At 42.1% G+C, this 135967-nt stretch overlaps 8 protein-coding genes across 14 annotated transcripts; 2 read left to right on the top strand and 6 right to left on the bottom strand.

Moving 5' to 3' along the window:
• Window positions 1-19864: 19864 nt before the first annotated feature.
• On the bottom strand, window positions 19865-55609 carry LOC311005632 (signal-induced proliferation-associated 1-like protein 1). Of its 5 annotated transcripts, none has more exons than XM_083998117.1 (22): window positions 55487-55609; window positions 36955-38666; window positions 36680-36810; window positions 35366-35554; window positions 35060-35234; window positions 34578-34681; window positions 34131-34288; window positions 30566-31145; window positions 28765-29039; window positions 28390-28647; window positions 28146-28289; window positions 27407-27564; window positions 27231-27313; window positions 26570-26991; window positions 25438-25662; window positions 24661-24823; window positions 23411-23612; window positions 22954-23103; window positions 22636-22753; window positions 22293-22371; window positions 21805-21917; window positions 19865-21606 (listed from the first exon to the last, which is right to left on the bottom strand). In XM_083998117.1, the coding sequence occupies exons 2-22, from the start codon at window positions 38441-38443 to the stop codon at window positions 21552-21554; spliced, it is 5271 nt and encodes a 1756-aa protein (XP_083854243.1). In that variant the 5' UTR covers window positions 38444-38666; window positions 55487-55609; the 3' UTR covers window positions 19865-21551. The 5 variants fall into 5 exon arrangements, with proteins under 5 accessions (XP_083854243.1, XP_083854244.1, XP_083854245.1 ...); XM_083998118.1 differs by lacking the exon at window positions 55487-55609 and adding an exon at window positions 55338-55420; XM_083998119.1 differs by lacking the exon at window positions 55487-55609 and adding an exon at window positions 40342-40371.
• Window positions 55610-57500: 1891 nt separating this feature from the next.
• gpx2 (glutathione peroxidase 2) lies at window positions 57501-58515 on the bottom strand (the record flags this gene model as incomplete). Its single annotated transcript, XM_083998999.1, has 2 exons — window positions 57501-57854; window positions 58294-58515. 2 exons carry the CDS (start codon window positions 58513-58515, stop codon window positions 57501-57503), a joined length of 576 nt encoding a protein of 191 aa, XP_083855125.1.
• A 1385-nt stretch (window positions 58516-59900) lies between these two features.
• On the bottom strand, window positions 59901-66814 carry LOC311006237 (ras-related protein Rab-15-like; the record flags this gene model as incomplete). Its single annotated transcript, XM_083998988.1, has 7 exons — window positions 59901-60056; window positions 60178-60243; window positions 61364-61453; window positions 61650-61727; window positions 61808-61868; window positions 61958-62018; window positions 66691-66814. The coding sequence occupies 7 exons, from the start codon at window positions 66812-66814 to the stop codon at window positions 59901-59903; spliced, it is 636 nt and encodes a 211-aa protein (XP_083855114.1).
• Window positions 66815-67843: 1029 nt separating this feature from the next.
• On the bottom strand, window positions 67844-73200 carry LOC311005666 (protein max-like). Of its 2 annotated transcripts, none has more exons than XM_083998173.1 (4): window positions 73027-73200; window positions 70728-70835; window positions 69264-69402; window positions 67844-69165 (listed from the first exon to the last, which is right to left on the bottom strand). In XM_083998173.1, exons 1-4 carry the CDS (start codon window positions 73060-73062, stop codon window positions 68981-68983), a joined length of 468 nt encoding a protein of 155 aa, XP_083854299.1. In that variant the 5' UTR covers window positions 73063-73200; the 3' UTR covers window positions 67844-68980. The 2 variants fall into 2 exon arrangements, with proteins under 2 accessions (XP_083854299.1, XP_083854300.1); XM_083998174.1 differs by having other exon boundaries at window positions 69264-69387.
• A 2744-nt stretch (window positions 73201-75944) lies between these two features.
• On the top strand, window positions 75945-78430 carry LOC311005239 (hepatic sodium/bile acid cotransporter-like; the record flags this gene model as incomplete). The annotated part of the gene is made up of 5 exons (XM_083997595.1): window positions 75945-76342; window positions 76559-76763; window positions 77106-77284; window positions 78048-78247; window positions 78375-78430. 5 exons carry the CDS (start codon window positions 75945-75947, stop codon window positions 78428-78430), a joined length of 1038 nt encoding a protein of 345 aa, XP_083853721.1.
• Window positions 78431-78886: 456 nt separating this feature from the next.
• LOC311005370 (sushi domain-containing protein 4-like) lies at window positions 78887-85796 on the bottom strand. Of its 2 annotated transcripts, XM_083997754.1 has the most exons (11): window positions 85580-85796; window positions 84837-84978; window positions 83717-83908; window positions 83339-83530; window positions 82541-82732; window positions 82156-82350; window positions 81661-81852; window positions 81073-81267; window positions 80859-80991; window positions 80317-80714; window positions 78887-80235 (listed from the first exon to the last, which is right to left on the bottom strand). In XM_083997754.1, exons 2-11 carry the CDS (start codon window positions 84952-84954, stop codon window positions 80210-80212), a joined length of 1833 nt encoding a protein of 610 aa, XP_083853880.1. In that variant the 5' UTR covers window positions 84955-84978; window positions 85580-85796; the 3' UTR covers window positions 78887-80209. The 2 variants fall into 2 exon arrangements, with proteins under 2 accessions (XP_083853880.1, XP_083853881.1); XM_083997755.1 differs by lacking the exon at window positions 82156-82350.
• A 217-nt stretch (window positions 85797-86013) lies between these two features.
• On the top strand, window positions 86014-115363 carry fsip1 (fibrous sheath interacting protein 1; the record flags this gene model as incomplete). Its single annotated transcript, XM_083997594.1, has 7 exons — window positions 86014-86029; window positions 88031-88120; window positions 88792-88916; window positions 89148-89267; window positions 91822-91983; window positions 105456-105608; window positions 114728-115363. The coding sequence occupies 7 exons, from the start codon at window positions 86014-86016 to the stop codon at window positions 114842-114844; spliced, it is 783 nt and encodes a 260-aa protein (XP_083853720.1). The 3' UTR covers window positions 114845-115363.
• A 2345-nt stretch (window positions 115364-117708) lies between these two features.
• Window positions 117709-125667, bottom strand: thbs1a (thrombospondin 1a). Its single transcript, XM_083998164.1, has 21 exons — window positions 125490-125667; window positions 125308-125391; window positions 124424-124983; window positions 124191-124269; window positions 123963-124052; window positions 123744-123853; window positions 123316-123435; window positions 122779-122875; window positions 122508-122681; window positions 122237-122413; window positions 121978-122151; window positions 121604-121884; window positions 121300-121518; window positions 121087-121194; window positions 120505-120664; window positions 120280-120398; window positions 119666-119900; window positions 119327-119554; window positions 118964-119235; window positions 118755-118852; window positions 117709-118654 (listed from the first exon to the last, which is right to left on the bottom strand). The coding sequence occupies exons 2-21, from the start codon at window positions 125369-125371 to the stop codon at window positions 118489-118491; spliced, it is 3531 nt and encodes a 1176-aa protein (XP_083854290.1). The 5' UTR covers window positions 125372-125391; window positions 125490-125667; the 3' UTR covers window positions 117709-118488.
• Between the last annotated feature and the right edge of the window lie 10300 nt (window positions 125668-135967).

Genomic DNA, 135967 nt, shown 5'->3' with positions numbered 1-135967 from the left:
TACCACTGAGGTTGAATGTCGTAGAAGATGGTGGTTTAGCTAACAGTATTATATGCAGAAGGATTGAGCAAACTGTATGACCAATCTGGAGCCTTTCTATAAAATGGACACAACTGCACTGTATGCTCACTCGGCAATGAGTATTGTGAGGACCAACAATCTGAAGTTCAGAAATTGAAACAGAGATACTCCAGTGACACATTGTTACACAGACATTTTGAGAGGTTGACTTATTTGTTATGTAAAAGTTGACATCAGTTTCAAGCGAGCTCACACTAGTTCCAGACATTTTGGGTGGCAGGCTGAGGAGCTCTCCACCAAGTGAGAAGAAGCTTTCCTCCCACTGTCTCCCTGATTTCTCTCCAGAATGTCTTGTCTTGTCTTTTGCAATTTTTTGGGCAGACTTTCTTCAAAGGTCTTCACAGTGAGTTAGTCTCAATTATCAAATTATAGTTTTCTGCATCTGATGGGTCATGCATCATGTAAATTTACTTGTGTTTTCAAGAAACACTGTTCGTTCAACCACTTGTAGCTAGCTGATAAATAGTACAAAACCGTAGCCTGGCTGCTTTTTGATGTACAATGACTTTGATGTTTTGTTGCAAGGGCTTGTGCACCTTTGACTGAACTATTGGTGAGGAGTTAATCATTAATTTAGGCCTACTTTTTTTTGATGAATAATAAGTCCAACCGCAGGCTTCTTTGTCAGTCATTCCTAAATCATCGCCCCACTGGAAAACTGATTAAATGTCAGCCATGTGGCCTGTTGGACCGAGGTTGGCCCCCAGAACCCAAACCAACAGCCAATGACCAGCACTTCATCAACCTCTACTGTGGAAAAAAAAGAAATCACACACTCATGAATGTACATGAGCTCCTTGCTGCCAGCTGCGCCACGTTAAGGAATAGGCAATAACCACGTTAGCTTCTTCTCATGTTACCACCCTCCTGCTGCGTCGTCACTGCCTTCCTCCCTCTCTGGCCCTAGTCAGTTCTAATGATTATTGCAAGCTTAAAAGCTTCCCCACTCCCTTACTACTTTCTATTTGGTTGTTGAAGACCAATTTCCATTTAAAGCAAATGCAGTGGTGTCAAATTCATCGCTGGGTGTATTGGAGTGTCTAAATGAATTAAGCTCATGTTGCCTGACACGTGTAAGTAGCTGAGGAGGAAGGTCCGATCAATTGAGGCTTCTTGCTGTGATAGAAGATGGTAACAGGAGTCTCTTATGTATGTTACGTGCATCTGGAATCTGAATGTAAAAAAATTGTAAAAGCAAATGCAGCCAAGCTCAGAAAGACTATAGTCCAGGTTCTGCATTCTCTACTGCCGGGGTTTCTTCACTCACTCAGTCTGATGAAAGTAATCGCGGCTTTGTTATGGATTTGGCCTCTAACATATGAGTTATTGACAGAACAATTGGAGTGGAAACAGGAGTCGGCGCGCAGCAAGGTCTCCCACAAGGACATTTCTATTATTTTCAAGCCGAAGAGGAAGAGAGAAGAAAATCTGCCACTGATTATCTTGCTTACTCACATAACGTCAGACAGTGCAGGCTCCCAAACATCACCGATTCACGTCTGAAACCTCCCTGCATGCCAGAGGAATAGATCTGTCATTTTTGACAAATGAGTTGTTTAGACCTTTTATGACTCTGGCTGTGACTGAACCGGACAAACACACAAGGGCATTTCAGTCATTTGTCCAATTAATTTTCTAAATGTGGGGTTGAGTTGTAGTGACGGGGTGCAGCTTAACTAAAAAAATCCCGAGGGGCGATGTTACAGAGTGAGGGTGGTCTGCTGTGAGCCAAGGTTGGGAGGGGATGTGGTTTGGGGGGGGGGGCGCAGGTCCCATGATCAGGAGGACTGAGGCAAAATGCCCTCCTGCTCCTCCAAGCGCTGTACAGTCAGACGAGCTGGAGCTGGACAGGGTGATTAACATTTGGGGCCAGGGTGACTCATCCCTGCCTCAGCGTCAACCGAGAGACAATTACACAGAGTCACACCACTCCGGCAACAGACACTCCATCGTTACCTGTGGTCCGACAGTGCACAGATGACACTCTCTGTCTGTCTCCCGCTCATCTGAGTCAGACCGTCTATTTTAGGGGGAGCTCATTTCAATCTATCAACCTATCAGATGTGTCTGTAAACAATACGAATGGGAGAGTTGGCAGATGGTGCTGCAATTAGAGTACATTAGTAAGGTTTCGCAAAGTGTTGTTGATCAGCATATGTCATTGGCAATCTTCATGGCGTGACAAGCCGTATACTTTACTGTATTATGCTCTTTGTCTTTGTCAGAAGTAATCGGCTGCCATTTGAATACTGCATGAGAGGGAGACTAGATTCCTCTGTTATTTTTCATTCTTTGAGAACTTCTTCTAAGCCCGTCTAATGAAGCATTCAGAGATTAAAACATGAAATATCTTGTAATCGGGCAGTCGTTTTCTCATGAGCAAACCATACTTCATCAGCTCTATTCAGCATATTGAGAACATTCTCATCATCGGCTGGTCTTCCAACTCGGGGACAAAATGTACCACCAAGAGGGAAAAAAAGACTGTCAGCAGTGACAAAAACTCCCTTTTCTTTCCTTCTTTGATTAGTATTGTAGTCAGAGTGAAAATGGGACAGGGGGAGGCGTGGAGCATTTCTAGACAAGATCCCCTGAGGTTTGAACAAGTCTGAGTTAAAGTTGCAGCTGAAATTGAATCTTGAAAAAGATAAAGTTGAGATAAAGGGAGGAGCGGAGCAGCAGTGGCACGGTCAGAAAATTAAATATATCACTGCCTTAAGACGCGCATGTATCTGAGAATTTATTCTAAGAGTTTACAGACTCTAGTGAATTTCACCATGTGGCAACTCTACACTTTGGGTCATCATCTATGATTATAAGAGCATTGGCTTTTATTGTTTCTCTAAAGTTGTTATTTATCAGGACAAATAAACCCTCTTCTCCTTCATCCTTAATACTCAATCAGCTATTAAATTTCAGCTGAATTGAGTAAAAGCAGACTTACGGCTCATTCTGCACACACGCTGCATGCACAAATGATTCGGTTAGCCACTTTAATGACCTACGCTCATCAGCGTTGGATGCTACTGCACCCTTGAAAACTAGATCAGTTCACAAAGTTAATCCATCTCTGTGGCTTAATGATGCAACACCATTGTAAAAAAAAAAAAAAAAAGAAAAGAAAAGAAAGGGGAGAGAAGCTTAACACAATTAGAAAGTTAAAAGAGAAGAGAATGTGTATACTAAAGGCAGGGACATGTATACCTTGTATCATGTCATGATTAGTGTCAGAAATCTTCTCAAGAAAGTTAAAGGCCGCCAAATGCAAATCAAATATTGCAAGTACAAGACACATCATGGGCACAATAAGCAATCAACACCATGACTGAGGATTTCCACCTTGGAAATATTGTGAATTAATGACAGTGTTGTAAAAAAAAAAAAAAAAAAAAAAAAAAGGATCCATCATGTACTCACTCACTCACTCACTCACTCACTCACTCACTCACTCACTCACTCACTCACTCACTCACTCACTCACTCATCATGCCTCATTTATTCCTCACAGTGTTTCCATGACTTTTCCTGTCACCTCACTTTAGAATGATTGTCTTTGTGTTGATGTTAAACGCTGCTATCTCTTTAAATCCCTTGACTTCTGGCAGGTGCTTTACACTTACAATAGGTGCAATGCACAGATGTAATTATCATCACTGTTGCTGCGAATGCATTGTTATGAAAAATGTGACACAACCACGTGGGACTGTAATGGCTCGTTCTCTTCTTACATCCCCTTTTTTTTTTTTTTTTTTTTTGTTAATTCAGTGTGTCAGCGCTACCACAGGGCTACAGTTTGCCCAGCGTGTCACTGCTGTCAAACATGTCAGAGTGTCACCCGAAGGCACCGAGCACCAGCAGCTTTTAACATACTAATGTCAGAGCCGGTTCCAATAAAACCATTAGTATTTACAGAACGCGATGGATGACACAAGAGTTTATTCTTTATCAGCGTCATCAACAGCAGTTTAACTGGCCAACAGTTAATTCTCAGATGCTATTACCCCAAAGAGAGTTAATGAAGATTTGTATCCTCTCCAAGTCAATTGCTGTAATTGTATATATATTCCCAGTTATTCCAATATCATCGACTCTGTGCCTCAGTGTCCTGCAGAGAGACTGAGGTTATTCAGAGTACAGTGGGAGTTTTAAGGCGTACTCCAGCACTAGTGCAATTCCGAGCAATCTTTTCAGGCTGCGATAAGTGGGAGGCTCAAGCTCCCTATTAACATCACCCTGTGCAGGCATAGTCCCAATAAGACGCACGGAGACACTACTGTAGCTGCTTTATTAAACAGGCTCCTTTAAGGGCATATTGTCAGTATTTGTGCAAAGACAGAGGGAGACCAGAGAGGCACTGGCACATGGAAGGACTTTCCTCACTGGAGAAAAGCCTTTTATTTCAGTCACAGTGATTCTCTGTGGATGAGGTGAATAATCCTGTCAACACAGTGCTCAGGCTGCCACAACACTGTGAATTATTATCCAATTATGATTTATGTTTCATTGAACTTCCAGGATTTTCACGTATTGGTCCTGCTGCTTTGCTGGAAAGAAGAGACAGGCCGGCACATTAAACAGACAGGAGCTGGTTATATAAGAGATAACGCTTTGCGCTGTTACTGTTGTTTTATCTTATTGACCCAACTAGGAAAGCAACCCACACTGGCACTTAGCATACAGGCACACAGGCTTCAGCGTGACCCTGATAGTTCAGCCCATACCAGCGCCTCAGATAAAGGCTCCCATGGTGCAAGTGGGGATGGTGTTAAAACGGTCATACATGATAAAGCACTGGGAGAATTCGTCCCCACAGCCGTAGAGGTGATATGCAGAGCGTTCGGCCAGACCGCGCTATCTTAAGTGCACAGAGGAAACAGCCAATCGTGGCCCCACAGACACCTCGGATGGAGGTTAGTCGTAAAAAGAGGAGAGATATTCCCTCCACGGGCCCCAGGGACACTTGAGAGAGAGAAGAGAGTGTGACTCATGAGCGGCAGCGAGAAGACAGGCGGGCGAGCTTCCTCCTGACCAGCACAACTGCAGCGCCTCAGTCCTCTTCAAACCCAGCCAGCTGTCAGGCCCCACCGTGGTAGGCGAATGGATGCGATGTGGGAGTTTGCCATTTGCAGTAATTTCATCTTCTCTTGCCACTCAAGGGAGAGTCAGCGTCTAACCGGCAGCGTGATTGCTGTAATTTTATACATATTTCCAGCATTTCCATATCATCGGCTCTGTAGGAGTTGGAGTGAACTCCCTCTGTGTCCTGTCTGAAAAATCAACCTAAACCTAACTCACAGACAGCTGAGCGGCTGACGTGGATGCCGTGAGAGGTTAACATTGACATTGACAGTAATTTCCTCTCCTCCTGCCACTCTGGGTCTGTTAGATTCAACGTCTATCCAGTCTGCAGGAGTGACACAGGTGTGAGAACTTGTCTTAGTCATCACATCTACAGGAGCAACCCTCCGCTATCATGTAACGCAAAACTGTAACGCTCGTGCAAATGCAAATTCAAAGACCTGTCCAACTGGCAGAGTGGGAGTATTATGTTTTATTAAGGCATTAAACCATCTTTCCATTGCATCCTTTGTTCTTTCCCCTCTATCCTCCCCTCTTCACATTTAGAAGCGCATACATGGATAAAAATACCAAGTGATGATAAAAAATGTGCTGGATATGAATAAATGAATGGGGGGGGGGGGGGATATGACGTCCCAGAGGACCAGATATTTTTCCAAAGATGGAATGCTTGAAATGAGCTTCAATTATTAATCAGTAAGAAGCAGAAGAAAGGCTGAAAGAATGAATAAATGGGGGAGAAAAAAGGAGAGGAGTAAAAAAAAACATCACTGATAACAACAAGGGAACGACTGAAAGAAATACACTACAATCAGTCAGAGCGCAGGAGTAAAGGAAATCCATCGCTACTGCCAAAGTGTATTGGGGATTGTCTAACTGGGGAAATTTGATAAAAATAAAAAAAAGTAACACTCATGACAAGGAGACAGTGAAGCTGAAGCATCTCCTGCAGATTTAGCTTCTTTATTCCTCTCAGACACATTCCAGCGCTGGAAATCCGCCAGCAAAACGTCAACCCAAAGGGCAGACGTCACGTCGACCGCTAAGTCAGAGGGATTCATCGTGTAATTATCATAAATATCTGTACAAAGACTTTGTGGCAGGGGTTGAGATATTTTGGTCTTGGTGTTGGAGTGATGTTGCTGTCCCTCGAGCTACACCACTAGGTACAGGTACAGGTGGATCTTTTGGAGCGCCACATGTTTACATCCACCCAAGAGCAGAGAAAATGTTGGTACTGTATGTATCGAAGTACAAAATAACACAGCAGCAAGTGACCACCAAACTACTCTAACTACGCTAATGGCTCCTAAATCCTGTCTGGATGCCATTAACCAATCATAGAGTGCAGCACAAACCCTTAACTGTCCCTGGGTAGAAGGATAGGAGTGCTTTGGTCCTTCAGCGACAATTACAGTAACAGTGTGTGTGTGTCAAAAGCCAGGCAAGCCTCACAGCTTGGCCCTCAAGTCACAGAAGGGGAAAAAGGGGAAGACACACACACACATGCACTCACGTATGAGAGATGTTAGCTATTAATAGTTTGTGAGCTTTACCTGATCAGAGCAAGAGGGCTCTCTCCTCCTCTTAATTGCATTTCCCTGCACACTAGCACTTCATGGTTTGCTTTTCCTTTTTGTGTCTCTTGATGCCAGTCCCACTTATCTACCCACCACACTCTGTCTTCCACGCATGCCAAGCTCATCAAGGTAACACAACAACAGCAACAACAAAAACAGGTAAGATGCATTATTAAGCCAACAGGAAGTTTATGAGTCCCTATATGTCTGTGTTAGAGTATGTGTGCAACCTACGTCTGTGTTTTCTCTAAAAGTTCTCGAGGCAACAAGACATCCTGCAGTTATTGGATTGTTTTGCTTGACTTCCTCTTTTTGTGGGAGGAGAGAGAAAGAGAGAGCAAGATACAATAGTACTGTACTGCAGCACCTACAATGCATTGGACAAAGACATCCTCCTCCCGTCGGCAGCACTCAGCCTCTCTAATGGATAAATACATCACATTCACCTTTGTCTAACTGCCTACACATTAACTTGATAGATCTGCAACAGATACGGCAATATAAATGAAGGTATTTTAACCCTAAACTTCAATATGTTTTAAAAATCATGCTGCCCACACTTTGAAATATTTTTATAGGGCACTTGTAAGATGCTGATGTCTTCCAGCTGACAGGGGCTCAGGCCTTTGGGATGGAGCTGCCAGTGTTTTCCCAGGCGGCTGAGCATATTGGTGGCCATCTGCCTCTCTGCGAGCAGCGCCTTCACGCTGCGCCAAGCTGCCCACCCACTGAGTCCAGAGGCCATGGGCACTCTGCCCTCAAAGACCCAGCACTTCTTTATCATTTGGCCTCTTTGACATCTTTAGATAATGACTGACACAGAGGTGAAATACAGGAACATACAACATCTGTCTAATTAAAAGTAAAAGTCAGGGACTACATTCAGATTGAAGCCTGCCAAAACACAAATATTGCATCTCAAATTATTATCCCTGTGTGGAAATACACGTTTGCTTATCTAGTTGCGTTGCATCCTCGGTTTTCTTCCTCAAAAGCCTCAAATCAAAAATCACATTTTCAAAGCAGGAAGGGCAGAAACGTCCTGTCACTCTCCGAATCATCTGTCTGTTGTCACTGCGTATGACTAAACCCTGAAATGATGAATATTCCCTCAGGCAGCATCCTGACAAGGAAAAACTAGCCTCTTAAATGCGTTGCCTCCAGGCATGTGTAGTGTTACATAATGAAGCTACGCTGTGAAATCCATGAAGATACCCAGTATTACATGCAACTACAGTGAGTTCTCTCTGCAGCCTGACAGCATCTTAAAATATGGAGGATAATGACAACACTGCATTGCAATAATGAATGCATTACCATCCAGAATGGGCAAACAAAACAGCCCCAGTAGATGTGTCATACAAATATATTTTGACAGGCACGTGACATCAAGAAGAGAAAACCGATTGTCTCATGTTCTGATTTCTATATTTCTATATTGATTACTGTATCATTCCTGGATTCCTCCTGGCAGAGACTTTAAGAGCCTGGATTTGCCCACCGCTACCCCAACGGGTTGAGTATTTATGGTACACGAGTGAATTGTTGCTGGCACTGCACTTCTACATCTCTTTGTGCTGCCAAGTGCTGACGTGTGACAGTCAGTTCATAGCACACAATCCCAGTAAGCATAATTGTCAGGGATTTATCAAGTGTCTGAGCACAAAGGAGGTTCTGACAGTTTCTTCAGGTGAGCTGCGCGCTCACCTGGAGGTGTTCAATAAACAGAAGACGGTTTATGAGAAACTCACCAAAGCACAATGACACTTAGTTAACAAGATGCCTAAAAAAGGAAATTTTAACGGCAGACTGTCAGCAATTATTTCGCATCCTGTCTCAGCCATTTCCCCACTAATATGTTTATCTAGCCATATGAACGGACGATCATTAGAAGCAGGATGAAACAAAAGATTTAGGATAGTGGGATGGGATCTGTCCACAGCCTGCTTATAGCTCACTTTTTACCCTAATAAAGACAGCAGGCTTTAACAGTGGATCCTGTGGCTTAAATGTGATCAAAAGAAGCTTTCCTTTTTTCTTTTTTTCTTTTGAGTGGGCTGTCACACTGTTGGCAGAGAAATAACAAGCTATTCGTCGGTTGAGGAGTAATAACCACCCCCTCATTGGCTGCTCCCAATCCTAACCCTGGAGAATCAGCTACTTCCTCCCAGCCGAACATCCACATAATTAGCCACCGATACTGTTCACCCTCTCCAATCAAACATCAGCTATTGAAAGTGAGGCACCATGGGGACAAGGTAATTACCCCTTGACAGTGAAAGGGCCCTGTCACTGCCCAAACCCTCGCTGATGGGATTGGGCTTATTAAAACACTGGACGGATAAAGTTTGACAGACAAGTGAAGGGTACAAGTGGTAGGAAGAGGGTATACTGAAGGGAGGGAAAGAGTTGGAGTTGAATGTGTTTTTAAGACGGTTGAAAGAGAGGCTCACTGACACCCGGGTTTGACAGTGAAACCTTGTGTGCGGGGGATTCACTGGTCTGCATCAGGCAGACTAACGGCCTGTCAGGAGCCTGTCTGTGGGTCATTGCTCCACGGCAAATGTTTCTCCCGTCGTATAGCTCAGATACTATAGCACACACAAAGTAAGCCTTGCCTTTCTGTAGACGATCATATTGGGGGAGTCCTCTTCGGCATCGGTGGTGCCCACACCTCCCTGGTCTCTGGTCCCCTCCGCCATTTTCACTCAGACCTGTCAAAGACACAGATGCACCACATGAACACAGGAGCCAACATCCAGTGGACAGGGGGGAAAAAACACAAAATGACAATTTGATAAACATCAGTTGGCGTCATCCATTTCCCCCCTCGAGCCAAAAATTCCTCCAGCCTTTATCGTCATGACATTCAGCTGCCAAAATGTATGCTGCTGTCTGGGAAAAGGAGGCATCTGTCACAGTAGGGACAGATAAAAGAGCCCAGGTAGGCTGATGTCAGATGAATATTAACTAAGCTACAAAGTCAAAGCATAAACATACACACAGCAGTGACTCTCAACCGGTGCTTGTACCTCATGGGGGACCTCTGCAGTTGCTATGGATCTGCATGGAAGATTATGGAGTCACTCAACAAACGCCAAGGACTAGAGACTGTGGGTATTTTCACACCTGAAAGTCTGAACCAAGGTTTGTGTTTTTGCCAGTTGGTAAAGGGTCAAATTGACGTCCTGCCCTCATTACCCATGATGCATCTCCCTACACTTGATTGGTTTGTAAACTGTTCTTTGTGTTTAATCATTTAACCTCGGGCTAAAACATTATTGTTCTGTATTCAATTGTTAAAGGAGAATTCCGGCGAACCGGAGTTACACCATGGCTAGACTAGCGACAACGCTAACCTTATGGGGGCATTTTCAACAAACACTAAAAAACAATCAAATATCTATGGTACATGACTCGAATCCTCGACACACCACTGAACTCATATAGTGTACAGTAGTATAGCCTAAACTTTGTGCATGTAGTCACTCACCTCAGACAGCCTATAACTCTGAAACATCCTGGAAAGACATTACTAACCGATCGCAGAGCGCCTGCTCTCCCCGCCACAGAAACAAACACTTTTTCCTTGTTGTGATGATTTCTTTACAAAAATAAACGGTCGGAGATATTTTGGACATTACTGCACTGCTCGACCGTTTATTTATTTATTTATTTATTTATTTATTTATTTATTTTAGCATTAACAAGAAAGAAAAGGTTTTGTAAACAGACGGACATGCGTAGGCCTACTGTCTGTCACCAAAAAAAAAAAAAAGTCGTGTCACCAAAGCTCTCCTCAAATTAGCTAGCTTAGTTAGCAAAGTTGCACTCTAGTTCACCGTAGTTTAGTTTGGTTTAGTCCACCTCGGGTTTCGGGTTGTTGGTCCAGACCACCTGTTTCACACCAGAGAAGTCTGACAGTCTTTACTCTGGACCAAAGGAGGTAGGTGTGAATTTAAAATCATCAATCTTTGTCTTTCATATAAACTTTACCACAAGACATCGCGCAGTTGAGTGTAAAAAAAAGATTTGTCACAACAGCTCAAGAAGGCCTAAACCATAGTGACAGGCTAGCCAAAAGCAACCAGACTATAACTTACTGTAAATGGCTCTAAGCTAAAAGTGATGGATTTAACAGTTAAACAACTAGATAAAAAGCTAACTTCAATTAGTAATTTTTTTTAATTAACTATTTTAATAAAGTAAGAGATAGATAGATTAGGGAAAAGTAATTTGAATAGCAAAAAGTAATGGGAAGGCTATACAGTAGGCTACTACAAGCAACTTGCTTTCAATTTACTAAAGTAGCCTAAAATATAGGCTAACTTGTAAAAATCTTTAATAAATGTTACCACTTGCATTGAGTGTGTTTGTGGATGAAACGGCTAAATTAATAGATAAACAGATGAAATAGATAGCTAAAGTTTGGATATCCATCCAATTATACTTGACCACAATGACAGACAAGTTGTTTAAACCATAATTCATAGTGTCAAGTAATATGAATATTACTTGAACACATGTGCATGTTAAGGGATTATTTTCCATCTGACACAGCTTTAGGGAATGGGATACATCTGAATAAAATAAAAAATCCTATGTTTCCGCAGTAGGCTACAGTATGTCAGCTCAGGGGAGCCAGGATGGCAGTAATTATGTATAAAGAACAGATGTGTTGAAAATACGTAGCCTAGTGTACGTGGCTGTGATGAGTCATCTTTTAAGAAGAAGAAGATGATGTTCATAATGAATGAACTCTCGCAGAGGTAACACTCATGGTTTAAATGTGGTCAGTGCTGGCCACCACGTTTTTATTTTTTTATGTTAAGCGTAAGTAAGTGTTGACTCCATTAACTGATGGTTACCTCTCTGATCTGCCTGCACTCCCCACATTAACCCCCCACCCCTAGGCTTCATACTTTAAGAGCTTCTGTTAAGGGATTTATTTACAACCTCCACACAGTCCCCATCACTTTTCTCTAGGCTGTCTCCCCCTCCCTCCCTCTCACTCTCTCAGGAGAATTAATTCTGTTTAACTAAGGATTTCTGTAACCTATGCTGACGACTGTGCCTCAACGAGCCCCCTTAGCCCCGTCTACCCTTTCCCACTGAGGGCTCCTGTGTGTTATAAATGGGTTAAATCATTTGTTAGTCCTTTAATCGCGTGGAGGAAAGAGGGCGCGTGGAGGAAAGAGGGCGCAAGGGGGGATTACACAGTTCGACACATTCATAATTTTTGGTACTTAAAAAAAAAAATACAAAGTGCGAGAGGATAAAGCTGCCAGGGAAAAAAGAAAAAATCACACTGGCCTCACTATTCACTCTAACAGCTATTTGTGTTTGAGAAAGAACTGTGATAAGCTACTGAGGGGAGAAAGCACAGAGGACACGTGACAGCATTTCATGACAGCCACACATGATCAGGCACAATATGAAACAATATGAAACCTTCATACATTAACTGAATTAGTAACACCGCATCTTGCCGAGGGCCGGCCGCTGGCGAGGGATTTGGAGTAGTTGAATTATGTAATTGTAGCCGTGCAATGTTACAAGTTCGCAGATAATGGCTGTGGTGGGGAGAGAGGAGGGGTGGTGGGGAGAGAGGAGGGTGCTGCTGGGGGGTAAATTGCTAAAATTCAGCATGGCACCAGCTTGCACAACAGCAGACGTGCAAGGTGGGTTTGTCACTATAGTTGAAACACTTAAATTTATTACACCACAGAGCATGGCGATGCGCATGAGTGAATAAGTAATCATCCACTCTCGCCTCACTGTTTGTTATTGCCACCAGAAGTGCGGAGTGCAGCACTCCCCATTGGCTAACACGCCTGTGCTCTTTTTAGAGTCTGAGCACATTAGACAGCTAATCTTTGTGTTCGCCTCAAGGGCCGTATAGGAAGGCAGGCGGTATGGATTGCATAGCACCTGCTTAAAGAAAACAATAGTGTGCCAATAATACGTCCCTCCGGTGGACGGGAAGCTGTAATTCTAGAGAACAACTTCCTCCCAATTGAGCTGCTCAAGCATGTAAATCAAAGTCCACAGAGAGTCCACCTAAGATGTTAATTGAAAGTGTGTGTCAAAGTGAAACAGGACAGAATACAGACACTGACATCTGCTTAAAGACAAGCCACGGAGCACCAGCACGTACACTGCATGCATGTTTGTCTCAGCACATGCACACTTCTCACACCCGGGCACACTGCAAATATCAATTTACGGGGAGTCAAACACAAAAGGGAAGATTGCACACACACATATTGGCAGGGCAGAACCCCCCTGCAATGGCCCAAATAAACAAACCCACAGACGCCCAGTCAACTGAAACAAACTGAATAAACTAGCGAAGAGTTCGCACACACACACACACACACACACACTCACACACATGCACACGTACAAAACAAGCTGTGCTCCAGATACACCCACAACCATATTGTGGTTGTGAATCCCAAAGCCCCATTCACTCTCTCAGCAGGCGAGCAAGCCCAGTGCAATGCAACATCTGTGACACCTGACAGTTGCCATTACTGAAGCATTCATTACCTTAGAAACAAAATAATGCCTGGTCCACTCTGCTCCCCCGGTTGGCTCCCCCTTAGCAACAAGCAGCAGGCAGGTTCATGGTATAATTGGCAGAGGGGGAGAGAAGGGGATGAAGAAGACAGGGGGATGAAAGCAGTGAAGCAGCGAGAGAAAGAGAGAGAGAGAGTGAGAGAGAGAGAGAAGCTGGCCGGTCACTGCAGTATTCCTCTAGTCCTCCTCCTCCACCTCCTCCTCCTCCTCTTCTTCTTCTTCTTCTCTCTTCACCAGCCCTGCCTTGCCCCAGCAGTTCAGGAGATCCTCACATGTGTGCACCTCGTTCATCCCCCCTCTCTCTCTGTCTGCATGTGCTCGAGTCTGAGTGAGAGCGAAAGAGTCGAGTGTGTGTGAGAGAGAGCGAGAGAGCGGGAGGGAGGGAGGGAGGGAGGGAGATGCTGTGCAATAGAGAGGGGCAGATCAAGTTGGGAAAGGGGGAGGGATGAAGGAATTAGGGAGAATATAAAGAGGAAAATAGAGGGAGGAGAAAGACGGGCAGAGAGAGGGAGAGAGAGGGTGTATGTGTGTTTGTGTGTGCGAGAGAGATAGAAATAGAGAGAGCAGGGGATGCACAGTGAAGAGGAAAGGAGGACAGAGAGAGATGCACACTGCAGCAGCGCCCACTGATGCTGAAAATAAGAAACATTTCATTAGAAGGATATGGAGATGCTAATTTAAAAACACGTTACTGCTACTGAACACACACAAACGTAGACTACAGATGTGTATCCCAGACATCGCCCCCCTTTCAGCGAGCAAGCTTTAGAGATGATGCTTTGCAGTTTCCATTCAAAGCTTATAAGCGGTTGCTCGCAGGCTGTGATCCAAAGTTAGACATTTCTCCCCCCCCCCCCATCAACTTCTGTTTGTATTTCTGCAGCTTATATCTTTTAACATTTACCACCAAATTCCATAAGTTGCACTGGAGGTTGGCAAACGTGCCCTCGTGTCTCCGTCTGGAGATATTCCACTCTCGCATGTCTACGTTCTCCTCCTTCTTCTCTCTTCACGGAAACTCTGGAATCATTCAAGCTTAAATGGCAACCCGAACGAATGAACCTTTTTTCCTGCAATAAATGAGATCCCAAAAGCCCCCGAGGAAGATACTCCAGAAATACATGGCATGGCCAATTTGTGAATGCATGCATGCAGAGGGAACACACACACACACACACACACACATACATACACACACACATACTCATACACATACATATGTTGTTGTGCTGACAGAACCAGTTCACCAGTTCTCAAAGAAGTATCTTGCTTGCTTCTCCTTGCTGTGTGTTTCTTCTCTCCTCCAGCAGGGTATCTATAAGTGGAGGATTTGGACTCTGTGAGATCCCCATTTTTCATTGCTTTTGAGGTAATACAAATATTATCCTTGGACAAGAAAGAATAAAACCTTAAATATACATATACAGTATACATATACTGTATATATGAATTCAAATTTCACTCATTATCTACTCACCCTCATGTCGACTAAGGGCTGGGAGTCCTCCGTGCCTTCTCGGAGTTACGGGGGGTCCGTGCAGCAGTATTTGTCCATATAATGGTTGTGAATGGTGCTCACTTTTCTTCGTCCAAAAAGACACACTAAAAAACATCCAAATACCTCCATACTTCTTGTCTGTAATGTCCCTCTTGTATTGAAGCCCCGACATGATAAATTGTTCTGCCAGTCAGATTTGCACTGACACAGGAAGAGCAGTGAACCGAGACACTGGGAGCTTGCGGTACAAACAAGCTTAAAATATAGACTTATTTAATTTTTTCGGAACAATTTCTCATGTCGGGGCTTCAATACAAGAGGGACTGTAACGCCGTATTATGTAATAATGACGCATTATGTAATAATGTAATAAATCTTCACGTCATTATGTAATAACGCCGCATTTTGTAATAATCTGCCGCATTTTGTAATAAAAATCTTGAACGCAATATGTAATAAACTTTGCCGCATTTTGTAATAAGTTGTTACATTTTGCATCACTTATTACATATTGCGGGTGTTACACTTTTTTATGAAAAAAATGTAATAATTTGGTGCATTATGTAATAAACCACCAAAATGGATGTCTTAATTAGAAAAAAAAATTAACAATAATACACGCTGCTCCTCCTCCCCGCTGAGCAGAGCGGTCGGGGTCCGCCCGCTATTCAGACATCCCGCTATTCCGACATGTCACTATTTAGACATCCCGCTATTACGACATCCCTCTATCTAGACATGCCGGTAGTCCGACACTTTTTGATACCGCTATTCCGACACGTCTTTTTTTTTTTTTTTTTTTTTTTACATCTGCGATACCCAGGCGCGTCTCTCTCTCTCTTTTCTTTTCAGCATGTCTATCACCGGTTTGATGAGGGAGTGATGTTCTTAATCTCAACAACTAAACTATCAAGTCGCAAACAAAACTGACACATATGATAAACAAACAGAACTATGCTGCAGTTTGTTTGTCAAGTTAACCTTTCACCTTCAGCACCACGGACAGCGCCGCGGATGAGCCGCGGAGCTGCAGCTGTGAGCGTCTGGGCTCTGGGCTTATGGCCTGGGGCCTCATTTATCAAAACTGTAAGTTAGCAGTGTAAAACTGCTGCTACTAAATGTTTTGCTTAGGCCTACGGCGAAAAGACACCCAACATATTTACACCTTTTTCAGATCTATCAAACTGTGCGTGCACAACTCTGCACCTCAACTTTGATAACTGGATCCAAGAATGGTGCGCAGTTGCGCACGTGAACACACCTCCGTCCCCGGAATGCCTACACAACCATATATGGTCAGCACGTGCATATTAATTAGCCATGTGCGCTCTGTGGAGCGACAACAAAGTGACAACGAAGACAACGGGCGGAGGGAGGGGGAAAGAAAGCGAGATACATGGCATCGGGCAATAAATCAGGCAAAAACCTCCCAAATCTCAACAAAAGGGAGCAGAAAAAAGAATACTCTTATGTAATCTGCCCCTTTATTCCAGACAATCTTTTTTTTCTTCTTTTACCTATGTTAAAACAATGTAAAGCAGCAGGATAAACTCAGGTGACTGAATAATAACAGTCTCAGTAGCTGCAGATCAGGTTTAAGTTTAAGTTTATTTAGGATAGCCCCTTGAGATGCAGCATCTCGTTTTCGAGGGGGTCCCTGATCAGTGTGCGCTGCCGCCGGTGTGTTTTTAAACTTGGAGGGTTTGTTTTTTCTTCTCTAATAGGCCAATGTATTTGTGTATGAGAAACAGTGTCTCAGATGAAAAAATAAAAATAAATCAGAAGGACACGTCTGACTATAACGTAATCAATCAATGTCGGAAAAGCGGAATGTTAAAGTGCCGCTACTCCGACAATGAAAAAAAAAATGTCGGAATAGTGGGACGCTTAAAAAATAATGTTAATGCCGCTATTCCGACAATTAGAAGTCAATGTCGAAATAGCGGCATGTCTGAATAGCAGCATGTAACCAGAGCGGTCTCCTCCGACAGCGGGTCCCACGCGGATGGTAACCGCTCCGCGTCTCTCCCTCCCCCCTTGTCCACCGACAATAATACGCCCGGGTCATGTTCGTCTGTGGAGGGATGACATGGACCACGGTCCGACTGGAGCTCCAGGCCGGGTCCAGCTCTGCTCCAGCAGCGGCAGGGGCGGCTGGGATCGCCGCCCCCGGAGCCGCAGCTGGGGCGAGCTGGGGGGGGTCGAGCTGTGGGATTTCATCGGGCTGATGATGCTGGAAGTGATTTTGCCTCTGATTTTCACCAGATTTAACATTTTATCAAAATTTGCCCAGCTGATCCAGGCTGTGCCAGGCTCGTGCTCTGCAGCGATTTGTTTATTCATCTTAACAGAGCGCGAGCGAGATTTAACACACACATTCACACAGGCGACACACACATACGGGCTACACATGATACACATACCCACACACACACACACACATCTGAGGGGCCGAGGCGCCTGCCGAGCGGCACGGAGAAAAGCGCATCTGGTGGCGTGCCCCTCAGGGAGCACCCAGAGCGGAGCGGTGGGATAGATAGATAGATAGTTAGATTTGACCGTCCTACTGGTTTTAGAAATTAATTCATATTTATGATTCATGCATGCTGGTATGCTTAAAGTCAGTGTTATTCTGATGGTCCTAATGTCTTTTTTTTCTAATTAAGACATCCATTTTGGTGGTTTATTACATAATGCACCAAATTATTACATTTTTTTCATAAAAAAGTGTAACACCCGCAATATGTAATAAGTGATGCAAAATGTAACAACTTATTACAAAATGCGGCGAAGTTTATTACATATTGCGTTCAAGATTTTTATTACAAAATGCGGCAGATTATTACAAAATGCGGCGTTATTACATAATGACGTGAAGATTTATTACATTATTACATAATGCGTCATTATTACATAATACGGCGTTACAGGGACATTACAGATGAGCAGTATGGAGGTATTTGGATGTTTTTTGGTGTGTCTTTTTGGACGAAGAAAAGTGAGCACCATTCACAACCATTATATGGACAAATACTGCTGCGTGGACCCCCCCGTAACTCAGAGAAGGCACGGAGGAAACTCTGACTCTGAACTCTGAAACTTCTCCCAGCCCTTAGTCGACATGAGGGTGAGTAGGATAATGAGTGAAATTTGAATTTTGTGTGAACTATCCCTTTAATAAGAGTACAATCTGGCAAAAGGCAGATTAAAATTTGAAAAACTCACCTGCTATTTTTTAAAGATGTGTGGTTCTACACAAATTATATTCAGAGGCAAACATTGGTGTTATTTGAACCTCAATAAAAAAAGGAAAAATGTGAACAACTCAAAAATGCTGCTCTCAGTAAATATGGTTACCAAGGGAAACCGAGGTCACACAACCGGGTGAGTGGCATGCCTATTACAGTGTGACACCTTTCTTTGGCCTATGGTGCTTACCCCACACATTTCTCCAATTTCTGCAGGAAAGGGACCGTATGTTATATCCCATTCCTTCCTACCACCAATAATTAGAATGCTGCTATTAACCATACAGCTACCTCTCTATACATATACCATATAGTTATATGACATAACCACCCCTCCCCCCCCCCGATTACAACATACCACACACATGACCCACACTGACTGTCGTGACCTGCAATCAGCATATTTCCCCGTCCCATGAGCTGCTCTGGCATTAAGGAGCGCCATCATTAACAAGGTGACAGGCAGGCAGACAGGGACTTCTCTAATCTGCTTTAAGGGGGGGCGGCCCTGCTATAATCTGCATTAATGCTAAATTATTGAACAGCCTGTTCACAGCCACGCCACGGCCAGAGAGCAACACTACACGACCACACACACACACAGACACACACACGGCACCACTGAGATCCAGCGTGCATGTAAAGCGGGTGAAGAGGCGTTGTTGTTGTGTATTCATCAGCAAGAGCGATCACATGCAGTGAGGCTGATGTTGCATCTGAACATGTGGACGTGCAGCAGAGAGACAGAACAGGTGTGAAATTATTTAAAGTTCACAGTTGCGCTCACTGGCTGTGAAGACCTGATGCAATTCCAGGATTGGAGACGAGGGACAAAAATCCACGGTGTGAAGTCAAAGCTGATGAGGGTCCCACAGTCAGTTGAATTAAACTGGTGTTTTATTCAACAGCCTTTGTAGTCATGCTAACAGTGTGGCGATATTAGACTGACATGAAATAAGCCACAGGTATCAATTCTAATGTGTTTGGCCATCCTGTCAGTATTTAGGTTTGTCCAATAGCCTGCTCTAGTTTCTGTCCACAAGGCCTCATAGGCACCCTCGCCTGCTACCTGCCCTCTGCTGCAGCTCATCAAGCAAAGATTGTGAAAACAGGAGGGAATTTTGCTCTAAAAAGAATCCAATCGAGACACCCACTCGATTTATCTAACTCAGACTACTGAAGCCTCAGTAGCTTCACCCTAAGAAATGCATTTCTGCACAGATCTAGGACGGTAGATTTGTCTCCCGGCTCTTCCATTGGAATCACATTACAGTATAAAGAGACAAAAGGAAAAAAAATCCAGCAACCAACACCATAATGTGCATGCTTTTTTTTTTTTTTTTTAAAGAAAAGGGGTTTTATCCAATAAATAACCACAATACTTTTGCAATAGGATGCAGTAATCAAAACTCTGCAAGAAATCACACTGGAGTCATTTTATGGAACCATAATTGTCCATGTCTTCACCCTGGCGTCTCCTGGGCTATCCTCATCCATCAATCTGTCCCATCCAAGCTCATCTCTGTCGGGGAGAATGCCTTGTGTAATCACGTCTAAGTGGAAAAACAGCACCACTCTGTTAATCACAATACAACAGCAGGCAGCCACCTCCTGCCAGGCCACTGACAGGTATCCATTTACTCTTGCAGCCACCTCAGATGGCCTAAGTATTACTTTACTGTTTCTGTCTCATTTTGTCTTTCTGTAAAGTCAATATTAACAGTGTGCTGAAGGCTCATCGTATCTGCCGCAAAAATGCCACACCAAAAGGCCAGTCAGTCAGCAAAGGCAAGGTGTAATTCAACAAAATATCTTTAATAGATATAAACATTTGTACACATCACAGCTCAATGGAAACAGAATCACATGCTGTCACACATGTTAAGAATGAGGGTGCAGGGACGATCTGCTGTGCTAGGGGCCTGGGACTCTTTTCGTGTGAGTCCGGCTCATGGTGTCTGTCCTTGTCTTATTCCCTGTTTATCTTTCATATTGCTCCTGTCACTTTCCGCCGTATCCAAGCCAGTAAAGCAGAAATACATCAAAAATAATCTTAAAAAATAAGAATGAAGGTGCAAATTCTGATGAATATCAAATTCTCCGTATATACAGTTGCACAGTATCTTAGTACAAAAGGAAACAGGTACAGTATGAGGCTTAAACTTTGTCTGGTCACGTACAGACCAAATTCAGGTTGGGCTTACAAGCAGATTTACAACACTACAGAAACCTGTAGCTGGAATTTCGGGATTTACACAATATCTTACTATGTAATCAAATATTGAACAGTACCGATTTAATCAATTGAGAGAGTTAAGGATCAGATTGAGGCCATTTAACATGCTAAAGATGGAGGAGGGGGTCAATTCCATGTAGCATTTTACATGTTGTCAACACTAGGTGGCACTGCCTGTCAAATCACTGCAGCAGCAAAGGCTGTAGCCTACATTTAGTGTGAGGACTTAAAAAATTAAATTAATAACATAATAATATTAAGATTAGTTAGTATTTTGGATCATCGTCTGCCTTTGTCTCTGGGAACATTTGTTTTTTGTTCCTAAATAAAAAGGGACTGGTCATTATAAGTACATGCAGATCTCTCTAACTGCTGTTTTTGTTAAACTGGCCATCATCTTTGTCATAAATACTCTTTACATACAGCATCATACCAAGGGAAGTAGTGAGAAAATACCTGTTAACATTGTATATTTACAATAATCTGAATAAGTGACATTGAACTGTAAATTTTCATATTTATGGCACCAATATTATTTAGTTTTTACAATATATAATCTTTTCTTTTTTTCTCATGACCAGTAGTCCTGTACAAGCTATACTTGCTTTTAACCCTCTAGCTTTCATACATTTGATACACTTGTACAATCTTGTTACATAGGCGATACAGACAGGCACTTGACCTTACAGTGTTTACAGTGTGTGATATGCCAAGGGTCTCTATGTCTGTGTCTACCTACCCACGCTGCTAACATAAAAGCATAGTGTCTCATCTCATGTAGCTTCTTTTCTTTTGGTTAGTAATGAAAACAAATAATCAGCGCTGTTACCACTGAACGGTGAAAACTGGAGAATATGTAAGCAGCAGTTCATTTACAACACATTGTCACTTAATTCTTGGAGTGAAGTGTCAAGCTTTCTCAAGGGGATACAGGGCTATTTTCACCATCTCTTGCATGGACTGAACACATTTTAAATTGCATTGGAGCTTTTTTAATTGGAAATCTGTTCACTTGTAATTAGGTTAGCTGGGCAGCTAAATGGGGACAGTAACTTGAAATCCCTTTAGGTTAGTTTGAACATCTCGCTCTCTCTGACATGCAGGGATACCAACAATTCATTTGATTGGACACAAAGCATCATACCATGTTAGGAAGGGAGTGCATGCTGATCAGAACTGCTACACCACTGCTCTTTCTCTGTATTCCTCTGTCCTTTCTTGAAACAATTCTTTGTCTTTCACTCTAATCATACCACAGATCCACAAGGCTGAAGGAGGATGGCATGTGAGTCCATGGTGGCACTGGTTTGGAAAAAGCCCAAGAGAAAACAATTCATGTTGTGAGTCTTCATTAACATTTTTTTTGGATGATCCTTGAAGGACCACAGTGTGTGTGTGTGTGTGGCACTGAACAACCAAGTTTCATAGTGGTCAAACTCCTAATACAGAGCAGTCAACAGCTGTGTGCATCAGTTCATGTCGATGGTGTTGAAGACCCACTCTGTGAACTTCTTGAGCTTGGCTGAGGCGCTGTAGGACTCCTCCAGGAGACGCTGGTTGTCCTCTCGCAAGTTCTGGATCTGGGCTTGCAGTGACGCCTTGGCATCCTTCTCCTGATGACACACACACACACACAGTCTTAGCGATCTTTAACTTTATTTTGAAATGAGCATCTCATGATTACTGATGTAACCAGGAGGTACCGAACAGAGTGAGTGATCTGATCTGAAATTTTATGTTTCTCATTTTTGTTTCTCTCCACACCACAAACTGATTACACTTAATACAATCTGGAACACTGCAACAATAAATAACATGTATGACAGTTTCTTACTCTAAATATGAATGTTTGTTAATCATGTTACGCCTGTTTTATTTGTGATATTCTTTGATTTTAATTTGACTGATTTTTTGGCAAGGAAATTACATTAGTGATATTCTTTAATGGTGTGAAAGGATTAAATCTGTAAATCTGAAGCATAACACACCTTCTTCAGGTCTTCCTGCAGCGCCTTTACCATTGACTCCAGCTGACTGACCTTCCCCATCAGACAGGCTGGAGTCTCTCTGTGAAATGGGACAAAGACAACAGAGTAAAACACTGGGACAGTGGAGGGAAACTCTTGATATCTAAACATGTTATCAATCCGTCCAATGACTACTAATGTTCATTTATACAGATTTTTAGATGTGGTCAAAAAGAGCAGAGGGCTACTGAGCTGCAGTAGAGTCTGATTGGAGGGATAACTGCAGGGTCTACCATGGCAGAGAACTGGACACCGGTGGATTAAAACAAACACTTGGCTTAGGAGATGACCCGAGGCCTCTTACCCTGGCGAGGGTTGTCTGAGTGGGGCTGCCTGAGGCTCAGCCTGCTGGGGGCTGCTGGCTGTTGCATTTTCAGCCATGGAGCTCTCCTCCTGGGCTGCCAGGAAGACCAACCTCTGTTCTGAATAGGAAACAGTTTAAGGACATATTATTAGACCTGGAGAGAAGAAATGCAGAGAAACACTGCCCTCTAATGGCGAACCGTCGATTGCAAACAGGTTGGTTTCTCTGCCATCCCATTCAGAGAGAAGCAACATCAGTAATTTATCTTCACTTCCGATTAATGTTCTAGAGAGGAAATGAAAAACAATGTGTGCTTACCCTCAAATGCCTTGGCAGCATCTACCAGGTGGGCCCAGTCCAGGGGACCATCTGTCCCAGCGTCAGGCAGGGGCATGAGGACAGGGTCCTGCAGCTGCTGCCTCTTCCTCTCCAGCTCCAACTCCGAGCTCTCTGGGGCTGACAAGTCTCCTGGGAAAGAGAATTGGGAAAGTAAAACACTCTGCACAGCATTTGTATCTGTTCCCCCATGACAGAAAAACAGAGAAACTTTAGAACGAAAGGGAATGCTACATTAAAAATAGAGATTGTACATATTTCAGCTTCAAAACATCTCTTTTTCAAGACTGATATTACAAACCTCTAACTACACACTGAAACACATTATTCTACTTAATTCTACATAATGTTTGTTATGAACACCAACAAAATATGTATCACTCCTCTGTGATAAACTCTAAACATTTTAAAAATGAGAATTATAAGAGTCAAATATTACCCAGGGATTTGTGCGATGCTCGCCGGCTTGGTCCGTGGCGTGTGGTGGGTGAGCGTGGCATGGTGGAGCAGCTGAACAGAAGGTCAGTGGGCGTGTCACGTTGGCCACTGGAGGATGGCTCCCTCTGCCCGCTGTAGATACTCTCATCTGACAGAGTTCTCTGGAGGGACCGACGACTGGGCGGCGGGCCAGGAAACAACGGCTGAAAACACAAGACAACAAGTGACTTGTAAGAAATTATGCAAATGATATGGAAGATTCGCTTTTAAATAACAACTTGTTGTTTATTAGGATCTGAATTGCTCCGCTTTGTAATCATATTTGGGCTATTTACTTTACATATTCATTGTTTTTTTTTGTGTGTGTGTTTTTTTTCTGTTCATTGCTGCTCATTTCTGCTACTGTACATTTGAAATATGATATATAAGAGATGGTATTTTAATACATGTGAGTCTCTCTGTGAGATTTTCTGTGAGATTCTTTGCTAGATGTTCTGAGAGACAAATGTGTTATGTTTTCTCTGTGAGATTTTTTGAGATGTTTTTTGAGATGAGTATGAGATGTCATTCGGGGATGTCTACTGAGTGGCTGCTTGGTTTGCTATGTTCTCCTCGGACCAGTTATCTTTTTGATGTGTTTTATTGACATGTGTCGAGTCATGACCTCAGCATATTGGTGTTTTTTGTTCCATTGCTGATGATCATGTTATGTGTATCAATACTATACCCTCCACTTGAAGATGTAGCATTATTTCCTTTTTACATTTCTATATTTAAAGACAAGCGCCTCTAATTTGTTGTTCCATGTGCTATGACGGCCTACACAGCCTGAACTCCTACATAAACGCATATTAGATGTATATATTTTTGTATTAATGATATTTTGTATATACCACTCTGTGTACTATGTTTAATATGTGTACAAGCTGCACAATCAGTGTTAATGGATGATTGTTTACTGATTGGAGCTGATGCATAGCAGGTGAGTGACAATGACGTGACTTTTAAAAATGGCGTCTGTCTCTATGATACTCTTAACATCTGAAGAAGAACTTGCAGCTCGAAACGTCATGATTCAATAAATCTTTTGCACTGGAGCTATATGGTGTTGCGGACCCTTTCTTTTTGTTTCCATGGTTTTTTTTTCCACAGCTCCTGGAAACTGTCCCTGGTCAGGACTCACTGTTCTATATTACTGAGCTACAAGCATCAGCACAGACAATGAGGCTGCAGCTCTCCTCTCCTCAGTACCTTCTCTTCAGTTGTAGTGGGTGGAGGGCTGTCAAGTGTGATGAGCTTCTTCAAGTCTTCCTCCAGGCTGGACTTGGCAGTGTGCCGCTGGGGTGACTGGGACCCCCGCAGATTGGCCCTGAGCTGTGGCTGACCACCGAGAAGACCGTCACTCTGGTGCCGTCTGGAGATAAATAGCAAAATCACAATCAAGAGAGATGCCTCTTCTGTTTGAGAGACACACAGTATTTACAAAAATCTAGAGGCAAAGAAAAGACATAGTAGCCCGTTGGGAAAATTTGTGAATGATGAGTAATGGTAGCTGCTCCTGTGTCATGCCCTTGACATGACATGTAATCACTTAATTGCTTCACCAGGATAACTGTGGTTAATTGTGCAGCTGTGGGGCGTGAAAACCGCGGTAGTCATCAACCACAAACAATGTGTTCACCCTTTGACCCAAACAGAAAGACATATGTTGCCTTAAATGGATGAAAAGGAACAAAAGATGTTTTATCGCCTCCTGGCAGCCACACAGAAAGCCTCAAAACCCAGTCACACCACATGGTGGCAGTGTTGACCACATTTAAAACAGAGCTGACGCGAGCTGGCCACTGAGTCACTGGGACAAAACGTCACAGGATATTCCCTTTTTCCCTGTTCTACTCCACATCAACAACACAAATGGCAAGATGCATTTCTATACTGAATGGCTGTGTTTTCACAACATTCACCACTGCATGAGACAAGAGTTTTTAATCCACAGATGTTGAGTTTTAAAACAAACAAACATCTTACTTCCGAGTGCTGCCAAAGTCTACAGAGTTAACGGTTCCCCCAGGTTTTCTCCAGCCAATCAGGTACTTTGAGGTGGCTCCTTGACGGGGGTAGAAGCTCTTGGAGCCTGGGGACTGGGCGTTGTGGGACGTGGGGGAAGTGGCTGCAGCACCTGCTTCGTCCTGTGGCGACATGGAGCTGCTGCCCTGACCCATCGGACTCCCTGAGTGGCCAGAACTTAGTGTGCTGGAGACACAACATTGAAAGGTGTCACAGACAGAACTTCTCATTCGCCAGCTTAATAACTTAATTTTGTTTTGGTGTAGTTCTTATGTTTGATGAAGTATCAAACACTTTAATTTGTCTCAAAATAAATTTCTCCTTGTTCAAATTTTCAAAATAGTTTAGCTGGTATTTCCCAAAGCACAACTTTCATATTCTCCGAAACACATTGGTAAACTTGTCCCATCACTACAGTACATCCTCTACACCTGCAGATATGATCAAGTGATGAATTCATAAATAAATAATAGGGCACAATGTCCTTGTGGTTCATTTCATTTCCAGAAGCTTCAAATAGCATTTCTCCATAGTTTGAAATAAAAGTTAAAACTTTCAAATGCCAAGTTTTGTGTCTGAGTGCATGTGCGTGTGTCTGAGTGCATGTGCCTGTGTTTGTGTGCGTGCACATGCTATAAAACGAAGCTTCTAGTGTACAGGTGGAGCAGAGTTATTTCTGTCTGAGTGAAGAAGAAAGGGAGGAAAGCTTCAGCTGATTCAAAAGGAAGTGAGGTTTAGAAGAGAGGGAACGGTGCTGAGCTCACAGTCTGCATTTCTAGGAACTTCAAGCACAGACTTTCTATCATGGATACCGGGAGATGGAGGCACATACAAATGCAAAAGAAAAAAAAACCCCAGACACACACACACACACACACACACACACTCACATGGGACACTCACACAGACACACACAGTTGTTCCATTCTTCCTTTGTTAATGCCAAACCGCAGAGCTTTGGAGTTTTCCATCCAGTACGGTACAGGATATATCTAGACTACAATGAATCACTGTCTCTTTAATGAAACATTGATGCAAAGGCAGAAATTCCTCCGCTCCCAACACAGCTGACGCTAACAGAACAGCAGCGCACCTGGAGTGGGAGGCGGCATCGCTGAGGCTGTAGGAGCCGCTGTCAGGTACCAGTGGAAAGGCTGACGGGCTCTTCGCCGGGACTTCGCCGCCACCGGTGGCAACGAGGGAGTCCGGTGTTGGAGGCGAGGCATCGTCGCTGGCCCTCTGGCTGCCCGCTGGGTCGTCCTGCCACGGGATCTTGTCTTTGCCCCTGAAGGCACCGATGGAGGAAGCAGTGCTGCTTTGGGTGGCGGTGAAGGAGGTGGCGTCGATGCCGCTGTCAGTGGAGGCGCCCTGAAGGTAGCCATTCAGCTCCAGATCACTCCGCACTCCCGAGCGCGAGCCAACTTCGTACCATTTCTCGTCGCTGTGGGCGGAGCTGGAGGCGTTGCTCGAGAGCGTGTTGCTACTCGACTGGCTTGAAGAATATGGAGCATCCACCTGTTGACAGATATCAAAGGATTATTCTCAAACTTAAAACTCTTCCTGTAAATATTCAGGGTTCCTCTTCTGTATTGCTTGATTGACGCGAAGAGCTCATGATTGCACATGTCACCGTGGTGCTAAAGCAGGTGTTAGAAACATTTTAATGGCCGCCCTCGGCACTGGGGGGGGTGTACACAAACTGTAGCTCTCACAAAGGAAGTCATTTCATGTGGTGCTTGTTGATTCCAGCTCACCTTAGAGCTTTTGTTCGGAGACATGTGGCCGCTCTGCTCTGCCGGCTGCAGTCGAGGAATCACCACCTTGGAAACCACAGTGTCTGTAGGAGGCAAAAACAGATGGGTAATAAGGCCTGTGGAGAAGAGACAGCATGCAGTAACAAAAGACACATTTTAGATGGTGTTCTTCTTACCTGCACTGGTTTTATCCCCCAGTCTGCTGGCTGCTTCACCCTCCCCGGTCCGGGACCATCCAACACCAGTGTTAGAGCACGCTTTGACCCCGTTGACCCCGTCACCTGGTACCTGCCGCGCAGACGGAACAGGGGACTGGCAGTTGTTGTTATTAAATCTAGAAGGGGAGATGAGGAAGGTCACCGATGTTGACAGGCAGGGCAGTGAGCCAATCCAGTGTACAGTATGTAACCCTCTGTAATAGGGGTGGGAATCTTTTACTTTCTCACGATTCGATTCTATTCTGATTTTTGGGGCTACGATTCGATTCAAAATTGATTTTTGATTCAAAACGATTTGATTCATAATGATTTCTGCTTCAGTCTAAGGATCCTCATGATCTACTCCAGTCTGCTTTGCAAGACAGAATGACTCAAGTGACATTTATTGAGTTTTAAACATTTATCCATGCTTAGATGGAATCGTTGAAACTGTTGCATAAAAGCAATATCACATATTGCTTAAGTAACAAAATTAAAAGTACCTCTTTATTAAAAAAAATTGTGCAGTTAAACATGCTGCCTTTTAAATTCTAAGGAAACGGAGGCAGATTTGTTTCTTTTCTTTCTTTTTTTTACAATCGATTTTAGGACATTTTATATCGATTGTGAATCGTATTAAATGAGAATTGTGATTCTTATGTGAATCGATTTTTTGGCACACCCCTACTCTGTAATATCAGGGAACAGAAAAACGTACCCATCGGGCATAGACTTCTGCCTCCAGTGGCTGGAGCTGGTTGTGTCTGTGTAGGGGAGGCTGGAGGGGGAGTTTGTGTTGTGCAGAGTGCGACCCATCACGATGGAGCAGGCCAGAGCGTAGTTGTCGTTTCCTGGGGAATATCTGTGAGGGCACACATGGATGTGATTAGACAAAATACCGGCGCTAGACAGTTTTGAGTTCCGCCAGTTTCATGATGACAGCACCATATTTATTTTGTGACCTTTTGGGGTTGAGGGGCCGGCCGTCGCTGGACACGCTCCGAGGCATCGCGGCAGAGCTGCGGTCGCTGAAGTCCGAGGGTGGAGCCTTGATCAGGGTTCCCCCAGTGCCAGCAGTGCGTGTTTGAGGGCTGGATGAGGTGCGTGGCCACTTGGTGTTGTTGTTGGTGGGGCGGAAAGGGAACTTTAACTCGTAGGGCATACCCTCTTTGTGGTTTTTATAGTCCACCAGTGGCATGTGGTAGATTTCTGAGCAGCCTCTGTTGGCACATGAAGCATTCACAGTCAGAATATTACACTGAAAGTTACAAACTGCTGCTTCAACTGCGCTCTCTCTTGCTTTCTATAGATCTTCTACTGTATGTTCACTACTCTACCTGCGTGGCGTAGAGTCTTCATGTGGAGGAATGATGACCACCTTCACAGTGACAGAGGTCCGGAGCAGGTCGATCATCTGCTCGTGAGACAGAGAGGCCACCGACACCTTGCAAATCTCCACCAGGCGGCTGCCCTGTCTGAGCCCAGCCTGCCAGGCGTAACCGTAGGGCTCCACCTCCGCTACAATGCCCTCAAAATTAACGTGAAAGCCCAGCTGGCCCAGAGCGTTACGACGCAGGGTCATCTCCGTGGTCTGACTGCCCTTGGTCAACAGCTAAAGAATAGACAGAGTGAGGGGCGGAGGAAAAGAAGAAATGCATGATGAAAAAATTACAAAATACTAAAACTCTCAGAATCTGTTCCAGGTGAACTAAAACACCGGCCTCCACAAGACACAACTCATGTAACAGCAGCTCTAACACTACACAGGTTGAGGCACATGTTTCAATCACATACCATGAATACAAGTACTTTCTTCTAAAATAGTCAGAACATCTTTAGACACTCTGTCTCGTCTTTCCCCTTGGCTGTGGGAAGTTAACTGAGAAGTAAATAGTGGTTAGTGAAGCCCAGAAATGAATCACAACAGGAGGCTGAGCTCCAGTTACCTTCTGTTCTGATGAGAGTCACGACGCCCACAACAAAGGCCCTGGAAAACACTTCACTCACATTCCTGCTTTCCAAAGAAAAGCATGTGCCAGCACTAGTAGCACTTTTTTCTTATTTTGTTTACCTCTGACGAGAAACGCTCCGTCTCTCAGAGGAGCGATTTAAGTGCCGCACCAAAAAAACACTGCGTTACCTACACCGCGTCAAAAACCTCAGTAATGATATCATATCACCAAATGACTATGTATTATGCTTAGCATGACTTGTAATCATAGAGTCAACAAACAGCTGTGGCTTTTTGGTGACTGTGTAATTTGAGGCTACGCCCTTATGTTGCTATAATAACATCAGTAATATATTTTTTTTCATACTACTATTGTCAGGGTAGTGGACAGAGGCCAAAGTGCGCCCTCCCCACCATGGGACTACGGATGTCACGATCACTTGTTTGCACAATTAATGGCGGTATTAAATGTCACAATTAATTAATCGTAAACATTCTTCAATACAGTCACTTTCCAAAAAAGACTATTATGTCGGAACGTATCGGCAGATCAGCGCAACTCGCACAGAATGAAAAAAAAAATCAACATTGAATTGGTAGGAATTTAAATGTTAGCATGTCATTTGTAATTAAAAAAAAAAAAAGTATAGATGGTATAGATGACAAATCCCTGAAATAATTCAAACATAATTGGTCCTATTTGAATAGATACTTAAAATATTTTGTGTATGTAACTAGTAATGTAATTTTATTTTGACTATATTTGGTTTTTACACATTCATAGTGTTGTAAAATTAATTAATGCATAATAATTGTGACAATCGTAATACCGTGATTATTTCTCTGACAATAATCATACCAAGAAAAACTATAATCGTCCTTACATCCCTACATGGGACTCCACACAACACTTTCTGTCCTGTTCAGTGGCAACCAGGACACACCTGTTTTAGTCATTGTAATCTGATTTTGATAAGCTTTCCAGTGACTGGATAAAATGTAGGTATGATGATAAAAGTAAAAACACATTAAAGGGGTTCCAAAGTAAAAGGACTCATGTGCGTATGTTCATTAAAGCTGTTTGTCGGACACGGGGTGCCTGGCTCAGTGTGACCTCTCTGAGCTTCAGCAGATGGTGTGTGCTAATGAGATGTGTGTTTTCATAGACGGTAGCGGACCCAACTGACCTCCAATCTTTTGACGACCTCTCCAAAGTCTTCTGTGTTGTTATTGATGGAGCGCAGAGACACGCTCTCGCCACGCTCGTAGTAGATCTTCATGGAGGCGGGGCTCCCCGTTGACCAACCAATCACATCACGTGTTGCACAGTTAAACACAACTGCTTTGGCCTCCTGATCCAACAGGATGATGAAGTCATTGGAAATGGCCAATAGGCACTCGCGTTCAGCACCGGCTACCTGATCTTCAGCATGCACCTGCCAGGTCACCGCTCCCAGACTCCGTAGCTCCGCCCCGCTGTATGGACGCACCTTCTCCCTCCGTTTGTGTGCTAGAGAGATGAACGGGAACTTCCCCGTGGGTTCCACTGGAGTGCTGGTCACATGACGCTCCGCCAAGTCCCGCAAGTACTCCTGCCGTGTGCGTGTTGCCATGGCACCAAACTTATCTGACTTGTGGGCAGCGTTCTCGGCGTTGATGACTTTGGCCAACAGGAAGTCCCGGAAGACGGTGGACTTGGGGAAGGTCACACCCTTGGGGATAGGGGGGCCGAAGGAGGGAACGTCCTGGGAACGAGTAACAGCCACACTGCAGGGGGAGAAGAAGATGAGAGGAGTTTGATGTCATTACTTCTGGAATTTATTTCACTAGTTTTAATGTGTCTTTGAATTAAAGTGCTGTTTTATTTTCTAATAAAATGATACAAAATAAACATAACATAGAAGTAATATTGTTACAAATCACATATCAACAGCAGAAATTCAACTCTATATAATATGAAATAACTAAATCATACTCTGATATATAAAACAGATGTGCATGGTCCTACTACCATGAACAAGGAAAAAGTCTGGTGTTGAAGGGACAGCACATGGGCTCGTAAAAAACGAATAGTGGAGACATCTTTATATGGTTTCCCCGAGGTATTGTTGCCTTTGACCTGTTTCACTTGTGAGTATAAAGGAGGGCGTTAAAATTCCGAAGGGCAAGGCTCTCCTCTTGTTACCCTCTGCTGCTCCTATTGCATTTGCACACAATGACTGTACAGGAGTTGCATTACTCTGCATTAGTTAACAGGTGCAGGTAAGGCTGCCTCACACCTGCTGATCCAGAGAAAATGTCCTCGATTGGAGAAGAAACAGAGTAAATTGTGTTTTTTAACACAGGCTATTGGTATTACTTCACCATTTGTGAAAAGATGTCTGCTTATAGTGGTTTGAGGGTGATATAGACGGTATATACATATACTGTAGTAAGGACCATATATAAGAAAAGCCCACAAGCATGTGAAAACAGAAAACTGGCCTTGGATAAGCTGATGTGACAGTCCTGACAAGTCTCCATCCAGTCCATTACACAGATAACACTGCAATCGCCTGTAGCTGAAATGTTGCAAACCATGCCTGACTACACTCGGCATATAAATACTATACATCCAATCATGGCTGACAAGCTAGTTCCCAGCACTGACATCCTGCCACTCTCTGCTACATCATGGTATGGAGAGGCAGTGCTGCGTCTCGAGCTAGCAAGCACAAACAGCCTACTTTTCCCAAACAAAGATCTAGTTATGCAATCTGCCTGGTTGGCCCTGTGTGACTTTGAGGCAGCGGTTGAAAGCAGCAGATTAGCACCCCGCTGGCCCCGGGCCACTTACTCCTCTAATGCTCCGGCCTGGCTCAATATGACCTGAGCATTATCCAAATCTCAGCAGCAGGCAACAACGGGCTATTAATAACTGGATGACTCATCAAATCATAACATACACTTTATTAATAGAGATTAGAGAAGTAAAGACAGTGCATTACTGAAATAGTCTTACGCAAGATATTAAGAGAGTCATATGAAAAATCAAAGCACCTCTTTCAAGCAAGGGTGGGTGTGTGGGTGTGTGTGTGTGTTTGTTTTCAAATGGGTGACTTGTGATCATCATCAGCTACTCTGCATTGTGTTACCAAAGCCAACACACCATAACGCACAGACACAAATGTAAACATCTATATAACATACCTCCTGGTTTCACCCGAAAAAAATCATGATCTTCGGAGTACTGCTGCAAAATATCCCAAATGTTTGTGGGAATCAATACAAAGCGGCAAAAGGATTTGCTAGGTCAATGCAAACTTAATTCTCCTTCTGTAGCTACAATCCAACACTAGGTATGGAGTGGAAAATCCTTATAGCTGCTCCAGTTCTCTTGTCCCAGAATTGTTTCCAAACCACCAGGGAAAAGCATCCAGGGAAAGACTTGTGACAGTCAAGAGTGAAGTCTTGACATATGGTACCTCGATCCACGGAATATGAGAAGAAGCCAAAGGCAGGGAATGTGTGAGCGGCTCTGGGTGGGGTAGCTGGGATTGTCCTCAAGGATTCTGTGTCTCGCGCCTCTCCGGTTCATCCACAAGGCAAACCAGGAGAACCAGCATTTCTCCCCTTCTTCATTCTCCTTTTCCCAGACGATAAACCAGAAGATGTACCCTTCAGGCCAAAAGCAAGCTGGAAGACGGCGTCCACTCTTCAATGGGATGGAGTGGCTGGTCAAAAAAAAAAAAAGGAGCTTGCCTAGAGTAAAGACGGGCTCAAAATAAATTAGCCCAAATTTGACGCGGGTGTGAGCTGAGAGACAGAAGGCTGGCCTCACCCGTCCTCTCCCAAGGTGGACTCTATGAGCTCTGAGGGACTCTGCTCTCAACAATTCTCCCCGCTCACATGCATGTCCGGGTGAAGAGAGCACTTTGTGTGCATGGCGCTAACTCCTTCAGACCACTCCGGCTCATGCTGCCCAAAGGCAAAGTGGCAGGCTGGGAGAGGATGAGGAGGCGGACAAGAAGCGGAGGGAGGGGGGGGGAAGGAGGGATGGGGTTGGCTTGGTATTGTGTGAGTGTGTGATGAGTGAGCCTTTGAGTGAATTAGTGTGCCAGGAGAAAAAAAGTGTATGCATGTGTATGTAACTTTGTGCAAGTGAGCGTGAGAAAGAGGTAAAAGGAGAAACAGGAGCACGAGAGTGAGAGGGAGCAACTATGTGTGCGTAATGTCTGTGTATGTATGCACTACGCACAGCAAAGACAGTGTGTGTGCGTGGTAGGGGTAGTGATGCACAAGTGTGAACCCGGATCATCACGAGGCCAAGAATCAGCCAGTGGAGGAGAAGAGGAGGAGATCTCCCATCAATTGGACAGCTACTGCAGGGCCAATTGCCTCTGTTTGATCATAATCAGACAAATTTACTGTATACTTCTACAGAGACGCGGTTGACACAAACACGCAAGCTCAGGAAACACTGGATGGTGGTCATGTAGCAGGCTTTTATGTTTGACCTATGCCTCGCAGTCAATGCTTTTGTCTTAATGCTAGCTTCCTACATGAAAACAACTCTGAGCAGTGTGGAGCTTTTAAGGGAGCACTGAGACAGGAAGTTAAAACCTTTGCAAGTGTGTTTGGTCAAAAAAACAAACCACACAGCTAATGTGTGTGGAAGAAGAAAAAAAAACATGGTTGTCCTTATAGATTTACTGTATGCCTCCAAGCTCTATAGGTTACTCATTACATCCCACTCAGCGCAGCACAACCCACCTGTAGCACGTGTTGTCAGAGCAGGGGTTGTGCACCCGGACGATGATAAAGACATGCTGAAAGTGAGAGCGAATAGTCTTGGGGGTGAAAGGATGAGCACCGGGCTCCTGGAACACGATGGTCACGATGTCGTTCCCGATGTGCCGTTTCCTCAGCAACTAGCAAAACAACATTTTAATTAGAGCAGTGCAGAGACATGATTCTGAAAGCAAAACCATGGCAGTCATGTGGTGCATTACAAAACCTAACCCTAACATTTGAAGACAGTGAAAAGATTGTTTAAAATTAAAGTTGGATGGTGATCAAAACTGATCAAATCTGATACCTGAGCGACAAGTCATGGCATGCATTCCTATATTCTATACCTTCATGGTTTCATTTGGCAAGTTTTCCATTTCCTAATACAAGGTTAATTGTATAGCACAAAAGCCTGTTCTCTGTCTTTACCTGTTGTTTGTTGTTGGGTGTGTAAGGCAGCAGAGTCGACACATGGAACATGATCTCATAGTCCTTGAATGAAGTGTACAGGGAGTGAGTGCCTGTGGAATCCGCTGCGGGAAAAATAACGATACAGTGTTGAGGCCTGTGGTACAATGACTGCCATCCATCTCTCTCACATGTGTAATCTGCGCTCAGTGCTTTCTCCACAAGACAGGATGCACTTTCACCCAAACATCTAGGGAATAATGGGTCATTGTGAGTGTGGGTAAGATGACAAAACCAATGCTCAATGAACCGTTTAACTCTGTCAAGCGTCACGTGTGAAACAGGCTAAATAAAGAAGAAATAAAAACTGTGAAAAGTGAAACCGATTCACAGCAGAACTACCATTAAAGCGGAAGAGGCCTTACATCTAGATTTTCATATGTGATAAGGTATTGAATGAATTGCAACAGAAAGTGAACATAAAGATGCATTTTTTTTTTTACTTTTAGTGTCCAGCTGGGCTCTGTACTTGGTGAAGCCCTTCAGTCGAACCTTCTCCCCCAGCAGTTGGAGAAACTCTTCCAGGGCGGGACCAGCCATCTCGTTGTTGTACATCTCCTCCTCTGTGCTCTGGCCGGCTCGGCAGTACATCACCCCCACCTTCACCTGAAAGCTCAGCTGGGGGAGCAGCAAACACACAGACACAACAACAGACATTATATTTCTTAAACCGATACTTCTTCTCAACTGAAACTCATTATCTGTACAGATAATGGGTTGCACATAGTTGTGTGATCTTTTCCTCCTACCCCTTGTTCATCCAGTTTCATCAGCTGCTCGGTGACTTTGGGTGTGTTGAGGGCCAATCTGAGGCAGGACAGATCCAGCTCGGGGAGAAGGTACTCCAACACATCTTTGATGGGCAGCCCTCGCGTGGTGCCATGCTTAGAGGTGGAAGGCACCGCATCCTCCAGGACTGAACCTCTCAGGGTTGTCAGCTGAGTGAACAGAGACAGGAAGAGGAAGAAGAGATTACAGTCAAGAGAGGTAAAGGACAAAGAATGCAACAAGGAATCCTTGGTGTGCTTTGAACTTTTTCTTGGAGATGGAGCACAGTGATAACAAAAGCTGCAGCCCAGATGCCAGGAGAGAATAAATGCAAACCACTGTGTTTTTTTCAGTTTTTCTATGTTTTTAAAGTAATAGCAACCTCTTATTTTACCCTTAAAGACATAAAACAACAAGACAATTGTGACTCAAGGCCCAGGGTAAACAGAAACGTGGAACTGAGGAAGAAGAGGTGGGAGGGCTTGTCCAGGCTTTCTGTGTGTACAGAGTCTGCATTGTGCTGGGCTCTGGGAGTGAACTCAATCACTCGGCTATCACAAGCAGCTGGAACGGACGGAGACTTTCTCCCCTGCAAGCTTGAAGCTGTGCTGGGCCTGTGTTTACAATGGACCTGTGTTCCCTGTGACGGAAGGTAGGATGGGGGGGTGGAGGCGGCGTCCTGAGGTACTTCAGTCTAAAATGTGGGGGTTTAATCACATGCACCTGTCCTGCTTCAGTCCACAACAAACAGCCTCAAGCAGGTGCCTGTTCCCGCTGTCTGGGAATGCTTGTCCTTAGTCCCCCTGAACTAACATTCAAAACCCAAACACAGAAGACTTGGAGCCAGCATTGCAACTAAATACAGGAGTCTATTTTCTACTGAGACAGGAAGGAGAAGCAAAGCTCTCCACACAGCGGTTTGAGGTTGTTGGGCTCTGACAGGCCTCGGAGGCTGGAAGATGAGTGCACTTCCTGAAATTTCTTCACACATTGCTGATATTGGGAGACAGCTGAATAGCCTGAGGGCTGCTCGCGTGATAAGAAACAAAGACTGAGAGTGGTTTTACCTCGAGCGGGCAAAGTGGAAACTGAGCTACACGTAACCTTCTATCTGGATACAGAAGAAGATACAGGTCCAACAAGACAAAAAAACAAAAAACAACTGAATAACTAAACATTTTCTCATTTTCAACCAAAATCATCTCCCAAATTTGTGAGTGCAAAAAAAAAGTGGGCGAGAAGTAGTGAAGTGAGGTGGTGCTGTGGCTGAGGCGGGACAGGACACTACGGCTGACCTCGCTGGTTCTGAAGATGAGGCGGTAGTTGTACTGCTGCCCGTGATCCTTGTCGTCCTCCAGCTTCTCCCTGCGCAAGCTCACCGCAACTGGACCGAGAGCCTCATCCATCCCAAAGTAGTTCCAGTGCTCTGAGTTGGAGGGGGAAGTGGCATAGAAACAGGTGCAGTTAAAAAAAAACCATCTGTTTAGACTTTTTCAACATCATTATTTTAAACAACACACTTGTATAAGCTAACAAATACATTTAATGAAAGTAGTTACATGTGGCTTACCTCTAAGGTAGAAGAACTTCCTGTAGTAGTAGGCTCCCAGGTCCACATGCTCCACAATGTATTGTTTTCCCTTTTCGCTGAGCGTGCTGGGGCCCTCCTTTGGCCCCTCGAGTACTGCTACTCCGGCATTTGTGCAGTGTGTGCTCACAGATGTTTCATACAAGTTTCCTTCCCCACTCAAGGTCCCTGAGCCACTGTTACTTGTTCCACCGGCAACAAGCCCATGATACCCCGACCCGCCTGCTCCCAACCTGCGCCTTCCATTGCCGTCAGAACCGATCTCGTTGCGGAAGCAGGGGCAACTCAGCAGCATTTCGTTGCTCTGTTCATCTCCTGCTTCCAAACCGGGACTGTCCCTAGAGCTGAGCTCTTCCTGGCTGCCGCTCGGGGAGCTGTAAGGTAGGCTGTGGGTGGACGAGAGAGTGGAGGTAGCCGAGGCTACGGCAGCAGCGGAAGCTCCAGTGGTGGTGTTTTTCCTCTTGCCTGCGGTGTGCCGCAACTGAATAACTTCGTTGAGGTCAAGCAACATGCTCTGAACATCATAATGAGCAAATCCTTTCTGACACACCCAGGGCTTAAGAGGGGGGCCCATGTCCTCTGTCCGGCTGTCCTCTACATCAGACCCCGCCCTGGGAGAGTCCATCTCACCCCGCACGTTCCGAAGTTTGCGGAATATAGACTCACCCCCTGTCTCTGATTTAGTGCGTCTTTTGGGAGGCTTATCTCTGTCCTTAGCCTTAGGAGGTTGGCTGTCTGCATCCTCCTGAAGATCGATGAGGGTCTGCTTGGGCCCAACATTCAGCATGTCCTCCAGTTTCTCTGGAGCAGGGCTGCGCTGGTCTACTTTGTCCCCTTGATAACCCTTCAGCATTTCAAAGAAGCTTTCTCCAGACGCTCCGTGTTGATCTATTGAAGAGGTGCTGCCGTATTCACGGTGAAGCGGGGACCATTTGGCTCCTGATGATGGACCCCAGTCCTCCCCACTGTCCCCACTGCCCTCCATCTCACTGATAGTCATATCACTGTTGCTGCGCTGACGGATGCGTCTCTGCCGTGGGTTTCTATGTGCGGGCCCCCTGTAGTCTCCGGGGGCCAGGTAACGGGTGTCAGGGCTGTAATTGTTAGCATGGGCTTGGGTGCGATTCTTTAAAGTGTTGTGAATGTTACGCAGCATTGAAGAGTCCTGAGGGCTCATGATGGAGCCTAACTTAATGTGAGCTTTTCCAGCAGAGGGCACACCAGAGTTCTCGGACTCTGGAGTCGAGTGCCACAGAGGCCCTGCGATGTCTTTCCTGGGGGGCCAGTCAGCCACCCGAGCCCGTACACCCATTTTAGGCACTCCTGTGCTCACAGTGGTATGGACATTGTCTGTGCGGGTTGGCACAGCCCCTCCATTGACCACACGGAGGTGGCGGGTGTAAAACTCATCAGTGGCTGGGATGGAACCCCCAACGGTGCGCTCCATGGGTGGACGCTTCAGGCTGGTCATGACACCAGTGCCAAAGGCTAAAGGCACTTAGCAGGTAGACATGGCTGCCCCTGGGATGAGATCCTGATCCCTGACTTCATGAGCAGATTGATTGTCTGGATCGACAAGTAGAACACACACACAGGGACGTGACGGGTCAAACCAAACGTCTTCAGCGCTCAAGCTTTCATACTGCATCCCCAACTGCAGCGACACTGCTTCATGGCATTTTCCTCACACAACCCTGGGGAGAAAAGAGAAGTCAATCAGTGCATATATTATCCATATCCTGACATTTTCTTTACATAAATAAAACTGGAATTTATGGAAAGCTGAGGTGCAGATCTTCAATAATGAAGCTGCTGAGATATAAGATCCATATTAGTGGAAAACCAGACAACTTCACGCCTGATTGGCTTTGATCAGTGCCCTGTCAAACGATGGGGAAAGCACAATGGTAAATCTAATTACAATCTCACGTCTGAAGCTAAGAGAGAAAATACCTCCACCTTTTTACTACTTGTAAGAGAACTTATAAAATGTCAAAATGCAGATTTTTTTTTTTCTCTCTGACGGCTTTTTACGAGCCGGTGAAAAGTCACTGACATGTTCAATTTCAGATAAGGGGACCTACTTTTCAAACCAATTTCAGCACAAAGCATTCAGGAGAAACATGAAAGCTCAGCCACATTCAAAAACGGGTTCACAACGTCTGACATTTTTTTCCATAAAAATGGCACATGAGTGATTCCTTTGCCCTAATCAGTTAATTTGCCCAAAGGGGACAGAAAAGATCACTTTGTTGGCCATCTAATAAACCGGTTCAGGACTTAGGTCAAAACCAAAACTACATAGAAAAACCACGTGGATCTATCAATGAACTTAAAGTCCCCTCAGTGGTCACAGCTCCCACTGTCACGACTCTTGGCTTCTGACTTGTCCGATGTGTCTCACGTGCCTCTTTAGTAGCCAACATTAGTGAATTGTGATGCAGAGTTGCAATTTTTGGGATCAAATATCCCAAGCTGCACATCAAAAAGCAAAGGGGCCCTTTGAAAGTCATCTGAGAAGTGGATGATGATCCTCTGCCTGACAAATCGAGCCAATTTGGCAGCGAGACACTGGGGGAGATTAAGGCTCCACTCTGAGTCAGCCCTGCCTGGCTGTGGCTGTGATCACATTAGCCACAAGCAATCAGTGCACTGTGACGGGCCTACAGCACGGCCACCTTCACACTGCATCACAACATCAGGGCAGATTTTAGACAAACAAAGACTATACGCTCCTTAGCAGTAAGAGGAAATTCACCTTTGTTCGAAACAATAAATGTAATCAAAGACAGAGGAAGGGAGAGCAGCAGCAACAGCAGCACAGTGGCAGACTCAGCCGAGAGATGGGTCAAATGTTCACGCAACAATTCAATGTGTTTGATAATATCAACATCAATTCATCGGTCACACGAGGTGTGCCGGTGTAAAATCTCAAGGCTTTGCAGATGATTCAGTTCTTTAAAATGCCTAAGGCAAACCTCAGTCAACCTCTGTTCAAAACACAGAAGAGTGTTTTCCGACAACAAACCTCTAAATCTTATGAAGCAGAGGCCGCCTCTCTTTCCTGTTCTTACCTAACAGTGTGTCAACATTGTCATTCGATTTGCAATTAAAATATTGCGCCAGTCATGGTCAGGATCTTCAGACAGGACATTTATTGGGTGAAATGTTACATGTGGAGCATGAGATCCATGCAGTCTAATATTAAGCCAATCAGAGCGTAATTCTACACAAAAGCGCCTCTAATGAAATGCAAACCCAGGATGTCAAAGCTTCATGGTGACATGATAAGCGCTTTAAACCACAAGGCCACCAACATACACCCACATCACTTCATGCATCTTTGGAAAATATGATGAAAGAAAATACCCCGACTGTGATCTTCCATTTGTCACACGAGGAATTTTCCCGCTGCACACTCCTCAAATGAATGGGCATCGAATGTTGGCAGTAAATTGGCTGTCTGGAGCAAATGAATAATAAAAATATTAATTAATTAAAAAAGAAAAAAAAAACATTCATGTCCTACTAACCACCCTCTTTCTCTGAAATGAATAAGAGTGAAAATAGACAGAAAATGTAACTAGTGTCGGTCCAGTCCCAGAGCGATGGGCCTCATTCCCTCACGCTGCCATGTGTCCACTGGGACGGACAGATGAATAGAGGCAACACACACACAGACTTACGCGCGCACATACACACGTCCCAGAAAACAGGCCTCTAATCTCCTCGCTGACGGACATGCAGACAGACGACTGGCTTGATGGTCTTGTCAGATTAAAAGGAGGAGTGTGGCATTGAGAGTGAGAGAGCGTGTCTTCTGTACATTTGTGTGGCAGGCTGAGAATGCCAACGAGGAGAAAACCCAGAACAAATTAAAATAAAACCAACACAACTCGTTCCAACCATCCTGACACAGTCTTTCCATCCTCAGCAGAATTAATCTGATTTTTTTTTTTTTTTTTTTTCACAGGTTGGTGGGACATGCCCAAACAGCTTGAGCCTGTTGACTAAATGAGGTTAACTTCCTGTAATTGGGGCTCTGACCCCCCCCAGCTGCTCTGTAAAAGCTGTTGAGAGATGAGCAAATCGGTGGTACAGAGTCAGACGAAGGGCTGGTGACATCATGGCACACCCCGAAGAGCTGCAATTTGTTTCTCCTGGTTATAAGGACGAGTCTAGACACAGAGGACTGGATAACATGTCCCCATGAAGATTCAACCTCTGTGTGTGTGTGTGTGTATGTGTGAGATAAAGGTGAATCAGACAGCTGCTGCTCCAGGATGTTGCAGGAGTGTGTGACCAAACACACACACACACACACATATTACATGTTATTTAAGGTAGTACAACAGACAACAGTCACTCAGCAGGACAGATGAATCCTGTGGTGAATCACATGTGTGAACCGAGGGTCTGACTCTGACTCATAAAAATCATAAGAAACCTGAGCAAAGCAAAAGACGAAGACCTGAGTCATCATTTTAAGACACAGCTCGGGGTGCTAGACATTCCTAGAGCTGGGGTCTCCTGGCAAGGAACCCCAGTTGCTGAGCTGGTCTGGCTAACTGGTTTGTACTACGTAGAGGAAAAAAAGGCCACCGTGCTGGAGTTGAAAGACTCTTCGTCCTGTGTCCCCATACATGGAGGGAATGAGGTTTCTTAGTAGACTGGGCAAGTGTTTCCAGAGCTGAGACAAAGGAGCCAAAGGATTGCCCTACAAGCTTGTAATTACTGCGTGCTTGAAAGGGACTATGGGGCTGTTTGGCTGACACCATTGGCTTTCAAACAGGCACCCTACCATTTACCCCAATGGCTCTCACTGTCTCCTAATCTTTCCCTGCTCTAAGGGTTGACTGGGCTGTTGGGCAACAGGCACAAAGGTCCCTCTGTGCTGGCTTGGGCAAGACAGGGGCCCCACTCCAGCACGGTGAAGTCTTTGAAAATTGCCTGGCAAGCGGACCTCACTATGCTGTGTATACGAGCCCTGCCAGGAAAAACCAGATGAATTAAATGCATGTAGCGCTGGAGGAGCAGAGATGAAGCAAAACAGTGAGCGTAGAAACAAGAAGACCTCAGAACTGGGAAGGGGGGTGCGCACAGGAAAAGCAGAAGAACGACTTACAACATAAAGTAGAAAAGTATCTGGTGTTGAATGTCCGTGTGACAATCGTATCAGGATCCTTTTTCCTGTTCTGTAATCCCCTTGACTCACTGCTGCAACACACATTAACTGTCAGATGACTGAGATTTGGAGAAGTAACATGGGAAAAACATTTCTTACTGGGAGAAGTTTGTGCAAGTGACTAAGACTGCAGATAAACCTCAAACCCTTCCACAATGAGAGAGCTCGTTCAGAGGGTTGTGAACAGGTCAGCCAGAGAATTACAGCTGTGGAGGAGAGAAATCTGCAATAGTAGTAAAATCAACTGACTCCTACACAACATCACTTTCTGTCAAGCCAAGAGTGCTGAGAAGTGGGGGTAAACTGAGGTCTCGACATATCCACTGAGGTGTATACCGATTCTGAACACGGCTGCCCGAACAGATGCGCTGGAAGTAACAAAGCATCTCCCCTCCCATCTCTTCTCTCCTTTTTTAAAAACCTTTCTCCGTCTACTCGCTTCGCCTGGATACGTTCATCTGGCCGAGGACCAGGCACAAACCTGCCCATCTGATTGAGCAAACCTGAGAACCTGACACCCTCAGAGGAAAACAGACAGGCCTGCTGGCAGACAAACGACACTAGCATCATCCAACCGCGAGGCTGAGGTCCTGGAATTCCACCAATTTCACTGGAGGAAGTGATGAAGGTCTGTGTGAGTGAGGCGGGCGAAGAGGAGCGGGGCATGTTGAGGCAGCTTCCTACAGAGAAGTGCAACACTGACTGTTCAAGTGATAATCTGCTATAAAACCCCTTTTTTATGGTGCCTATGCCTGCCATGACTTTACAGCTACAAGCTTGTCTTTTTATCTTCGCAATCAACTTATACTGGGAGCTTTGATCCATGATGTCAGCTCTGGATGAGGCGGGCTACCGCAATAAAATGCGAAGCGGGCTGACAAATTCTTTGGCTGACCACACGTAACACGCAATGCAAACACCACGTGCAGTCGTAGCGCTTGAAATATAAAAAAAAAAGCGGTGGCGGTGTATCGACATTCATCATCGCCATTGTTCTGTGATGTGCTGCTTGCTCTGCCCCAATCTGGGCCTCTCGCTATCACTGCAGCACAGTTCAGTGAGTAATGGGCATAGCTAACCACTGGCAAAGTGAATTTCCCTCACAGCCTTACACAAGGAGACAGCTCTGGAGAAGCACCAGAATATATTCATTGCCATTATCTACAGCAGGGTGTCCTCGATCCTTCCTCTGTTCTTATCCAGAAAGTGCTCGGTGAGGGCTTCGTCTTTTTACACGAGAGACACGGCGGCAGGATAAATAGACACTTGAAAACACTTGACACAGTTTATAGTTAGAAATGGTAAACCCATTCCTACTACCTACTGTCATTATCTGGGTGGGCCAGGAGTTTGACAATGAAAGCCTTTGTCCAACTCCTTGAGGGCCATTTACTTCTTTAAAAAAAACCTAATTGCATTGCTTACAGCTTAGGTGGTCTGCTTGTCCAGAGTAAAGAAGTCTTACTGCGTCTTATACTTCCACTTAACAGCTGCCCAGTCAAAACAAGAAGATGAAAAAAAAAAAAAAAAGTCAACAGTGTTTAACAGGCATGTACTCGATTGATTTAAAGTTTGTAAAGCCAGCACTAACATTCTGCTCGGTAGCTTCACGAATTTATGATTCATGCATACATTAAATCTACAGAGGCCAAGCCCGAGTTGGTTGAGAGCCTCATATTTGACGGTGGGATTATTGATGACCTGTCTTTATCGAGGGGATTCAGATTTAAGGTCGTCAGCTTTTAAAAGTTGTGCGTTATGAAGAGCAATGAAGAGGAAGCAGTGTGCTGCTGCCTGAAGAGGAATGTGAAAAATTCTAATGAGGTGGCTGCCTGGCTGCCGAACTGCAGCAGTCGGGAGCTGAGGTTTAAAAGTGGAAGTCTGCTCTAGGCTGCACTTTCCCTCTCCCTGCCCTTTCTGCTGCCTCTAACCCTAGGACTCCATTAAACAGACAGGGAGGTCCTGATGCACACGGACAGGTACACACAGAGGGGAAGGCTCCGACGCACACATACGTGACAAAGCAAAAAACACAAAATTCAACTGAGACAAAAAAAGAAAACGGCACATTTGTTGATCTGAATCGGAAGAATAAACTCTGAACTCACAGGACCGTGCAGTAGCTATTTTTGAATAGGACAAACCAAACGGCTTCATGCTTTCGCAAACATCAGAGGCAGCTTAGAGAGATGTTATTTCTGCAATGCCTCTTTCAAACTCAGAACACTTTTTTTTGGAAATCTCATTTGAAATGCAAGATATGGCCTCTGTGTTAAGTCCAGTCTGGGCGGCCTATTACAAAAATGCTGGATAGTCTCTCCACTGTCTACGATAAAATAAAACAAACAGTGCTTACAAATAATTACTGAGGGTATGTTCGAAATACATTTTCAAAAGCAAACTTTTAATCACCGCCACTACAAAGCCATAGGTTTAACTCCTGCAGTGGTGCCTCCAGTTTAATCAGTAACTCATCAGTGGCAGATTGTACAGGCAGTATTCAGGTGGGAAGCATTAGTTGAGATTTGGAGCCATCTCACCACAAACTTTGCTCTTTTCAATCTTTTTTAAGTCTTTATTTATGTAGAAAGAAGCTTCTGTCCTTCTGCATCTTGACTCTTTTGTAAAGTACATTTTAAGATCTAAGAACTGAGCAACTACTGTATTTCAATCAGTTCTGGTTTAGTTATAAAGTAGTATAGCAGCAGTGGTGTGGACTGTAATCACTAGTGATCACTGGTGACACCTGTTACAGCAATCTGTTTTATATAGGTCAAACAAGGATAACTCACAGGTCAGAGAGCACCGAGCTGTGGATCCAGACCCAGACCTGTATTGTTATTTTATGAGTCTTAACTGGTGGAGTATTTCAAACTTTTATAGCGCCAGTCATGTGATGCTACTCAGCCAATCAGCGCAACTCGACGCTGTGAGATGAGGTGAGGGACAGTCAGAGAGATTAGCGACTAAAGTGGGGTATGAAAAGGGAGAGAAAGAGCAATAAAATGATTATTCTAATGAGTTGTTAACATGTGTTGAGAATTGGTTATTATAAAAATGGCTGAGAGTGTGAGGATGTGAGGTGGAGTTAACAAAAAACTAGAAAAAAGTTAAGTTGGGTTACACTCACAGGCCTCTTTAACTGTCGTATTTTTAAATTACAAACTTGACTTTAAGATGCAATGTCTTCAAAAGCTCCTTGTTATGTGCTTATTTATGGAGCCCCATAAAGATAACAACAGGAAGCTTTGGCACAAGCAGTGGCATGTTGCCAAAACCTGAAGATAAAGCCCAAAGCTCATTCTGTCAACTGCCACTTCAACAAACTGTCCCACTTGCAGGTGCTTTAGAAGCTCATTTGACATGTGGGATACTGCTACTGTGTATAACCATCCACAACATGTGAGGCTACACCTCAGATCGCATTTCAAGTAATTAATTCCTACATTTTTAATTCATCATTGATATGGTACTTCATTAATAAGAATCTGAGCCTTGACAACTGCAGCCCAGAAACACATGCTGTGTGGGACACCTTTTATTTAGGTCCATTTCTGGCTATAAATGAATATAGCCAAATATGGGTTTGTTGAAAGCTTTGATATTTTGTTATTGAAAAATGAATAACCCTGTCCTCCCATGCTGAGTTCCGACATGCCAGGAAAAATCAGCCTCCTGAGGTTCAACGAAAAGGCAAAAATACTTTGATATTACGCACTGTAATTAAAACAGAGGCTTGAGGAACTCACTATGACAGTCTCACATCGATCCTGCTCCACACAGGAAACATCGTGACAACTATTTCCACACAGGCACACTCCAAGACAGAGTACCTTCTCCCCTGCAACCTACTGCACCATGTGAAAAAGATCTGTGATATCTATGGGAATGTCTCACTGTGACATACTGACAGAGAAAGTTTGTGATTTCAAAGCTAAACCCTCGCTCTTTGAAAGTCTCTCCTGCCTACCGTTTCCACTGGCAGCTCCTATAAAAGCCTGTAAGGTGACTCCCACCTTGTCACATATTTGAATTTCATTACAGTGGGTTCATAGCCTTTATATTTAAATGTTTTCATTTGATGTAAAAAAAAAAAAAATAATAAATAAATACAGGCATCACTTGTACTAGAGACATAGTGATATGCAAAACCACTGATTTTCATTTCCGATCTAATAGTAATAACCAGGCTGGTATTTGCTGATACCAACAAGATACCAAGAGTAAAAAAAACAAAAAACATAGAGAAATAATGAATAGTCTATAATCACCTCAAAAAAGAAATAAGACTGCTCTTTATCCTTTAATAATGTAGAAAAATACATTCAGTTGGATTCAAAAGCAGCCCTGATCTTTATATTGCTATCTGAAGTGTCTTTTTGATTCATAATTATATACTTACTGGCATATTTATTCAAAGCAATTTAAATCAAAGGGCATTCTGTGGCTTTAGAATGAGGGAAACTCCCATTATTTGAACATCAAGACACAAACCGAAGCCCACATGGACATGAATCACTTTCCCACAGTAGTTCCACTCTCTTTGCCTGTACCTGGATAACGCCTGCCACTGCCAAAAGGACTCGGTCATTGAAGTCTGTCTGACCTTAGCAGCACCTCTCTTCTTCAGACCACTGCTGCACAATCTTGTCATATCGTGTCCTGTGATTACATCTCGGGTGTGTGACAAGGCTTGTGGTGTTGCCACAGAACCTCACAGTCTTCCCACAAACATCACAAACGGCGGAGGCGGCGTCATTCTCAGAACTGAAAAAGTTCCACGCATGACTTTGTTTGCACTCAGCCGTAGCATCAACCAAATATTATTTAGACTAGATCCTGGTGATAGCATTGTGTCGATGATAAAAGGCACATTTACTCAAATTATTAGGTCAAGTTATCGATCTATTAATGTGAGAATCAATCCTAGACCAGAAATGTTTGGCTTCCGATGTAGCCTATTGATATTTCAGTATCAATCTGCACACCACCACTGAGAAACCAGGACTCTAGTGCAATGAGAGCATTTCCCAGCAGTGTGCCTTAGAAAACAGGACAGTGTGGGCTGGGGGAGAGAGGTGGTTATAGGGGCACTCGATTTCCTCTGTTGCCCCTGCAAAATGTAAACAGCATCCCCTCACTCCCCCCTCTTAATATCTGAAAAGCAGTGAACCTATTTGTTATAAAACAAATACTCCCTGCTCAGCATGGGGCTGGCACACGCCTCTGTATGTGCTTCGAGTGTGTGTGTGTGTGTGCTGGAAAGAAGCAGTTTCCATCAGTTGAGGATTTAAATAGAAGGGATGTGAGAGTAGCAGCAGTATAATTAACAGTGCTCATGCAAGGAGGAGGGCTGAGTGAATAGTTTGTGTGTTTGCCGTGTATAATTCGACCTCGCCACGTGCCAGAAGACAGGGATGGGGCTGAGCTGGAGGTGGGGTGGGGGGGGTGCCAAACACTTCCCAAGCCTGCTATTACTTCATTCTCACATCACAGGCACTCACGAGCAAAACAAATCAAGAGTACGCCTGAAGTGCTACTCAGTCATCTAACGTAGTATCTTGGTGTGCACAGATTCATTCTGACTGCTCCACGAGATAGATGTCATATCACCGCGGGTAGCAGCGAAGCCAGGAGGCTACGGGACAGTTTGTACGGGGGTAAACAGAGAAGGTTCACTGCATTGTCAATCAAAACGTCAATTGGATCACGGTATTTCTCATAATGCGGATACGGGTGCCCTAGATGAGATGTTTCGCAGTGCACCATGCACCACTGGCTGCTCCAGGCTTGAGGCATTCCCCCGCTGTGTGCATGTGTGCGCCCATCAGTGAGTGCTGGTCACTTGCCCAGTGTCGGTCATAGCTGGGCTCAAGCCAATACAGCCATTTACTCCTGTGGTTCATGGCTACTAGCAGTGGAAATTAAATGTAGGCTGTCTGTCAATAATATTCTTGAAAATCATCAAGCTTGAAGACAACACATTCGAATTTTTATTGGACTGCCAGTCACGTGGCCCAATATTTCCTACTGGAAACAATCCGATCGGTGTTCAAATGTTGGTCACTCAATTGGATCATTGAACTACTTTGGTCATGCACCATGTTCTAATGGGGTTAAATCCTTTTTTCTTATGGGCTTTCCAAATGTCTTGGGTTGGTGAACCTGTCTGGATCCGAGCTACATCTGGAAGCTTGGACCGTGATACACTTGCATGCAAGTCTAGTTTTCTACCTGTGTTACTGTGTTTCAAATAGCAAAAAAAGTGAATGAGTGTGTGTGTGTGTTGTGTGTAAGTGTTAATTAACTCTTCATGTGCAACTGAATGAGCAGCAAGGTCAGTAGACAGTTAGCCTGACAGATTCTCACAGCAGAGGTGTCAATGTGACAGATGCCTGTGATGTTTGGAAGTCATCCACTACTCTGTCCTCTCACATCCTCTGCCTGATTATACAGGTAGCAAACACGCCAAGTCATAGAGGACACAGAGGGGGCAGGAATCCTGATTAGACCAGCCAGCACAATTAAGAATACATTTATTTATTATAAAGTAGTGTGAAGAAGTGTTTGGGGAGACATTTGTAGCCTATGTATCCGTGTGACAGCCAGACTATGAGCTGAATACTCGGATCAGATAACAGTCTGACAGGAAAAAAACAATGAAAACATTTGGCTCGAGCTCTCAAGGAACTTGAACCCCACAACGGGGACTCCGTGCGTTGTCGAAGGAGCATTTTAAGAATGAAATACTTGAAGAATGATATGTCGGTTCGCTCTGCGCTTCAACTGGGCTGTCTGAACAAGTTGTGGCAAGGCGATGTTCTGGAAGAGGAACAGAACAGATGTAATGGTTTGATGAGGCAGTTTTAGGAAGGGTCAGGACCCTGTTGCGCAAACATGAGAAACACGAGCTCCACTGCAGCAGCACCACTGACCACAGGCTATCTAAAAAGCCCCCCGGAGAATGTAATCAAATCTATCAGGGGAACGCTCCACACATTCTCTGGCATTTAAATCGATCAACAGATGCTTGGGAAACAAATACACCTCAGGACGGAGGACATAAACTAATTTGATTACACGGATGAATAGGGGCAGCCGTGGTGGGATGAATTTCAAACGTGCAAGCAAGGATTCCCCACAGACTAATATCAGTGACAGGGGAGCAGGAGAGTGCTGCTAGGAAACAAGAGGATCCTTAGCTGTGAGAGCAGCAGTCAAAAAGGAAAACACGGGCAGGGTGTCCTGGAAGGCCAGAGTCAAGGTGAAAGCGTGATTAATATCCCCTCGCATTGGCCAAATCGCTGCTGTGCTGCCACCGGACATTAATTGTGTGCCCCGCGCACAAGATGTACTCCACGATTTTGCAATTAACCCTTTTCAGTTTGCAAGGATGGAGGCGTGAAAAATAAGGGCAGGTTCTTGCCAGGTAAGCATTTTGACAAGGGAGTACAATTGGCTGCAGTGGTGGGGACAAAGGGAAGGTTTCAGTATGACATTAGGGGCCATAGAAGTGAAGCGTGGGGGTGGGGGTGGGGGGGGGAGGCAGCAATGAACCGGGGCTTATCATACTCCCAGGAAACCTCAGGGGGATTCTCTGCCCTGTCTCTGGAGAGGCCTGGCTGTCCCCTGCTTCTTGGAGGGCAGCCAAGTTCCCCAAATGAGGACTCAGGTGTGTTTTCCTGTTCAGCATTATTTTGTAAGATATGGAAAGCAGTTTCCCAAAGCTTGATGAAGGCCCAAGAAACCACAACAACAACAACAACAACAACAACAACAGTGTAGCAAACTTACACACGTAAACCATTTCCAGTCATTGATTTTGGCACGTGTCCAGTCTATAGCCCACTGCACTTTCAGCCCAATTATAAACAGTTGGGCCAGCAGAGTTAATCAATTCATACAGAGTCATTTGGACTGTGATAAGTCAGCTAGTGTTGCATAACAGTGGCGCCCTGCTAAATCACAGTGAGTGCCAGAAGAATCACAGCGCAAAACCTGCATAGTGAGCTGCTACTGCTGCTGGCGGGCACCGCTCTGCACGTACACTTGCAGCAGACTGTGGTTTTATCGTGATCCCCATGCCAGTTCCATACAAAACCACATCTCATATTAGGCAGCGGGGCCGCAGGGTTGCAGTGTTTTCAATACTTTTGTTTCCATGAAACACCAGAAAGAAAAACAGCCCAGTAGTGTTAAAATAAACAACTGTGAAATGCAAACAAATTAACATGTGCTTTATTAATCAGACAGCTGGCCCAGTAATGCCTCTCTTGTAGCCACACACACACATACACACTCTCTCAGTCTCACACACACACACATACACTTTTCCCTCCCGGCTGGCTATAATCAGGAGTTTGCATTCCCACAAGTCACAGAGGAGGAAAACATGCAAGTTTTGACTGGAGCCCTTCATTTGCATCACAGAGAATGTGTTTCTAACATGTGTGGGGTATTTTTAACTCCTCACTTTGGTTTGTGTGGTTCAATTTTATGTTGAAAATGAGGCAAAGGGTAAAAAAATTCAGGAAAATTACAGAAAACGATGTAAAGAAGCAACGAGCCACTGGTGACTATGTCCTAATCAGTATTCCAGGCAAGTATGAGTACCATGTAAACTTCCATCCTCCCTAGCACTAATGGTAGAGATAACCACGTTGAACTATAAGCTTTAAGGATACGGCTGAAACACTAAAACACACACCCTCGCTTGCGTCAGTTCAACCCAGAAAGTAAGGCAGTACGAATATGGTCCGAAAAGTTGTGTCTCATGTATTATACAAGCAAATGCCTAACCGCATATTTATAACTCGGCTTTCAGTTTCGTCTGTGTTCCTTGTGTAGCAAAGCTGTAGGCAGGGTATCCAGGAATACATCAATGAATTACACAGGAAACAGGCAGTGAGAGAGGAAAGGCTGGGAAAGCAGCCATGTTTGTTATTAGCCAGCCCTATCTGCCCTTTGCACCTGGGGCAACATGGAAAAAGGCTATGGCCCAATTGTCCGACAGTGTGCCGTTTTACACTGTATACACTAAACATTAAGGGTAATATTGGGTTGTATGTATCTATGCTGCATTCATAAGGCTGAGGAAATAATGCTGTAATACTGAACCACATGGAAATGCCACATGGACATTTTTCCTGCTCATTTCAATCAGTCCACCTGAAACTTCTATTTGTTTAAAAAGTCATCTGAATCCAGCAAAGCCTTTAGCTCACAGTGCTCTCATTCTTCCCTCTCAGCTTTGCTCTGAGCAAGGCAGGAACTCACAGGGTGGAAATGGATTCCCCTCTTCTGAAGCAGAGGATGTGGAATTTTGGAGCAATATGAGGTGGGATTTTTTTTTGTAAGTTCCAGCACAGGAAACAAAGCACAACACAACCTCCAGCAACAATGCTTTCACTATTAAAACACAGTTTCTTGCTCAGGTAGCATTCCTAAAAGTTGTGTTTTTAAAATTGGGAAACCTCACGCAGTGGTACTGTCATGCAAGCATTCCAGTTTTACTACACATCACATGGTAAAAGTCATTCCTGAAAGTAACAACAACAGTTATAAGCATGAACAGGAATGAGGACAAGCTGAACAGACCTGTCTACGCACTGAGATCTGTTTCGAGCTCAGCCATGACCAAGCCCTCACGCATTCCTGCTTCTCGGATTTCTGTCCACAGGAGGGACAACAGCAAAAAAAAAAAAACCTCTGTTGGGTTTTTTTGTATGTGGAATGATTTTCCACCGCTGCCCACATAGGCTCTGCATGGGGCACGGGCCTGCAACTCTGCTTGATGTTTTGATTCTTCTCTGTGCAGAGTTCTGTAATCTGTTCCAGAGAGAGCATGCAGGCTGTGCAGAGACAGTGTAGCAACCGGGCAGACATGTCCAGACAACACTGAGCATGTCATCGCTGTGTGGCGGAGGAGATAGCCTGAAGCGACACATCATCATCATCAGAATTCCAGATTTCATAATGGAAAGTTTCTTTTTTTTCATTCTCACATTCAGTATTTTTTTTTTATGTGCTTGTTTGTCAAACACTTTGTTTGTTTGTTTTTTTCTTCTCCATCTTCCAATCTCTGTCCACTGTCGTACTATTTTCAGCGCGTATGAGGTTTGATGGGAGCAGAAAAGGGGAATTACACAGTGTCTGATCTCTGCATGACTGTGGGTTTTGGTTTAGAGTTGAGAATTGGAAGCAGGATGACAGAACCCATTCACAGAGAGGTTGCTGTAGTTCATGGACATACAAGTAACAGACCACCAAATTGAGACCCATCTGTCAATCAGGTGCAGATCCAAGCCAAGTGCAACACTATGCACCTGCCCTAGATGATGAACTCCCTGCGCCAGTGGGGCCTACAGAACCACAGATAATTACAGTGTCCAAGTTGGCGTGCATTTTTTCAAGGTCAAAAATTCCCCAAACTTTATGGTGGGACTGGTGGCGGGGGGGGTTGAAAAGAGGGGAATTTTCCTTTGTCTGCTCGCATTTGCTCTGTGACAGGGTGCTGAAAAGGGATTACATCATCACTATTGTAGCTTCCGAGCCCTCTGCTTTCCCCCCATTTGTTGATATACGATGGACTGTCCGATCCAGACAAAGGCGGAGCATTCCGACGATTTAGCGAGCAGGAAACGCAGAACCACAGTCGCACCTCATTACAGTCAAACTCATCAACCCCCTCAGTCACCGGCAAAAAGACGCTCTCACTGAGAAAAACGCTGGAGGCCATATTATCATCAAGTCATTCCACTTCCGACTATGGGCTGACTAATACGAGTCTGATTGTTTAAACTGCCCGACCCTCTTCTTGAGGTTAAAAAAAGTGATATTTTTCAAGCTCTTATTAAAGGTCATGTCAAAACTCAAGCATATATGAGTTTGGCCTTCGTCACGGAATAAATACGCCTAAAGAAATCAGCCTTGTGGCTGACATTGGCTATGTTGGTACACCGAAGATGTGGGCCGTATCTCAAGGTCTGTTTAGTTTGTCGTCTGGTCTGTCGTCAGTAACAGGTTCTGAGAGGTGACAGGGGCGCACAGACCTCAGAGCAGTCAGTCAGGTGGTGCTACACATTCCCAAAAGTTTATGTTTGAGAAATGACATAACATCTGAAAAATCTGACAGGAATAATCACCAGAGAACTGAAAAAAGAAATAGAATAAAGGATTTTTTTGGTTAATCAGCAAAGCACTTTAGACTTGAGAATTAATCATAATAATCTCAATAAATTCATCATATTACATAAACAGTTAATTTCAGCATCTCGATGATGGCCACTTAGCATAATTGCAGCCCACACATTCCAGAGTGGCAAATTATAAAGCACTACAATGCTCCTCTTGTTGTTGCCTTTTATCTTTGCTCAAGCTATTCCCTTTGAGCCACTGCACAAGAGACAATGGAAACATAAGTTCAACTTAGCAACAGGAAGAGTCCCTGTGTGAATGTGTGGGTAGTTAGAAGACATTACTACAAATGAAGCACACACAACAATTGTTATTGTTATGTGGGAAATGTGATGCAAAAAGTGAAAATAGAAACACTGTCCTTCAGTAACACAACAAGGGGAGGGGTATTTATGCCGATAAGAAATGTGAGAAGCAGCAGACTTTTTCCTCAAACAAACAGACATGTTTGGACTTTGCTTGTTGATGCACTTTGATAAGAAAGGCCAAGAAAAATGAAAGAAAGAAAAAAAAATCTTTGGACAGATCTTGTCAACCTGATGCTTCTCATATAGGTGTCATGCTGCTGTGGCTCCAGGTTGTAGTTTCCCTAAATGAGCTGTTTTCAGGCCCATGCAGGTTTGTCTTATCTCAACCTTGAATGGTATTTCTGTAAACAAAATAAAACACTGCCTCGTTGCTCTGTTGTGACAGATTCAACTGGAATGGGAATACTTTCCCCCAATAGTGATACAGACCTTCTTCATTTGCGTTACATTAATTCTCCATATCAAAGCCCACCAGATAAAGCAAGAAGCAGACTAGTGTGAATATTGGCTACGTTTTAGACCAAGCGAATGGGACAAAGCTGAGATTAGACTCGCTATTAAACATGGAAGTGGACCTGTATGATCAGTCATGCCCACCACAGGTCAGCTAAGCCTATCAAGAATGCTAAAAATCCTTGATCCTTGCCCAAAGCTAAACTCCAAAGCTTCCTTTTTTCACCTGACTCATGCCAAGCAGTATTACTGAAGCGTGCACTGTGATTCAGTTAGTGGGGAGCCCAGTATTTTTTAATTTCCTACCTGCATACTTGTGACTGTTTTGTTACAGCTGGTATTTACAAGATACAGTACATGTCTTTGAACTTTGCATGGCTGGCACTGTGGACTGTTTGTAACTATTCAAACAACCCTCTGTTTGCTTTGTAGCCCTGCATTGCCAGATATTTCCTATTCTCTCCTGCTGCCACCACTGTAATGATCTCTCTTTCCCCACAACGCATTGGACAATAAGGGAGGTATTTGTGTATAGTCTGACTCTGCACATTAAGCAGAAATAAAGCACCAAACGGGAGGATCTGAATAGGTATTATCTGTTCACAATGCCAGCTCATTGAACATGCTACTGGGGACCACTGGCCACTGGCACCCTGATGGTGTACAGAATGACATATATCATATCACCATGCGACCAGCTTGGTGTAATCTGTTCAAACAGATGTTGATCCAGACAGACTGTAAATAAACCAGAGCTCAAGTCAAGCAGATGTGGCACAAGGAAATCACTTGGTGTCTCAAATTCCTCCTCGTGTGGTAACAACACGGGGTATACCAGGCTGAAAAACACTGATCTGTGGGTTATACAAGGAAGACATCTATAGATGCCATACATGTAGTGATGTAGCATGCACGGTGCCACCTGTAAGTCGTCTGTGGGAGCAATGCCCTTGACATATATAGCCTACAACGACGCAGCGGATACATTTATTTTGACAGCCCTGGTGATAGTCGGGTACAGACGTTTCTTACCCACCAGCTCTATTAGTTTAGAAAAAAAAAAAAAAAAAAACACTGGCACTGACTGCGCACTGGCTCCACACTGCACCTTCACACAACACAAAGATGTGCTTTGTCCTCACACAGTCGACAGATGTTGTGTGTAGGCACCTTGTACCACGAACAACACCCCGCACATGACTAGCACTACGCTGGCGACTCACCTTTCCTCCTGGCTCCTGCCTGCCTCGAGCTTTAGGATGTCACACAATACGGAGCGGGGTTTTCCTCCTTTGCCTTTTTTTTTTTTCGTTTCAACTCGTTAAAAGGTCCTACAAGTCCGTGACACAAACTGCATGCCCGTCTTCCTTACCTTCGCGGAAGACGTGCTCGCCTCGCTCCAAACCGAAAATGCTCCGGTGTGTCTGTCTCCTCCTGAGAGGCAACTTGGAAGTTTGATACAAAGTTGCGGGTTCGCCTTGCTGCGCTATGCAGCTGCTGGAGGGATGAGATCATTCAGGCAGCCTCCCCTCTCTCACTGCCCCGGAGTCTCGCGAGAAGGCGTCATGGGGGGAAAAGCAAACGTTACCGTGGCAACAGTGCTCACCTGTAGTGGGTAGACGAGAGACGAGGGGGGAAACGAAGAGCTCTCACTCGGTTTGGGAAAAACATTGATTGAACGCTAGCTAGCAAATGATGAGTTGCTCTCTACTGCGAACTTTTACCAACAAACATTTTGTAGGCTATGCCTGTCCTGTTTCATGCCCTTTTATATGTATCCATGCTTATGTTTGGTTACGTTTAAACAGTTTAGTGGGCATGTCTGCTTTATGATGCCTGAAATTGCTCTCTTGCCTCACAACATATCCACACACAAAGCACTTACTTAGTGAAAAACTAACAACCCAAGGCCCACTGCTGCAAGCTGGGGGAAAACAAACAAAGAAAAGAACAGAAAGCATCCACAGCCAAAGTTGAGTAGCCTATGTGTAGTTGTTTGTTGTATAATATGTCAACTATTTCCCAGTCTTGAATAGAGTGGCTCATCTCAAACATAAACAATCTTTGGGGGTGTTTTTCAGCAAGCTGTATGCATGTGTATGGGGGAGCAGTGCAGAGAGGGTGGAGGAGAGCCCCCTGAAATTCATCCTCCAATATTTGCTCCTGATAGGCAGTATCAGGAGCCTGGCAGTCAAGCCCCGGCCAGCTGGCCTGTGGGAAGCATATTAATCAAATGTCCTCATGTCTCATGACACCACAAACATTTAAATTTGATATGCAAAGATAACGAGCCGGGCTACAACCACCACAGCCACTGTCAGTGGAATGAAAACCCATCCTGTATCAGGTGACTGAGTTTCACTGCTGTCACAAATGTACTGGAAGCTATCTGCCAAATACATTAGGGCAGTGTCTGGCCTCTGTAGCCTGTGGCTCTGACATCATCGGCTGATGTGAGCGGATGTGCAGAAAATCCACAGCTAATCTGCAGATCTTGCAAACAATGCATAGTGTGCACAGAGAACTGAAGCTGGATATGAGCTCATTTCACAGCAACAAGGTCGATACTCTCCTAAATGCATGATTTAGGACTCATCTTCAGGTGTCACTGTGGTACTAAAGCATTCTCATGTACAAGGTGCTGGTGTCAGCAGATCCTACTAAGAATTGTAGATGAATTAGTGTAGAAAGGAGATCTCAGCAAATAAAGAATGAATCAGCAGGCTGGGTGATGCATAATGCAGGGGAATGGCCTGTGAGTTATCTTAAAGACAGTAAGTGTGTAGTGCCAACATGCATAATTACTGCAGATCCTCCCTGGTGTATTTCAAGGCTCATTACTATGCTTTCAGACATGATAACCTATTTTGTCAACCTGCTTCAGAGGTACACATCTTTATGTCAGGTGCCCTTAAGTTTGCATAGCGTCAAAAAAGAAAGAAAAAAAAACACCCACTACACCAGTGAGAGAGAAATGTCTTTTTAATGTTTTATTCCGGTGCAAACATTTTGTGAGTGTATGTGTGGTGAATGTTAATTCATGGAAGTACAAGAAAAGTTGTCTGTTTACATGATCAAATCGGTAGCACCATCTGCTGGCCAAACCAGCACAAGACAAAAAAATTTTCTATAAGTACACCCACATTTGTTAAACATGTTACTACACACTAATACCACTACGTTTCAATAACAATACGTTTCTACAAAGTTTGAAAAATATATTGAATTTAATCATCCACTACTGTTAAGCACTTATGAGACCTCAGGTAATATTCCCTTAACTTTTCAGAGTACTACCCTCATTTATTAAGGCTTAAAAGTATGGAGGACAGAATATCAGCTATGACTTTAATGGATGAGAAGTCATTAAGGGATGGAGGCTATTCTTAGGTCTTAGTTAATCTCAAGAGTCTTTGAATGTCAGGCTCGATGTCAATGGTGGGGAACTTTTTGCTGTATCTTTTAAAGGGCTCTCCCTCTGGCCCAATGAGGAATTTCTCAAAGTTCCAGGACACATCCGTCCTGCAGATGGGACTCCAAACCAGAAACTTGGGGTCCTGCATGAGGGAGCTGGGGTCATCATCAGGATAGGGGAGTTTGTCTTTCAGATAGGAGAAGACTGGATGTGTGTTTGTTCCGTTGACAATACACTTCTCAAAGATGGTGAAGTTTGGCTGAAAGCCACCGCCTGGACGCACATGCTGCAGTGAATTCAGGATCTCACCATTGGAGCAGTTCTCCTGCAAAACATAGATATTCACTTTCAGGATGACAAGAATGGCATTTAGTATAGATGTTAAATGTACTGCACAGCAACAGCCTATTTTTGGACACAAAGTTTGTTTCTGGCTAGAAGTGGAGAGTTAAGTCTCAAGAACCTACCTCCAAAATTGAATACGTTTTCAAATTCAGGTGGATCAATTATGCTGAAACATGCATAAAGGCAACAGAAAAAGCAAGCACCACATAAAGATTACCCAAACTAAGCTCTAGATTTAGAGAGCTGCACTTTATGTCCAAAGAAAGCTCTGCCTTTGGGAGGTGGTAAACCAATACAGCACAGTTTAACATGAATAATAAAACATAATCGGCACATTGAGCAGTTTTTCTTTTATTTCTGTACCAAGACCAGTTAATCAGCCACTAATCAGTCTAGTGCAGTGATGCCGTTCAACTGACCTGATATCCAAACTGGTTACAGGGAAAACCCAGGACCACCAGCCGATGGGGGTACTTGCTTTGAAGCAGGTTGAGCTCGCTGTAGTCCCGGGTTGTGGTGCCTCAGAGCGAGGCCACATTCTCTATGAGGACCACCCGTCCCCTGTAGACATTAAAGTCCACCGAGTCTCCCTCCAGCGTGGTGGCCTTCAAGTCGTAGAACGTCTTGGCGATGAACGTCATCTTGATTCCTGTGCTTCCACTCTGGAGGCAGACGAGATCTCAACGTGTGACAGCACCCAACTGCTTGGTCACCTGACTCACTCAGGGCAGAAGGCTACCTTTCATGGGTGTCAAATAGCTCTGCAGGAAATTGATCTACACCTGACACACAACACTCTTTACAAGTTTCTGATAGACTAACTGATTGTTCAACCACACAAGTGCATGAAGCAGTTTTTTTTTTAATGAGTTAAACAAAGACGTGTTGTCCTTTTGATCAGTATTCATGTCATTGAATCCAAACATCATGAGCTTTTATAACTGTATTTTACAACTTTTCTAATTTCCCAAGCATGTATTTGACTATATGTACTGAAATCTAAGCGTTGAACAGGAAAATTATGTGTTACAGCATATTTGTATGGTGTCTTTACAATATGGCGTGTATCAGTTTTCTCACTCATCAAAAATTTAACATGTGATCACCTGTCTTTCACAGCATGCGATGAAAAATGAATGAATCTACTGTTTGAACTCTCTGTGGACGTAACTCCACTCTCAGTCCAAATTTAGTGACTCAGCAAGTCTCAGACACCCAACAAATTAGATTTAAATACAAAATTTTAATTTATTTACCCACAAAACATTGCACATACTTCATTTTCTTTCCCATCACTCTTGAGTATCAAACATTAAAATTACAATTATAGTGGCTGTGGCACCTCAGAAGAACCTGAAAACATTAAATGAACCAGCAGTGACAATGCTTCAATGTACAACTTCCAGTGAGTAATGTCAGTTATATTCATAAAACAAACTAGTATATATTCATTATTCAGGGCTGTAAATGAACATTGCAAACATGCAACATGCATTCAGACAGATCGCTGAACATGGCACAAGGACGTCCCCCTTGAGGAAATAAGTCCATCATGTAAATGAATCCATGTTGGCTTGGTTTGAGTTTCATTGTGTGAATAATTCAAACCCGTCCTCTGTCTACCTCTAGTAACATAAATACTCACAATTAAAACAATTTTTTCACATGAGATCACATATTAATTTGTCAATATGCTAAATGGATATCCAAAGAAAAATAAAGACCAAAGCAAGCAATAGATGGAATAAAAGGGAACTGGAGGAGCAGATCTTTAGTGCAAAACTGCTTTACAGCAATAAAAAAAAAGGGGTGAGCATTCTTGAGCTGTAGACTCTTCACTGGCTACAGGGTTCAGTGATCATGCTGCAAAAATTGTCCCTCTGCTGGTAGCTGCTGCTAACTACATTCACCACCATGTAAACCTCACTGACCAGCAAAGCATGCTCCTGTCCAGCAGTTTAAAGTGCCTATGAAGACGGCAGACGTGAGCTGAGTCAAGTCACCATGGGGAACAGATGTCTCTCTGCTAACAGGCACAACCCCGCTGAGCGTTGTCGGTATCTTGACTCTGCTTCTCCTCCTCCAGATCAGCCTTTTCTAGATAATCATCCAGGGATCCCAACAAGCTGTCCACGTCCCTCTTGTGAGCCTGCAGCACCAGTTCTGCCACATGAGTGAATGACTTGAGGAAGGAGGAAGAAAAACAAGACATGTTAAAGGAGCGGAGGAGTTCCCTTCACAACTTCTGAACAAAGTCTTGAAGTAACAGAGAAAATTCCTAGGAGATGCACCATGTGACCTACCTCAGCAATGTTATTGCTGTTGGAAGCGCTGGTTTCAAAGAACTCCATCTCATAGGTTTCTGCTAACTGCAAGATTCAGTGGGATACGGTTTAGAAACACTGACAAGGACAATTTTATAATTTAGCTTTCTCCAATGAGTAATGAACCACAGGGTTTGAGAATCATCATTTGAGAATCTGACCAGCATTATGAGCAACTACCACCATTGCATTTAGTAGGTTATTTGTTATTAGGTTAGCAGCACACCTTGGTACCTCCTCATTTTGTATTACCAAATGTACCAGTGATGTTTAAATTAAATAAAAAACCGGATCAACAAAGCACATACAACCTTTATAAAACTTATGCAAATCTGGAAATCAAGCCAATACAAAATTAAAACAAAACTCGGGATCTACCGAAGCTGTGTATTGTTGACACTACTGTACAATGCTGAATGCTGGAAGACCACAGAAAGTGACATCCATAAACTATCCACATTTCCCACATCATGCATGCGCAAAATCCTACATATTCTGGCCCAGGACCATCTCAAACAATAAACTTCTCAACATTACCCAATAAGATAACATATACAGCATAATCATTAGGCGAAGATGGTCCTGGATTGGCCATGTCCTCAGCATGGAAGGCAAAATAACATGGCGTAGGACCATAAAGAAGGAACTCAAACAGCACCACCAGAGCTGAGGAACCATTGAGAAGATTGCCAAAGACAGACAGAAGTGGAGGGACTTCGTTGCTAGTGATGTTTGGGGACTGAGCCAGGATCATTAGCCGTGTTTATGACACGGTTCACAATTACTAGAGGAAACTGTGTTTGCCTCTTGAGGAGCATGGATGGTGTTTTTGTTTGTTTTGTTATTAGATGGGTGTAGATAGTTTTCTTATGATTGCTTTTCTGTTTTAGATTAGAAATTAACTCCCTTATGAGTCTTTTGGTTTTATTCTGGTTTTGATTTGAACAGCACTGATCTCATTTTTCCTTGATCTCTTCCCATTGTTTCCTTTTCTGTTGAGTCATTTATCCTTCTCATTATAATAAAAGAGATGAATAATACCAATTACATCTGGATTTTATGTGACTTCCATTTCCCCTAAAACTCTAGCTGGCACGTTATATAATTCAATTTTTGACTAGACTTTGAAAACAATCAAAAAGCACAAAATAAGGCTCCATCAAACCTTGCTTCCTTGCTCCCTTGTCACCTGCCTCCTGAGCTCCTCGTCAGACTTGTTTCCTACCAAGATCCTCTGCACCTTGTCTGGGGCGTACTGCAAAACAACAACAACAACAAAAAAGACAAGGCAGGCAGGATGGGGATGAGGGACTTCATCATCTTGTCACTCACGGTAAGCCACTGGATGTGCAACGAGCACTGACACATCAGGAGGCCGCAATACAAACACTGGGTCAGTGTGAAAGGGCAACAGGTGCAGGAGAGTGAAGTGAGAGAGATTATTGCCTTACTTCATCCACATCGCTGGCCCACTTGGCTATGTGCTGAAAGGACGGCTCGTTTGTGATGTCGTATACAAAGACGATACCCTGGAAGAGCAAAGGATTAAAGGTCCAATACCACTGTGGCACATAAAGGCAACTTGACTCCTATTGATTGTTTATATCACCTGTGCCCGCCTGTAGTACTGTTTGGTAATGGTTTGATAGCGCTCTTGACCGGCCGTGTCCCTGCACAGAAGGCAAACACGCATAAACAAAAGCAGGATCACACAATATGCTAGTCAGGAAAATACAAATGCAAAAGATATTGCACCCACCATATCTGTACTCGAACCTTGACTCCATCTATTTCTAGTGTTTTCATTTTGAAATCGACTCCTGCAAACAGAGAACACAAGGTCAGGCTGATTTCACTTCAGCAACTGAGGCAAAATCGTGAAAGAAAATCCTGCTTTGTAGAGATTTATACAGGCTGTATTGTGTATTTGAGCTATTAATGAGTGTTGGCTCAGCGACACTATTTTACTCTAATGAATAGTATCGCAGTCAGTGAATAGTGTCAACTTTTAAATCACTGTCTCTCAACAAGGGGGGGCACAACTTGTGTCAAGTACAGCGTTGTGCTGTTTGCTGGGTGACAGGACAACAGAGCTGAAGAATGTCAGTCACTGTTAGAATGTTTAGTATTCTGGATTTTTAACATTATGCATCCTCACTATGCTCCACTACACTGTATGTGTATGCAGGATATTATTTTAAAGATTAGTTCAATTTATTATTTTCAGATTTTTTAAATGAATCATGTGGTCTGAAAGAAATGTATTATGAAAAGTATTATGAAGTATTGTGAAAAAAAACACTTCTGTAGACACAAGGCCCTCAAGTACCCAAATGTAGGTTAAACCGATTAAAAGATTACTTCATACCTAATAAAGCTTTTAAAAATGTCACAGGATTGTTCAATATCATCAACGTTCCTTGTTGTTTGGTGCTGAACTTGTGCAATATGTGGAATATGTGCATGTTTAGTAGTATTTCCGTAGGTTTTTAGTCCTGTCTTGACTTTTTGCCTTTTCTTTGTATCATGGAAACGGTGTACAGCAGCCGAGGCCTATTTTCCTTTGGTGACAATAAAGTATATTTCGATTTTTTTTTAAATCTTCATATTGCTTGATTTATCTGATCAACAGTTCACAACCCATAGATTTTCATTTTATCATCATTCTGAACCAAAGAAAAAGCAGGGAGACCTCGGGATGAAAAATCTGTAACATGTAACATAATCATAAAGTATGCAGATAGATGACACAACCATCCTTGGCCTCATCAGAGCGGGGAATGAGTCATCATACAGGGACGTGGTTCATAGAATCACTGTCTGTGGGGAGGATAATGATCTTGTGCTCAGCTTTGACAAAACCAAAGAACTTGTACTGGATTTCAGGAGACAAGCTCCCCCTCTGGAGCCACTCACCATCCAGGGGGCTGTGGTGGAGAGGACTGACGGACATTAGTTCCTAGGCCTGTACATCTCAGAGAGTCTCAGCTGGGCTAAAAACACTGCAACAACAGTGAAAAGAGCTCAGCAGAGGCTGCACTGCTTCAAGGTGTTGAAGAAGGCCAGACTTGGATAACAGCCCCTCATCCAAGCTTATAAAAAGACAAGTTGAGAGCATCCTCACCAGAGCCATTACAGCATGGTACGAGAGGAAATCACTGCAACGGTGATTGGTTCTGGTCTCCCCTCCATGGACACTATCTACACCCTGCGACAGGGCTTTCTCAGAGACAGATACCCCCCAGCTCATGCTCTGTTCCAGTGGGTGGACTCTCAGGCTACGACACCGCAGGCCGGTGAACATCAGTGCTCAGAGGGCTTGCCTCCATAAAAGCTTTTTTCCATCAGCTGTCAGATTAGTGGCCCAGGACATTAAAGATGGACTGAATTACATCAGGCCATAACCTCACACCTACACACACCACACACAACTGAAGTTAGTGTGCAATACTTTTTAGTACTTTTTTTCCCTTTGCTCTTATATCTATTTATGTTTGATTGGGCTGGTCCCTTGTGCCTTTTCTTTTATCTTTTTTTTTTTTATGTAATTGAATTTTTAACTGTGTGCACATAGGTCTTGGTCATGACCGTATGGTAGCTGTTGTAGTGTATTATGGGATTTGTAATGTGAGTAATGTGAATGCTATATTGGTGGGCCATTATTAACATAATATTTTTCTTGAAGGCCATATAAAAGTGTATCGCAGGACAGATCTGGCCCCCAGATTGACATGTGTGCTAGATTAATGTCCAACAATGTAAAAAGGTAGACTATAAGTTATATTAAGTATTCATATAGAAGTGTTTTTGTGACATTAAAGAAAACCTCTGTCATGCACAGGAATAGCTTACTGTATCTCTAATGTATTCTATTGAGTATAGTAGATCACCGTCTAAACCTAACTGCAAAAGTCATCGTGAAGACAATAGGCCTACACCATGTTATCCTAGTTTGATTCCTAGCATTTAGGAAAATAAAATGGTCAGATGGTCATCAGATTCAGTCGCACATAGGAGTTGGCTAACTAAACATATTATTTACTGTTAGCCAACTAATAACCATTTTGGTAAGACTTTGACGGCTATCTCTATAATGCATTATAACCATACTTATAATGAGTTTAATATGGTTATAGCATTGTATAACTACAATTATAAACATTCATAAATGATCATAATATTTTATAACAATAATCAATACTTCATAACAATAATCATAACATACTATAAAACATTTTATTGTGACTTATAAGGTCAGGTATTATAATACATTATAATTGTTAGTAACTCGCTGACAATGCCCACGTCAATAATACATTATAAATATAGTTATAATGTGTTATAATTGGCTTATAAAAGTGTATAACCATCATTATAAATACTCATAAATTATCATAAGACTTTATAACATTTAGCATAACACATTATAGGGCATTTTATAAAGCATTATAATAGAGTTATAATGCTCTATGATGTGTTATGCTTATTGTTATAAAGCCTTATGATCATTTATGAGTGTTTATTATGACAGTTATACACGACTATAAGCCAATTGTAACACATTATAACTATATTTATAATGCATAAATGTGGGCATTGTCAGCGAGTTACTAACAATTATAACGTATTATAATACCTGACCTTATTAGTCATGATAAAATGTTTTATAGTGTGTTATGCTTATTGTTATAAAGCATTATGATCATTTATGAGTGTTTATAACTATAGTTATACAGTGCTATAACAGCATTATAACTCATAAGTATGATAATAATGCATTATAGAGATAGGCATCAAATAAAGTGTTACCACAATTTTTAAGTTTCTTATGCATGTTATCAATAACAATAACTAGTAATAAAAACACAGACATGCAAAAAAGAACGTAATGGAAACACTGTGGCAGCTGAAAACAGCTAGCCACAGCGGTCCATGATAGCAAATTTGCTAAAAAGTTGCAGTGGCAAGGCCATAGAATTCATGATTGAATTTGCATTAATAGTTGCAATTGTGACATCATAAAATCCTGGAGGGTCTGTATAATGTCCTATAGAAAAAAGACTTTATATTTTATACACTGCACTGTTAAAATTTCCACTCTCAAGACTCTACACTGTGATGGTCAGGTGGGCTGCTGGTCCACTGACAATAAAATATTGAATGACTCCAGAAGCAGAATTTCTATTTGAGATGTTTCATTGATTTGAATGTAAATGGTAAATGTGTGGATTCTGGTAAATCTAAAAAAAAAAAAAAAAAGCATGTATTGTGCAATCAATATTTCATTGGGTTCCGTTAATCAGTGTGTTTAAAGTTACATGGGTTTATCAGCAGGTAATGTCAACACTGCAGTCACATTTCACAACACTCCAATTGAGTTTACACTGATACAGAAATTATTATTTTGGTGTTTCCCTATTACAACTAAAGCAGTGTCTTACTTGCTACTCCTATCCCTTCTAAAGTACAGTACAGCTAACTCATTATGATTCTTATGACACACAAAGCTTTTTAAGAACATCTCATTAACCATTAAAACACCATACAGTACTCAGTAATATGAACCGTACAGTTAACAGATCTGACTGCTCAGCCTCAATATTACCTGCACTTTGTTGGTTTAACAGCCTCCAGGAAGACACTGTACCTGTGAGACATGGTGGGGTGCAGGTGCTTGTGAAGGGGATGACTAAAGCTGACTGAAGTTTGCCAATAATCCCAATGTGGGGGCTCTAAAACCAGGGGGATTTCATGTACCATGCACATTCTCAAATATCTGGGTTTAATCCCATGCAAAGCCTTGCCACCCTGCAAGATGAAAAAAAAACTTTCACCCTGAAGTAGGCTTCTCTGCATTACAGCAGTCCAGTCTACATCCTACAGAAGCATGTGGTGCCATTTTTTCTTTGTTAATGTGGATATACTTTATTATTTTGTGTGAAACAGCCCCAGCATTTTATCAACAAATCCATTAGTCTATCACACCCGGGGAAACAAGGCAGCTGTGATACGAAGTACTAATCAGAGTTAGGCCTACTTTCTGTGGAAATAAATACAAGATTAGGAAAAGTAATCCATGAGGGCAGAAATAGCCTGTTTGTTTTTCCTAGGGAGCTTCCTTTCCATTGTGTTCGTGTCACACTTCACAAAGCATCATTCTATGTTTTCAATTAGCATGAAATCTCTTTAAAAAAATACTTTTAGGGCAACATGAGTGATCTACAGTAGTTTGAGTGCTGACGTGTTTTTCAGTCACTTTCTTGGCTGTTATGACCTCAGGCATTAAATACTAATCCTACCAGCTGAGCAGGCCTTCTTAAAGCAAAAGGAAAACTTGCAGCAAATATGTCTTAATATTTTTTCTGTTAAAAACAGTCGCAGCCTTTACACTCATCATCATAAAATGTGTTCACTCATGTTTATCCGGTTCAACCTGTGGCTGAAGCAGATCATATGGTGATGAGAAAGAAGGAAACTTGTTAGATGGCTTACCGATGGTGGAAATATGTGAAGGATCAAATTCACCTTCCGTGAACCTTCGCAGCATGCAGGTCTTCCCGACCCCCGAGTCTCCGAGCATGAGCAGCCTGAACAAAACGTCGTACTGTTTGGCCATGACTGAAAACTACAACACAACAGAAAGCATGACTCTTCCATCAAACTCTTTGGCTCCGTGCTCCCATTCAGTGTGTCGCCGCGTGTTGCCTTCACGAGCCCCTTGGAAACGCCTACATCTAAACTTGCAGGTCGCGCAGTCAGGATAACTTACAACGTCAAAAAGAAAAAAAAATATTTTTTCCTTGATTTTTAGTGAGTTGTTTTATGGTTCAGAGGCAGAATTTAATGATATAACACAGGCATCTTAGAAGAACGTAAAAACAGCGATTGGTCTAGCCTACTTATTTTACTCTGTCTAATGTCACAAACGAATCACATTTATCGTCAGTTTTATCGTGGCTGCCTACTTACACTGCTCGTTTTATTTCAGCTTGGTTATTTCACGTTTCAGCTCGTAAAGATTGCTGAGATGATACAATTTCCCACGGCTCCGGAAGGCAGCACACAGCCTGCATCCTTGAGGAGGCAACCAGCTGTAGAGGGAGTGTCAGCCAGGACACATCACACTTGCTGAGCTAATATTTAAACAGACAACAACAGGTAGGACAGTGGCCAGGTATTTATACCATTAATACCCAAATACAATGTGATCTTGTACGTATAATGGCTTTTATATAATTAATAAATTATTGGATTGGAGATTAATTTATACAAGTACAATCACAGGAAATTATTTAAAATAAATACATAATAAAAAAAAAACAATCTAGATAGAATTACCACCTGCACCAAATCTAATCAGTCAAGTTGCAGTTACCCTGCCTTCCTTAGCACTGACTTGTGTTTTTGCAGAACATTACGATGTCACAGCGAAGTTGACCTTTAAGAGTCTGGCCATAAAATGTCATCACCTCATTTGGGTTAAACTGTGTTATAATTTGTGTGTTAATTCTTCAGTCACAGTGAGCTTAACCTTTGACCACCACAATATTATTCTTGATGTAAAGTGAGCGTTCCTGTGACGGTGTGTTAAAAAAAAGACTATTAGTGGCATGGAAGCGTAAAAACACACTGGATCACAAATACATCCCAAAAGGATAAAATAGTTTTATTTATAGTCTCATAATAAAGGTATGCCTTAACTTGCAAGACATCCATTGGCAGTATGTACAACATACCTGTAATTTCCATGGAATGGAACAAACAAATATCGATTACGTACACACTAATTTACCTCTGCAAGAAAGAGAAAAAGAAAGATTAACGTTCCCAGCACAGGCAAATATTTCGAGGGAAGGCTTTTCTTTTGCAGAGCTGACACCATTTAAGAGTATACAGTGTTATATACTACACACTGACATGGACTTCCATGAACAAAAATAAAGATCACTGCCCTTTAACTGCATTGTGTAACATTCAGTATCCATTAAGGGACATTTTATACCCACATTTTATTTAATAATAATAAAAATAGAGGGAAATAAATAGTTGAGCCTGTGAAAAATCCTTTAAAACAACAGGTCAACTTGTTCATCCTCCGGTGTTCTCTGGAAAATCTCAAGCCAAACATAAGGGAGATCAGACATAAGAATATATAAGGGTAAGAAATCAATTTTGGTGCATCACTATAAATAGAAGGATTCATTTGATTACACAAACATTTTCAAAGACAAAAACTTCAGCCACCTACACTGAAGGAGGGTTGCATCTTGCATAACATACACTTTTTTTTCAAAAGCAACTTCACATTCTTTTTCTGGAAAAGTATGAATATTAAAAAGGTAAACTACCCTAATTACCATTTTCTCAAAGGTTGTAAAGTTTGACAACTCCCCCACTGGACTGCAGAGGTTGTTCAAAACAACCAAAAGAAAAAAAGGTCTTTTTTCTGTAGCTTTACTAAAGCTTCATACCTTGTCTTCTCCACATTTGATTATGAATGGTTATAATGAGGTTCAAAAAAGATTAGTCCTTCAAAACTGCAGAGCTGCCTCACTTTGTGGGTCTTAAAAGTTGTTTTGGGGGCCGAAGAGGAGTGACAGGATACTTGCCAGGTGGAAAAAGAAAGGTAGAAGCGTTTTATACATAATAGCACCTCTCTCACACAGTCTCCACCTCATCCCCTGGACTGGCGTAAGAAGGCAGGACTGAGCGCGGACAGGTAAGAGGAGTCGGGGCTGGTGGGTAAAGAGAGTCTGTTTGGAGAGTTGGGGGTGACGCGAGCCTAGCTGGGCTCCGCACGCAGCTTCTTTCTGTTGGGCGGCTCGTCTGGCTCTGATTCAGAGCTGGAGTCGGAGCCGCCATCGAAGGCGGACACCGCGCTCCCTTTACGGTTTGTGTACAAGCTGCTGTCAGAAGAGTAGTTCGTCTGGAGCTGAGTGTTCCCCTTGGCTTTCTCCAGTGCTCGAACTGCAAGAAGTCAAGAGGAAAAAACAACAGAAAGACAACTCGTCACACGTTGCATGTTCCAGCAGGAAGCAGAAAGACAGAAACATTTCTCTACTCACCCTGCTGCTCCAGCAGTGCATTTTGCTTCTTTAGGTCATCAATGTCCTGCTGGTGGGTGTGGTTTTTCCGCCTCATGAACTGGATGTACTCGGTGGCTTTGTCTAGAATCTGTGCTCGGGATGCCTGTTTAACAGAGTTCTGTCAGCAGAAATTTCAGAGAGCTATGGGCCAACGTTGCAGTGTTTATTTGTACAGACTCAAAATGTTATACTTATACTTTAACACATTAGTCTTTATTCTCATTGAGTGGTATAAAGTAACATCTACTCAAAACTTTAGCTTAAGCATTTTAAGACATATTCTAGTTGTACCTTTACAAATAGACAGATTGAACACAAAATATCATTAAAGGTAAAATACATTTGGCTTTTGGCCCCATAATAAGCTGTGTGTCTACTTGGGGCCCATAATGACAAGTTTAAGAAAATTGGTTCCACTAGACCAGAGTCTCGTCTTAAACTTTCTCACAACTCTGTTTGGAGAGGCCCATCTCTAAGTTGGGAACCTCTGGACTAAACTAGACAACAGACTGTATGTAAAGTAGTCAATACATCTACCTTGAACCAATACAACACAAATTGCTCCATTCAAAGTAGTCACATTACCTTTGTACTTTTCTTTGGTATGATTCTGAACACTTGTAAAATAAGTGAACCAAAAAACCAGACCTATTCCAGGGGTTAGCAACACATGCTCACACTGAAATATTGCAGAACAGTCCATGGCACAAAGGAGGAGGAAAAACAACTACTGTAAATTGTTGAGCCATCATCTCACCAACATAATGATTTGTGCTACTACTGGTTGCATTTTTCACATTTAATATGAATGGTTTACTGACTTATGACAGTATGGGCTACATGAACAAAGAGCGTAAGGTGTCTGAGCTGCTGTAAATACAGATTCCCTGGTGACATGGGACAAATTAACAGTGGGTACTCTGAAATTATCTCTGTCAAAGTGAGTGAATATTTGGACTTGGAAATTCAGATGCTTACATAAAAAAATAGTTTTTTTTTTTACACAAAATTGATAAAATGTGGGTACTGGACAAACAGAGCTGTTACCTGCACCTTCCCTTGCTTTTGCTGACTGTCTTTAGGTCAGCATACAGTTCTCATGAATTGAACAGGTGCTTTGCATGTGCACAACTAAAACCAACCCCCTTGACAAAAGGAAATAAGGGCTGACGGTTCATGCTGACTGTAGCACCTGTTTGTTTTCCTGAAGACACACAGGTTAACTTGGGAGTGTCTCATTCAGGCTTTCTGCCCATGTGAACAGCTAACTGACAAGAGGATGGATGACAGGACGGGATGATTGAATTTAACTTGGTTACTCTGTGTTAAATTCTTTTGGGCATATGTGGCATACACTGATGTGGCACATTGATGGGAAATAATGTTGTTAGTAAGACTTGTGGAATGTAGAAAAAGTAGAAACCATATTTATTTTCCTCTTACCTTCTCCCCCTGTAATGCAGGCACAGAATCTCGTAAACTGTGGAAGCTGTCTTTAATGTGGTCCCTGCGTTTGCGCTCCAGCGCATTGTGATGTGCTCGCTTGTCTGCCTGCGAAGGAAGAGACAGAAACACAGAGTCAATTCATGACTCAGGCCACTTATGCAGAAACCCAGAAAATCAAAACCATGAAGTTACAAGAAATGTTGTTATTTAATGAGAAGAAAACATTGGGTAATCTGAAGATGCAGTAGGAAAATGTTGCAGCTTTAAATTGCAAATAAGTAATGGCCTTGTCCTTCTCAGGGTGCTTGTGTCCACATATGGAAATCTCATTTACTGGACAACATAAAGCAGGAACCTGGGGTGTGTGTATAAGGTTTACGATGATCTAATATCTGTTTACAGGAACTCAACTGAATATCTGTTGTTTGTTTCGTTTGGTTCAAGGGTTGAACCAGCATAATCCTGACAGCCTCCACACCCTGGACAGTTGTTGTCCTTCAAGAAAGCCCATCCTCTCTCCACGCTGTTTTAAAAAGACCGCACAGAAGCCAGTGATGCCAGAGAATTTAATCTCATGTTTAATAACTACCCACAAAAATGTGTGCCTCCCTCATGGCAGAGTTTGACTTACTACAAGGCAACAATGTGGCAACACAAGGAAATAGTCACCATGATCAAAAACATAATATCCCTCAACGTTTCTGGAAATTACACAATTAATGAACAGACATTGCGCTGGGTTGTTAAACTCTCTTATGAAGCTGCAGACATACTTTAAATGATCAGTTGCAGACAGACACAGATTTGTGTAGTGTGGGTTGAAAATTTCACACTGGCTGACTTGGGAACTTTCCAGACCTGAGGCCTTACATGGCTGAATGGAGCAAATAATCATCTTGCAGTTATCACACACTCATTAGAGCAATTTGTCAGGTCAAATATTAAATGTACGGTAATTGTAAATGTTTTAACTGCTATTGGTATGGTTGAATTAAGATATGGGTGCACTGATGTTAATAAAAATGTGGCAATTATTATGAAATCAAGATAAATAACAATAAGCCTGTTCTGCTGAGAGAGGAACCACCTAAATGAATTATCCTGCAGCATTAATGTATGCATCCATGTAGGATCAAAAAGGCACAACAATAGATGCATAATGGTTGCATCCAAAGCTAGAGCTGCAGCTTTATAAATCCACTGCTCTGTGAAATATGTAATCGGGTCAAGGATGTGACATAATTTCAAATGCATGCTCAGTTAAACACACTACAGCATATGCATGAGCTATTCCACGTATTTAAAAAGGAGAGATCCAGGGATCTGCAGGGGGATAACAGACGAAGCTGACAGGTCCATAATCGACAGAACAAAAACAACATGAGCACAGCCTCTCTGGTCTCTGGTGTCCTGTTGGCGTTACAGGCAACTGCACAACAGTGCAGAGCTAATGTGAAGGCAGTGTTTGGCAACACTACGTTTGAAGGAGGACACCGAGTACTAAACGTACACTGAGTTCCGTTTTGCTATTTAAGCTGTGTGCGTGAAAGCGATTAGTGTCCTGGTTGTTATTTAATCCATAAAACGGCATATTAAATAAAATATGGAGGGAATATGACATTTTAACCTGCTAGCTGTCCAACAAGTCTGCTAAATATAGCCAGGCTGACGTGAAGGGATTACCCCCCTTCATCCGTAAAAAGAGATAAGAGCTGCATTGTAGTAAAGTGTCCTTAACACAGAGAAGAAAACCTTATTAAACCGAAATAGCGACTTTAATTTACCAGGGGTAGCAGTGTATAAACAGCCACCTCGCTGTTCACCTCTCAGTTGAGCTGACCTTGCCTGCAGCAACAGTTTAATGGCTGTTTATTACTGTCGCAACATGGTTTTAATGTGTCCACAGCTTCAGCGTCGACCTGCGTTTTATTAACAAGTGTGCATGACTCCCACCGACTGCAGCAACATGGACGACCTGAAGGAGTCCTGTCAATGTATTAAACAAGTTGGTGTTGTCTTATGCTGAGCTGCTTCATGTGAACACTTACTGTCGAGGAGCTTTAATGCCACACAACGACGCGACCTGCTCACCGGCTCCACTTTTCACGTACACTATCCCACTAAACTCTGCATGGAAATACTCTTTCCTGAGCCTGTTTGCTCGAAATGTAGTTAGGCGAGGAGGACCCCCAGCTAGCTCGTTAGCTAGCTCAGTCAGATAGCGTAGGTTGACAGGAATGTTAAAGTTGGCTAACTAAATGGCTAGCTACTTCTTATAGGAAACTAAACCACATACATCGCTGTCGACTTCGATGTCATCGTTTTCGCTCATTCTTCGGTACAAAAAAAATGATGGAGTATGACAAAAAGAAAAACAAGCAGCTGTCAAAACAAAGTGCAGCGACAACTGGAGGCAAATAATAACATATAGCACGGAGCTCTGCTACAGCAGAGACATGACGAGCTACGGTCTCCCTACACGTGATTCGCCTACACATGGACGGGAAAACATACACGGCGCAAGCGCGACGAAACAAGGCATTCTGGGTAATGTAGTCGTTTCTTAGAACACGCCGCCCCGTCAGCCGTGTTACAGTCTCTGGAACTTGAACTACATTTCCCACATGTCCACAACTTTGGACACGCCCACCACTATATACCGTTATCTCCTCCAAGTTGCAAACACAGCAGCCTCAGTGTTTGCAGCCGTGTTTATGTGCAGTGGATCACAATGTTCTCTTTAAAATAAGGTATATTAATATATTGATTGTTAACAGAAACATTTAATTACACCAGCACACAGAAACCAGTGGTGCTTTATAATCATATTTGATGTGACATAAACATGTCTTTCATGCAAATATGATTCTGTGGTGTTAAGGTTCAAAGTGCATGGTGTTGAAGTCTGTTGTTTCACTGCATTGTCAGCAGGGTAGTGTGGTACAATAACTAGGCTGTTCTTCCTGCATATGATTATGAGACCAGATGGTGGCCTAGCTCACTTCGGCTGCCCTCCCCCACTCACCATCCATGGCTGCACACTTGCCTCCATAGGACCTTTAAATAGCTGCTGCAGCAAGCTATCACTGCCTATAAACCCACTGCAGCACTATTAGGATGTGATTCAGGACTATGTCTTGTTGAATGCACATACAAATGTGTGCATGAAATAACTAAAAACTTCTTTCTTATGATTCCCATTTTTTTCTGCTTCTCTTATTGCATAATGTGAGCTCAGACTTAAGTGGAATGCCTAATTGTTGTCCTCTGTGCCTTTCAGAGCATCTGCTTTTTGTTTACACCCCTACATATCACACTTGAGAAGCATGTTTTATTTTCGTCTTTCATCTGGCTTTTAATTCTGAAAGGGATTTATTTGTAGAACAAATATCTGCACAATAGTCTCGTGTTCACCATTATGGACTAAAGTGTCTGTTGTTTTTAATCCACCCACCTTCCTCTCAATACCCCTTACTCTTTTTTTTTTTTTTAATGTTTGTGACAGAAATTTTACTGTTGTTTGTAAAAGGCTCCTCAGCCCTTTCCCTCCCACACAGCTGTTTTGTCTTTTGTTGTGTAAGTTTCAGTCTGAGTATAACTGAGACTTTGCTGTACATAGTAGAAAATAGTCCACATAGCTCAGGTTCAAATGGACATGCATGTGCAAGATTGTGCACATTGTGCAGATTTTAAGATAGGGCCCCTTTAATTTTGGCCTAATCTCTGCCATACTTCAAGAGATTAGGGCAACAACATTTGAGCCTTGCTCCTCTAGTTTACTGAGTTGTAAATAAAGGGTGCTGGTGTACAAAGCACCTCAGTGGGGCCCCCCTCAATTTGAAAAGACGGGTAACTCTGCCAGGCAAACTCAGTCCTCTGCCTGGTTGCATAATATTATTTGTCGGTATGTTCACAAATACCAGTGTACCTAAACGGGGTAGATACACAACCAATTACATTCTTTCCACATCATCTAGCCCTCTGATTCCAGGCTTTCCCACGGTGCCCCATATAAAAGGAAAAGAAGAATTCCAGTAACTGGTCTCTAAACTCTGGATTCACTGGAAGTCTGAGTAAAACCTCAAAACAGTTGGGAAGAGAGTTTAATGGGGTGTGTTTTTGAGTGTATATCTGATGACAACTACCAGATTGTCAATAGCCCATGTGACCTGGAGGGGAGGGCACCAACTCCAAACACAGAGAAAAGGAGTTAGAGGCAAAAGTTGTGCGGGGAGACGAATGCACGTGCGTGAGGGAGCAGAGTTTGAAGTTGCTGAAGCTTGCCTGAAATGACGGTAAGAACATTACAAGTCAACCCTATAATTTTTTACAGGGGAAGACTAGCACCACACTATCTATACATCATCATCTGCAGTTATTACAAAGAACATTAACAGTATGCCTCTTTTATGTGTGTGTTTGTTAGTTTAGGAATGAAGACGTGGTCTCCTTTTTATTCATTATCATCATTATCACCATGTTTTGTTTGGCTGTAGTTTTACTAGTGGGTTGTTCTTTAATCTACAAGGAAGCTGTAGACGCTAAAATTAAATTTTATCTTTTGTATAAAGCACTTGGGTCTGATCTGTTTTGTTTTTTCCACAAAGAAAAAGTTCAATTACTTTGTTTAAAATAATACCCATTCTTCAACTGCCCTTGAGAAATTATTCATGTGGAAACACAGACGTCATACTTATTAAGTCACATATTAGATAAGTGATGAGTCTTTAGTAGTTTAGTTTTTAATGCCCTGTTCTTACCCTCAGCAAAAATTCAATACTGGAACAAACAATTCACATTAACAATAGAACTGTGTGATTTGAAACTTTCACAATGTAAATGTTGATGCCATTACATATCTTATTAACCACGGGGAGAACTGAACTGTAACATTACTTGTGTCTTTATTGTTTTGTTAAAAGTAAAACGATTAAAAAGCACACAAAGGGCAACTAAAACATGTGTTGTTGCCTGCAGGTTGTGCAAATGTTAAAATTGCAGCAGCTGTTCACACACACTTTGCCTGTAGGAGGCAACTTCTACATGTGCAGGTCAAATCCAACCTCTGTGCAGTTTAAAAAGGCTATACACGAGAATTTAAAACAATGAATTTCAAACTTTGATTTGATTGTCAATTATGTATTTCATTTGTTCTGGCCGACAGGTGAAAGCCCGGGCAAAAACTGATCACACGCTATTCATACAAGTGCCACAATGAATGTGACGGAGACCTACAATGAATTTGCAACATTGCAATACAACCTCAGTGGAGGCAACGCTTCTGGCAACGAGAGCGTGGCGCACCTGTACAACCCCTCCACCTTAAACAGCATCATCAACGTCTTCACCGTCATCACCCTCTTCATCACCATGATATCCCTCGGCTGTACGATGGAGATTTCCAAAATTAAGGCCCATTTCCTCAAGCCAATGGGAGTCGCCATTGCACTATTGGCCCAGTTTGGCGTTATGCCCCTCACTGCTTTCTGTCTAGCCAAAATCCTGCAGATGGACTCCATCAAGGCTGTAACTGTACTCATATGTGGCTGCTGTCCAGGGGGGGCATTATCAAACATTTTTTCCATGGCCATCAAGGGTGACATGAACCTCAGGTAAACTCTCATTGATTTGTTGATTCCTGTACGGCCATGTTGGAAGATCACACATGGCTGCAATAAGCTGCATCAGCACCATCATTGATGTTTCTAGCAATAAACACAAGTGTACAAGACAAAAACAAGAGCCTTGTTTTGCATGTAGCATTTGGGATATGCATACTTCAGACTTGTTAGTCTAAATGTTGTTCTTCTCTCTGATACCTTCCCCAGCATCGTAATGACCACATGCTCCAGCTTCGCAGCCCTGGGTCTGATGCCTTTGCTGCTCTACCTTTATTGCCAAGGTTTCCCTGGTCTGGAAAAAGCTGTTCCATATGCTGGCATCATGACCACTCTTGCACTCACCCTGGTGCCTTGTGCCTTTGGCATTGCCATCAATCATTACAAGCCAGGCTACACGCCAGTGGTCAAGAAAGTAAGACTCCTGAAGTCACATAAACTTCACATCAACACAGCCAATAGATATATATATTTTTTTTTATCTACTGCTGTACTTTTCCTACTGTGACGTCTTTCGAGAAAGATCTGTGGGCACAATGTTGTGTTCACCGGATCCATTCATCACATGGCGTGGGTGTAATTTGGATCCAAATAAATAGGAAGTTATGCGCAACAGGAAGCTGTAGTCTTATTATTCTAACAAGGAACAGGTGTCCTGATTCCAGATGATGTTTGAAAGCCTTGTGTTTCTGTCTAAGATCCACATATGGAGCCAGTGTACGTAACGTGTTTTGACGTAGACTGTCTTTCCCCACAGGTTGGTCTCATCATCCTGATAATGTCCAGCATCATACTGTGTGTTCTGTCCAGCATTGCCACCAAAGACATTATATGGATGGCCTTCAAAGCAGACATTCTGGTGACGGCTGCGCTGATGCCTCTAATTGGCTTTATGCTGGGATATGGCATGTCTGTCATATGCAGACTTAACACGCAGTAAGTAGTAAGCACACACTAGATACACCCTTCCTCTGAGCCGTACACAGTACATACTGTAGCTCATATGTGTGGCTGTGTCCCACTACATATTCAGTGTATACAGCAAGGCAAAACACCACATGCTCTACTATTTCTTGCAGCAATATCAATGTACTTTTGGAAAAGTTGCCACACATTCTCAGACAAACAGCCGCCAACAAGAGAAAGCAACATGTTTTTCTCAAGACACATTTGTTTGTTTCTGTTTTAAATAGTCTCACCACCATCCACAATAATCTGATTTTTTTGCAGCTGTGATTAAGTGTCATTGTTTTTTTTAATTGTGCTGTAAACATCACCGATTCCCAGCCAAAATGACACTAGTGATCTCTCTTTACCGGGTGTAGTATTGTGTGGGTATGATTTTGTCAACAGTTCAGCTAAAGAACAATATACAGTACATTTGATTTGTTCAGTAGAGTAACAGTTTTGTAATGTGACATTTTCAGTAAAGAGCATTTTTCATATTACACTAGTGACTTTTAACTCAGTATAGGTTTTGAATACGTCCTCCACAATTGTGTGACAGTGTTTTAATACCGATTTATGAGTTGTTTTAATAAGTAAACAAATGTGAGGGAACAGACCTGAAGGAACTCTGTTACTGTTACTTCAAATGATTTCATCCATTGCAATACAATTGATCATTTATCAGTATCAAATCTAGATAATGCAGTATAAGAATTAATGAACGAATAATGGATGACTCACCTGTTTTTAGATGCAGCAGGACCATCTCCATGGAGACAGGGTGTCAAAACATCCAGCTGTGCTTTGCCATCCTAAAAGTGACCTTTCGCCCAGAGGTCATTGGAGCCATGTTTCTCTTCCCACTGGTTTACATCACATTCCAGTGCGCTGAGGCCCTTCTCCTGGTCCTGTGCTTCAGATGTTACCAAATGTTGAAAAGAGCAGCTGAGGGTAAATGCTGCAACTGCCTATTTTTGTATTGCTAGAGAGAAGTGAGAGGGTCATGCACTTGCTGTTGTTTTGAATTCATGTCACACAAAGCAAAAATTAAACAATCATTCTTGTCTTTCTTGCATAGATATGAAGAAACACCAGAGCGGTGATGTTTCAGCAGAGGAGGTGAAACACCCATAACACCGTCATAGATGACGACGAGACATACTTGAGATGTGGCTCATCAGTGTCCTTGCTATCTCAGCATCAGCTGCTTATTTTTCTCTCTGATCTGTGATACTGATTAAAATACTTTGTTAGAGCATATGTAACTAATGTTTTTAATTATTGTACACAATGGACTGTGCATGCTGAGGTAACGTTGATTACACATAACATTTTGTATGTATATTTTTGTATTCAAAATATCTTTTATAAAGTAGGAAATTAGCAATTTTTATGACGGAAGACATTTGTAGCACATGTTGATTTGATTTTGAGAATAAGTTGTTGATATATTTGCTAGTATCAAGTACTTTCATTAAAATGTGTCAAACCAATAAGAATGATCCATTTCAGATGTGAAAAACTGTCTAAGGAAAAGAGAAGACACAGTCAATGTGAACATCTCAAATATTTAATTAAAATGATCGGGATATATACAGAGCAAACTTAACTTAAGACTTTTTACATATATTAAAAGAATATCTTCACAAAACAAAAATCCATCCCTCAGTCCAAAAGTAAACTCAATGGACAGTCAAAGTGAACACTGACATTACACAACGCTATACACATCATTTTAGTGTTGTTCCCAGCCACTTTTACAGTGCCACATATAATGTGCCTGCAGTAGAAATTAAACTGAAGCGGCAAAGTGGGAAGAAAAAAAAAACGTATTCTTTATACTGTAGTTCCCAAGAGCTGTGGAAACATCAAAAGAAGCCATGGCTGATCAACAGCATTCTGGACACTAATAAATAAAATACACAGTTTCCGGGTGTGAAACAGGAGTTTCCAAGCAGCCTGAATAAATTAAGAAGATCATATTTTCCGGTGTTCACCTTATGTGTATGACAAAGCCACATATAATATCACTAAGCAGTGGAGGCATTTTACTGACATTCATTTTTAAAATTCCTTAATGTACATATTATAGATACCTGTGCATAGAAGTGGAAAGCTAAGGCCATTGGGGGAAAGGGTATGAATAAGAGAATACATTTGGAGATGTGACTCTTTGTAGTGATGAAATGTGTGTGCTGAATGCAGGCCCGAAAAAATAAGCCACTGGAAACATTTGCCCTCAGTCCAAAGAAAAACACAGCAGAGTGCTCTCTTGGGTGGACAAGCAGCCTTATACTGTACAGTGACGTGTGGAATGGTGTGAGTCATGATTAATGACATCTTAAATAATGACACATGATCACAAAAAGACGATGGTGTGAGTGCACATGACTTGGACAACAACCTTGATTACCTGGCCTTCATGCATCTTTTCCAACGTGTGTCTTCAATGGTGTGGTATGATATGTGGTTAAAGGAAAGTAGTAAACAAGACACTGATGACATTATTAGCTTCAAAAATGAGCTTGCAGCTTTGCCCATTCATCTGAAATATATCAGTCATTTTTTTCCAACAGCCTTTAAAAGACATATTTCTTCAGGTGAGCCTGTTCCTTTCTCTTTTTGTCCTACATTTTCAAACTGAGCTTCAGACATTAGACATACGAACATGATGTAGGAACTCTGATAAAAAATGTAAGCATGTATGTACATGTGAATCCCCTCTCAGTTCTTCTTTGGGATGGTTGGAGGAAATGTTCTGAGCAACCGACACAGCTTCACTCAGAGCCTCTTCAGCTGGGCTGGTCTGTTTTGACAGCTGTATTGACAAACGCTCAAGAGGCATTCCACTCATCAGTACAGGCCAGTAGCAACTCTGGTTGTTTTGAGTAAGTCCAAAGGCTGCAGCATGTTTCAGGCCTCCTTCAGCAATGGCATATCTGTAGAAACAGATTAAAAGTAGCATCAGCACCAAGTGGAGGTTTTAAATAAGTAAAAAGTGTGTATGGAGAAGGTTTTACCATCAGCATAATCCATCTCAGAGTCCAGACACAGCCTGTGGTGGTCGCTGCCTGCAGACGGCCTACTTTGAGAGGATGAAGGAGCTGTAGCACCTGCGGGTTCCAGAGCCCAGGAGGAGGATGAGGGTGAGGGTGATGAAGAGGATGAAGATAGTGGTACAGGGTGGACCACAGCCATCTCTGAATGCTGCTGTTTAAGGGAAGAGGGCCTAGAGGGGCCAGCCTCTGGCGCTGTGGCGTTCTGACCCTCGGATAGCACTATCTGCACTCGCGACTCGGAGCTAAGTGCTGACGCTGAAGCTCCACCACTGTTCACAGCCTCTTCGTATGAGGGCAGGGTCACCTGGACTCCTTCCACCATGATGGACACAGGCTGGCCAGAAACACCCTGATCACGTCTAGGTTTGGAGAACCAGAGGAAAGTTTGCATCTGTTACTTCCCAGGTTAGATTGCTCAATGGAAATGCTTGCCATACAGTAGTCTCTGGTTTAAATTATAAGATGCTGGTAATAAACTGATGTGACTTTGAGCAACAACTCACCGATGAAGAGATTTGAGTTTTGGCTGTAGAAGTACAAACAGCACCACGAGGAGCAGGATGAGGGCCACTGAGCTGGCTGTGGATGCTACAATGGACAAAGCGGGCATCCCAAGGGGTAAAGTCGGATCACGGTCTGCGAGACACAAACAATTGACTTGGTTATCTGTACAGAACTTAGTAATCACTTATCTGATAAATGTAATCTCATCCTTACCTTGCTCCATGAGGCAGCTGAGCTTCATTTGGCTGTCCCATACCCCATACTGACAGGTAAGGTATTTATAGTCCCCCTTCAGAATATAACCTTCCTCACAGAAATATTCAATCACAGTGCCATGTGAAAGTCTTTGGCATGGTGAGGGGTGGCAGGTGTAGCCCCCATTCTCCGGCTCAAATGGAGGCTTGCATACTGTTCACGGAAAGGAAGAAATTAAATGAATACATCAGTGTTGTTTTTTCACTAAGATGGCAGTGCTAAACTGATCTGAATGCTAAATTGAAGGACAGTAACACTTGTTAATTACACACGTGACGTGACTGTGCAAAATGACATGTGGAATCTTACTAGGCTCCATTCATGGGGATCTTGAATTCAACCCAAAATTAGTAGCAATTAAAACACAGCTTAATATGACAATTTCACAAGGAAAGTATGGTCCCATTTCATACCAGCAGGCTAAATAACAATATAAAGTCAGTGTTCAGCTTCAGTCTTTAAAGACCCATCCTGAGCCAGAAAACGTATGTAATCAGAGACTGTAATTTTAGTGCAGACATTTAAAAAATCAGACTTTGTCTTTACCATCGCTGCGTATACAGCGGGGAGATTCAGACGACCAGTGCCCTTGTGCACTGCAAGTGAGGATGCTGGATCCATCTAGCAGGTAACCAGAGTCACAGCTGTACTGTAGTGATGTGCCCACAGGGAACAAGCTCCTGTTGGTTTCTGTCAGATTAGTTGAGCCATGCTGCACCATCGAGGGTCTTATACAACCTTAAAAAGGGGACAACATTCAAAAATACCATTGGTACTTTATGAATCCCCAAAAGGAACTCCATTTGTATTTAATCTATTGAGAGTTATAGGCTTTTTAATACACATATGGCTTTGTTGAAATTTGTTTTATAAAACAAAATGGTACAAAAGAGTTTAACATATGAGGGAATTGGGGGGGAAAATGGTTAAAATAGAAATAAGAACAGAGCCAAACATGAAGTCAGTGAGACAAATAAACACACTTTTATCCGTGTAATTCTTTATCTAATATTCCAAATATCTTGGTAAATCTAGCTTTACCTTGCTCCATGCGGCAGCTGATTGGCATTACGTTGTCCCATTTCCCAAACTGACATGTATGGAATTTATAGTCTCCCTCCAGAGCATAACCTTCATCACAGAAATACTGAATTATGGTGCCATGAGAAAACCTTCCACATGGGGAGGGGTGGCATGTGTAGCCCCCGTTCTCCGGCTGATACGGAGGTTGGCATACTGTCCACAGAAAGAAAGAAATACAATAAATATCTGTGGAGTTGATTTGTTCCCCCGTGTCTAAGTAGGCCTACTTCATTAATGGGGGGGGGGAAAACAACCTGTATAAAAAAAATACGAGTAATTAAATCAAAAAGAAAAGGATGATGAAAATGCAATGTAGAAGTACAATGAGAAGATATGTCTTTACCGTCACTGCGTATACAGTGAGGAGGTTCAGAGGACCAGTCTCCCAGAGTGGTGCAGGTGAGGATGCTGGGTCCGGCTGGCAGGTAACCAGGGTCACAACTGTACTGTAGTACTGTGCCCACAGGGAACAAGCTCCTGTTGGTGTCTGTCAGATTAGTTGAGCCATGCTGCACCATCGAGGGTCTTATACAACCTTAAAAAGGGACATTCAAAAATACCATTATTCCAGGCATTATTTCTGTGAATGTTTGAGAGTAGTACATTTAGTTACAAATAGAGTTTTATAAGGCATTTCATTTTGGCACTGAAGATAAAAATGACTACGACGCGTTTCGGCATCAAGCCTTCATCAGGGAGTCAAAAAAACGTTGTTTTCGTCATAGTCATTTTTGTAAAAGCATCTACAAATGGTTTCACTGAGAGATAAAAACATGTTCTCCCTGTGCCTGAGGATACTGTCTCCTCCACAATCCAAAGACATGCATGTTAGAATCATTTGGCCACTCTAAATTGCCAATTGGTGTGTTTGGCTCTGTGTATCATTATGGATAATGAATTCAATTAAAGTTAACGTCTAACAGACATGGCCAGAGGTCTGTTAAAACTTACACAAACATGACCTCATTCAAGTCTTGTTGGCCTGTGGTTAATATCCTGTCTCTCACCCTATGATGTCTTTTTGTTCGGCTAGAGCTTGAGCCCAGTGCTTCTGCTGCTGCATAAAGTCCCAAATTATATTTTCATTTGCAAAGTATAACGTGACTGTGCAAGAGCATAGACATTTTGGAGACTGACCAACCTTGGCTTGTACAAGTGATCTGCATGGGGCCATCCCACTGCCCATCCTGACAGGTCAGGTAGTTATAGTCTCCATTGAGAACGAAGCCCTCATCACAGAAAAACTCAATCACAGTGCCATGTGAGAACATTTGACAGGGGGACGGGTGGCAGGTGTAGCCCCCATTCTCAGGTTTGGTGAGGGGTAGACATGCTGATGAGGGAAAAAAAATACAACATAGAAGAATCACCCCAAGTATAAAAACTGTTATTTGTTGTGGTTGTTTTTAACTTAATAGGTAAAACTGGCTATACAATGGTAAGCAAATATTTCTACTTGTCATAGATCCTTATTTTACTTAACAGGTTAGAAAAGACAGAGATGGACAGCATATCTTACCACCACTGCGTATACAGTGAGGAGGTTCAGAGGTCCAGCGCCCCAGAGTGGTGCAAGTGAGGATGCTGGGTCCGTCTGGCAGGTAACCAGGGTCACAGCTGTACTGCAGGACTGTGCCCACAGGGAACGAGCCCCTGTTGGTTTCTGTGAGGTTTACCCAGCTGTTCTGGACCATGTATGGCCTCACACATCCTATGAAGAAAAGAAATTCTGTGAAACCACCAGACACTGAACAAACAACTGCAAAGATCGTACTAGAAGGGCTACCCCCAACTACAAAATAAGGGTACTGAACCTTAACCACAAAATTCATACAGATTTACTGCTTGATTAGCATCTTATTACAACAGTACAGTACAGAGTTTTTTATCTGGGGAGAATGAATGTGTCATCTGATTTTATAATTACAACAATATTGAGTGAAATGCGAAATCTTTATGTAAGAGTGGTGAAAGAGGGGAGGCAAATGAGTCACCAGTCACCATCTTTTGGAAACCAGTCATAAAACATAGCAATCCACCTATTATACATTACAGTGAGTGCAACCCTTATCTGATCTTGTCTTTAGAACTGGAACTAACGTAGACTGTTATTACTACTACTACTGATTAAACTTTTTTTTTTTTTAACTGATTAGACTTTGAACTTCATCTGGTTATAGTTCAGTCAGAGGTGACATTTTAACCACTGAGGTACATTTTGTTCTCTGTTTTGAACATGGTTTAATACTAGAACCAAAGACAAAGAATGTACATCTGAGTTCGCGCTTGATGCGCAGTTCAACACAGACAACCATAAATTGTATATCTGTCATTAGTACAGTAGAAAATTGAAATAATAACAAAACTACAGATAATAATAGCAAAAACATGTGATATAAGCCAGATAGTTCCAGCACTGCACTGTTTCTCAAGATAAACATACTGGTATAAATTGGCACAGACTGAAATCTCAGTCGTTCATTGAGTCTACAATCTGTCCTCTATTATGCAAAAAACAACAAAGACAACACAGATTTGAATTCTAGTTTTGGTTTTCATCAAAGAACTGTAAGTTAATCCAATACACATGAAAATAGAATACACATAAAGAGACTGCAACAGTAAAACCTGCATCTTACCTGACCCTTGCCCAGTGGACACGACAGTCAGTCCCAGCAGCAAAAAGAAGGACCGTTTAGTGGCTGAGGAGTGGGCCCAAAAGGCTCTTGTTGTTGACTCTATCATTCCATTGCACATCTTCCCCCGCAGAGTCAACTCAACCTGGGAATATCAGAAAACCATGTTATTACAAATATGGCCTTGACCATCTGCTGATGCCTGTCGCAGGTACGCTGCAGAGCTTGGGCCACTGCCAGCGAAATGGGTGTGTGTGTGGGACTGTGATACAATGACAGAACTGAGACAAATTACAGTAACAGTGCTATAGGTATTCAGCAAGCTAACAATGAGTCAATGGGGAACGGACACCTGTGCCGTGATTTAAAAATGTCAGCGATACATTCACATTGGAAACGGTATCCCAAACATGTAAAAGAAAAAAAAATGCTAATATTGGTTCTGAATCGTTTCGTCTCTGCGGCTACACAGCCATTTGCACCTTTTTCCCCTTCCTATCTATGGTAGCTAAATTTAATAGCACTAAGGAGAAGGCCAAACCGATGGACGCTACATTTTAATTTTCGCAGGCATAACGCTGATGATAATAAACGAACAACTGTGCAACCACCTTAGAATTACCGCCCAAAAGCGCACATTACTGATTTTAAATGTTGTGATAACTGCCTGGTATAATAAATATGGCAATTTTAGCTTGCTAACGCTAGCTAGACATTAAAACGAATCGTTTGTCAACGTTACCTACCACAAAAACACAGCCTCGAAACCTCCACCCTCGCTTTCCTGCGCTGGTCCTTTATCAACAAAACATCGACTGCATCGAATACATTTTATTCGAACACGAGTTATTGCAGGAACAACACAAAGGTTTACGAGCTGAGCGGTACTGCTACAGCTAAACGCTAGCTAGCTCCCTGGTGGCTAACTTGTTACCCGCTACGCTAGCTAGCTGCATCGATTGAAAGATCAGCTGAGCAGCCTCGACTTCGTCCGGTAGCCATAGTAACAAATATAGATTTCCATAGTAACAACATCCGGGAGTGTTTGCGTCCATAGTTACCAAACCTTGCGCGGAAAACTGTCGAAAGTTTCTTTCGCTAAAGTGTTTTATTTGGCAAATGGCTGTTTTATAAGCAAGTAGGCATTTCTTAATGAAACTCAGTTGAAGAGAACAACACGATGGAAATTATCAGAGGTAGTTTAGACGACATTTCAAGGCCTGCGTCGAGTGAGCAGACAGGTAGCCGTGTGTCCAGCGTGTCGTTGTCTCACAGTGAAAGAATCTGTCCTACAAGCCCATTTTCGCTTGTTGTTTTAACCAGCGATGCTGCTGATATTCCGGTGAGTCAAGTAAGGATCCATCAGCAGAACTAAACTTGTGTTCGTGAACTTAAAGATGTTATAACTTCCAATAACTTTAGAAAACTTATTTTCCCTGTTGTTCCAGAGTAGCTCTGAAGAAACTGTAATCTGCTCTTCAGCAAGTGATCCTGATCAAGGTAGGTGTTGTTAACATGTCAGCATGTCATCATCATAACTGAATTACGCACAGTAATAGAATAATTATTTTATTTTATTTTATGAAGGTCTGTGTTGTGTTAATGTTATGGATGAAGAGAAGGAAGATTCACAACTACAACAAGCCATTGAGGAAATGAGACGACTTGATGAAATACTGTCTGCAAAGATAAGCAGAGAAAAAGAAGTCAGATGTCAAAGGAAAGAACTTCAAACAAAACTCTGGCAAGAACTTGTGGTAGATAAAACATTATCAGTTAATATGTGTTTTTGACTGAAAAATGTATCCATTCTTATCACTAAGGCCCTGTTCAGAACAGTGGCATGCAAAAGTTTGGGCACCCCTGGTCAAAATTTCTGTTAATGTGAACAGATAAGCAAGTGGAGGATGAAATGATCTCCTAAAAGTATAACGTTACGGATGACACATTCCCTTGACATTTTAAACAATATATATATAGATTTTTTTCTCTCCATCTGTTACATTTTCAAAATGACAGAAAAGGAAAAGGGCCCTCACCCCTCAGTAAAAGTGTGTGCATCCTGCATAGGTTGGTACTGTACCTATAGTAACCCCCCCTTTGGAAACTCTCACAACATGTAAATAGTAAGTAGCTTGTCTGATAGCCTACCTTGGTCAAAGGGTTTTGCAGGGTGCTGCTGCTTTCCCCTTTTTCACTCTACTTTATTAGAGTCTTTTTATTTTTAGGTAATAAGATATTGCCTAAAATATCGCAAAAGAGTGTTTTATGTTTAACTTTATGCCTTTTGGAGATTATTTAATCTTCTACTTGATTAATTTATCACATTAACACAAATTTTGACCAAGAGTGCCCAAACTTTTGCATGATGCGACTGTGTCAAGGGGAAGTGTTAAAGCAGAAGTAAGTGATATATTTGTGTTAATATAAGTCTTAAATAGTTATATCTTCCGACAGCAATCACTTACATAGAGTGTTTGGTCTGAAACACGGGTCTGTCAGTCACTCTGCTCTGCTCTGAGTCGAGGAGAAAACATTTATCGTATCCTACAGTTTTTATCCAATGAGGAGAGAGAACGGCATGCAGGGCTGTGTGTGCAGCCAAGGGACGCCGTGAATGTGGCGACGTAGGGACGAGGACTGTTATGGTGCGTTCAAGGAAACTCGTATTTTTCCGACCGTGAAGTCGTACCAGTTCGATCTGGTACGAGTTCACGGGTCGGAATTTACGAGTGGCCGTTATAGTGACTTTCACCGGTAAAACAGGTCGGAAAAACACGAGTGGGTTGCCTGGAACGCTACAAAGTCGTAAGTTGTGACTTGAAGCTGTAATTTAGGATTTCAAAAGCCTGCCTGGAACGCAGCATTAGTGAAAACGACCGGACCACTTACTTCTGCTTTAACTGATGTAGCCACCGAGAGCTGACTATTTGTGTTTACTTAAGATGCATGTCAATGCCATGTCTGAACAGGGCCTGATGGTGTGATGTTATACTATGCATTTTTCTGCAGCAGAATAAGCCAGAAGGTCGGTCTGAAAGTGCTCATGAGGCTTTAAACACAAGACTGTTTTTAGCTCTGGAAGCACCCAGCGGTAAGCATAAACAACAACATACAGTTTGGCAACAATATTGAGAATTATTTGACATGCAGTCATTCTTAGACATCCAAAATGTGTTTTTTCTTTTATCTTGAAGGGACAGAAGAAGAGGAGGATGAGGAGTTTGTTTCTCTGTTTGAAACTCAGGTTCCTGACAGTGATAGACACAGGCAACATTTTGAACAAAGTGAGTCCATGTAAATCAAACATGAAAAAACAAACAAACAAAAAATGCAGCACACATATTTTCATGTTCGGTTCATGTGTTGATATGTACATATATCAGTTGCACTGCCTACATTGTGCACTTGATGGCGCCATGAGCTAAGGGAACGTGTGGCTGTTATTTTTCCACTGCAGACAGCAGTGAACTTATTCAGATATTACAGTAGTTTTCCAGAGGTGAATGCATAACAAATTACCCACATGTGACTCGTGAACAATTTACTGATCAAGTTCTCGTGTTTTTTTATTCTGTTGATTGGGAATAGATGATTTTGTCTCCCACTCCAAATTAGCAGCCCATGAGGAATTCAATGCATTTTCCCTGATGAAGAACACTTAGGCAGTTTGCTGCTTGCTGTCATGGGGGCATGAACCTCTTATATTTGTGATGAGGCACATTTTTCTCACTCAACCTGTAGCATTAGTTTTTTTTTTTTAGAAATTAATTACTCTTCATCCAGTTTCAAGATTACTTGGGCAGCTGCTGTCTTAAATTACATGGACAGATGACAGAATAAAAACTCATGACTGCGAAAAGATTGCTGCAGAAACTCCGATTTTGCTAATGATTATTATTAAAGTTTTAACTTACTTATTTACCTTCTGGGATCTAAAGAATGGCTTGTCTAACAGGTGAAAAGAGTCCAGGCAGCTCAACAGAATCATTTGAGACAGGGGAAGATCAATCTAAAGGCAGCCACTGTGAAGCTTCCAAAGGCACGAAAAAACAGAAGGACTTTGTGAAGAGAAACATTGAGGTATGTCAAAGTTCACGTTGGGCAAACTGCAGCGCTGGGGTTTATCGCATGACTTAGAGCAAGTCTCTCCACTGTTTGTTTTTCCAATGATGAAAATATTTGTTTGTAGTTCAAGAAAAAAGACATATTTTAATCCAATCAGGGCACCACGGAAAATAATAGAAATGCGATGCAAATGATAATTTTCATTGTTTCTTTTTTCGTCTCTCCAAATGTTGTGTAATGCAATAGCTAGTAAGTGGTGAAGGGGGCCAAATGCTTTTGACCCAGGCGGAGAGAGAGCGTCTGGCCGAGCTCCTCCGAGAAATAGACGAAGAGGAAGAGGACAGTGCCAAAGGCGCAGACACAGAGGTAGGCTGACATGAAACGCTAACAGGCAACATATGCTGTAGGGCCAGTTCCTCTTTTTGGGGTTTCTTAATACTTCCCTCTCATGTCTACAGGTCTTATGGTGAGCAGCATTGCAGCAGATAATCCCATCCTCTGCTTCTGCTACCTCATATTTACTTTGTTTGAAATATAAGTATTTCAGATGTTGAAATGTTGTTTTCAAGTGTTTAGTCACAGCCTTTTAAACAATCTCTGTCTTAATTTTCTTTTGTGACCTTATTTGTTGGAATGCATGTCATTGTCTTACATTTGGAACTTTTTCAAAATGATGTTATTGAATATATTTTTGAATAAGTTGGCCCCTCTTTGGACCACAGAATGGCTCACACAAAGTTAACATCAGTCAAATATCCATGTTTTGATGACTGCTTGGCAGCTGAGACAGCCTCTGGGCAGAAAATTTTGACTCCTCAGAATGGTTCTGATGATGAACCAGATGTGAAGTGCCATATGCAGTTCATATGCCACATTTTAAGGATTTTTTTTTTTTTATAATCATACAATTTCCTCTGTGGTGTTTCTGTGAAATTCAGAAGCCAGGATCTTTCATATAGTCGTACACTATAAGCTGTGTGTTGTCTTAGTGAGGGTGTTCAAGCCGAAGAGAATGAGGCCTCCTGTTTTCCTTTGATGGCTCTTCATCCTGTTCCACCCGGAGCAGTAGACCGTTTCACCGTCCTAACTTCAAATGTTTTTATTCTCACTTTTAATTTGCTTTAATGGCTCTTTTGGCAGCTGTGAGGCCAGTTTGAACTGAGATGGGATGAAGTCTGTGGGGAGAGAGAGAGCGAGAGGGAACATACTTACCTCTCACATAAGGTTCCATTTAGGCTGACCCCGACAGCTCTGCATCCGTAGGACAGCTTGCCAGCATTTTTTTTTACCTCTTGTTGCTCTATTTATGATGTTTGCCTTGACTTTTAGAACAATACTGGAGTAATTGTGGCGACAGATACCAAAGTTAGGGGAGCACAGATGCTCTGGGTTTTTTTATTGGCTAGAAGAAGACTTCCTGTTATTGCAAGGCCTGCTATTATGAATAGCCATAACGGAGCAAGCACATTATTTATGTCACCAGGACTTTGGCAGTGATGCGTCTTCAGTTCTGAGGACTTCACCCAGTTCTTGGCAGATTCCCCCAGGACACATCAACCACAAGCCACTGCTCACTGTTTTGCTCACACACTTTCTTTTTGATGTTAGTGACTCTCATCCTAACAAGCTCCACACTTTTGTGTTGTGATGACCCGGGGCAATAGATCAGCAGTCAGAATTCGTAGAACATCTTGGTGCAGGAGAGGTGGCGCACTGACATTCGCACCTCATCTAATAGCCTCATGTTGATACTATGAAAGGAGGAAGAGTAGCTCTCAATTTGAGTAACTGTGTGTCTGTTCTTTTGAAAAATGAACCGACTGATTTCTACTTGAGACATAAATGCAGTTTCAACATTCCTACTTTGATTCCATCTGCACTTTATGTTGCATGTCATACCCATAGACTGTACCTTTCTTGTCTCTCTTTACTGTGGACCGTCCAGTTTTCCAAACAAACCTTTTGGAAGAAGTAATAGTTGTAGGAATTTCGATAAGAGGCTCGATACCACTCTCATGTTTATACTGTAAAGCTGCCACCTGCAGCCAGTTCAGGCTTCTCACTCGGCAAGAAAGCATATCACTACACCTCTTAAAATGAACCAACGATCCATTTACAGATGGAACTGGTTTATATCAACCAAGCTATCATGACTATACCATCAGTGGCACAGATTCAGAGTAAAACTTTTTTTCTGGGACTGTGTTTTACATCTTGTCTTTGAGGTCCATTGTAAGTAATGGTTTGATTCCATCATTCTGTCCGTGACATTTTTATGTTATGTCTGTTTAATAACTTATATATTTGAAGCAGTGGACTACTGGTGTGGACGAGAAGACAAAGGACAAGCTGCAGGATTTCTGACGTCTGTGACTGAGGCATTCAGCAAAGTCCAAACAAGCTGCTGCTTGTGGTGGTTGCTCGATCAGAGCAGATCTGTACATTTGAACCATGAATCAGGATCCTAAGAATTCGTAGGCGTTGTTAACTTTTGGCTTTGTGCAATGCTCCACCTAGTTTACGGGCTTTTTACTGGTGTGTTAATTGTTGAGTTCTGCTCTTCTCTGGAAAGATAGCCCTGCTACAAGATCTTACATCACCACTGGGCCATGATGAGCTCAGCACCCACCCACTGTTTCCCATAGAATATAATGGCAGTCTCACTGGACCCAACAATCACTGTGAAACAATTGTCAGTTTTGGCATTTGACCACGCTGTGGGAAGAGGAGTCATCAGCTTACCATTTGCCAACCAGAAGTGGATTCCAAGTCCTAGAACCTCTCTCTTTTTGACATCACTGTGAGGTTGCTGAATAAGCAACAGCTGATTATTTATCAGTCTTGAATTTAGGTTACTACAAAATAAAGCAAGCTTATACCCACTGGGCAATGACTTATTTCAGTGATGCTTTTCTTCCAGGAGGACATGTGGGCTGTGTCCCTCTTGACAGGCCAAGGTTACACCCCAGAGCCCTCTGACCTGGAACAGCTGAGTGACATTGACTCCAAGATGCGCCTTCTTCTTCCAGCTGAACAATTTCTCTCCATCCAGAGCTCCTACACAAACTTCAGCGAACTGCAGGTATGTTTTCTACAACACCATAGCAATGTGGTTTCCCAGAGCGCCATCAGACACCACCCAGTTCTGCTCTCAGATGAGGTTTAGAAGGTCAGCCCACAGTGGGGCATCGATGGCAAGGTCTTGTAAAATCTTTTGTTACTGATCCCCAGGGAGTCACACCCATATTAGAAAGTGGAGAAAAATATTATTGTGTATGCTTCTGTACTTTGGAACTGAGGGTTGCCTCATTTTTCCATCCACATTTCCACAATTCCATAGGAGGGCCATATTATAAAGCCTCTTGTGCGTTATTTCCTGCTAGTAAAACTCATGTGAAACTCTGTCTCAGACTGTTGTTTCATTGTTCAAGGGACTTTGCTCTTTCCATATGAGCATGAGTTGATCTATGGTTGCATTCTATATCCATGATTTGTCTATTCTTTGAGTTGCATTTATATATTTAATGAATTCTGAATTACTTTGTACCCCAACCCATAATACTCACCCTTTATGTGCTGCACATTTCTGAGTGGTCTGTACATTACGACCACATCAGTGGAGAACTGTAAAAAAATTTCCTTGGTTATGAGGTTGGGTCTGCTCCTAGACGTGAGCTCAGTGAGTTATCTCAGGATCTTATCTCACTCAGTATTTTAATGCCAGATGGCATGCTCATCATTTGTGTAGTCTATCAGTGGAAAAGTGTTTGATGTTTTTAGACTCATAAAAACTTTATTATGCAGTTTTGTGAACCTAGGGTGCCGTTTTCTACTATCACTACTGGATGTTGGCAAGGAAAAACTACAGTACTTGAATCCCAGTGCTGGAGTAGGACATGATCTATGTCATATTGTCTACAATATTGTTACTGGCCTAATAATTCCACTTTCCCATTGTAAATGTATGTGTTAATGGCAATCAAACAAAGCTTAGTGTTTGAGGGATTATCAGTATTTCAACTGTCTTCAGTCAGTGCAGTGGACCTAGACTGATATGTATTATCAAGACAGATAGTTTATTAGCTGACAGTATGGCTGTACATGCTGATAAGTAAGAAGAAACTGCACTACAAAAATGCCAAACCAATTCTCAGGAAAATAATTACCAAATTATCATTTGTCAGATTTGCTAAACTTGCAAATGTGTGGCACCTAAAGCTGAAGTGATCAGACAATGAATAAGTTCAGTTAACTGGAAATGAATCTGTCGCTATTTTGGATCATTGGGTTAATTATTTAACTAATTTTTCTAATGGAAATGGTGAGACTTTATCACGTCAAAATTCTTCTTCTTTCAACCGCTTGTCTGAATATTTTTGGATTTTGGACCACTTGTTGGACAAACCATAATGACCTCATCTTGGGTTCTGGGAAACTGCGATAACAGTTTGATCTTTTTTACAGATTGATCGATTTCCCAGAACAAAACATTGGCAGGTAAACCAATAAAGCAAATAATAATGAATTTAACACTAATCACATGAGACGTTGCAGCACAGGAGCAGTTTCAGTGAAAAGTGCAGAAAGAAAGCCTGGAGATGTGAGAGAATATGATTGAATCCATTGTCTGGTGAAGACTGACTTAATCTCAAAAGCCCAGTTTTCACTACACGATTTAGTTGCAATCACTTCCACTGAGAATTGGTTGAGTTCAACCAGATGTCCGCATGATCAATAGCTGAACTTTAGGGAGTGCTTAGATGAATATGTGACTGATTGCATTTTGAAATTCCCAGATATCGTAAATAAGAATTCAAACTAGTTGTAAAGACTGAACTGCTGAACTGGTGCTACGGGTGAGTGAGTGCAACACTGCTATTCCTCAATAATTGTGGCCATCGTGTGAGAATTTCCTTTTTCTTTTTTTTGGAATAAAGCAATACACCATTGTGCAAGACACTACTTGTGATGTGGAGCTGCCTTTTGTCCAACAGTACAAAACTGTGACATTACTGGACAGCTGGATGTGTTAGTTTGTGTAACCTACTTTCCCTCCCTTCCCACCCTTTAATCATCTTGTCGAGTTAAAGGAGTTTTTGAGAAACTAAAATTCCCCATCATCCATCCATCATCTGCTCTTCATTACTGCTGAAGCATCTAATGCAGGCCTGCCTATATGAATTAAACAATGACACAAGACTTTGTCTTGCGACTAACTGGATGCAGATGATTCATCGTCTGACTGCTAATGACAAACAATTTTAAATTTACTGTATTCTAGTTTTTTCCTGCAGTATATAACAAAAATAATGGACAGGCTGAAGAACACCACACCTGTAGGGCTTAAAAAGTAGCTGGTTTTTTAACCTACCTTAATCCCCCTACACTGTTGTGGCATATATTTAAAATATACTGCATGCACAATAAATCTCTCTTAGTCAGACATTCATTCCACGTAGTGGGCCATAAATCTTAAAGGTGGTCATAAAAGTAAATATGCTTTTGTTTTGCAGTTACCTTTCTTCTTGGGAGCAGCTTGCAGCAGTCAGGGTTTCTAACAGAAACCATTTGGACAGCAGTTCAGGAACCTGCTTGTTTTGTCTAGAGCAGACTCTAATGTACACAGACATCATCATATCTCTGTTTCAACCCCACTGAATCTGTTTTCCCCCTCGATTTTAAATCATGGCTTGGACTTGCACGTTTGTCACTGTCTCTTGCGTTCTGGCCACGTTGGATCGATGATCTGTCAAATTTTACACGGAAGAGGGAGTTATTCACGTCTCCCCAGTGAGCACTCGCTCATAAAGGATCAGTCAGGGCTTCAGAATCGGTGACTTCAGAACCTGGCGGTATCCTTTCCCAATAAGTCGTGATTGATATCCTGAGGAAGACAAGGAGGCCTGCACATTCCTGTGCAGTCAGCCTAGTAGTAGCTGGTTGAGTGAGTTGGTCGATTGAGCCTGTGAGGGTGGATGCAGGAGCGCAGCCTGGCACCAGCCGCTATACTGCCACAGAGGAGAGTCAGCCCCCCATCAGAACCTAATTACAGAGCCTGTGGAGGTGAAGGAGTGCCAGCTCCAGAAAAAGAACAAGGCTTCCCCTTTCATTTTGAGAGATTAACACGTGCAGAACGGCTTCCTTACATATGACGGCTGCTGTGTACTACATCGAAAGACCAATAACCCATATATTACAGGAAGTCAGCTATTTGTAGAAATGCACTTTTATACAAAAATATATGAAAATGTACTTTCCGGGTTTTTACACAGGGGCCAATGTGTTTGACAGCGGCCCTGGTCTGTGGATTCAGGACTGTGTAGTGATAAAGCACATATGGCACATATCACTTACTGCCCTGGGATCAGCTATTTGTCGTTGAGAGTTTTTCGCTTTCTTTCTATATAAGGCAATGCAGTGGCAGGTGTATTACACTGTAGTGTACTGACTGATAAGGCATAGAAAAATCCATGTCATCTTGCCATTAACCACAGCATCAGTGTTTGTGGAAACATAGTATCACCCGTCACATGGCCAAACGGTGAGTCACGGCGAAAGTCTTGATGGGAATAAGCGTTCCTTTCCTTGCCTCTGGCTCTTCCTTGATGATTTTTGATGATAGGAAAAAGGTCAGGTAGCCACAAACCCTACTTTAATGATCTGAATTGAATGGAATCATAACACAACTTTAAACACTGTTTTCCTTGGACAACTTTAATATTGTGCTTATGACAGCATTGCTCCTTGTGAATTCTTTATCCTTCTCCCGCTTTCTCAGGCTTCAGCTGAAATAGCCTTCCAGTCATTAAAAACATCTGTTGGCACGCAGCATTAATGTACAGTACACCCCTCCTACTGTACCACTGTGTGGTAATGCCTGCACCACCCACAGCTCGAAGCCAGAAGAGGGGATTCTGTCATGAAAGTTAGCTGCTGTTGGGTATGTGGCGACATGGGTGTGTAAGTGTTTGTATGTGTGTCTTTCACTGATACCGTCATCTCAAATGTGGCTTTTTTTTGAAAGTGTGGTGACAATGAAAATTAATGAACGAATTATGGTTTTAAGTCGGCGTCCTTCTGTGTTTGTTCACAGCAGATCCCTCCCTTAATCAGCAGGGTTCAGCTCCTTGTGTGTTTGCATAGTAACTCCAGCTGTGTTTTTGTTGTGTATTGGTCAGCCATATTTTGATGTAAGACCATGAGGTCACTTAGTCACACTGTGTGGTTGCTGATGAGCACCCATGATTTTAACTACAGTGAATGTTAAGTGAAAGAGCAGAGCTTTGGGCAGAAAACGCCCTTTTGACCGACACAATGCGGTCAGCAGACAGTTTGCAAATTTATCTTGTATCATCCGGTCATATACGTAATTAAACATGTGTGGAAAGGCTTTGGTCACGTTATATTCATCAAAATGTAGGTTAGTTCATATTTATACATTGTCAAATGAATTAGAATCCATTACATATTTATAATGCTCATACATGTGATACAGGTAGCCTATATACATGCTATATGCATGAATCTGCTTTGACCTCACAAGAAAACCAGAATTAGAAAGTCAAAAGGTAGTTGAACAATGTGTTTCTCATTGATAATGATGACAGCAGGAAGAGAAGAAAGACATTTTATCCTCTGTGCTAAAGAAGAAATTGTCCTGTCTGGAATGTCCATATCCGTAGTGAAATATTGAAAATATGCTAATTCACAACAGAAACTCATCACATTGGTAGCCAGCAGTGAATAAATGTTCTTACAGTGTATCAGCATAAAAACACCAAACTTAACACATTTAAAATGTCTCATATCACCTCTGGGGTTTACACATTTCTCTGATGGCTAGACAGCTGCATGGTGAGAATTTTGATGTCACGTTTGTCATGTGGTGCTTGGTGTTTTTCACAAGATTAACTTGGCTAAAAAGAATAGCCTCCACACCCTTCCCCACCCTATAATTCCCATGAGATCCAGTTTATTGTCTACTTATAAACGCCTCTCCCACTGGTGTTATCCGCAGCAGCATTTGTGTTAAGTGATTTCAAAGGTTTTTCCTTGTCTTGGTTAAGATCTAACTTTTGACTGTTCCACTCATTATGACACCTCATAGTGGATAATTCAGTCACAAAGTCATCTGTTAGCAATAAACTAACCTTAAAATATATGCTAATCTCCCGTCTCCGTGGTCCTAGTTAAATTCCATTCAAGTATTTTAGACAAAAAATACTTTTCACACAGACCACTTTTCTTTATATTTCAATACATGGGCAGAGCTCACCATATTTGAAGGTATAATTTGATATTTTGGGAAACATTACTCTCTTTCCAAGTTGAGAAGATGAGTGTCTTTCCGAAGTATGTATCACAGACAAATGGGCCTGTATAGGTAATTATGCGACCACTGGTTTGCCTAGCTAAGCACAAATGCTGGAAGCTGTGGAGAAAAATAATAAAATAGATAAAATATCTAACTTTATGCTCAGAGAGAACAAGCTGTCAATTGTTTTGTGTTGTGTGCAAAGTAAATAGAAAATCTCATGCCATGAGGCAAATTGTCAACAAACAAACAATTTTAAGGGGATATGCTGGTCCTCTCCTGTTTCTATCAATTGAGAAACATTGCCAAAATCAAATCTCTTCTATCATTTCAAGATCTAGAAAAACAAATCAATGTGTGGTATATTTCGATGTTGATGCTGATGAAAGATGACCACTCTGACACGTCTTCTTTGTAGATGGTAAAAATGGTTTATTACAAAAAAGATACAGTGTCAAACAGCCGAATCTTCGAGAAGCCTCTATAGCCAATTACGAGACCTCTGAGTCCTGGCCAAAAAGTCCAGACCTTATATATGTTTCTAAAACTCCACCTCTCTAAACAAAAGGATGTAGGTGACCAGGATGGTCATAAACTAAGACAACAACTAACCTGTCCAAATTACCCTCTGGTATTTACCATCCTTACCAAACAGTTAACCTTTAGGCTAACTTAAACATGGGTGAAACAAACCAAATACAGGTGTCCAGAAAAAGTGACCTAGCGTAAACATATAGTGTACAGTCTAAACAAAACCTTGTTTTATATTATAACAGTCATTTACCTTCAGGCAGGTAAAGGACACACCTGGAGATAAAAGACAATACTAAAGATAAAAGTAAAGAATTTGAAGTGGATTATATACTAAACACAATAGTAACTCTCAGGGTAAATTACTTACAAATTAGGAGGTACAAAATACACTACAAATGCTTCTCTCTTTCTTGATTATTGCAACTAACTGTTCACCACCCTTGATTGTTCACTCATTTAGAGACTTCTGTTGGTTCAAAATGCAGCAGCCTGACTGCTAACTATCTACACTAGCTAACCAAGAAAGAGAATTGATTTGAAAAATCAAGCATAGCATTAGTTCTGGCAGGCCATGACGTCAAGCTTTAAATCAGCACAGCGTAGCTGTCATCACCGGTGCAGATCAGCTGATGGCTCAGACTCCCGGTGGTTGCTTCCTATTGGGGAATTGCATTCAGAGCGCCCTATTTAAACTGCTCTAGCCCGTCGTCACCTCCCTTGCTGCTGCTTCCTCTGCTGGCTTTTTTGCAACCCACCTCCACCCCAGCTCCTCCTGTTATCTGTTATGAATCCTATCATTGTATCTTGTTAGTTGCTCTGCTCTGTCTGGGTTTTCTTTGCTGCTGCGCTCCCTGCTTATGCCGTTCATGATGGCTCATGAAGGGCAGGAAGGTGCTCTTCCTGCCTCAGGCTTTCCACGCAAGCGCGTGGAAGAGCCGGGGGTCCCAGAACAGCATCATACTGTCAAATAAAACTTACTACTGCAAGTAATTGAATATTATTTTGACATATGGTCCTGACAGAATTATTTTAATTACCAACAAAGCACTACATGGGCTGACTATCTTACATATTGGCCTGTGAATATTCTCATTTGTAGTTGTAGTTTAGTTTATACGGTAGTTATCTCAAGGAAATTTAAATCGAATGCAACTCCACACCAGATTTGGACCAGTCCCAGTCTGATCAGATGCGTACATGAACTGATGAAGCCTCTTGGATGAGAGGTGAAACGTCTTCCTAGACAAATAACCAAGTCCAGTTGCATTTGATTTAAATTTCCTTGAGATATCTTACATATTAGAATTACTGTGTCCACTGAGTACAGGGAGATCTGGTGCAAACTGCAACCTAATGCATAGCTAGCTCACAGCTAACAGTGGCAGGTTTGTATTAACATGGACACTACAAACAGTCCAACTAATTTGCGCCAGTGAGGCATACATTTGGAAAACACTTCCTCAGTTGTGTAAGCACATTATATCTCGTTTGTTCGTCTCACAAAAACTACATCAAAACATTATGTTGTGGGTTCAGACACAGCTTGGCTAGCTGTTATCACGCTAACTCTTTGAACCATCACACTGACCATTCTCACAGCCCTGCATTTCCTCTGTAATTGTAGAAAAAGTACCACATACTTGTGCCAGACTGTTACCAGCTGAAATCTAGGTCAGATATTGTACTTCACAATACACAGCTCACTGTGGGACAAGGAGTACAAAAAGATGCCTGGATGTTTTTTCTCAGCAGATGTTTTTGATAAACATTTAGTATGGTCTGCTTCCTAAGCTCTTCGTTCAAATTTATTTTGTCTCTGTCATTATTTGGCAAACACCAAAATTACCTTATATTAGCAAAGGGAATGAAGCAAAGTGATGATGGGCGGGGTTGATGGGTCTCTCTTAAACAACGATAAAACACGGTGAAGTTTCTGCACTGGTTTGGGATTATAAATGTGTTTCCCCCCACATACCCAAACAGATCAAACATCTTTTGAACTTTGATTGCTCTTTGGATTATTCCAAAGACAGTGAGAACACACAGGTGGCATCGATAGTTTAATCCAATGTCACGCTCAACATGCTTTTCTTGAATGTGGGACGCACCAGGAGGTTTTGATTTGTGCAAATGTGATTGCTCCAGACCACCCTCAGTTCAGAAAAAAAAAACCCACAAGTATAAAGTCCAAATGACCCACAAGTGAATCTTCTAATACCTCAGGAATGTTTAGCAATCACAAAGTCATCTACCAGGGATAAAAAAAAATCTGGTGTAAAAACATAACCTCTGGAGGAGAGGAGAAGACAACTTGGATGCAAACAAATGTCATATCTTGGGACGTTTTTAAGATTGTGATATAGAATCCCTTACAGAGCAGGAGACACTGACAGCTCTGTGGAGGGGGAAGGACTTGGGGCGTTATTGTGTTAAGACTGTCAACTTTCTGCAAATCAAGTGGTCCAGAATGAAAAACATTTGTTTGCTTTACGTTGCTTATCCAAGTGTCAGCAAGCAGGTATATCATGTTTATGGCAGACAGCTGTTCTACAGCACCTTTGCCTCAGAACTTGGCAGATGACTGTAGGTCATATCTGGGCAAAATGTCAGTCTCAGAGAAAAAAAATGAGAGAGAGAGGACGTCAAAAATCTCAGCTTCCGAACCGCGTACTCCTGAGCTCTCACAGGGAGTGCTCGTGGCAAGGCATGTGGACAGGCTTTGGCAGGTAGCCTGGGTCCACGTGGCAAGCCAGAGTTCCTACTATGCTTCAGACTTGCAGAGAGAGTAAGGGAGAGAGAATAGAGACACAGAGAGAGATGGCTGGTGTTGTTCACAACACCAGCCATCTCTGAGTGAGTCATTGCTGCTGGCTGTCTTTGATAATAAGAGCTCTGTCCGTCTGCAATGTGTAGCCAAGGGTCATTAATGAAATGCATTGTTCTTAAACACAGAGGAGTATATATTCCAGTTAGTAGGAATCAATCAATCAATCAACTTACCGTAAGTCTGTCAGTAGGTAATTAAACGAGTTAACAATTATCAGATGCATTTTTATTATCGCATGCAAACCAATACACTAGTGCTATGTTTATGATCTTATCTTTCAGTTTATGTGGACACATGCAGTGCCAAATATATGATGATATTATTTTATTGGCTGAAGCCTTATTTAACCTACTGCACTGTACTGAAAAGAAGTGGCTCTTTCAACACAATAATCCAGTACGTCACTACAAAATACATTGTAGATTTGAATCTGAATAAATTATTGCATGACTTTTATGGGCCTGTTGAATTGCAACTGCTAAACTCAGTGAAGAACAAAAACATGAAGTTTTCATTATTTCCATTGTTTTTTAATGACTCAGTGACTTCATGTGAGCAACAGAGTCTAGGCCTATGAGCTCTTTTGTGGCTACTGCATGCTGAAACGAACTGCTATTGAAATGTTGGCTAGTGTCCACATCACATAAGTCTTTTTCATTACTTTCCCCTTTGTTTGTTTTTTGTAATTCATTGCATCATGTTTGCAACACCAACCCAGAGGTCTTTTTTTTTTTTTTTTTTAAACCCCTTTGTTTGCCATGTGGCTTCTTCACCCACAGTTTTAGTTAGTTTGAAAAAGGTGATGTGAAGAACTTTGTTGAAAAGGTCGCATGTTGTATGAATTAGTTTGTTTGAGTTTGCAGTAGCTTTTATGAATTTACTGTTGACACTTGTTTGGATTAGCTGCCCTGTTTTGCTTGTCTTCAATGTGCAAATGAGGCCATCAAACTATTTTAGTGGTTTTTAGTCTGGCTTTGTACATTCCTCCTAAACACCCTAATGCAAGAGAGGACTGGAAGCAATCGGTGGCCTGTTTATGAAACATATTTTGCTGCAGCATGCAAGAGATACTGATACACAATGATGACCTCATCACTTGTCTTGTTTTCTTGCAGTTTATGAAACACATCTATGAATGTGACTGCATGATAGGATCCAGCTGTATGCATCCTACAGTGGAGCAGAGAAGAAGCTCTCTCCTCTGTCTAATATGATTGGTGTGATATGATTATACGTTCCTTTAATGGGAGCATCAAGCTATATATTGCTGAATATTTGGCATCCAAGATTTGTTTTAAATTAATTTGAAATGAAATGTTTGGCATAAATCAATCCCCACTATTTTTCCGATTTCGTCACTCTGGACAACAGCAGGTCATCCATCAACTGCCGCAGCTGTTTCACACTCAAATGCTATGACAACCTCTGAATGGAATGTATTGCTTCTATGTGAAATCATAAAATTGATCACAGGATATCAATAAATACTTAATGAATGGAAGATATGTGGAGCCCATACAAATAATATACTAACAATTGTTTTTCTAATGGCAATTGGCAAATCATTTAGTTTTTCTTTTTTCATATTGTGGGAAAGTAAAATGTAAACTGTGAGGTGAAACAAGGACAACTTTTCTGGAGTTGTCATTTCTTGCATGAAATACCTTTTCTCTGTTTTAATAACATTTATTATGAGTTCAAGGTGCACTTGGCAGTCAGAGTAACACTGTATTCAGTGTTTTAGTTTTGATATAGTCATGATACAAATGTAACAACAAATCAAGAGGCATCAATTTGATAGTTCCTCAACAGTCTGAGATACCTTTCCATTCAAAGTAAATCATATTTGACATGTTTGTTGTACCTAAAGAAAACAAAGTCCAGGTCCTCGCAGCCTCCCAGCAGTCGTTTGACCCAGTTAGGTGATGTGATTATTGGAACGCTCCAACAGTATGTCAAGTGGCTACTCCAAGGAGCGCCAATTACCAGCATTTGGCTGATGCTCAGATAAGCAGAGCTCCAGTTTCTCTGCCCTGCTCTGTTTGGAAGTCACTCAGTCTGACCTCCTATCGAGTGAAAGCTATCACACATTCCAGGAGAAGAAGCATAAATGCCATAATGTGTTGGAACAATCACAGGAGTCTGCTGAGGTCAAGAAACATAATTCCTTCAGTACTCTCCAACAAGTGAATCATTACTACAATTTCACTGGCGCAAGAATGAGACTAATATACTGTTAAGTATTGCCAGTGCCTTGGAAATGGATCTGAAGTTTTATTATTATTGCTTAATCAATTATATATTGACAATTATTGTGAACAAAGTACAGCTGTTATTTGCCTTTTATGAAACAGAAAATAACCTCTCAGTCAACCCTATTTAACACTTCTGATCTCATGCAGCTCTCAATTGTCACTTGTCAAGGCAACTACATATCCCCATATTATAAAGTTTACTACAAAATAAAATCTTTAACGTTCAAGCTTTAGAAGTGGTTAACCCCTCGTGACATGGCTATATTATAGTTTTACTTTAGAATAAAAATATCCCTTTCTCTGGCAGCATCATCAAGTCAAAATATACTTTGGTTTATGACCGAATGCCTGCGAAGTTAAGAGTATCCCCATCAACCTCAGCTGCTCTTTGTGTTTACTGCTGATTAGTAAATGTTAGCACATGAACATAAACTGTGTGTGCTAGCATGTTGTTGCTATGGTGAGAGAAACACAACTTAACTTCTAGGATTTCGTATGAGACTGGTGTTTGACAAGCTAATCGTAGCGTTAGTGAACCTCTCAGATTTGTCATTTTGAACTAAGATGGTAGATGGTAGATGGAGCTAGTGTAGTAAGAATTTAGTGGAGAATCTACTTCTGCCAAGACCAAACTATCCTGTCTGTGAGATCCTGATTATTGTCTGGATCTTCACTAAATTAATTTTCAAGGAAAGTGTTGATAAACACTCCTGGATCTGCCCCTTTAACTGGATCAGTATCGAGATCTTCCCTGGATCATGCCCCATCTGCCCCTGCATCAAAGTTGGTGCAAATTGGCTTTGTACTTTTTGCTTGATCCCATTGACAAACCTGAAATAAATGTGACATACATCCCAAATGGATTCAAACTTTGGTCGGTGATAGCTTTATCATGACTAAAACATGCAGATGATTTTAAAGTTTGGAGTGTATAGTTTTTCCAAAGTAGGGCAGCTGTCGTTTCCAAATTAAATAAACTGTTTCTCCCAAAGATTTGGGTTTTTTTGGAAACATGCATTTAGTGGTGTGAGGATGGTGGTAAAGCTAGACTTTAATTTTTATTTTTCCTGGTTGGAATCCTGTGTTTCTCACTCTGGTGCTTGACAGGAGTCTGATCCCGTCGTGGTCCTGGCTTTTGTAGTCTGGATGAGGGAGTCTTAACAGAAGGGCTCTAGTAACGACCACTTAAAAGAGGCTTCAGATAGAAGCTGTCATTATTTCCCTATAGGGAGACAGAGGGTACTACTAGGTGAGGCCACACACACTTTTTGGTGGATTCTTGTTTTGCCAATATTTAAATATCAAAATCACTCTGGTATCATCTAGTTGCCAAAAGATATGTTCATGCAATGCGTGACAGAAGCTGAGTAGACATGTGAGTTTTCGGTTATTAACAAAAGCAGAAACTTGCATTTTTTTTTCAACATACTGGCTGAACTCCCCTCCTATCCTGGGTTTAACTAAGATTACATCCGTAATCATAAATGTGTCATAACAGATTTAGTAACTTAGTGTTTAAATTCGTAATTTATGCTGTGTCCAGCTGTCTCCTGTAACCTACCATTTGCCTGTATGCTAGCCCCAACTGAGATGTTGACATTTTACGAAGTATCCATCAATTTCAGCATTATTAGATCATACATACGCCTGCCTGGCATCCAGACTAACCAAGAGAGATGGAGATTTCAACCACATGGCGCTGGACTGACACTCCAAAACAGTCCTGTGGTTGGCAACATCCTCCCAGACCCAACAATTTTTTGACCTAGCCGCTGCTTTTATAGAGTAGCAGAGTATTTTTGGAGGTCAAAGTATGACCCCATCACCGGTCACCGACTGGTCTGTGTCTACAGTATTGTACATTTTGCCATGATATTTCCATCCATCCTAAAGAAAGAAATAATACATGGGTATGAGAGGGGTTCCACCAGTTTTACCAGGCCTATCCTTTGAGATTTGCCACAATTATGCTTGGTTTTCAGCATTTACGGTACAGCTCATCATGCTGTATCTACAGCATCTATTTCCACATTGTGGCATAGAGTCTCATTATTGGCAAAATACAGCATGTGAGCCCACATGCCTGTTTGAATATATGAGATATACCCGACATCTTAACATGAGCCATTTGGTTCTGATGACTTCACTTGGATTGTTCTCTGTCTGTGACCGAGGCCCAGTGAAAAAGATCCAACCTGTGGTCAGAAAGACAAGCTTCTCACTTATCAGCTGTCCGCTGATGGATCTCCAGGCACGACTCTCCTATTTCCTCTTGACCCATTTTCAGAGTTTACTTTGGATGTAGCTTGTTTTGCATTGTGTCAACCCAGTTCATGTGGATGCCATAAATGTGATTTATGTTGGACGTCATGCACACTGTACTGTAGCTTTGTAGCTCTAAGGTATTTGTAAGGTATTGTGGTCAGTACCTGATTATATTCTCCTATCTGTAAAATGTTAAATTCACTATAGTGTATGGCAAACATCTATTGGATATTAAACAGTAATGGCATTTTGATAATAAACTGCTGAGAATGCAGCTCTGTGAGAGCACCGAAACACATCCACATGTGAAATGTGTTGTTCGCTCCCTGTGAGAACCACTCATGTCTGTTGTGTGTCAGGGCCATGGCTCAGAGGTTGGTTGGAAGTGTGATGGGGACCCGCAGCCAGTAGAGAAGGTCCTGCAGGATATAAAGGAGAGGAGAGGGCAGGAGAGGCGGCTCCAAGAGATCCAACAGCAGCTGGAGATCCTGGGCCAGAGCCAGGAGATGACTGTGAGTTCAAAGCAGCATAGACACACACACACAAACACACACACACACACACACACACACACACACACACACACACACACACACACACACACACACACACACACACACACACACACACACACACACACACACACACACACACAACAAAGCATATGCTCAAATTCACACGATACTTTATTATAGGCCAGGTTATTACAGTCCTCAGAGCTAGTATCTGTAGACACGTGCATGACAAATTATTACAAGCACAGAGCTCATTCACAGTCATTCACACGGGGGAACAATGAAATCACATGCAATATTGTGTCTCTGAAGGCCCATATTTTTCCCTTTTCCCCATTTTTCTTCTCTGCATTTGCAACACCATGACACTCACTTTACAGTTTAGTGTTCACAGCTGAATGAAAACAGCAGGTTTTTATTTAGAGCCATTTCTGAGTGCTTTTATTAATTTGTATACAACCTGAAGGTAAAAGGTGGTTGTTTACTCCGCCGATTGCTTTTTGTCCTCCATGATGTTTCATTACCTTTAATGTCCACACTTCACCGTGTTCCCTGGAAACCACTGAGCCCTGTCTGGTTTTAGGAGCCACTGTGGAGTTACAGCCTCAGAACTGTCACTCCCTCCCAAAACCCTGTAGCTAAAGACACAACACAAGAATGTTACAAGAACAATGGTGAATAGGCCTGATTTCGACCTTCTCTGACATTTATGACTGTAAATTTCGTCTGCAGGGGAAAGAAAAACAGAGATTAATGTATTGCCTTGAATCTGACATTGTTCCAATGGGTGGCTTCTCATGATTTGCGCAACAAAGAGAGATGTTTGCTTCATACTGTAACAGTGCTGCTGTGGATAGAAGAAAAATTCAAATGTATTATCCAGCACATCAGTTCAAACACTGATGAACCACAATGTGATGTATACATGCCTAATTTAAACATAAAAGATGCCCTTTTGACTCACAAACAGTGAAGCAATAAAAGCACTACATGGCAACCACTCCCTTACATCAGGCTCGGCACCATGCCATGCAACCCAAACCTATTCCTGGCCTAATTAAGGAGAAACAAATGGAATTTTTTGCTAATTAAGACAAGCTTCGTCTGAGGAAACTGTTCTCTCATTATGATCATATAACATCAAACCCACCAGCCTCTTAACTGCTGGTGCAGCTAGACGCCCTTTATCCGTATGTCACTGTACTTCATATACTGTCACCAAATAATTGAACCCAGCCAGAGACTGCAATGTAAACAGCATACTGACTGTGTATGCTACTGGGCTTGTTTTGTAGTTAGAAAAGATTTATTTGTACAGAATTTGTGTGGGAGGGCACTGTTAAACAGTTTCACACAGCTCCACTCGTAAAGTTGATTTGTATAACATCCGTAATTCAAATGTCTTCTCACAGTATTTTTGCACCTGAAGTGTTTTTACCAACAACATGGGGGTTGTGTGTTGTTCATTGTTGTGGTGTGAGAAAACAAGATAGTTTGTTTATAGCTTGTCATGTCAGTCTTCTCTGTAAACTAGAAAACAAATCAGCAAATTCTTCAAAATGTCAAACAGTTCCTTTAAGTACTGGTGTTCATAGTATTTTCAATTATTGATTAAAGCAGAAGTAAGCGATATTTTTGTGTTAATATAAGTCTTAAATAGTTATATCTTCCGACAGCAATCACTTACATAGAGTATTTGGACCGAAACACGGGTCTGTCAGTCACTCTGCTCTGCTCTGAGCCGAGGAGAAAACTTTTCTTGTATCCTACAATTTTTATCCAATGAGGAGAGAGAACGGCATGAAGGGCTGTGTGTGCAGCCAAGGGATGCGCGTGAATGTGGTGACGTAGGGACGAGGACTGTTATGGTGCGTTCAAGGCCCGTGAACTCGTACCAGATCGAACTGGTACGAGTTCACGGGTCGGAAGTTACGAGTGGCCGTTATAGTGACTTTCACAGGTAAAACAGGTCGGAAAAACACGAGTGGGTTGCCTGGAACGCTACAAAGTCGTAGGTTGTGACTTGAAGCTGTAATTTACGGTTTCAAAAGCCTGCCTGGAACGCAGCATTAGCCAAAACGACCGGACCGCTTACTTCTGCTTTAACTTTAATAGTAATTTTCCTCCTTTAGCATGCATGCATAATAATTGCATTCAGTAATTCAATAAATGAAATTACTATTCATATAGTAGTACTTCTCACATTAGACAAAACTTGTGGAAGTATTTTAAGCATAAATGGCATGTAACATTAAATTAAGAGAGAGTGTGCTGAGCCCCTGACCTTGTGGCCACCTAGTGGTGACTTTTGGTATTACTCATTTCCTTAAGTTTCTTTTTTCCCTTCTCCATGTGCTACAGTCAAAAAGCTAGCAGCTAGCAGCTAGTAGCCTAGCAGCCTGCAGTGAGCAGTGTTTTCCTTTACATTCAGCCTTGGAGTAGATTTGTCCGTAAGTATTGTTTGTAAAAAGTGATTCTGCACATGTTTACAGTGTCAGTATTTTATGTATATTTATGTATTGCACGTAAGTAAATTCTGTTCTGTACTGTTCAGTTTTACAGAAACGGCATCAGTAAAAAACCATACAACTGAAGACGGTTTGGCTGAGTTTTTGTACGCTATCTGTCTAGCCTTGTACAGATACACAAGAGTGAGGACAGAATAGAGAGAATGAAGCTATAATGTAATGGATACAAAAACCAACCACCACAAATATGCATTAGATGAAGATAACAAACTGAGATTAGGGCAAGACAGAAAAAAAACTGTTCATGAGCTGGAATCGCCACCTGATCCTCGATTTGTACAAGACTTTTCAAAACACAGTTACAAAGTGCTTTAAAGATGAAGTCATGATAAAGGAAAAAAACATAAATAAGAACATGGGCCCAGAGAAAAGAAAAAACAGAGAAACAAAACAGAGATTGAGTTCACTCAATAGGACTTCTAAAACATGTATAAGTTGTGACACTGTGACTCCAATGACGTAATTAGTTTTCTATTGATAATGTGTCTACGTATAAAGCAGTCACCCTTTTATGCAGCTTCTCTGAAATTCAAGGTTCATTTATGTTTAAACAAAAAAATGTTTTATTGAAGTACACAGTACTCCCAAGATGGATTAGATATTAGATATTTTTCTTGGGAATGGGAAGCATGACGCTCTCTGTTTAGTCTGGCCTGCTGCTACTGGAGTGTAACACCTATTGTAAAGGTGGAAAATATTTCATATGTTGTAGGAGTGACTACAGATTCCATGCACCACTTCAGTTTGATTCATTCCAGGGTCTGATGTTAAGACCTTGAGTGTTTGCCTGGAGAGTTACCCAACAACCTTTTGAACAGATTTATTTAAACAAAAGCAGCGTTAAACTGGATTTGGAACTGACACAGGTCATTTAGTGCATCATCCCTGCTCAATCCAAATAAGCCCTCTTCCAGTGAAAGTTGCCAAAGAATCTGTTCTATTAATTTTGAGTTTTTTTTTTTCTGTTATAGATATCTGTGTGTACGGTAATGGGTGGGCCTTTCCTTTCCAAAGAAATGTCGCTAAATCATCACACAGCTAAATCTGTGAATCTCAGCTAATACAGCTAATCTGGTGCTACTTTTCCTGCAACTTCACTTGGCTGCATCCCAAGATCAACTACAAAAGGAAGAACAACTCAACATTTACAGTAAAACAGGATGGCTCACTTATCAGGCCAACAACATTAATCTTACTCTAGCATGCTCCTCTCTTACAATAGGTCTTCTGGTCAAAATTTCTGGTAATGTGAACAGTTAAACAAGCGGAAGATGCAATGATCCCCAAAAGGCATAATGTTACAGATGACACATTCCCTAACAATATAATAATACAAAATAATAAATACATCTTTTGCATTTTCAAAATGACAGAAAAGGAAGAGGGGGCCCACAAAAATAATAAACGATATTGCTCAAATCTTGCAAAAGAGTGTTTCATGTTTAACTTTATGATCTTCCACTTTCTTAACTGTTCACATTAACAGAAAATTTGACCAGGGGTGTCCAAACGTTTGCATCCCCACCCATGGCAGATCAAAGTTGGCCTTTCCTTTTCAACATTATCTGACATTTGACAGTGTTGTTCTTTCTTCTAACCATGATACATTCACAGGAGAAGGAGTTAGTCTTGTGAGTTGGTCTCAGCACTTTAATGGGAGCACATAGAGTATAATGAATAGAACTCCTCCCTATTAGTATAACAGGCCCCTGGGTCTATGGCCGATAAAGCTGAGGTATGTGACTGAAGTCAACGACCTTGAAAGCTGAGCAGCCCACGCTCGTGGTAAAAACAGCCCTGCAAGCTCTGTGTTCAGGAGCCAACAGTGAGCTGTACATAGGTGGTGGTCCACTGCAGGGCAGATTGCTGCAGGGCTGAAACGCTTTGGCTTTGTCACATTCAACCCCTGCTCAGAAACTGATACTGGACAGTGACCGAGAACCTTCATCTTTCACCAAAGGTCAGGGGTTTGCCCACCCAGACATTTTTCTTTTTTTGTTGAGACAGGAACTGGACTCCTGTGTCTGGAGGGCAAACAACACATTGGACTCATCATCATTTTGGTGCTATTCAAATGCACCCGGAACAGAAAGTAAAGGCAGTGACAAATGATAGGGCACAGACTAATAATGACAACACCGTAAAGAGTTGCTTAACGCAACAATGACACAGGTTTTCCCTTTCACTTGCTTTCTCTGCATATGGTCAGTGTGTGGCTACAGGCCAGACTGAGATAGATACAATAAGCCTGCTGGGTCTGGATAGCAGGTGGGAGAGCTAGACATCAGGGAGCAGTATGAGATGTCTGGAGCAGTAATGCCTGCAGTCTGACAATAACCTGCAGACATATACATACCGAGTGTTCGGATCGATTTCACTCTTACTTGGTATTTTTCCAGATTCACTGCCTGTTGTGATGAGACATTAATGAAGGATGCTGTTCTGTTCTTTAAGGTATATCTTGTAGCATAACAATGGCAAGGCAATATGGTCACAGCAAAAGTGTTTTTTCTCATTTGCAGAATTGCACATTTATGGAAAAAATAGATAATGACTTAATATATTGGATTGAAAAGATATTCTTTAAAATATGTTACCCCAATGTCAGTTTCTCATTGTTATTGCTTCATAATGTTTAAAAGTTGGTATTCAATGTAACATACACTAGGTGATGAAATACTGTCTTTCCATAAAGCTGTCAAAGGCCCTAACTTTTCCCATTAGGAGTTAAGTACATCTAGAGCTCCACTACCTCCAGCTTGTATTTCACATGTTTATGCCAGAGGATGTATGGCTGGGAATAACTCCAAAATCAGCCTCAAGCTCACACAGCTGCACATTTTCTTTGAATGGGGACTGACTGTTACTCAAAAGAATGAAAATTTATGTATTCACATTTTGTGGATAGATACTTTTACCCAAGTCATCAATGGCAGCTTAAAAACACTTTGCTTAGCTCCGATAAAAGTTTTACTTTCTCCTGCTCTGTTTGTCATTTTCCTTGGGGGGGTCAATCTGATAGTAATACTATGTTTACACACTTCCAACCAGGCTCAACACAGTTGTTCCTCTCTCAGTGATATCCCAGTGGAAGAGGGTTACTCAGCGGAACTATCTCAATCAAATTTATCATGTATTTTCTTTGGTCCAGTTTCCTGTAATTGTGGCACTTTTCTCCTCTGTTTACTGAAATGAATGTGGCGTCTGCAGCGGGTGGACTGTGATGAGCTAAAGAGGCTGCAGCACTTGAGTTTAACTTTCACTGTTGAGAGTAGCCGGACAGTCAGACAGGAAAATACACATCAGTCACCCACAGAAACTCTTAGCCCTCCTAGTATTAGGGGCACCTGAGGTCAACCACTTTTAAAGAGTCAGAGCTTTTTGTCACAGCAGTAAAAGGCACTCCTTCTTTCTTTCTTCTCTCCACTCTGTAGAAAAGTCTCACCTTAAGTTCCCATCTCCTAGACGGCTGGTACTGGTTAAAGGCATTTCTGGCCATTAATACTCCCGCCGGTGGGGCGCTTTCTTTTATTGCCCCATTCATGACCACTGAAACACTGACGTCTGTAATTGACCAGTGATTTTTTTTTTTTTTTTGCCATATGTCTCAAGTTGCAGTAATGGCTCACTTATGTTTGTGCAAATTTCTTTTTTTGCTGTTAGTTGCCATTCTAAGCAAATGAACGCTGTGTCAGTTATAGGTATTAAAACATTGAAACAGAATAACCATGGTATGGCAGCCACTGCCAGCTAAGTGTATCCTAAATGCCTAGAGGCTAAACATGTCATTACTATATGTATATGGTTATGTGCATGCATAAAGATGTGAGATAAGCCTCCTATTTATGACTTTATGTGACTTTTAATTCAATTCAATTCAATTCAATTTTATTTGGGTGGGACAGTGCAAGTTCATGAGTGATACAGAATTGTAAACGAGCCAGATTTTAGCTAAGTTCCATCTGTTGTCCCATTTACAGATTTTCCCTGGAGTACAATACAATAAATAAAAACATGTTATCACAGTTATAAAATAGCAGCATTCAGTTTACAGTTCAATTTTTAAAGTAATAATACAAATACAATACAGTAGTACAACAATAATACAAAAAGTGCAACCGTGTCTAAGTGCTTACAATCACTAAAGTGCTTAGAAAGTACTGTTAGTCATATCTAATAGAAGCTATGTTACAATCATAGGGCTAAAAATATGAATTAATCACTTGCACTGCAATATATGGCTAGAAGCTATACAATAATACAGGTATAGTAGTGAGTGTATATAATAAACATGTAATAGTCATGACATTTTACTCATATTGCTATTGTGTCTAGGTTAGCTATAATAATAATAATAATAGTCAACAATAAATCTTACATTTTTAATAGTGAGTGCAGGTCTGGGTCGATAACAACCAATTTAAAGGATAGCCCCTTGAGATGTGCCATCTCATTTTCGAGGGGGTCCTTATTAACAACAAAAATACAAAACAAGAGTTCAGTCATAGTACAGGTTCATAATAGAAAGTAAACACAAACCATGATACAATAGAGACACAGACCCCCATTCACACACACTCACACACTACAATGCTCCACCGATCCTATAGCTACCCCACCCACCTTTGCCATGAGGTGAAGGTCACATGCACATGTAAAGAGCCATGTCTTTGCTCCACGCATGTCAAAGTACAAAAACACTGAGTGTTGCAGGGGGCATGATGATTCGTGGCTGGAATGTGTTCATGGTGTCTGTGGCCTGTGGTAGGAGATGATATGCAGCGTCTGGATAATCACAGGGGTCATAAACGAGTAATACGGCCCAACATGCCATGACCTAAGGGGTTCCGTTCCATTCTGGAGGACTTTGAACATGGACAGAATTGTCTAGTAGAGACGTCTATCAGCAACTGGGATCTGGTGAGAGGCTGGAGAGTTTCAGAGGGTGGTCTGGTCTGAGAAGGAACATAGATGATCGATGAAGAGTATTAGCTTCAGCAAGTGGGCTGGATGAGACACAGGAATGTGATTTTGTCTCAGGCCACTCAGCGGGATGCGAGAAAGAGGTGAAAACAACTTCATGGGCATAATATTCTCTCTGTGTCAGAGCAGGACGTTTTGCACGAGTCACACTGTGGTGAAAGCTGAATTCTCCTGAATCCCAAATTTGAATAGAGGTTATTGATATGTTTTGATTTGGCAGTTATTCAATATTCAAGACAATACAAATGATCCTGTTTTAATATATGATTTAATTATACCGTAAATAAAATATAATATTAGTTCACCATTTTTGCAAATTCTTGTATGCTTTATTGCCAAGAATTAGATATCAGGATACTGGTCTGTGTGCTACAGTTAGCTGAATTTAGCAGTAAACAGACAGCTCTATAAAAATGTAACAAAATCTTTGTCTAGTACACATAAGCTCACTGGATAACACATGTCAAGTTAGCCATTAGCTAAGTAGCACACTTAAATAGCGAGGTGTTTCTCTCAGGAGTTAGTGGAGATTCATTAGGTGTCCTGTAGCATGAATACCCATTTTGCCTCATGACTGCTGGATTTGTAAATAGAAAACTATTTCCTAAGACTTTGGCTATATCACTGTAATAAGGTGATAATTACGTGTTAACAGACGGATTTGTTTCCTCCGATGGGGGAAAATCAATTAATAGTGTTTTAAACATCTGGGTCAGGAGCAAAAATACTGATGACGTTAGGGCCAGGGACTTTCTGTGCAGCGCACCAGTACACATGCCATTGCTTACAGAATGAAGATGATGATTACTATTCAATAGCAAGATTTACGGTGTGGCTTTCCTGGACACACTTTGGCACATATAATGAAAGGTAATGAGTTGATATTGCTGGAACAAATTGACTGTTGAGTCACAGCTGTCTAAATAAAGTAGAAGATTCTCATACCAAGATATGGCAACAGTCTATGAGCATTTGTGAATAGGTAAATTAATCATGTCTGACCTTATTATTAGGAATTAAAAGTTTACATAGCCAAATGAATTGAATTGAGAAATCGTGCCTTCAGTTGCCAGGTAACATATCACTTGCATCAACATTCATTCAAATTGTGAAATCCTCCCCTATCCTCATAACCTAGTTTTGAAAGGCTGACATTCATCCTTGAACTTTCATGCAGTCCCAGAAGGCTGCCTGTGAAGAGTCTGGCTTATCAGTAGAAAAACAAAAGTTATATCCAACTGGAAGTGTTTTTTCCCCGGACAGCTTCCAACTGTGCACAGGGGACAAACACAGCAGTGCAGTTATTAGGAACTGCCACTGTTATCATAGGTCATGCATTAATGTGACATTTTGTCTGGATTTTCCAAAAACTGAGTTTGATATTTGTAATGGGACACATCTAGGGAGGTTGTTTGGAAAATAGCAGCAGTTAAGCTGAAAAATCTTCTGTCATCGCTTTAATAATACACACACATGTGTCCTTGATACTGCCAGAGGTCTGGATTACCAGAAGTCCACATTATCTGTCTGAGATGAGCACGTCCAAGCACATCATTGACTTATATACTGACATCATACGTACATAATGTTTGTGTCTTTCTGCAGGATGATTCTCCAGATCTGACAGAGGAGCAATTACTATGTCTACTGGATGAATGTGAGCTGACAGAGAGCTGGAGCCAGGACCCGGAGACGACTGACACGACGCCACGAGACCCCTAAAAATTCACATTGAGCACATCTGTCTGAAGCCTTGCTATCAAAATAATGCATCATAACCAAGATGTCATGATCAGGCAACTATGGGTTGTAAGAGACACATTAATGTATGTAAAATATTAGGATCTTGTATATTTAGATTTATATAGGTATGACCAGCTATATACAAAGCGCGTATACACAGTAATGTGTGTATGAGCTGGATTGCTTCCCATTGTTTTTATTTGTGTCTTTGTCTCAGCATGAGGAAAAAGAGCAGCAGGGACACCCTTTGTATTAGGCTAAGCATCATAGATGAGAACAGAAAATTGCTGTCATTAAATCTAACAACCGGGTACGGCAGCCGCAGAATGTTTTACTGCACACATAAACATTGTGTCTGTGGGGTGATGCCTGAACGCTATTATGTATTAAAGCTAAACCCTATCTGATGAAATATAGTATGACTGTGTAAGTTACGTTTGGTCAGACATCCAGCGTGGCTGTTTATGAGGACAGAGGGATGATGTGTGCTCCAAACATTCCTGCCATTCCTGCCTCTATAGGTGATCTGCTTTAGAGTGGGTCAGATTAGTTCGATCTTCTGAAATTGGAGCCCGTTTGACCTCTTTCAAGATTTATTTTCATTTCAAAAACAGGATTGCCCTGACAAAAGATGACCATCTTTGAGCATTATCCCATTTAGTTTGTTTTGGAGATTTGTGGAAGCTGTTGACATAGTCCTATTCGCTGCTGCTTGCCCAGTGTGAGTAGCTATAGTCTGCACCTGGCTGACCTCAGCGCAGAGAGCGTCTCTCCTCGCACTGGACACCTACGGGCCTATTCGTCTCACTCTTCACCTCACCCACACATTTTGACCCCGTCTAACGGACAGGAATTATCTCACATTCCTCTTGACTGAAAACACGTCAGCCAGGTGAGCCATCCAAGGTCAAACCCTAATGAGAGGCCCACTATTGGTGAAAGCTGCTGCACTATCTGTCCAGGAATCTAAACAGACGCCTCAGCACTAGTCTAAAAAAGCACACACAATTACTTTTCAGACTGCACTATACTAGTATTATACTGTAATCATACGTTTATAATACTTCCATTCATATATTATTGCCCATTTTACAAATACCCGCTGTGTAATCGATGCAACTTCATTCAGTAGGACAGATATACTGCTCATTTGAGGTAATGGAAACACAGTGAGCTCAGTATGGTAAGAATGAGGTCACTTCTAATGTAAAGAGACCAGCAACATACTGAGACTGTCTGGGTTTTCTGGCTTTAACCTCACCGGTGCTTTAGATTACAGCTCTTTCTATTTGAAGCCTGAATTCTGTTTGCACATGATATGCTGGTGCAGGGTCTTTCAGCATAACAGCAAACTGCAGACCCAGTTTATGGCTACCTCATCTCTTTTGAGGAGTTTTATCCAGATGTTTTAATGAAAACTGGATTTTCACGCAGTTTCAATTCTTAAGATAGGACCACAGCCATAACTTAAAGTTCACAGCCCCAGAAAATCATGCAAAATTCCTTATGTCTATCTCTCATGTGGAGGGCTGTCTTTTGAAGGTGTAAGGAGATGCCTGTGTAATGTGTAATCAGATCTATATGGATGTGCTGTTTAAGTGGGTTATACTTCATGTTGAGTTTTCCTGCTGTTGACTCCCGAGGATACTCCCTTTCTCCAAGGCTTCACTAGACTCAACTAATGGATTCCAGTCGCTTGACAAAGCATGCCTCGGCTCCTTTTGCTATTCTAGGGAGAGGACCTCAATAAGAGTATGAGGTCCAAAAACACTGAGGAAGTGGCTTAGGTCATGAACAGTCCAACTGACTATTTAACTGTTTGTTTGACCACAAAGACAACAATCAACCAAGATTTTTTTTTCCTGAAGTTTTTATTGTTCACTTGACATTGCAAAATAACAGGTAGGAGTATAAACAGCACTTTGGGTAGAAACTATAGTACAATGTTTATTGAAAAGCTTCACTAATAATTAAAAATGACACATACAAAAACCAAAATAACAAAGACATCCTCATGTCAGTGTGCAAATAAGTTTTATACAGACAGAAACGCTTCCAATATGAGGCTACGCCTCTAGATAAATTATTTAAATAGCATATATCTACACAAATGAAATAACCTCAACATAAAACAAACATAATAATTTATCAAAAAATGCACAGGAAATACATATAGCACAACATAGTCAAGACAACATCTCTTAAATCCTTTACGTTCCTGTTCGGGCTTCTTTTGCTACAAAAATATCTTATATACAGCATATAAATGATACTAAAGTCTTGCTTTATAAAAAAAAAAAAAAAGAAGCCAACCAATTTGTACTCTGTTGCTAAAAAAAGTGATTCTTGTGTATTGCTGGCCTCAATACAAAAAGAATTAATGAGGTAATATTTGTACATAAAGGGTTTCCTTTGATTTTCCCTTGTCAGAAATGTACACACAAGCTCAGGCACACCAGTCATGCACACTGTGCAGAAGCAGAATATTTGAAGATACTGGAAATGATGCCTATCTTTCACTTTTTTTCACTGTTTTGGTCTGATGTTATGCTATAACTATGACTTCAGTTAATTGGAGTAGGTTGCTTACAACATTTTAAGATACCGTAGTAAGATGCAAAGATGAGCGAGATCTAAAGCCTCTATGATGATTAAGTAAATACAAACAGCCATGTGTAACATTGGTTAACTAATGACAGGATATAGACTGGCCCTCGCTGTTTACGTCCCTTGTCAGCAAAGATTAGAGATATTGACATTATAATTGCTAATAATTACTGTTCCAAAGCAGTGTGCAGCCTGTCTGCTTTGTGGCCCTGTGCTGTCCTGAATTTTGTGCTCTCCTTGTTTCTTCTAGTGCTCTTTCCTGAGAAGACGAATATTTTAGGCCAGCCCTAAGCCTCAGCTAAGACCTTGTATTATATAGGTCTGCCTGAACGTGGGGTAAGGGGTTATCAAAATATTTTAAAATCAATGTTGACTTGGTTGTCTTCATAACTATACTTGTTGGGTGGCAGTCATGCAAAAACACACAAACAACATTCACTCTCTTTGATAGTAACAGTCAGTCCATACTGTCCATGGTCCCTCAACAGTTCCTTCAAGGGGCATATTTACCCCAGCCTAAGAAAGTTCTCCAACTGCTTTCTTCATACTGAAACAAGCATCTTTGAGTCCACAGCAGATGTATATTAATGCTCAAAAGTAGAAAAATAATAAAAAATAATAATAATAAAAACTCTTTGGTCCCTCATCCACAGAGGAATATCGCCAACCGACAGGTGTGCAAAGCAATCAAATTTGGCCCTCTTTCAATGCAGATCAGAGCAACAAGGTGAGAGGGCCAATGTCTTCTGAGCAGAGCTGCGCTCACAATTTGAGTTTGGTGCAGTGGTGCAGAATCATCATTGAACTTTGAATTTGGCTTTAAGTCCTGAGGTCAGTTTACCTCACGTTAGTTCACTTGGCCGTCATTCCTCCGATGTGCATTTCTCAAAGGAAAAAGTCAAAGATATCGATCCAGGCGCCATGTTATGTACTCTTATGTATCTGAAAGAAATGAAGAAGAGAAAAAATGTTACAAACTGAATCTAGAGTGATGAAAGTGAAAGAAATATTTTTTTTCATGTCACACCACTGATATGCTTACCTCTGCATTCATATTTGAGGTCTGAGAAGTAAACCATCTCCTGAGAGAAGACATATAAGCCTAGTCGCCCGCCAGCATATGTCTTGTCGTAGATGTTTCCAGAGTCGGCCATGATCCTCTTGCCCTCATACATGACAACTCTACAAAAGAAAAGGTAAAACATGAACTCATTGCCATTTTAAAAAAGGCTGCTGATTTGTAATTGAGTGACAGAGCATGTATAAGGGGATTTCAGCTCACCTAATAAGTCCAGTCTTGGGTCTGTGGGTCAGGTGCCATCTGTAAGCAGTGAAGTCCTTCCAGCCAATGTTCTTGGGGTCGTGCCAGAGAGTGCGCACCTGAAGAAGACAAACAAAGAGTTATAAATTAGGTTTAAATGACAAACAGTTCAACACTGTTTTAAATTGAATGTTAAATGTCCAACTTGAAGCCAATTAATGGATGCTCACCTGTCCTGGGGTGTCTCCGGTATGCCACAGAGCATTCCTCAGATGCTCACCAGGGCCGGTGGTGGAGTTGACCGCTTTGATTGACAGGCCAGAGTAGCCCTGAGCTCTTGTGGGTGTGTGGGACCAGTAGGTCTGTGTGATCTGTTTCCACATGACTGTGTAGAAGCGTGAGCTGGATTGGTAGCCAAACACAAACCCGGCATAATCGTCATCTCTGTCTGTGTTGATGTAGAATGTTCCCCTGAAATCCACTGCACCAAACTCATCGAACCCTGAAATAAGACGGGAGGAAGACATGGTTACTACCAATACACAAAAACACAAACAGTATTGTAGTTAGATCACTGTCTGCATAATACGTACCAACAGCAATGCCAGGATCACAGTTGACTGTCTGTACCAGCTCCTTGCCCTGATTACGGACCATCCAGTTGGGGTCAATCTGAGAGGTACCCTTGGGGTCCAAAGGAACCATCTGGAATCTGCGGAAGTCTGTTTCGCTGATGTCAAAGTTCTCTGGACAAACGTCATCGATGTCCAAAATATTGTCTTGGTCAAAATCAAATTGGCACACATCACCACGACCATCACCTGAGAGGAGAAAATAAATATTTAGATTATAATTGCAGAGAAGATGATACTCTCTAAAAGACCATGTCCATTGATTTGTACCACATTCATCATGCCATAAGACCGACTCACCATCAGTGTCCAGTTGATCAGGGTTAAAGGCCAGTCGACAGTTGTCCTTATCATCGGGAATGCCATCATTGTCATCATCGTGGTCGCAGGCATCGCCCTTGCCATCTTTGTCATGGTCTACCTGGTTGGCGTTGGCTATGTAGGGGCAGTTGTCCAAGTTGTTCTGGTGACCGTCCTCATCAATGTCCTGGTTGTTGTCGCATTTGTCTCCTACGAGATCTGAGTCAGAGTCGATCTGCAAGAGAACAGAATTCCTTTACGATGAGATTTTCTCCAAAGACTGACTCTCACACTGTAAAACACTTGTCCTCGCCTCAAATAACTCACTAAACTGGTTTTTCACCAGCCTCTATGAAAGAGTTTCTTCTCTGGACATCATTCAAATCTATCCCCTTGTCTTCACGTATGTGAGCAATGACAATGTCCCTGTTGTTACACCTCAGCAGAACAACACTTTCATATTTGTTCCAAAGGCAGATGAATACAGACAAGGACAACGAGCTTGGCATTGTTCCTCCTTCAAACTGTCAAGTTAAATCAATTTGTAGGCTTTGATAGTATCCCATCAAATGTGTTTATGTAATGGGGAGGTGAAGGGTGAAATGTGATGTTACCTGATCAGGGTTGTGCTCCAGAGGGCAGTTGTCACAGTGGTCTCCCACACCATCTCTATCAGTGTCTCTCTGGTCGACATTGTACACATAAGGACAGTTGTCGTTCTCATTCAGAATACCTGTTGAGTGGAAACATACTCGTTTTAGCCTTTACAATTGTTCAAACCCCTTTCAAAGATTAGCAAAGGGAAGATTTCTTGCAGAGAATTTGGAAATATCTCTTACCATCACCATCGATGTCAACAGCACAGGCATCACCCTCTCCGTTGTTGTCAGTATCGGTTTGATCGGTGTTGGCCTCGAACACACAGTTGTCACAGCGGTCACCAATATCATCTCTGTCTGCGTCGTACTGAGCAGGGTTGTATTCTCTTGGGCAGTTGTCCTAAATTGGTGGACAAATATCAATTCAGTTAATAAAATGGGCCATGACACAAATAAATAATGTGTACAAGAGCAAAACTTTTCTTTCAAATGCTCTCCTTTTCCCCACTTTTTCTGGAATGTGAAATTCCACAGCATGAGAGCTGGTAATTTTTACCACAGCATTTTTCTTGCCCAACTTTCCAAATCCACACTAAGAATCATGGGCAACAAGCCACCTCCTCAATTCTGGCTTTATGCTGAAATTATATTACACTATTCCTGTGCTACTGGTTTTTCACTTTAGCTCTCTGTTGGAAGAACCCAAACATGGAGACTTCACATTCCTACTGCCCAGAGGAAGCAGGGCTACGGCTGATTGCTATGTCTGGTCTCTGAGGAAAGCACCGCTTGGGGCTAAATAAAACTGCTGTAATGACTCACCCTATCATCGGGGATCCCATCATTGTCATCATCATGGTCACATTCATCACCCAGGCCATCTTTGTCATGATCTTCCTGACCAGAGTTGGGAAGGCTGGGGCAGTTATCCTATGAAGCAACAAAAGAGTGGTTAGAGAGGTAGTCATCACAGTAATGTAGCGCAGATGGATAATAATGGCTTTTTATATGTCTGTCCATGTGGGGTCTGGGTACCTTTTTGCAGTGGTAGGTTGCGTTCTCCACGCACAGCAAGTCGGTGTTGGGCCATCCATCCAGATCACTGTCCTCACCACAGATATGACCATTCCCTGCATATCCTGGCTTGCACTCACAGCGGAACATGGTCTCAGAGAAGATGCCCAAGTAGATGCAGTTTGCATTTTTATTGCAGTCGTGGCTTCCATCCTGGCAGGGGTTACGGGCTGTGCAAACCTAAAGAAAATGACAGAGGGTTAGAAAACAACCAAGCAGCTAACCCACTGGCCACAAATATACTGTAGTAAGTAATAACTCAAACCTGTTTTTTAGCTGTTGCCTGTTCCACTCCTCTTCCGAAGGGCTGAGGACCGGAGAAACGTGCAGGGCAAGGCAGACAGTTGTAGCCGGGCTGAGTGTTCTCACAGCGATGGACTCCGTTCTGAGTGTGGCAAGCATCAGGAACCTCTTTGCACTCATCAATGTCCCTGCAGATGACGCCATTGCCACGATAGCCAAGTGGACACTTGCCACACTTGAAAGAGCCATCAGGGAAGCTGATGCACTTTGCGCCAGGGAAGCATGGGCTGGACAGACAACCATCTGTAGAGAGAGAGGGAGAATTCATACTTTAAAGGGGTGATCTGTTTGGAATGATGGCTAAGCTCTTGGATTTTTTTAATCTTACACACTTACCGATAGGACACTCTTGTTTGTTGCACACTTGAGACATAGTGGCATCACCAACACAATCCTTTCCACCGTATCTGGGGACAGGGTCAGTGCAGAGACGTTTGCGGTTCTGGACTCCTCCACCACAGGTGACAGTGCAGCTGTCCCATGGTGACCAAGGTCCCCAACCTCCATTGACTAAAAAGTGAATTAAAAAACATCAATTCACCTGTATTCACACACTGAATCATATACTATAATCTGGTGGTGAAATCAAACTTACTAGGACAGGGCGACTTCTGGCAGATTTCAGTTTGACGTCCTTCTCCCTGGCAGTCCTTGCCACCCATCTGGGGTGTGGGGGAGTTGCAAAGGCGGATCCGGGTGATGACCCCTTCCCCACAGGTCACAGAGCATGATGACCAAGGAGACCAGTGACTCCAGCCGCCATCCTGTTTGACTGTGGGTAACACATCCCAAATTAATTCATCATGCTATCAAACTGAGAATATTTATCATCACAATGGTTGTGTCAAGAATACTGATTAACTCACAGCGTTTGTCACATTCCTGGGGGTAGCAGTCACGGGTCTGGACAGAGGTGCCCTCACAGTTGCTGTTGATGCGATCGCAGGAGCGTCCACGCTGCTGGATGCCACGTCCGCAAGTCACTGAACAATGAGTCCATTCAGACCAGGGGGACCATCCATCCTCAGCATAGTCACTGGCTGTAGGGTGGGAGATATGAAGTTTGATTATCATTACTTCTGAGGGAAGATATAAAGAAATTAAGGAGATCATAAAAGGTGTGAAATTTAAACTTACGTGTTCCACAGCGAGGGCAGCACTCTCCGTCAGGCACGGTTGCATTAGCACATGGGATCAGAGGGCAGGAGATTTTGCGACACAAAGTAACAGATTTCTGTAAATAAAAAAAGAATAGTCAAATTAGTACAAGAATAACAAGTTACATAAGCAGCTGACTGGACATGGTACAGAAGAAAAAACTGTCTCTGCTGGTACTGTTCCAAGCCTAATTGCTGTATTTCACAAGGGACTGATCTTTATCAGGGACATGACACTCCTGCTGTGTTGACAGAAAACATCCTCACTAACACCAAACTAATTAAACAAAACATGAGCAGCCTTCACTAGATGTTGCTCGTGGGGAATATTTCATGTTGTTTTGATGATAGTAGAGAAGAAGTGTTGATGGCTGTCAGTGGTTATAAAGGGAAGTGCAAACAGAAACACTATTAGCACTTAATTAAAGCAGGAATACAGCAAATTCAATGATGTCTATCATCAGCTGAGTCCTGGCTTGTCTGAAGGTTGTATTCAAGCAGGTGTGGTGACATTTACCTGACAGGTGCACTCAGTGCAGCTGTCCATGGTCCATTCATCTTGGTCCTTGTACTTGATACCGTTGTGGTAGCAGGCTCCACTGTTGAGGCTCTGTATCAGCACCGTGCTCTGCTCAGACTGGGGGGGAAAGAGAGAGGGGGGCTGCTTAGGATGGAGGATGGAAAACTTTCACTTTGCCAAAGTTCCAATACAAATGAATCAGCGACTGAAGACATTGCTTGACTCTAGTGAAGCAGGGCAAACGCAACCGGCAGCCAAACATATTTGTGTATTCACATGGGTCTCATTAAGAACTTGGCTGGCGACTGCCATTACAGCGACAAGTGGCTACGCACTGGGAATGCGTTAACGGGGAAATGGAGAGGGGCGGAAAAGAGGGATCGAAAGATGACAAAGAGCAGACCCTGATGGCGCTCGGAGCTTACCACTTTCTGGAGGTCATTTGTCAGCTTTTTAACAGTCACGCCGAGTCCCTTCAGCTCCTTAAACATGCTGGCGATGTCCTCACAAGAGAAGCCACAGACAGACTGCAGATCTGAGTACAAGGGAGAAGAATCCAATAAATAACCTCAAGTCTTAATGTTTTACTACTAAGCTTCAGAAAAGAGAAACAGACTCGTCTCTTTGGCGAGGAGAGGTCTCACCTTTGGTTTTGTGGCCAGTGTAATCAGTCCTAATGGCAGGGCTGGAGCCGTTGACTGGGTTGTCCAGGGTCATGACATCAGTTAAAGTAGCTGCAGGGGGAAAAGAGGAGAGAAGACAAATGTAAGTTTTGTTCACCTGAGCACAAGGTGGTATCCTGCTGTCAATTTTACATCTGAGTAAGAGCCATCAGTTAAATGAAATAGATTTAATGTATTTTTCACACTTACCTCCACTCTGGCATCCCTTATTTCTCAGTATAGCATCCAGGGTGGTCCCAAAGACAAAGCGCACATTCTGAAGAACTCCCTGAAGGAAGATAAATTAAAGTTAGTGATACTTCAAACTCTTTCACCTCTACTTTCTAATGAGTTATTATGTGAGCACAAAATATGGAGCCCTAAATATTATTTCTCACCCTTATGCAGTTATTTAGTTTCAACGTGAGGCAATAGGGTCTTACCATAAATCTGTCTTTTCCAGCTCCCTTTGCGATCCTGAGCTTAGCGATGTCCGCCACCTCCTGGAACAGCACCTTCTGGATCGGCACATCCAGCTCTGACACGTTGATTTCCTCGCAGCCGACGTAAAGCTGCACGCGGTCGTCCTGAACGAACAGCGTGATGTTCTTCCAGTGTCCGGTGGCCAAGTCCGCATCCTCGATGGACACTCTCTGCTGGTGGTCCATGGTGGAGTAGACCACATCCAGGGTGTTGTTCTTGCCGTTGGAGACGATCTCGAACACGGGTCGGGATCCGTCGGTCCTCTCGATGGTCAAGAGGCTGCCTCTGGTTTTCTTGAACTGTTTCAGGTTGATGAGGAGGAGGAAGCCCCTCTCGGTCTGGATGGAGTCGAGCAGGTCCCTGAAGGAGCTGTCGGGGACGGGGGGGATCAGGTCTGCATTGAGGACTTTGTATGCGGGGCTGTAGGGATCTGCTCCTTTGACCAAACTCACTCCGTGGTGTCTCTTGTTTACTCGGGCCAGATCGAATAAGTCATACACACTATTATCATCTCGACTCTCTGTGGTCAAAGAAAAGAAAAGACACCGGTCAGTTAATGACAGTGTCCAGGAAGATGCAGGAAAAAAAACAAAGACACACAGGCTACAGGAGCTATACACCAGTCAGAACTATCACACATTGGTCAAAATATATATAGGCTATAGGCTATATTAAAAAAGAATAATATCGAATTTCTCTTTTATAATGATCTGCAATGAGTTTACACCCAGAAACATTGTCTCTATGAATTATTAACTTCAGTAGACCTATATATGAGAGCTTGGATAATTTAAAGAGTTTGAAAATCTGGTATAGGCTATATTATTAAGATTTCCATTCTCACCTGCCAGTCGTGCACCTTCACAACTCCAAAGCATCACCAGCAAAAAGATGCCGCACAGCATCATCTTGAAACCTCAAACGATCCCTATTACAACCAGAGTAACAGAGTTAAACATGACTGCATCTGGTCATCAATAAATGGCAGTTGGCAATAAAATACTACTAATAAAGAGTTTTACAAACCTTTAAAATGAAAAAAAGAAGAAGTCCTGTGAAAATGGATTAAAAAGAAGAGGAAAGTCCTTCTTAGTTAGATAATTTATCCCGTTTCTCTTCCTTCAGCTTTTGTAGAAGATCATTAAACTGCAGTAAGTAGTTGCAAAGTCTCTCTGAGCTTCTGTCCCGGATTTATTCCGATGCTTTCACTTATTCTTCTGACTTGTCCCACCAAATACTAGTGCTATTTAAACAGTTTAAGGACATTCCTGAGGTCCCATCTGAACCAATGAGATGGCTCCAGGAGAAAGGGACGGACTTGTTTTCTTACCTCACAGCCAGTCACAGTATAATATCCGAGACACACACACACACACACACACAGAGGGGAAAAATGCATTCCTGAGCTGAATTTCCATCACCGGACAAATATTTCATACACGCTCCAAGACGTGGTCGTTTCCGGTCAAATAAAAGCTTGATTATTGGTCAAATAGTTTTAATTTCATGTGACTGTCACATAATAAGGAAAAAATATAGATTTATTTCTTATTATTCTTATTCTTCTTTTCGGTCCCAAAAAATGTGAGCCAATTGATTTAGTGGACTAGTTATACAAAACCAGTCATGAGCAGATTTAAAGGCCATATAAAACGTTAAATTGTATTCCATAGCCTACAGTCAGGTATTAACTCCATATTATATTCATGATATACAGCAGGGGACTTAACTTTATTTTGTGTTCTGACTTTGCTATTACTAGTCTGGCCGCTAGGGGACTCATTGAGTTATGAATGTAAGTGTTAACTGGCCTGGGACAGTGAGTGATGGGTGATACTAGTCTCTGAGTTTCTTTGTATCTGTGAAATATACAAATAAAAAAAGAGCACATATACAGTCATTTTGTATAACTTTGGCTTTGCATATCAACTGATTACACACATGTTATGGTAATAATAGATTAAGATAAGTCAATAAATATAATACATGACTAAGTGGTGGATTTGAATTTTGTGCCATCTTATCTTACTAATTATTTTGGTTTGGAAAGATTTTAACCCAGTGATCCAACAGTGGAAGAAATGCACAGATTCTCTTTTTATTAGCCATTATCAGAACCTTGGTTTTACAATTAAGTTTTTAAAAAATCCTGCATTTACAACCCTGCTCATTTAAAAGTAAATTATAATCAACAAAAGATACTGAACTTTAAAAGAACGTGTAACTACTTTTTCTGCAGATTTGACTCAAAATAATATGATAATAATGAACATATTAATAATGATGTAACTCGGAAAGTAACTTCTTCATATAGAGTTAGAAAGTGAGGTCCAGTGATTTTCAACCTGGGAGCCGGGCCCATCAAAAGGGCCACAAGTTTGACTGGGATGAAGGAAATGTTCAGTAAACTAATAGAAAGGAAGAATATACTGTATAATGGAGCAACACATGAATTGATAGCTATTTTTAATTGTCCATCTTTTGAAAAGGATGGGGACTTAAATATTTTGACTAAATTCTTTCCAAATCATGACATCACCACTAGGATGAAGGTGAAGGTTTATGGCTGGACGTCTAACCTCTGACCTCTTTACTCTTTCTCTCTCTTCTTTCCCACAAAACCACCATGAAAAGTCAAAACCTTGTTGACAGAGATTTGTTTCAGTTCAGCCCTGAGAAGCAGATACACATTTGTTCTTTTGCAATGTGTAACTGTTTGACTCATGCCAGCGTGCAGACTTGTGGATTCAGAGGAAAGTTGTGGAAAGAGAGAGAAAAAGAGAGGGAGAGTTTATGTGTGTGTGTGTGTGTGTCTGTGTGTATGACAGTGATAAAACTCTTCTGGACAAACAGTGGAGCAGAGAGGCGCCTACATGCTGTGATGGCTCTAAATAGATGGTTGTCCAAAAATAGGCTAGATATATGGACAAATGATATAGTACACACCACATATACCTCAAACATACCACAGGAACGCACTGGATTTTTACGGTCTCTGTGTTTCTGTGACATGTAGGATTTACAACATGTAGCCTACTATACTCACCTTGGTGAAACATAAGCCTACAGGAAGTGATAAGGCCATAACAATGCTTCACTACTCAAGAACACATTCAAAAGGAAAGTTTCTACAAATCTGTGTAATGGGGTGAAGTTGGACTGAGATTATCTAGTTTCATGGGAAGTCTTTTTTTTTTTTTAGATATCATGGGCAGGTGTGACAGGAAACAGCTCTGTGGGTGTGTGACTGTGAGCTCACAGTGTGGGAGGTGTAACTGAGTGAGTGGAGATGGAGATGCGGAGACCTGCCAGACTCGCACTACGCCGAGCCAAAACTACAGCGGAAACAGGCCCATAGATAGGAAGTGTTTACTCTGTGTGTATTCCCTATGGCGTTTCTTTCCAACTCTGGAAGATTACGCAGACGCATCAGAGGGTGGGGGAGTTGATTTGAATTTCCCAGTTTTTTTCTTAAAGAAAAATAATCAACTCCTTTGGTTTATACATATCCTGTATATTATATAATTATGCTCCTGAATCATCTCCCATAGGTCATGGGTGTTGATTTGGTGGTAGATTTCTGAACAATCTCAAATTTTATGGTTTTATTCTATGACAAAAAAAAACTCCAGTCATGATATTTAAACTTTAATGTCTCTGAAAAGACCAGTTGGCTAAAATGGCTAAATGAGACTTCAGAGGTTGTGTTCATCAATGTCATCACACCAAAACTGTTCTACTCACTAATCTTCCCTTAGGTTTTTATTAGGTTTTGCAAAACTCCTTCTTGGAAAAAAAGACTTTTAAGAGATAAGGACGCTATGTTTAGCTGTGAGTGGGAAGTTTAGTGGTGGTGACGCCTAACATCAGCTTTTTACTCTGGCAATTGCATTTCGGCTTTACAATCACAGAAGAGATATTTATTTGTGGTTGTCATGCTAAACACAACATGCTAAACACAACATGTTGGGTGAATATAAACTCTCGTTTGTCACAGAGTTTATTTGTTTTTTATTTTTGCACAAAATGTCCAAAAAAGCCAATGGCTTTTTGTCAACAGAAACAGGGTGGTGTTTACATGCAGGTGGGTCTCAAAAAATTACATAATTTCTCTGGCTCTCTAAGCACCGGAAAAACACTTCAAACAAGCCACTTTTTGTTTATAATATGGTTAGCATGACTAACACAGAGATAAATGAAAAATCTGTAGAAAACAGAGTGAAAACTTGGAAACAAACGGTTGTCCATAGTTTTTGTATGAAGTTAAGCTAATCAGCTGCTGGTACTTCATATATACTGTAGACATACGTAAAGACATTTCATAAAATGCATCAGTTTGTCAGACAAGCTTAAACCTGATAAGGTTCAATATTTAAACCAACAGATTGGACTTGAGATGTTGAAGATGTCAAACAACACAGGGAACCCAAGAGAAACTTTATTATTATTTGTTAATTACACTCCAAGCTTTCAGAGATGATGCTCAAGCACTGTTCCTACAATGTGTATGAGGAGGATTCAGACACAAAAAAGGCTGCACTCAGAGATTACTGCAGATGACAACAGACTGGCAGTCCAAACTGGCAAAAAATATAAAAAATTGAAGGACTGACGCAGGCAGTCAGATACCAACGAGAGCAAACTCTATGGCAACAGAAACAATCTCAAAAACACCAGTTAGAGCTCCACCTTGCACTGCATGTGCATCGGAGAGGTGATGAGTCATGGCATACGTCTGAGCAGGCAGGTGAAGAGATCATTATTGTGCTGTGGGCTTAAGGTGGTTGAGGCAGCTACATGAAAGACAATTGTCAGGTATAACAAGACTAAATAGCCTATCCACCCAGCATGGGCTTACAGCTGTCAGTGAGGATTTACTGTGTTTTCTGGGATTGTGTTGATTTCAGCACTTGTTTATACCACTTGTTGTGTATGCATGTCAAATGAAGTTCATCCAGCCCTTGAGCAATGAAGTGCTTTGGAATGAAATAAAACAAAGCTTCACTTATATTAGTGGTGAGGACTGCAGCTGCTTAATATCATGACTATTGTGGAGTTGTGATGTGCATTATCTTTGTGACAAGTGTAAATTCCATTTAAAAATGATTAAGCCGAAATAATAGAAAATGAGAGGATTATGAGTAATTCTAAATTCTAACATCTGGAAGGTAAATTTGAGCTATTTTGTGGTCTATTAAAAGTTTAATTTTTTCATTTATTAACCAGACAGACTCAAGCCAGCTTGTTTTTTTTCCCATCTTAATACTGTCACTCAAAATGACTATGACTGCATAGAAAGAGCACGCTGATCTGGAGCAACATCTGTCGATACACATATTCGATGCAGTGCATCTGTGTTGTTGTACTGACAGGTTGAAACTTAAAATCATAATCATAACTCGTCCAACACGTTTTCCACTTGCCCCCTTTAGCTGTGGTTTTCAAAAATTTATTTCGAAAAGGGAGCAGATGTATGAGAAAGACAAGCGTGTAGTAACAACTTTTTGAACACATCATTCTCTAAAAAAACATGTCCAGGGGGAGAAAACTTGTGTAAATCCTGATTTATGGGAAAAAAATCTACAACAGCTTGAGAAAAAAAAGGTGGAAAGAGTTGGTAGGAGGCCTATAAAGCTACTAGTCAGAAACAGAACATCGTGAGTCACTGATAAACAAGGTGGGAAGCTGCTGGTCAGCTATAATTTTTATTTTGGGAACAACTGTTGATTCATGTAACTCCACTGAGACATTTGTAGAGGGGGGGGGGGGGAAGGCCAGATCACCATCTTGATATTTACTCTGTGGGTGACATTGCAGACTATTTATTCTTTTAATCTGGGAAACAGTGAATCCTGGGAGAATCATGCTTTTGAGATGGTAATGAACCATCTTATCGGAGGAAAATCGGAAATCAAAAGATATCATCTATGAAGGGAACTGAAGGTAGTTTGTTGCCAGACTAAACTACGTTTTTCAGCTAATACTTCCAGCTGTTTTTTCTTTGCCACGTGCTGAAACACTTAAATGACTTGGACCCCACTGCCATTGTAAATCACTGATTGTAATCCATGCCTGGCCTCAGAAGGATAAAAAAAGGGAAATATGGATATTACCGGTGGCTTTGGAGCTGGCATAGCCTGGCGAAAAATGATGCCCTGTGAAACAGCATTATAAGAACCTGTTTTGTCTATGGTGAAATCTAATTGTTGAAAATATTTTCCAATATTTTGCAGTTGTTCTTATGCACCATAAATCAGTGGTGTCTGATATAGGTATTTAGCTACATATGCAAAAATTAATTGGATTTCAGTTTCACTGAATCTGTTATGCTGCAAGGAACCAGAGAGGGATTAGATCCTGCGGTGGCTTTTAGCTAGCTCATCTTTGGATGTATGCATGGAAGAAAATGATTAATTGGTTGCAGTGAGTCCACTCGATTCCGGCAAGTGATGTCAGAGTCTGATTATGTTGGATGGACGCTCTGAAAGCTTGTCTTCTCTTACTGTTTACAGACAGACACTAAGTCATCCATGCTGCTCCTCGCCGCCAGTTGTACAAGCAAAGAGCGCCGTAGGTTTAGTGAGTGATGGCGGTAAATGCTCGCTGCTGTGCTGTGACTTTTTCGCTGCTAAATGCACACCTTTGACTAATGAGCTGACAGACCACACGCCACTCAACTGTAACAACTGTACCCGGGAATGTTAAAGGTCTTCTGAAAGAGGCTTGAGAGAGTGTTTGGTTTGTGAAAGAACTGAGGCCCATCACACTGGAGTCTTTGATGACCACACAAGTGGATAATGACTTTTGGAAAGTGTATGTAAATGGTTCAACAAAACACCCGTGTACAACTTGATTTTCAAGAATAAATCCAGCTTAAGACAACACAGAGGCAGTTCTTTGGAGGCAGTGAAAATTACAGAAAACCCTTGAATGAGAGAAGAAATGCCAAAAATAGTGAAAATGTGCTGCAGCTGTAAGACTTTGTGTGCCTAAAGCCATAGAACAAAGGGTGATTATCAGCATATAAAAATGTTGTTGCTAATGTGTGAGTGTAACAGAAGGTCAAGGTGCACTCACTCATCCATTAAAAAAAGAAGATGCAAACCTGACTTCCAAGTGGTCATTGACCTCTTGGCACAACGGTTTGCATCGTCGCCCACCATGCGGGAGACCAGGGTTCAAACTCCACCTGGGACAGCCTGTATCGAAACACAATAATATAATATTGGCTACATTAGCAAACATTTCCCTACTTACACACTCATGTAGCAATTTGGATTCATATTTTTGACCACCCAATAAATCTGAATCTGACATCCCCTCTCCTTTAAGCTCTGTTTTGGTCTCTACAAACTTCTGTCAAAGATATCAGGTAAAATGTTCCATACCTGCTAACTTTAACTTGCCAAAGCAAGCTGGCTAACTTTGTCGCCATAGAGGACAATAGGTTTTTACAACAATTTTAGTATAGCAAATTCATACCAAAATGTCAAAGTATTCCTTAAAGCAGAAGTAAGTGGTCCGGTCGTTTTCGCTAATGCTGCGTTCCAGGCAGGCTTTTGAAATCGTAAATTACAGCTTCAAGTCACAACTTACGACTTTGTAGCGTTCCAGGCAACCCACTCGTGTTTTTCCGACCTGTTTTACCGGTGAAAGTCACTATAACGGCCACTCGTAACTTCCGACCGGTGAACTCGTACCAGATCGAACTGGTACGACTTCACGGTCGGAAAAATAAGAGTTTCCTTGAACGCACCATAACAGTCCTCCTCGTCCCTACGTCACCACATTCACGGCGTCCCTTGGCTGCACACACAGCCCTGCATGCCGTTCTCTCTCCTCATTGGATAAAAACTGTAGGATACGATAAATGTTTTCTCCTCGGCTCAGAGCAGAGCAGAGTGACTGACAGACCCGTGTTTCAGACCAAACACTCTATGTAAGTGATTGCTGTCGGAAGATATAACTATTTAAGACTTATATTAACACAAATATATCACTTACTTCTGCTTTAAACATAAAAGTATTTTTTGTATAGGCCTTGGAGGTAAATCCCAACTCCACACAGTCCACATGAACAAGTTCAGCAGTTCTTTCGCTGTCTTAATTGCTTCATATTTTATCTGAGACAGACTTGAACCCTAACCCATTCAGTTGCATGTAACATCATGCTACCCCGTGGAGCTTATCTGCAGCTGCAGTCAAGTGTTTAGGAGTTAGAGTTCCCTGGAAGGTGTCTGGCTCCATTACAGGGTGCACCAAACCCAAGATTTCTCTGGAAATAGTTCATAGGGAGAATCACCTCAGTATAGTTCATGTGAACTGCAGAGGTACAGTATTAGCGAGAACAGATCCCAGGCAAACCCTTCATGCAGAGCACCATTGGAGCCTGTCTCTCCCACAATTCCACAGTAGGAAATGGTAGCCTTGTAATCCCTGGCACTGTGTATTGACTTTTGCAGAACAAAGAAGAGTTAACAGCACTAGCCTATTTAATTCTCTCACATATATGTCCCATACAGATTGCTATGCGACCCTGCTTTTCTTGGCTTCTTTTCTTTAAAATTCCACCAATTTTAGGAAGTGTGCTCTCACCATGTTGACTCCTGAGGGATATAAAACTCATAGTGAAACCAACCTTTGGTGAGGACAGCCGGGTGAGGCCTCCATGCAGCCACCCCCTCAGACTTTTAACCCACCATTTACAACCCAACGCTCTACAGTCTGTGGTACAGTAGGTATGCCACTTTGCATCTTTCCCATGACATCACTGGACTCTGACGATGCGCTGGGTCTAATTCTGTCAAAATAATTTAATGGAGTTGGATGCAAGCCCATACGGAGCCCTACTGCTCAGTGCTGCTATAATACTAAACACTCCCAATGTGCTTTTTATTTGGCTCTTTACAAGAGCACTGAACTTAGGCATACTGAACTAAGGGGCTCTTGACCTATTTAGTCCTTAAATAAAAGCAAACATGTTAGTTAATTACATGGATTTAAACAAATCAGTGTGAATAATTTAGTGCTGAAACAATCTTATTTTGGGGGCAAATAGAGGGCAAGATAAGAAGGTGTAAAGACAGTATATTATCGCCTTGTATATCACTTTGTAACACCATGTTAGAAGATGAGGTGAACTTGGTGGCAATTATTGGTATCCAATGTAGTATAACATCCATCTTCTTTTGAAAAAAAAAATATGTTTCCATGTGCATATGTGACGCCTACATATGTGTATGGTCACAAATGTTGAATTATTATATTTTATGTGTTTTTTTGGGTGAAAAGATGAGCCAATTTAATGTGTTTTTCTAAAGAGTGTCAGAGTGTAGGTGTCTAATTCCACCACAAGAGGGAGTATCCCCGTGTGTGAGCGCTTGTTGTGGCTGCGTCGGACTGACGTTCTTCAGACAGCTACCAGCCTGCCATGGAGAACGCACGGAATGACTTCTGTCTCTTCTTTTCCTGTGAAAACAGGTTAGTAAAGTGTGTTAAACGACCACAACTCAGGTATAAGTACGGTTAAAAGCCTGTCGAATGTATAAATGAAGTTTGTGATGTAGAAATCGTGATGTGGACGGTGAGAAGTGTAAAAGAGAAAGTAGCTCCGTTTCTGCCATAGAAAACAACAACACAAAATGGCGATGTGCCGATGTTTTCGCTCAGTTTGTAGGGCTCCTGGGCATTTACTTTCATTTTCTTTTGTGAGTGACTGTGTATTTGAATTGCAATAGGAACCGAATTAAGAATGAAGTGTAATATGGGTTCTGTGAAGGTGAATTTGTGTGTTTATGTGAATGTTCATGCTAATGTATTGAGTGAAGTTAAAAGAGCACGCCGACACGGTGCTAGTACTGTTGTTTACGTGTGTAGATGTGTTCGTACGGGCAGTAGTATAGTAGAGTCTGATTCAGAGTGTTAAAAACACAAGTAAAACATGATTCAGAGTGTTAAAAACACAAGTAAAACATGATTCTTTTGGTAAAAACAGTGGAAATGTAACTTTGAGTACACAAATGTGTTTTGTGATTTCACTCCGTGTTGGAATGTGATACAGTTTATTGAGTTTAGACAACTTATGGAGTATGTTTAGTGAATGAAATAAGTCAGTGAAGAGCTGAGAATGTAAAGAAAAATAGTAAAATTCTGTTTAATAAAGACAGCTACCAGCCTGCCATGGAGAACGCACGGAATGACTTCTGTCTCTTCTTTTCCTGTGAAAACAGGGCATTTTATCTTCTGTGACCAGGTGACTCAACCTGAGGCCTGTAACAGAATTTTGGAGGCACCGCTGGGATCAGCGTCATATGCGGGCGATGCTGATCCACTAACCCACGAACCCAAGGCAGACATCACAGGACCGGCGTGTTGGAGCGGCAGGTGTATGACTGAGGCAGCCACGGGACCACAGAGTACGAGGGGATCCGCAGCTGGAGGAGTGCAGCACTGCTTGCTCAAGGTTACAGTACTGTGAAACACTGCTAACAAAAAGAATACAACATGGAGGACGTTGAAAGAAAAGAACTAGTGTGGAAGATAAAGAAAAGTCTTCACTCATTGACAGCAGAGGAACTCTATGAACTGGTACAAGCCATCACACCAGTACCTGACCTGGATCCTGTAAGTGCAGTTAAGGACAATGAGGAGAGTTGTGTCGACTACATATGTACTTACCTTAATTGTAAAACACTGCTAGATCTAGAGGACCTGGGACTTTCTCATTTGTTGTGTTTAAGAGATGCGATTGCTGACGTCATTGCTAGGCGAGTTACTGAAGTCAGCCCACCTGTAGAATCAGAGGATGAGGTTGTTAGACTGACATCATCACCCTTACAGATCACAGAAACTCAGCAGAGTAACACAGAAAGTAATTCCGCTGACACACTTACTAGTGAGTCTGCAAATCCACAATCAGCAGAGTATGGAGTGCTAATGGCTAACTATGAAGCTTTGGGCAAAAAGTTAACTGAGTTTAAAGCAACATCAGTTCAACATTCACCTACCTACATTACCAAGCAACTGCCACACTGTAGAGTAGAAAGCAGAGCCAATAGCTACCCTACAACAGATTCAGCACACAGTAAACCTGATAGCATGGTTTCCCTAAGAGACCTGTCATTCCTTCAACGCAGGGAATTCAAAGTTCACGGGGGTCAGGTCGGGGACAGTACATCAGACATCAGCTATCATGGACTGTGTAAGCAGATTGATGAGGGACTGATGGCGAAGTACACAGAGAGTGAAATCATCCAAGGTGTCCTCCGCATCATCAAACCAGGACAATTTAAGGACATGCTGATTAACAAGGACGACTTAACCCTCAGTGAACTCAGAAGTTTTGTGCGGTCACACCTGAGTGAAAAGAGTGGAAGTGAGTTATTTCAGGAGTTAATGAGCACAAAACAACATGAACAGGAGAGTCCTCAACAGTTTCTATATCGGATGATAGGACTGAAACAGAAAGTCATGTTCGCTTCCAGACAAGATAGCATGGACATTGA

This window comes from Trachurus trachurus, assembly GCF_905171665.1.
Source record: "Trachurus trachurus genome assembly, chromosome: 22".
Classification (NCBI taxonomy): Eukaryota; Metazoa; Chordata; class Actinopteri; order Carangiformes; family Carangidae; genus Trachurus; species Trachurus trachurus.
This window is presented reverse-complemented; position numbering and strand designations above follow the sequence as displayed.

Bases quoted from the DNA above. Each gene is read 5' to 3' on its own strand.
- thbs1a (XM_083998164.1), bottom strand. From the start codon at position 125,371: ATGATGCTGTGCGGCATCTTTTTGCTGGTGATGCTTTGGAGTTGTGAA. The intron at 122,876-123,315 runs GTAAATGTCACC...TTTTATTTACAG, and splicing joins GCACTGAGTGCACCTGTCAG to AAATCTGTTACTTTGTGTCG. The intron at 118,655-118,754 runs GTGAGCTGAAAT...TTTCTTTTGTAG, and splicing joins CCCAAGACTGGACTTATTAG to AGTTGTCATGTATGAGGGCA.
- LOC311005666 (XM_083998173.1), bottom strand. From the start codon at position 73,062: ATGAGCGAAAACGATGACATCGAAGTCGACAGCGAT. The intron at 69,403-70,727 runs GTAAGAGGAAAA...TTCTGCTGACAG, and splicing joins CTGCATTACAGGGGGAGAAG to AACTCTGTTAAACAGGCATC. The intron at 69,166-69,263 runs GTGAGTAGAGAA...GACTTCTTGCAG, and splicing joins TGCACTGCTGGAGCAGCAGG to TTCGAGCACTGGAGAAAGCC.
- LOC311005632 (XM_083998117.1), bottom strand. From the start codon at position 38,443: ATGACCAGCCTGAAGCGTCCACCCATGGAGCGCACCGTTGGGGGTTCC. The intron at 35,235-35,365 runs GTAGGAGGAAAA...CTGCTCCCCCAG, and splicing joins TGAAACTGGATGAACAAGGG to CTGAGCTTTCAGGTGAAGGT. The intron at 28,290-28,389 runs GTCACAAAATAA...GTGCCCTCACAG, and splicing joins CGGCCCCTCAACCCCAAAAG to ATATTCCCCAGGAAACGACA.
- LOC311005370 (XM_083997754.1), bottom strand. From the start codon at position 84,954: ATGTGCAATGGAATGATAGAGTCAACAACAAGAGCCTTTTGGGCCCAC. The intron at 82,351-82,540 runs GTAAAGACATAT...TTCTGTGGACAG, and splicing joins TCACTGTATACGCAGTGACG to TATGCCAACCTCCGTATCAG. The intron at 80,715-80,858 runs GTGAGTTGTTGC...CTCCAAACCTAG, and splicing joins AAACTCAAATCTCTTCATCG to ACGTGATCAGGGTGTTTCTG.